The 121,896-nt window shown below is 39.1% G+C and overlaps 2 protein-coding genes across 4 annotated transcripts; both read left to right on the top strand.

Moving 5' to 3' along the window:
• Nucleotides 1-992: 992 nt before the first annotated feature.
• On the top strand, nt 993-19,502 carry FRRS1L (ferric chelate reductase 1 like). 2 transcript variants are annotated; one of them, XM_051611590.1, is made up of 5 exons: nt 993-1,238; nt 2,705-2,789; nt 3,287-3,425; nt 7,197-7,443; nt 19,369-19,502. In XM_051611590.1, exons 1-5 carry the CDS (start codon nt 1,031-1,033, stop codon nt 19,395-19,397), a joined length of 708 nt encoding a protein of 235 aa, XP_051467550.1. In that variant the 5' UTR covers nt 993-1,030; the 3' UTR covers nt 19,398-19,502. The 2 variants fall into 2 exon arrangements, with proteins under 2 accessions (XP_051467550.1, XP_051467549.1); XM_051611589.1 differs by lacking the exon at nt 19,369-19,502 and adding an exon at nt 7,915-19,327.
• A 1,520-nt stretch (nt 19,503-21,022) lies between these two features.
• Nucleotides 21,023-105,342, top strand: TMEM245 (transmembrane protein 245). 2 transcript variants are annotated; one of them, XM_051610523.1, is made up of 18 exons: nt 21,023-21,763; nt 33,442-33,559; nt 34,785-34,886; nt 35,244-35,351; nt 41,580-41,789; nt 46,892-47,061; nt 51,891-51,914; nt 57,784-57,888; nt 59,161-59,243; nt 60,558-60,648; nt 61,412-61,510; nt 64,658-64,789; nt 73,144-73,266; nt 75,631-75,776; nt 94,259-94,359; nt 95,177-95,351; nt 97,237-97,431; nt 98,404-105,342. In XM_051610523.1, the coding sequence occupies exons 1-18, from the start codon at nt 21,143-21,145 to the stop codon at nt 98,447-98,449; spliced, it is 2,649 nt and encodes an 882-aa protein (XP_051466483.1). In that variant the 5' UTR covers nt 21,023-21,142; the 3' UTR covers nt 98,450-105,342. The 2 variants fall into 2 exon arrangements, with proteins under 2 accessions (XP_051466483.1, XP_051466484.1); XM_051610524.1 differs by lacking the exon at nt 51,891-51,914.
• The last annotated feature ends 16,554 nt before the right edge of the window (nt 105,343-121,896 follow it).

Raw genomic sequence — 121,896 nt, 5'->3', positions numbered from 1 at the left:
TCTCAGAGGGAGTGTAACCATGCATAACAATATTTTTAAAAATACAAATAAATAAGAAATTATAACCAGAAGATGGCAATCCAAACCCAAGGAAAGCACCGCTTCAGTGAGCACGGGCCACCAAAGGCCACTGCTCCTCCGCCAACCCCTAGGTACCGTGGCACGGCAAGAATGCAAACGTATCCTTAACGCCTCACTGCAAGTCCCACCATCAAGATGCAGGAGGGCAGGCCAGGCTCTGGGAGCACAAGCCAGGTCTTCTTTCAGTTCTGCCAGCATCGCTGCACAGTTACACTGCGCAGAAGACAAAGCAGGAACACGCGACAGGACAGCAAACGCTCACTAGCGTGGGGCTTTACCTGAAGCGAGTGTTAAGGCGCGCTGTGCCCTCCGTCCAGCCTCAGCAGTCATGACACGTAAAAAAAAATAAGAAAAGGTTTAAAGTTCGCCCGGCAACTACCGAGCAGGATTTATCACGTCCTCTCGAAGCACACGCTGAGAGGCTTTGGTGAAACGAGGCCAGACGGGCGGCTGGGGACGGCCCGGTGCTGCTCCCCAGGGGATGGATGTGCACCGGCCTGCGGGAGGAGGTGGGTGTCCCAGCGCCCGGGGGGCTGCGCTGGGCTGCGGGAGGATGCTCCGGGCCCGCGGCTGGAGCCAAGCGGGGAGCTGCCGGCCGGCGACGGCTGAGCTGCACCCCTGCTCCCGGCGGGAGGGCTCCGGGCTGCCAGGGCTCTGCCCGGAGCGGGGCTGCGGCTGACGCCGCCCCGCCGCCACCCCCTGCTCCCCGCGCATCCCCCGGACACACCGACCCTGCGCCTCGTCCCCCAAGCGCCCACCCGCCCCGTCCCCTCCGCCACCCCCCGGCTCCGGGGCCGGCTCCGGGGCCGGCTCCCCCCGCAGCCTCCCCCGCTCGGCCGGCGGCGGCGGCGCAGGAGCCCGCGGGGGGCCGCGCAGGAGGCGCGTTCCGCCGCCGCCGCCGCTGCCGGCGCTGCCGGCGCCGCCGCCTCCCCGCCCCGCCGCCGCCGCCATGGCGGGTCGGAGCCGCGGCGCTGGGCGGCGGCTGCTGCTGCTGCTGCTCCTGGCCGGCTCCGCCGCCAGCCCGGCGGAGGAGGGCGGCGGGCGGCGGGAGGCGGGCGGCGGGGAGCAGGGCGAGGAGGCGGCGCAGCCTCACCACGACTCCTCGTACAGCACCTTCGCCAGCGAGTTCTACGACCTGCGCTACCTCTCCGAGGAGGGTGCGGCGGCCGGGGCCGGGCGGCGGGGCCGGGCGGGGCGCGGCGGCCGGCGGGGCGATCCCGGCGGGGCGTGGGGAGGAGGGAGGGAGGGCCGGGGGTTGGCGGCGGCGTTCAGCACGAAGGCCAGCGCCCGCCGCCATCTTCCGCCCGCCGCCGCGGCCCGGGCGGCCTCCAGCCCTGCCGCTTGCTCGGCAGCCGGTACCGGGCCCGCCGGGAGTCCCCGCTGCCCTGCCCGGCCACCGGGCGGCGGAGCTGGGGCCGAGGGGCCGCGCGGGAGCCAGGGAGGGCGCCGGGATCCGTCCCGTCCCGTCCCGTCGCTTTGAGCGGGGCCGTCCGAGGTGCAGCCCCCCGCCCGGAAGGCTTTCAGGGGTGCTAACTTAAGGGACGTGCTAGTTTTCGTGGGGTTTGAAGCGCCCCGTGATCCCTGAAGGGGTCGGGAGGAGCAGTCGGTGCGTCGGGGTTTTGTGGGTTTAGTGGTTTAAGTGAGCAGCGGCAGAACGTGCAAACGCCCGATTTTGCGGCTCAGCTGCGGTGAAAGCCGGCGGTGCGGTCCCTCTGACAGAAGGGGCGGAGGGAAGGTAGGGTGTCCCACCAGCGGTGTTGTAGGGACGCTCTGCTGCAGGCTGCAGTGCGTTTTTCCCAACTTTACATGTGCTGGATAGTTTACCAAGGCCTCTGAATGAAGGCTGCGGTTTACAGCATCCTTTCTCCACTGGCGTTGTCAGAAATCAAGGAGAGTGAATCAGGGCTCCCAAGTGCCTGAAGTTGTGTAGGTTAAACGTTTGTTTGCAGGTGGACCTGCAGAGGACTTTCTAGTTTCACAACTAGCACTTCATTTTTCAATTGGCTGATTAGAAGAAAGTCCTGTTAAAATGTCTATGCTCGTGTCTAGCTCTTCTAGGCATTCTTCCACCTGTGATTGCAGGTCATCACTGCAGGCTGTTCCCGTTTTGATTCTCTCTTACTCCTCAATTCTATGCACTTCTTAACGGAGGATGTATTATGAGGTCCTTTCAGTATCCATTCCTCCGAATCTGGTGCCCTGAGTTTATACTTCATGCTGTCATTCACAGCTAAGGAATCAGATTTAGTTCCCTTAATGGATTTCCTGAGGCCACTGAGGGTGCACAAAGAGATAGCTGAGGCGGGATCCCTAGTTACTACCTGACTGCTTTATTTCATGTTCCTGCTCCCTTAAGTTAACTTCTGTCCTCACTGTAGCAAAGCCGTGCTCCAGCATCCTTCTCCCTTCTTGGCAAATGGAGGAGACTTGGAAAAATTTTTGGTTTTGGTTATCAGTGTTGCTTTGGTACCTGGATGCAGGAGCATCTGGGCAAGGGACTGTGCATGTGACATCTGAACAGCTCGGTTATCAGCAGACAAAGTAAATGCTAGTGGAACCCTTTAGCATTACTGCTTTTTATTCCTTCTATTCTATTTAGTAATGATTTATTCTCATTATACAGGTTACCCTTTTCCTACTGCCCCTCCTGTGGATCCATTTGCAAAAATCAAAGTGGATGACTGTGGAAAAACCAAGGGATGCTTCAGGTCAGTCTGAGATAAGAGCACAGATACTCTTACATTTGCAAATGCTGGCCAGTTGCTTTAGAGAATTTGGAAAATGTTCCATATTCATGTTAATAAATGCTCATTATTTAAGAACATACTTTATAGCTATGTACTTTTTTTTTTTGAGGAAACTAGATTACTTGGGGTTATACATCATAGTTACAGATTTATTTCATGTTTCTTGTGTTTTCGTGAAGCTCTTCCACAACCAGGGCTAGCAAGGTCATCAGAGGAATACTGTGTGTAATTAATTGCTTGTTGTACTGTTCAAATACTATAGGTTCTTACACTAAATGAGTGATAATTGCAAACACTTTGTATGTATTTAGTGGTACTTTGTGCATGGCATAATATAACATGCTTCACTGCCATTATGCCAAAATGAACTATTTTAGTTTTTTTCTTACAGAAGTGTAATAAAGTTCCACAGCAGGAAATTTCAATGAAAAGTGACATGCATTTCCAATTCCATTTAGGTATGGTAAACCTGGATGTAATGCGGAGACCTGTGACTACTTCTTGAGTTACCGTAGAATAGGCGCCGATGTTGAGTTTGAGTTGAGTGCTGATACTGATGGCTGGGTGGCAGTGGGATTTTCCTCAGACAAGAAAATGGTAAGACATGTACAGTTCTTCATGTTGGCAGCACGCACACTTTTACATGCTAGGATAGAAGTGGTTCATATTTGATCTGTCAGAGCATATAAGGAGAAACAGACTTGCTGAAAACAGAGCGCAATTTGGTCACCAAGCCTGGGAGCAGAAGCTGGGCCTACTGCCTCCCAGAAAATGATCTCATCCCTCCTAACATCTCCTTTCCCTTCTTCACTGAGAATTACAACAGTATTTCAGTTCAGCTCTCAATGTCTGAATGTGATTAGCTTTTTGCCTTTCTGTTAGAAAAGCCCTAGGAGTGAGCCAATTCACATGGAAATGTCCTGTTGTGCATTAGTGAGTGGTACTTGGACAAAAGGCACATCAGAAACTAAGTAGCACCTAATTTTATTCTTCAGTAAATCAGCTGACTTTCAGTGATAGAAATATAGATTTCACCACTAAACTTTGGAAATATCTTTTGATTTTTCATTCCTGTGTATTTGTTCCAGGGGAGCCACAAATGAGTGGCAAAATGACTACTGGTAATTGAAACTCTAGAAAGTAATGTTGTTGAGATTCCTTTTAGCTGTCCTGGATTTTTTTTTTGTTTGATTTTATGCTCATCCCTGTATTTACTGTTTCATTCAAAAGCTTCACTTTTAATTGTATGTCTATGAGCAAAAGAAGAGCATACACTGTATGGACTTTAGAAAACCTGAGCCATAGACAACTAATACAAATGTGTTTTGTCTGTGATCTGTAGTAAAATGTTTAGGATTAAAATGCAGTTCATAATTAAGGTGTTCATGTACAGAAACACTCCCGAGTATTTAAAAATATACCCAGCCTATGTTGTAAAACACGTCAGAGGACAAGAGTGTTTCTTGTATAGTCGTAAGCAATAGTCTGAAAAAAGATACAGAATTTAGAATCCTAGGCTGGGACCCACAAAAGTCAGTGGCAAGACTCACACTGACTTGACACCTTTGTTATTGAACTCAAAATGAGAAATAGAAAGAAAATGAGAGGGCAAGTGGTGTTTTTCAGTCATTGCTATGTATGTTTTAATATGACACTGTAAATAAGCCAAATAAACCTGGCAGTCTTTTGTGTCATAAAGAACAGTTAATAAGAAACTGTTCATGTTTAGTGTTATGAGGAACAGTTCTTCAGCCAAATTCTGGGACAAGTTTAGGTGCCTGGCAATGCAAGTACTCAACAGGATTTTCAAAGCAGCTCAGCACCTTTAGGTATTTGGCCCCAAGCTGTCAGAGATTTGTAACTCTGATATACCTGCAGTAGATCCCAGGGTCCCACCGCCTGTACCTCATCAGCCCTTTGGAAAGCACCCCTTACATTTCAGCCCAGATACACCAAGCAGCATGGTAGGTCTCAACGTACAGTAAAAAGAATAAAGCAAGCATAAAGTAAAAAGTTTTGCTTTGAGATTTGCTGTGTATGCAAACTAATGCCTATCAGTCAGCTGGGCTAAACCAGCTACCATTTGTCTGCCTCTCTTGTTCCCCTGCTGACTTCATACTCCGTCATAACTTCCAGGATGTTTTTGTATCCTGGGATACAGAGGCTGTAATGGTAAAATGGGTCTGGAACAAAACAGCTTGGCTGTGAGAAGTGGGCTGTGCCATGGATACACTAATCAAAATGGTGTGGCCTGGATAACTACAGAAATTCCGGAAAAAAAAACAAACCTATTTTATATCCTCAATAGGTTTTTTTTCAAAGTCCTGTGACCTATTTCTTTGTCTGGAACAACATTTTGCTTTTCCACTTGCAGTCTTTTGTGCCTCGGCAGGATTTTGTAATGTCATTCTATTAACTGAGATTCAGAATGCTTTTTTCCTTCCTTTTAATTTTTTTTCTATGTGAAAACAGCTTCAGTTTTGCCTCTGTACTTAAAAGAATGACCGATTTGCACTAAGATACATAAAAACTAAACTTGGAAAATAAGTTACACAGAGCAAAGATGGGCTCAAGATAGAAGCTGGAAAGGTTGCCTGCAGCAGCGCCAAGGTTCAGTCACGCATTTTACCTAGTTGTCCCCTTTTCATAGAATCCTAGGGGTTGGAAGGGACCTCGAAAGATCATCTAGTCCAACCCCCCCTGCCAGAGCAGGGTCACCTAGAGTACATCACATAGGAACGCATCCAGGTGGGTTTTGAATGTCTCCAGTGAAGGAGACTCCACAACCTCTCTGGGCAGCCTGTTCCAGTGCTCTGTCACTCTTACAGTAAAAAAATTTTTTCGGATATTCACCTTGAACCTCCTATGCTCCAATTTACACCCATTACCCCTTGTCCTATCACTGGTCATCACTGAGAAGAGCCTAACTCCATCTCCCTGACACTCACCCCTTACATATTTGTAAACATTGATGAGGTCACCCCTCAGCCTCCTTTTCTCCAAGCTAAAGAGACCCAGCTCCCTCAACCTTTCCTCATAAGGGAGATGTTCCACTCCCTTAATCATCTTAGTAGCTCTGCGCTGGACTCTTTCCAGCAGTTGCCTGTCCTTTTTGAACTGAGGGGCCCAGAACTGGACACAATACTCCAGATGCGGCCTCACCAATGCAGAATAGAGGGGGAGGAGAACCTCTCTTGACCGACTAACCACACCCTTTCTAATGCACCCCAGGATGCCATTGGCCTTCTTTTCCCATCACTTTCAGCACATCTTTTACAAATCCATGTAGCAGTATTCCCAGAGAGCTGAACTGCACCTTTTTTCTCTCCTTTCACTAAAACAAAGTGCTCAGAGATGATCACACTAGCAAGCATTGTGTCTATCATCAGCATGACATAGCAGGAAGACTCACACTAGAGAAGCAAGACCTGTGTTTAATGTGGCACCAATACCTGTGGCACTGGCGTTCAAGAAAAATGCCACTCATCCAGCTTGCACAGTGTTTTAATGGTTCTAGATGCTAAGGCTTTTATGAGATAGTAGTCCTAAAATTAATGTTAATCCCTGACTGATGCAGTACCACTTTGGCCGTGACCTTGTGTAACTCTTCTAGCAACTGGTTTAATATTTCTATGAATGACCTCTACAAGCAATTGTCTCACACTTCCTTCTGTCTGATGTTTCTTGGCTTGATTGTAATGCTTGGTGGGTGTTTATATTACATGGAGAAGCACATATTGATTACTCTTTTCTCGTATCTCTTGGTGTTCTGTGTTCAGTTACTGCCTGCTGAACAGTTTTTATTTTCTCTTAAGAGATACAAGAAGTAATGCTCCCTTAAGTGAATATGAGAAGAGATTAGAAAAAAAACCCAACAGACTGGAATTTATGCTATTGTCTAGCCAGATTTTTTTAGATTTATCTTCTCTATTTTACCAAATTTTACTGGATTTCTGTCCATGATCCTATGCAGTGGATTTTGCACACATCAAGGATTCAAGACCATCAGTTTTAATGAAGCAAAATCCCAGAACTTCACAAATTACAAAAGAAAACAGCCTTCCACTGATCAATTAATTGTGTGATGACAGGGTGATACCATGTCTTACAAATATATATGTTAGGTAAAATAACTCTTAGAAAGATCCAGCAGAGAATTTGGAGACAGTAGGCATCCACTTTGTGCTATGTAACCTGACTGAAGACACACGATTAGGGAAACAAATAGTTGGGTATATGTAACTTAGAAAGAAGGAGTGAGCATCCCAGGTCTTGATTAATTTTTGATAATTAAAATTATATACATAAATGAGGAAATTATTTGTGGCACTTTCGTTTTCTTTCTACCAATATGTTTTTACCATGTAGGGAGGAGATGATGTCATGGCTTGTGTTCATGATGATAACGGAAGAGTCCGGATACAGCACTTCTATAATGTCGGCCAGTGGGCTAAAGAAATCCAGAGAAATCCTGCTAGAGATGAAGAAGGGGTTTTTGAAAACAATCGTGTAACATGTCGATTCAAGCGTCCTGTGTATGTTCCCCGAGAAGAAACCATCGTAGATCTGCACTTGAGTTGGTACTATCTCTTTGCTTGGGGTCCAGCAATTCAGGGTAAGTTGATTTCCATGCTTCTGACAGAACTTGGGTGCCAAAACTGAGCCATGTCTTTCAATTGCAATATTCTTACTGCACCTCCATTTTTTTAAATTAACTAAAATTCTGGCAGCGGGAGGTTTAAAACAGATTAGCAGGAAGAAAAAATAAATAATAGCCCTACCTCTCATGTTTTCTTCACTATGTAGTTATTATCCCCACTCCCCAAAGATAAATTTAGGAAAGGATAATTTATAACAAGAAGTTCCGAATTCCTTTGAAGGACATTTGTTGTTTACTTGAATTTAATTTATTTTATTCAGAAGTTTAATTTCAGAAAGCAGAGAAATGACCCTACTCACTGACAGTGTAATATTGCATGCTTCTGGAGATGTGAAAATTACTTGGCTTTCTACCTGTTTCTTTGGTAGGGTTATAGAAAAAAATGCATCTGATGCTATTTATTTCTGCCCTTACCTATTATTAAAGGTTCTATAACTCGTCATGATATAGACTCACCACCCGTATCAGAGCGTGTTGTCAGTATTTACAAGTATGAAGATATTTTCATGCCATCAGCTGCCTATCAGACCTTCTCTTCTCCATTCTGCTTGCTCCTCATTGTTGCACTGACCTTCTATTTATTGATGGGAACCCCATGACTGATGGAAAATAGCAAGAATCTGTCAGTGGAAGTTTCTCAGGATGGACTGCTGTACAGATGGACGATGCATTTTTCTATTGGAATTTATATCACACCACCATCATCATCTAGCTGCTTTTGAACATAGTTAGCTTCTCAGAAGAATCAAATAACCATCTCCTTTGAGTCAAAGTGTGGTTGCTGACAAATCGTTTAGGAATTTCAGTAAACACACAGGAGCATATTTTCTGTGTTGTGACTCCTTGCTTAAAGGAGACTTTTGTAAAATCAACATGTGTGTGTGTGTATGGGAGGGGTGTCTGTATGTGTGTTTAGTCGAATTTAGTGATGAACATCTTATCAAATAACAAAATTGCCTTCCAAATTGCTCCCAAAAAGCAGATTTGGAAAAACATTTCTGAACTGAAGATCAGGATACCAACACAGCAGTATAAAACTTGCTTTTCAGTGTTGGACAGTTTTCTCAGATTTTTTAATGTTTATCACTGTTTACTTGCTCTGGTACTTTCCAAAACTAAACTTGCATAATCAAGCATTAACATGTTGGGTTTTTTCAATGGAAAAGAAGTGATGAATGTCTTTATAACAATAGTGTTTCAACAGCCTTCTTGAAAGTAATGGCTACTTTTATGAGAGAAAGTTATTTAAGCAAGGGGAAGGGCGAATACAGCAATCGAAATTCTCCATACATAGGAAAAACACATGTAAAACATAAATAATATAAAAGTTCCCAATGAGCCATCAATTTTGTCTTTCTGTGAAGAAAAAACAGTAATATTACTGACAAGTAAATATGTTTTTAAGCAGTTGTGTAGTAGTACAAAGTAATCTGTTTTTCTGTGTTGTATGCCTGTGTATCCTGTTCTTGTTAAAGATTAATATGAACAGCTGGTGTTAACTTATAAAGAAATGGAAACTGAGATTATTTATAAGGAGAAATAGGGATTAGTAAGAAGAGCACTATCTTCTAGTTCCATCAAACCATTGCTAAAATGTAGTTACTGTGGAAAGAGATGAGCTAAAGAGGAAATACATTTGATTTTTATCACCAATAAATATTACAAAGATAAGTGCTAAATACTACCAAAACAGAAAGTGTCAAAAGGTTTTTATGAGCCGCAGAATACTATGAAAAACTTTGATTTCTTGTGAAGAATTTGTATTCTTCACATAACAGGGAGCACATTACATGTGTATATGTAGTAGTCAAATGTGCTTAGATAAGCTTGCTCTTTCATTTCCCAATGTGCACTAAAATTCTGTTTACATAGAATTAAAATTTTAATTGTGCCAAAGTTCTACCTAATGTGGTACGCTTGAGGACTCTGTAACATCTGGTAAAGTATGTGATGAACCTAATTTCTATTTTCATTGCTGCGCAGAGTAAAAAGATTAACTATCTTTGCTGGGTTTGCATCATTATTCACAGACTGAAGTTTGTAGACTAATTTTTTTTTAAGCTCAGCATTCTTCAAGTCTATGCTTAAAGTATGTGGATTAGGTTTGAAGATTAATTTATCACAAGCCACTCATCCCTATTTCAAAAGAAAGATGGCTTAATAATACATCTTTTCATTGATGTCTTTAAGAATTTTTTCATTTAAAATTGCTGGACTAGAGTCCAGGAGGCAAAAGAGAAATTCAGAATGGAGTGAACTTTAAAAGTGAATATAGTAGCTTTATTTAGTATACGTTACTTCTCTCAAACAGGATAACCTGCTCATCATCTGATGAAATATGTAGTGGAAGCCACCTAATAAGGAAGGTCTGCTTTGGTTCGTGATGGCTGTAAAATTTAGCCTTAAGATTGGCTGAAGCAGAGAGCTGAAGCCTTGGATCATGAGTTTTATGATCAGCAACCAGGTGAAATGAAGAAATTATTAGGGGAGATTCTTTCTCCTTTGTGCTAATTTCTAGGCAGCTGAGATGGTGCAGTTCCTGCTCAGAGATCACAGCTATTTAAATTAGCCTCAGGGTTGCTTGAGTTTCTGGCCTTGTATTAGTTTCAGGTATTTACCTGATTACCCCCTAAAGGGCTAATCTAATAATTGAAAGGTACTGAAGTAGGATAGAAACCCATTTTGGCTCCTCATTTCTTTTTTATTACATTGCTGAATAGTCTGGCTGGACACAGGCACAGGGATATAATAAAGATGACAATAGTAATACCGAGGTAAACTTGCAACACCCATAGAGTTGCTTTCTACTTACATGGAGTCAGACGTGGTTTAAAGTTTAGGCTCTGAAACAACAGCAAATTCAGAGCCAGAGCTGCTTAAGGGTATGTCTGCTGCAAAGCATGAAGTGCTACAGTCTTCATCTGTACCCATGTTCACAAGGAGGGTTAAAAATACTTCTTTATTTTGTTGTTGTTGTTGTTTTGTTGTGTTTTTTTTTCCTTTTTCAGTTTACTTGTCAGTGTGCTGTGTGGTGCTTTTGTCATCCTGTTTTTCTCTTGTTGAAGTATTAGAAGAAATGTGCACTTCTATAAAAACTTTCACCCAAGCTTCAAAGTACTTAATTAGCACTCATTAAGTATTTCTAACCAAATGGAAGGAAATAAAAGGCCACAACAAGCCGCAAAACAATCTCTTGTTTGACATTTCAAGTGATGGTTGAGTTTAGCACCAAGTTTGTTGGAGAGTGGCTCTTCTGAGTGGAAAAAGCAGGAATATGAGATTCAAGTTGACAAATGAAGAAGATACAAGTGTTTAGAAATTACTATTTGGGAAGAATATGAGATGAAAAATGCCATAAGAAAAATGAAAAGGCTTTAATTCAAGTGGCATTTAACTTTATATGATACTTGGTAAGTCTTAACATTTGAGTGGACATAGTCACTTGCCATGGAAGGTATTTTGGGTTTCATGCATTTGTTTTTTTTCTTATTAATACTGAAAAGCAGGATTGATCCCTGTTATACAAAGTTACTTACAAAGTAGCTTTATTCAAAGTCATTTAAAGTGGTAATGGCATTTCAAATTTTTAAAAAATTATTTTTCTGATTAAGTAACAGGTAACAACCCAAACTAGAGGAAAAAATCTCCCTTGGAAAAGGAGGCAGACATTTCCTTCTCCAAATCAAGTAATTTTTAGTTTCTCTGTGGTGGCTACTAGCAAGCATCTGTTAAAGAACACATATCCAAAAGTGCTTCTATTTTGAGAATTACTTGCTGCAGGGTGACCTGATACAAAGTTTGGAAAGTCTATGTTTAGAATATGGTGTCCTTTGGGTGTTTAACTTTGTTTCTCAATTAGAAAGATAGGACTGGCAAATACTGTAAGGCATTAATTAACATCCTTGAATATGTTCTTCCCATGCAGAACAAAACTCAGTTGTGACAGTTGGTTTTTATGTTAACTGTATCATCCCCCTCTGCTCACTCTGTCTGTCTTATCTAGCATGTACCCTGCTACAAATAGTAAGATAGGTCTGAAATGTCAATAATAAGGAGCATAGGAAAGAGAGAGGAATAAGTGGAGATAATGGACTTACGTGAAGTAATTTTTTTCTTCACTGGAATCAAGTATGTATGTGTATTTTTATGTATAGGTGAGATATTCCTAGGTTCTAATTGATTCTCCCTACGCCCCTTCTCCCCCCCAAAAAAAATTAAAAACGAAGCACAGTGGATTTGATAAAGTCATTGGATACAGGGTAATGTGTTCTTCAAAATTGTTATATGGGAGATGCTTTGGTTTTCAAAGAGAATGTATTGATGAGAAAAGTCTGAAATCCCTCTGTGACCTTCTTGACTGGTTTTGCAATACTTTGATAGGAAGAATGTAAACTCTTGTGTTCTCCCTCATCTGGGGAAACCCCCAAACTGGGTTAAATGTTGTCACAGATGTGTTTGGCACTGACTTCTAGTTTTCAACACAGCAATCAGAGAATGACTGGAGTGTGTTGTGTATCAGCAAACCTAGGCAGTGGTTTCGATGCTTGCTCGGGACAGCATATCCTGGGTCTGGACCAACAGGTGGAGCCCTGCAACTGCCTCTATGTACTCAATGGCTACTGCAAAATGGAAATAACAAACAGCATGACCCATCGTACAACAAATGCTTCAGATAGGCATATTGTCTTTTCCCAAGCTGTAGATAGTGTTCCTACTGTAAGAGTTAGTGTCTTGTCTTCCTCTGGAAAGTATGGTGCTCCTTGTCACTATGTCCTGTCCCGGTTCTGCAGATGCCTTACACTGTTTAGCAAGGTGATCCTGAGATGATTTAGCCCAGCTCTGAAGAAGAGTTAGTGGGTAAAGAGGACTGACACACAGCTGTCTTAATGATTATCCAGATAACCATTACAAATTGGTGTCATTTGATGATACTCCAATTTTCTATAAGCAAGTGACTGCTAAAAATCTAAGAGACAACACAGGTCTCCCAATTTTTTGTCTGTCTTATCCTTACTTTCCCATCCATTTAGTGCATCCCACTTTTACAAAGAAGCAAATTATTCTCTAGTCTTTTTTATCTCTTCTGGGGCCACTAGAAGTTTGTACCATGGCATGCTCTAGAGGCAGAATTAAAGCTTGAACTCAAACTTCATAACTTTTGTTGGCATTTAAATTGCTTTTTGTGATTCTATGTTTTTGTCAGTTTGCCACACTGATGTGTAAGCAAGGGTCCTTCCCCTCCATCACTGTTGGTTGGTTGTTTTTTTTTAATATCTCCAAATAGTTTCCCCAAGTAAAACTATTGGATAATAGCTTTAGGAGAAGGAAACATGAATTTCACAGAATTACAGAAGGTTCTTATATCACTTCTTTTGAGAGACAAGTATTGTGAGAGAGCTAGTATTTTATACAAAGTTAACTTTGTGTAGAGCCTTAGATTGATGATAGAACTGGAAACAGGTTTGAATAGTGCTGTTGTTGCAGTGTTTTGTGGAGCTGTGTATGTGCATAACTTGCATGAATTGACATCCTCTGTTTCAGCCTTGCCTGCAAGGTGTGCAATGAACTGGCAAAGCAGCCTGCCTGAGTGCTGTACAGTGAGGTGTAGGTGACTTTACACAGGCTGAGACAGAAAAGTGAAGAGACTGGTAGTAAGGCTGAATGATGAGGAAGGGCTAACGGTGTTGGCATACTACCTATTTTTGCCTGAGTTTACATGTGGCAGAGCACGTCTGGCACACCAATCACACACAAATATTATTTGATGTGGATAGAAAGAACAGAGTCTGACTTCAGTGGGCATGTAAATTTTATGCAGGCCCAAGCTGTCTGAGGGCTGATGTTCACACAAGGTCAGACTGTGCCTCGAAATGTGCTCTCCCATCAAGCGCCAAGGTAAGACCCAGAGGCTTGATCTTGCCTTCAGAGATACAAAAACCTGCCAAGACCCTGTGGACAGTGATGGCAGTCAGCTGCTGTGTATGGACCTGCTCACTGGCCATTGCACAAACTACTGCTGCAGCAGTTGGAGTATCAAAAGACGGAGAATCTACATCTTAGTGGCTTTCATTGTACAATATCTGTTTCCCTAAATACATTTTTCTTATCAGTATTTCTGTAATGGTGTGTTAGTACCTAACACAAGATCTCCCACAGCCTGCCCAGCAGAGACATGGAACTAACTGGAAGGGGTTTTTTAAAAAAATAATTCATTTTCCACAGTATAAAAATCAATCTAAAGAAAATAATTTACATTTAGGGACTGTATGTCAACTTTTCACCACATGTCACTTTTTATTAGTATGAAATAATAGCTTAATTTTTAAAATTATTTTTACAGTGGGTTCGGTAAAGTTTTCTGTGCTTAAATTTGGTTATTATCTAACTTGGGCTCAGATAGCGAGGCAAAACCAGTGTAATTTTGAAATGTCAAGGCGGATGTGTGCAGCTTGTGGAGCTGATAGGTGTGAAAAAGCAGACTGAAAGGACATATTATTTGGAAATCTGATTTGAATTGGCAATAGCAATAAACCTGCCATAAGGAAAGGGGTAGATTTTTTTTTTTTTTCCCCTTGGATTATGAAGTAGTTTAAATTGCACTCATAGATTCATAGAATATTTCAAATTGAAGAGAACCCATAAGGATTGTTGAGTCCAACTCCCTTCTCCCTGCAGGACTGCCTAAAATTAAACCATGTGTCTAAGAGTGTTGTCCAAATACTCCTTGATCTCTGGCAGGCTTGATTCTGTGACCACAGGACAGAGGGGCCTTTTCCAGGGACCAACCATCCTCTCAGCAAAGAACCTTGTCCTAATGTCCAGTCTGACCTTCCTGTGACTCAGCTTCATGGTAATTCACAACTGTTGCTTTTGCCCTAGTTCTGTGTCTCTCACCTAAGTAGGAATGTTCTTTCAAACCAGCATGAGGTTGGAATATGTGCAGAACTTCACAGCCTGTATTTTAGAACAGCTGCTGTTCTATAAGCTAGTTTTGATCAGCAATTAGAATCTATTTAGGACTGTCCTTGCAAGGTGAACTTTTATATGGCACTCTTAAAAAACTTTCTGTAAAGGTGTTTTGCTCTTCATAGACTAGAACATTAGAGAATTACCTGGTAGCAGTACGTTTCTGAGCTGTTTCTAAATGATACGTACAGAAATTCATGTTTACGTATTTAAAGAAGAAACTGAATTTTTTTAAAGTTCCAAGCAGCTGCAAATCTTTTGTGACTCCAATGCTTACTCAGGGCTGTGAACATTTTATGGCAACTGGTGATTGCAATGTGTTGCCTAGTTCAGTTTCACGCTTCTCTCTTAAGCTTGACATTGTTCAGTCCAGTTTCCTAAGATGGTTATTAATAGAAGACTAAAAAAAAGGAACAATTCACTTAGGTTGTGTACCAAGGAATAAAAAATCTTAGGTTAATGAACATATTCTTCCCAGAATTAAGATTTTAATATTTAGACAATTTAAATTTGCTGAATGTATTTTTGTGTGTGGGAAGTCTGAGAATTATGCAAGAGAGTTAAAAGCAAAAACTTAGTCTCTGCTTTGGCACTAAAAGAAGACAAAACACAGAATCCTATATATTCCCTGACTCCTAGCTGATTTTTGGGAGGGAAGAGTGATCCAGAAGAACATATAGAAATCTGAGAAATTTCCTGCTAGGATATTATGTTTGCATGTTTTTATATACCAATCTTTAGTCGCCTTCTTTGGTACAAAAATTAGCCTCACATTAGTATTTTTTGTAGTAGTATTTAAATTTTTTTTTCCAAACAAGATGAAATGACGCTAAGTTCAGTAAGTCAAGAAAATATTGTCTTATATGGTATTAGGATAACAGGAAAGGAAGCACAGATGCCGTATTTAAATCTAGGAGGAAAAAGAAATCTTATTATTAAGTACAAAATATGATACCTGGTTCTGAAATACTGGACTGTTTACGTGTAAAGCTATGATTCTATTTTTCAGTTTTTCACAGTTGGTGATAAGAAAGCAGTTATAAAAATTGAAATAGAAAAATATTAGCACAACAGATTTTCTTTAAAGCTGGAAGTATCATTCAAGTCTTGATAGAGCCAAAGCTGAGATTCCAAAACTCTTAACTCATTAGAAAAATAAAATGTTGGGGCCCTGATATTTGTATGTAATGTCCCCAGCCTTTATTTAGGCAGATATATTTTGTTAGCGTATTTGAAGAATCCTGAGTTCTGTTTAGGTTAAAACAGATGACTGGTATGCCTTGGTATTTCTGATTAATATATCCTGAGGTCTGGGTTGTTTTAACCTCTTTGCAAGCAAGCGGGCTGTCATAACTATGTTAACCCTTGCCACTTTGTTCTGAATTACATTAAATGTACTAGTTAAATCTAAACTGTCATCTCTACCTTATGATTTTGTTTGGCGTTCTCAAGACTAATACATAGATAAAAATAAGTATCTTGTAACTATAGTGCTAAGTGGTGTTCTGTGTTCTTTATGCTAGGCTCTGTTCTGTATGCCAATACCCAGCATCCATGAGAAGTCAATGAGCATTTGGTTGGGTAGGAGTGCAAAACTGGGGTTTTGTAGTCCAGAAGCTATCATCAAACTTCTCTATTTTTACACACTAGTCTTTTCAGAATAATAACACTTAATGAATGCATAATGGAACCATGGTGACCTACAAGACTACTTTACAATCAGTGCATGCCCTAAAATATTGCTTTGTAACATCTGTTTTATACCAAGTGTTTGTGTTCAAGTGAGCCTTGTTAGCTATTTGACAGTGACCGATGACAATATTTATAAACCTGTTATAATAAAAGCCTTTTTAGTCTAAGAAAATGTGTGGTATGGCATTTATAATATAAAGGGGGAATAAAAGAAGTCTCTAAGGTTGAAGAAGTTTCTGCTGCTGCCCTGGCTTAACAATTCCTTTCCGTGCCATGGACTTGAATTAGTTACTCTGACTGATTCTATGTCAGTGAGGCTGGTCATAGTAGCAGATTAACAGATGTGGGGAACTACTTTTTTTTTTTTCCTCCACCATCAGAATCACACTGAAGCTGCAGTTAAATGTAATCATCTGTATTTTAACAAAGTGTTAATCCAATTGTCATTTACTATACTTCAGCAGAAGGTAGAGGTTCCTGTGGTGACCTCTATCCTCTGTTCTTGTAACTTATTTGATGCTACTGTAATCAAGTTGCCAGTATTACAAATCTGGGTGTTCTTTAGCTACTGTCATCACTGAGAAGGGCCTATCTTGTTGCCAATTGTCCTAGTATAGAGGTGTCCTGGTGGTGAGCTGTCTGCAGAGAAATGTCCTGTGGAGAGTTGTTGGTGGAGAGTTGTCCTAGACCTGTCTTCACTGCCCCATTTGTTGGCCAGACAGAGGAGCTCCCAAAGCAGTTTTACAGACTTCTGCAGAAAAGATGATGAACTTACATTGGACATGGGGCACAGAGAGGAGGAAGTCCCACTTTAATCAGCAAGCCAAAGCAGCTGAAGAAGTCACTTAAACAGGGATGCTTCAATTTCTTAGGTTTGAGCAGGTATTTTAGCTCCCTGCTGTTGGTGGACTGAGAAGAACTGGCTCAAAGCACCAAGAAATGTATTGCCTTTACACTACGTACACAGTTTCCTGCCTTTGTAGTATTGCTACCCTATAGTTGCAGGCTGCAGGAAAGGATGGGTCTCATGAGTGTCAGCTACTTGTGCACTGTCCAAGCAATCATGATCAACAGAGGCCTTAAATATACTCTATAGAGGGTCTTAAACTGTATTCTGTTTGTCCTGTGCTATGTAACACTTGACAGATTGGAAGGCATTTTGTCACAAACCTGATGAGGCCAAAATACCCTTCTGTTACTCAGACTTGTGTAGATCCAGCTCTTGTTCCATGCACGTAGCTGCCGTGTGGGCCAACACTCCAAGACAGTGCTCTGCATTTTGTTGATCCCGAGGTCTGACTGGTGCTGTGTTTTGCATGCTGGCCCACTCAGTGAATGTCTTGTGTTGGTGCTGTTGACTGCTCTGCCATACACTTACACATTTTATTCACCTTGTTAACTGAACAAGATTCATAGTCTTCTGTGTGAGTTATTCAAGTATAGCACTGCTGGTAATACATCAAATAAAAAAGTTGTTTCTGCAATAAATTCAATCACTGCTGTAATCACTGGGTACAACCAGAGCCTATGTTCCCAAGAGCTGGTTTTAATTTTATTTTTATTACCATTTTGTAAATTAATGTTTAATTTGGAGTCATCTCATCATAGGAATTGATCTGTATAAAAGATTATTTGTTTATCTTTAGCTCAAAATGCAAAAGTATATGCTGATGACCTAAAGATGCAAAGTTTATCTTAATGATGAACTTTAAGGTTTAGATTTTTTTTTTCTTTGGTCCTGCTACTGTTGAAACTACAGTAGTTTGCTTTTGAGTATTTTTAATTCCTCTGAAGAAGATAGTTATTTTTCATTAAACTGAGGTGAATCAATAAAGTGAGACTAACTTCAACTGAATGTTCATTAACACAGGTTAAAAGAAATACCAAACGCGTGACAGGGAGGCACAGACTCATTTTTTAAATTCACAGGCCAGTGCTGACACCTTGTGGCTTTGTTACTGAGTTACTTCGTAGTTTCATGTGCTTATTGCGGGAATAAATAACTATTAACTCTCTGTTGCCAGCGTTGTCTGTCTCCTCTGCTTCATGACCACCTCTGTATCCAATACTTTGGTCTCATGTGTAAGACAGCTTGTAACTTTGGATTGTGCTGACTGCACACTGAGAAAGAACTGTGGGTGATTGGGATCTCTTGAAGGGGACTCCAAAAGCTTCAGTTCAGGGCACAAAATCATGGGTGCTAGTGCAGCAGCAGACAGAAGTTACAGGCTTCTCTCATACTAGTTAACACCTCATTTTCTGTTTCTCTGTACATAAGAGAGAACTGAGAACTACCAAAACTTTCTATGAGTACTTTAGGCACATGCATGTTTTCTACATTGACACAAAAGCATTCCTCTGCTGCCCTCTTCACACTTGAAGAATTGCTAATAGCAAAAATGAATCCAAAGGGATTGTTGGAGAACTTCTGGTAATATAGGACCCTGAAACGCACTACTTATCTGTGGCTGTAAGAAATGCCCAAGCCACAATGTGTCAATCAATGCAATTTATACCTAAATTGACATCTAATTTAAGATTGCATACCATTTGAAATCTCAAACAAAGCCAGCTGTTAAGGCTGCAGTCACTGTTTGAAATCTGTGTGGAATAAAGCTTGAGGTGCTTGTCATGTAATGATCACACATCAGCTCTCACCTGAAAGATTGTTTTCTGTTGTTTATGGTCATGTCCCTGTTATGAAGATTCATATTGTGGTAGGAATTGAGTTATAAATCTTTATTGCATTGTGAGTTTGTAGTTTTGTTTGCTTGGGATTTTTTTTTTTCTGTTTTGTGGTTGGGTTTTTTTTAATTGTTTGAGGTTTTTTTAGATTTGATTTCTGATATGTTTGGTTGTTTATAATGAGTAGTGAAACACAGAATTGCAAAGGAAAGGTTTTCTACAGTAGGGACTAAAGCCTCAGCTTACATAAATTAATAATTATAGCTTCACTCAAGTTAAAGAGGTGACATAAATTTCTATTCCTGAAGAACGTGACTGGCTGAGTCTGTTATTAATAAATAAAAATAATCAAGGAAATAAGAATCTGCCTGTAAAAATTTGATTTGCTGGCATCTGTTTACCTAACAGAAGGATTTGTACTCTCAACTGCCTCCTGTGCAAATCTTAGTTGACACTTGCTAATTGAACTTTAATGCAATAAATGTATTATAATGAACCATTAGAGTATCTTTTTGGCATGCTTCCTCCACTCTGCAGGACTTGAAGAGAAAAGGTTGCAGTACTGATGCATGCTTGTTACCTACATCAACACCCTGCCAGGAGGCAGATCCACTGGATCAAAGACCAGGGAGTGACAGGATCATTTTAAGGTGGAATAAACACTTCTCATATGGACAACTGCTTGTAATGCCTTGTCACCATCAGGATCAAATGAGGTACCTGTAGGTCTATAAATGACTCCATTGCATGAAATTAAAGCACTTTTTTTTTTGAACGTACACATGATATGTTAAGCAAATGGAAAACAAGGAGCTGCAGAAGCCAAGAGGCACCTTTATAAGCATGAATGTGTGTAACTGGCAGGAAAGGCTTTCCAGCATGGAGAAGTTGGGACGAGATTGCAAAAGCTCTAGGAAACTGGCTGGGCCCAGCCCAACCTACAGCTGTAGGAGGCAACATGATTACAGTGAGTGTGCGGGAAAAACTCTACCTTTCCTCCTTGGGATGATGACAGGGATAGGTCTTAGCTGTATTCTACTTCTTTGCATTGCTCTGCCTTTAAAAGATGGGCTATGAACAGTTGTATCCCCTTTTTGCAAGTTAAAAACAATTAGGCTCAGGGGAATTTCAGTTTTTAGACATCTGCATTGTGCAAGAAAGGCTCCACCAAAGTCCTGGAGGACACAAATCTATAATGAAGTTATATAATATTAAACTTGCATGTGAATCCTAAAAAGGAGGAAAAAAAAGGAAAAAAAAAAATTCCCATCTCTATGAACTTTCCACGTGCTCAGATATATATGAGCCCTACATTATATTGTAGAGGATATGTTGCATTTCTCATTCAGAAGAAAAAGGAAGATCCCTCTGGGGGTTTTATGGTAGTGTTACCAGTAGATTTAGTACCTGATGAAAGGTTGTGTTAATCTATAAAAGGAAAATTGTTTGAGTAGCCAGGTGCCCACACTAAGCTAGTTCAAGTACTGTGGATTCCAGCCCTGAGAAAACTTGCTCAGACCAAGCCTATTTACTAGAGGCATTCAGACCACCTGTAAAACGCTAGCTATCACCATCACGCACGGACACGGAGGTCTGGTGTATGCCGGAGGCAGGAAATTAGCTCCTTCACAGATTATTTGCAAAGAACATTTGATGCAATGTAACACCGTAAACATCAGGTCTGAAAAAACCGGACAAGAACAACTACTCTTGCAGCGGGCCTCACTGCCAGTAAAAGCGCAGATGCCTCCTTCTGAAATACCGTGATGCCAGAGCAGGTTCAGACAAGCCCAACATCCTCCAGCTGGTCGAACCAGTCTCGACCTCCACCTTGCAGCGGAAGCGCGAATTCCCGGACCCTTCCAGCTCGCAGCGACTCCGGCAGCGCAGGAGGAGGGAGGGTGCGTGGCGGGGCCGCCTCCCGGCGCCGCGGGCAGCAGGAGGGTGTGCAGGGAGCTGCTCAGCCCTGCAAGCACCAGCCCTGGGCGGCCTGACTCCGCGCTCAGGCTGCCGGGGAAGCCTCGACCCGCTCCCCGGCGGCAGCCGCAGCGAGAAGGGGGAGAGAACAGACCGGCGGGGCAGCCCGGCAGGCCCCGCCGCGGGGCGGAGCGCGGCAGCCGGGCTCTCCCGGCTGGGAACTACATTTCCCAGCACCCTTCCCTTCCCTTCCCCGCCGGGCCGGGCCGGGCCGGGCAGGGCGCACGCCCCTCTCCGGAGCGGCACGGCGGCCCCGGGCGCTGCTCCGCCGCCTCGCCGGTCGCGGTGCCAGCGGCGGCCGGAGCTGGGGCCCTGCCCGGGAGGGGCGGGCGCCATGGCTGACACCGGCGAGCCCCCGCTGGCCCCGGCCGTCGCCCCTCCGCGGTCCCCGGCGCAGAAGCGGCCGCCGGGCGGCTGCCCCGGGGCGGAGGGCGCGGCGGCGGCGGCGAGCATGGCGCGGCTGCCGCTGGGCAGCCCGGGCGGGGCGGCCGCGGGGATGTCGCTGCCGCGGCTGGAGAAGCCGATCAAGCAGGCCTTCTACAACACCGGGGCGCTGCTGTTCGCGGCGCTGTGCTGCGGCGCCGCCGTCCTGGTCTACTTCATCCTGGAGGCCTTCCTGCGGCCCCTGCTCTGGGCCGTCCTCTGCGGCACCTTCCTGCACCCCTTCAAGAGCTCCCTGACGGCGCTGGGCCGCCGCTGGCTGGGCCGCTTGCAGCGCTCCCGCACGCCCGTCCTGCTGGCCGCCCTCCTCCTGCCCGTCTGCTTCGCCAACTACGGGGTGGAGGCGCTGGGCGAGCAGGTGCTGCGGCGGCGGCGGCTCCTGCTGCTGCTGGGGGCCGGCGGGCCGCTGCTCTACGGGCTCTACTGCCTGGGCAGCTCGCTGGGCGTGCAGCTGCTGCTGGCCCAAGCCGCCCGCCTCATCTGCCAGGGGCTGGACTACTTCAGCAGCCAGTGGGTGAGTCGGGCGGGAAGGGGCTTTCTCCCCGGGGCGGGGGGGGGAGTTTCCCTCGGCTGGCCCGGGAGGTGCGCGGCTCCCCGGGGAGGGCTGGGCTGGCTGGGCTGCGGCCCTCGCCTCCGCCCGGCCCGGCCCGGCCCGGCCGCCACCCCGCTTGTTGCGCGGCGCGGGTAGGGGAGGAGGTCGCGGGTCCCAAAGGGGTAAAACCGGGTGAAGTCCCCGCAGCCTGGGGTGGGTGGGTGTGTGTGTGTGTTTGCGCTGAAGGGCGCAGGAGCTCCCTGCGGGGCAGGCGGGCGTGAGTCGGGCCGCGGCGCTGGGTTGCGGGGGTGCCCGGGGTGCGTGAGGCAGGCGCGGTCACGGCGGCGCGGGGCTTCGCTGCGGAACCCGGGGGCTACGCCCGCGTCTGAAGAGCTCCCGCGTCCGCAGCCACGGCGCGGAGCGGCGCTCGGGTGTCGCCGGGCGGGTGCGGGCAGGGGCGGGCGGGCGGGTGTGCTCCGCCCCGGTTGATCGGGCCCGTCGTGTGGCTGCGCCGCAGGTTCGGGCGGCTGGTAAGTCCGAGGGAGTTCAGGCGAGGTTCTGGGCAGACATCGCCTCTCGTTGAGCTGCAAGGCGTGCACTGAGTGTTGGGGAGAAGCGGAGCAGCTCTGCAAGGGACTCAGTGGGGGGAAGGCGTCTTAAGGCTTGGTTCTCAGTGTCGTGATGGATTTCTTTTTCCTTGAAGTATCGCACCGTGTAAACTCCATTTGAACGTTCCAAAGCAAAGCTGTATGTTCAGTAGGTAGACTGCTTAAAAGCTCTGGCAGAACTAATTTTCGCTTAGTTATAAATGAAAATGCAAAAAAACCCAAAAAGTGCTACATGTCTGAAGTAAATGGATATGTTGAAAGCACAGAAGATCAGTAAGTTGTACTTTTATTAAATACTGATATGTGATTGGCATGCTCAGATTGCTTAGTGTTAAAGACTTGTTTCAAGCTGCTCTAGTTTTTTAAACAAGTAAAACACCCCACCCCACTTGGGTGTAAAATTACATATAAAGTTGGTTGAATGGAGATATACATGGAGATAAAACTGAGGAACTGAGACTGGTTTTCTTAAGTGGGCAAGAGTGAGAAATCGTCAATAAAAAAATACACTCCAGCAGGCTTGCCCTGGGCTCTGATTCTGAACTACACATGTTCTTTGAATACTAGTTTTATCCCTTTGGCAAAGCCAGTGCATGCTGATATCTCAAACACAATTTTGGAGGTGTATACACAAAAAAAATAGATCTCTTGAATGTACTGAAGAAGGATATTTTTCAGCTGTTTCTGGTGTGAATAGGATAGACTGGAGATTGTCTTTTGTCTCTTGAAGGTAAACATGGGAAGAAGAGATTTTCTTGGCTTTGTGTTTTGAAGTGTTGTCACATGCTGGAATCTGTCAGGAGAGATGTGTTTCTGGTCTGTTTTGCCCTCAATAGTATAATTAAGACTGAGTAGAAAGACAGAGACACACACTCTCTGTCTTCACAAAGAGGCAAGATTCAACCACCTTTACCTTCAGCTGAATGAGGGAAGAATCTAAGCATGGCTTGGTCCTGATGGGAGATTTTTGATTAGTTGCCACACAATTTCCTTGATAAGCTTAAGACTTTTCAGTTTGTTGTTTGTTTGTTTTTTTAAATGTGGCTGTTATTTGATTTTTATTATCTCAGAGGTTATCTGTAGCAGGATAGCTTAATTTTATCCATGCTGCTGAGGAGCCTTGAGCTGGATCAGTTAATAGTATCTGCTTTAACTTCAGTTAATCTTCTTAAAGCTTTTTAATTGCCATGTTGTAGTGCAGGACTCTGCTTGCATGTGTACCAACTGCTTGTTAGATGCACGGGAATTTTGGATGTTAGGAGTCAGTTTGTTACATTGTACTGTTCTTCTCTGAGATCTGAATCTTCCATAGTTTCCTGTGTATCTTATCTTGCATGAAGATTACAACTGGTTTTGTTTGTAGATACTTTGTGTGATAAGTAAAAATAATGGTAATTTAATTTCTTACACTGTTTCTTTTAGCGGCCCACTAACCTAATCTAGATTCTGTCTTTTGAAATATTTTAATACGGAATAAATTAACATAAAATAAGGAAATTTTCCCTTTAGCAAGGAATAATTTTTTTGCCAAGAATATGGTATATAAATCACTTATTAAAAGCCTAAAAGAGATTAGCAAACATGACTTGTTTTAAGTGTGAGACCAGTATCTTGACTAGCATAGTATGTTTCTCTCTGGAAATTTTCATCTCATGAGCTATGAATGTCTGTGTTCCAGCCATCAGCAATTCTGCCTTGGGCTGCAGAGCTGTATAGTGTATTTATTGCTCTTTGAAGCTTTGCCCTACCTGGATGGTGCTGCTGCTTACAGAGAGGAAGAATATGCACAGTTGTCTTCTCGCTTTCTGATTCCCTGTGCTGTACTAGAGAAGTGAGAGGATGCCTATGAGCCCATCATTAGAGTTCAACCGAGAATAATTGTGGGGTTTTGGGATACTGATTTCGTGTTCTCTACCTAGAGGTATTTTTATGGCATTGACTAGGCCATGATACAGTCAGAAATTCTCTGCAGTTCCAGAAAAAAAAAAAAGTTCTCCAAATGCAGCAACTGCATGTGATAATGACATGGAAAAGTGTATCTTGGCACTAGTATGTTACAGTGTTTGCTTGTACTGTTGTCCTGAGATCTGAGAAAGCCAACAATTCATGGTGTTGATAGTAAAGATTTGGAAATGGCTATATACCTGTCTGTGTTTCTGAAGTCATACCTGCAATTTAGGAGTTAGGAATCCCCGATACCTCCATGATAGGACCCTTTGATAGGTGGTAGCATATGAAGAACAAGTCCAAGATCTTAAGCTAGTCTACAAGCTTCGTGTTCCCACCATCTCCTTTTCTTTCCCTTTATGCTTTACAGTTGCTGCATCATTTCTGAAGCTTGCTCAGGAAGTGTAGTAGGCTGCTGGGCCTCACAGCTAGGAGCTGGTTGTAAATACCATATGAGTTCCTTGCTCTGACTCTAGCCTTCTCTATGGGTTGCTTGCAGAAGTTTTACGTAGAGAACGTGCATTCTACGTGAACTTCGGTTACATATAAATAGGGAAGGGCAATTTTTTTTTGTTTGCTTATTGAAAAGAAGGGGAGTTTGTCCCACAGTGGACTGAATATACCTTTTGATGCTTTTATGCTGTGGCAATTCCAGTGTGGTTACCCTTGCAGTTAGCGTACCTTCTGAAGACTTAAAATGGATTAATTTTGTAGGAAGTATGTTTGTATGGAGTACTTTATCTAAGGTTTGGAAATTCTTCTGCTTTGTAGCAAGAGTTCAAACTACTTTTGCCTGACTTCTTACACTTAGAGTAGTATGCAGGAAATACCAGCTATTTGTTGTATTTTCCTTCCCCCCCAGCAGGGTTCACATGCTCAGTTACTTAGAAAATTGTTAGTTTGTAGAGCCTGGCAGATGAAATTAATTGTGTAGCTGCTCTATATGGACTCTGAAGTTCATCTTGGTAAATTAAATCTGATATAATCGTAATTGGCAGAATTCTTTGGAGTGAACATGGTTACAGGGCTGTCTGTCTTTCTCCCGTATCTAGTCATCTTCCTCGGTTTGTCACAAGTTAGTGGTCAGGGGCAGAACTGTGTACTCATGTATGTTTATCAGTGTATTTTTGTATCTCTGACTGTACTAGGTAAAAGTAATTTTGTTCTGGTTAGCATGCGGTTAGAGGACCTGATTAATCCTTTCCTTGCTACAGTGCTGGGCAAATCTGGAAACACCATTTGCTGTGACCACTACATTGGAATATTGTAAAAATATGTGTTGTCAGTTTTGGCTGGTCAACTGTCTGCTCCACATCAGGGAAGCTATCAAAGACATCCACCAGGGAAACTGCCATTTGTGTTGGTACTAGATGTCAGCAGTACCCAGAGTAACCCTTACAGACTGAAATTCTCAAACATCTTTCCTGGGAAACATTTTGTCACAAGCTCCAAGAATCTTGGCTTCCACATGCTATTGAGGATCACCTGTGGAGGCAAAAAAGCCTCTGCATTTTGTCAAAGTCACCTGATGGGTTAATTTCTCTTATAGCAAAGGAAAGGATTAAGTTTGACTATAATGTAGGACTTAACTTTAAATGAGAAAAACACAGTTGTGATTATGGAGGTGCATGTGATTTATATTTTTTTTAGTATTTCAGATAGGGTTTTGCTTTGTTTTTCCTCTCTTTCATCTTAGAGCAGGCTTGCAGGTTTCTAAAAAATTCCTAGCATTAAGCAAAAAAAAGACAAAACAACACCTGAAAAAGCCCTTAAATATTATTTCTGTTGTATATTATATATATCTATATGTGTCTTTCTGCTGTTTGGTATCATGGCTTATAAATCATAGAGCCAGGTACTGACTATAAACATATCTTACCAAAACCACAGTTTTTGTTTTGTTTTCACAACTTGATAGAGATCAACTGTGTAGAGACCAACCACATGTTGCTCATTTAAAAACATAATGGGAAGGGGAGGGAAGACTGAGATGTTAAGTGTTTTTTCCACCTTTGTTTTTCCCTTCCACACCCACCCACCCTCAGTTTTGGGAGAACCTGCTGTGAGGTATGTTTTTTGAAAAGGTTTAGGAGCTTGTCTAGATTTATATGCATTAACAGCAGCTCCAGGCACTTAGCTGACTCTAGCCTTGGGCCTGAAGTTATACACTACATAATGTTAGTTTTTGATATTTATATGTATTATTTGAATGCAATTATATTTCTCTTTCTACCACCTCTGAAGGCAATTATTGTTACGGAACTGTTGAGCAAAATGTAACTGTGCTCTGTAAAATCAAGGAGGTGAAGAAGTTGTGTAAGTTGAGGAGCCATCTCTTGTGAAAGTGTCGTCGTGAAGCATGTCAGAGGAGTGGTACTCTGTCTTCAGGGAGAGATGTGCTCTGAAAAACCTCTTTTCACAAGTGAATCTTGAAAAGTTTGATTTCTGAATGGCGTTTTCATTAACAGAGTTTCTCATAAATCATAGAATCATCCTGGTTGGAAGGGACCTTGAAGATCATCAAGTCCAACCATAACCTAAATCCCCCTACTAATCTGCCTGTTCAGTGCTTAAATCATGTTGCTAAGCACCACATCTTTATTTCTTTTAAACACTTCCAGAGATGGTGATTCCACCACCTCCCCAGGCAGCCTGTTCCAGTGTCCAGCCACTCTTTCGGTAAATAAATTCTTTCTAATACCCAGCCTAAACCTCCCCTGGCGCAGCTTCAGGCCATTTCCTCTTGTCCTGTCATTATTCATTTGAGAGAAGAGGCCAACTCCTGCCTCCCTACAACCTTTCAGGTAGTTGTAGAGAGCAATGAGGTTTCCCCTCAGCCTTCTCTTCTTCAAACTAAACAATCCCAGTTCCCTCAGCCTCTCCTCATAGGGCTTGTTCTCAAAACCTTTCACCAGCTTGGTAGCTCTCCTCTGGACACCTTCAAGCAACTCAACATCCTTCTTGTAGTGAGGGGCCCAGAACTGCACACAGTACTTGAGGTGTGGCCTCACCAATGCTGAGTACAGGGGCACGATCACCTCTCTACTCTGGCTGGCCACACTATTCCTGGTGCAGGCCAGGATGCCTTTGGCCACCTGGGCACACTGCTGGCCTAAATTAAGTCAGCTGTCAACCAGCACCCCCAGGTCCTTCTCCACCATGGAGCTTTCCAACCACTCGTCCCCAAGCCTCTAGTTTTGCATGAGGTTGTTGTGACTGAAGTGCAGGACCCGACACTTGGCCTTGTTGAACCTCATACAATTGGCCTTGGCCCATCTATCCAGTCTGTCCAGGTCTCTCTGCAGAACCTTCCTACCCTCAAGCAAATTGACACTTCCATCCAGCTTAGTGTCATCTGCAAACTTAATTAGGAAGCACTCCATCCCCTCACCTAGGTCATTAATAAAGATATTGAACAAGGCTGGACCCAAAACTGAGTCCTGTGTTTTGTAATTTTGTGTTAATACAGGAAAAGTGACCTAAACTAGAAGCATTTTCAGCATCCATAGCTGCAGTTTTCTGGGTATCTTGGATATAATGGAATTCCATACATTGACAGCATAGGAGATGTTGCAGGACACAGTGAAAATACTTCTGTGTGTGGCAGTGTTGATTTTGATGGTCAATTACTCCTGCCTCAGGATTCTAGTTGAAAGTTCATCCTATCGTCGCTTTTTAAAAAGGGCGAGTCTTGCTGAACACCAGGCTGGTGTTTCATGTGGTTTAGTAGTCTGCGTTTGTTAATGCCAAATGTGTCCACATAGATGTCACAGTTGGGGGTTCTAAGAGAAACAGTACTGGTACCCTGTTCTAGTCCTTTGGGTTTAGGACTAGGAATAACAATCTGCCAAGTTTACGCTTACTTGTGTTCACTTAGGAAAAAAAATCCAGGATGTTACCAGGCCCCAAGAGTGGTGGTGAACCATGCTGCATCCAGTTGATGTCTGGTGACCAGTGGTGTCCTCCAGGGATCCGTACTGGGCCCAGTCCTATTCAGTACCTTTACTGACAACCTGCATGAGGGGATTGAGTCTATCCGTAGTAAATTCGCAGATGACACCAAGTTGAGGGAGAGTGTTGATCAGCTGGAGGGTAGGAAGATGCTGCAGAGGGATCTGGACAGACTGGGTCAATGGGCAGAGGCCAATGTTATGAGGTTCAACAAGGCCAAGTACCAGGTCCCACACTTTGGCTACAATAACCCCAGGCAGCACTACAGACTGGGGAAAGAGTGGCTGGAGAGCAGCCCGTCAGAGAGGGACCTGGGAGTACTGATTGACAGCTGGTTGAACATGAGCCAGCAGTGTGCCCAGGTGGCCTGGAAGGCTGATGACATCCTGGCTTGTATCAGGAATAGTGTGGCCAGCAGGAGTAGGGATGTAATTCTCCCCCTGTACACAGCACAGGTGAGGCCTGACCTCAAGTCCTGTGTACAGTTCTGGGCCCCTCACTGCAAGGAGGATATTGAGGTGCTGGAGCAGGTCCAGAGGAGAGCAAGAAGGCTGGTGAAGGGACTGAAGGGAAAGTCTTATGAGGAGAGGCTGAGGGAGCTGGGGTTGTTTAGCCTGAAGAAGAGGATACTTAGGGAGGACCTTATCACTCTACCTGAAGGGAGGTTGTAGTCAGGTGGGGGTTGGGCTCTTCTCCCAAACAACTAGTGACAGGACAAGAGGGCATGGTGCCAGGGGAGGTTTAGGTTGGATGTTAGGAAGCACTTCCTCATGGAAATAGTGATTAGACATTGAATGGACTGCCCAGGGAAGTGGTGGAATCACCATCCGTCGAGGCGTTTAAGGAAAGACTGGATGTGGCACTTCACGCCATGGTCTAGCTGATGTGGTGGTGTTAGGTCATAGGTTAGACTTGGTGATCTCAGAGGTCTTCTCCAGCCTCAATAATTCTGTGTGATTCTGTGTATGATTAGGTAAATGATGGCTTCCTCAGTGAAAAGAAGAGGTGGCTGAGTTTGCTTTGAGGTGGGCAGTATTATGAATGATTAGCTGGTTTTTGTGTTGTTTTTTGTTTGTTTATTTTGTATCTTTTTGACAAGAACTACTTTATTCATTCTGCCAAACTCTGCACATCATGGGTTCTTTCCTCTTGTCTATTGTGAAATATACAGTGAAGACATGGAATTAATTTTGGTCCTGAAAACTGGAATAAAAAAGACATTTTCATAATTCCTCACCTGCTTTCTTAAAACACCTTTTTAAAAATTGTTTAGAAAACCTGTTTAAAATGAACAAACAGATAAAGAAAACACTGAGGTGTTTGTAATAGCAAGGACAGTTTAGCTTGTAGCAATGCATTTAATGCCTTGTGTCTCTTCAGTTTTCAAGTCCGATACTATTCAGTTCAGCTTTTGCAGTAGATTCATTTGCCTTCACCAACCTGCTTTGCTGCAGAGGGAGGAAGAGATAAAATAATTAACTGCTCTCATAAGATCATGTCTTCAACTAGTTTCACCCAGCAGCACTGTTTTCAAAGTTTCCAAAAGTGCAATGTGAATATTTGGTCAAAGTTTTTAAGGATTGTTCTTTTCAGTCTTCACTGTTGTGTTTACCACGGGGTGGTTTAAATGAAGCAGGTAGGAAATGTGTTCACTGCTGGATGTTGAATTGTTGGGGCAACATTCCAAAGAAGGACGAGTCATTCTTCCAACTTTGCTACCATTGAGGAACTGCTCTTGTTCATTCCTCTTCTGACAGATGCTTCAGTTGCCCTGTTTTTGTTGCCTGTCTTATCCATTTGAGTCTGTTTTGTTATAACTGAATTAGATTATAAACTCTTGGGTTGTTTTCCAGATAGGTTGTTTTTTTGGTTTTTTTTGTTGGGTTTTTTTAATCAGTTTAGGGAGCTTAAGTTGTCTGGCTGAGTGCTGAAGCTGGTGTGCAGAAGAGGTGGGACCTCCTGACTAGTGGTGGGGGAGAATGAACTGCTGCTATCAGAACCAATGAGGTGTTATACTAACTCATCTGTAAACCTTCTCCCTTAGATTCACTTGCTGGTAGGAGAAAAAAGAGAGTGAACTGTGTAACTGACTTCAATATACATTTTGTCAAGAATTGATTAGTAAGAGTTTGTTCTTGTTGGAAAGGATGCCCAAGTCAAAAGAGTGTCTCAGATTTTCAAGTTTTCTCAAGTTTAACTGGAACTGTAAATCAAATTTCAGTAACATTGGTGATACATTCATGCTGATAAATCCTAGACTTTCCAACACCTACATTTGAAAGAAAAATCAGAACATGGAAGCAGATGCTCAAGCTTCATCTTTCTGTGGGGTAATTTTGTCTCCAATTGGCAATATAAAGAGAGCTGAAGCCCTTCAGGCTTGCCTAGAGGACTCTGAATCTGGCCTTTTAAATTTACTACTGTAACGCAAAAGTGGATGTTGAAATCCAAGAAGTTGCAGTGCAGTCTTAACAGCTCTTTATTCTGGGAAGCAGGGAGTTTTACTTTTTATGTCTAAAGGCAAAACAGTGTTTTGGTGAATTTCCAAGGAGCACTACAAAATGCAAGATGTGAAAAATGAGGTCTTTGCTGTCTGTTCAGACAATGAAGATAAGTGATGGAAGGAAGAAAGAAAGCTTACAGGATAAAACCATCCTAAAATGCTGATATATGGGAACTGTGCATTTCCGTAAATACTAATTTTGATTGAATAGACATTTGAAGTCTCAGACTACATGGTGAAAGTTAGGCACTTGCAAATGCCTCTAGCTTGATAAATAAATAGCTTATGGTGGCTAATGCATTCTGCAGTATCCAAAGTGTGTGTATTATTTACCTGGTTAACTGTATACTCTTACACATCAAATGTATCAATTTATAGGTAGTTTGGTTTAGCATGGAATTTGTATCCATTCTAGTTTCAGTGCAACAATTACAGTAGCTTGGTTTAATGAAAGCAGGCAGTGTCTTTTATTCTTCATTTCCATGCTGTCAGTTTTTGAGATGGACATGTAATAGTAAAGAGGCTATTAGTATTCTCACGCTCTTGGAGCCAAAACCTTTGACGATCATTCAGAAAACACAGTGGGAAAGGTTATGTAACATGCATTTAAAGGGTTAAGAAGGGGAAAAAAAATAGGCGGTTGCCAAGTTAGTATGGGATGAAATCCTAGTCCATGTCAATTTAAGTTAATTTACTTTGTCAGTTGCTTTCAGCTATGAATTGTTGGAAGTAGGCTACCCTAGTTCCCATGCAGTATATTTGTTGCAGCATAAGGAAGTGCTTGGCCATAATACTAACCAATAAAGATCTGCTTACTCAGTAGTGTCACCATGAAATTAAACCTCTTGCACCAGTCAGTTGGCTACATAGATTTGTTGTTTTTTACAGGGCTTCAGGATTGTTACTGTTTGACCTCTGAAACGAGTTGTTTATTTTTAAATAAGGTATTTCTATTCAATAGAAATACATACTTTTAAATAGAAATGCATATTTTTACTTGAGTCATTTGCTAAGCTTTTAGAAATGAGAATGGATAAATTATGGTAACTTACAACACAAACACAAAATTATTGAATCCCGAACACTGAAATGCTAGCTTTTAGTTTGGCTACATGCATGGCTAAACACAGTGCAACGTATTTTGCTTTGCTGGCTGTAATCATAGGGTTATGCCCTGTTAGCCTTCTACTTTGGGCATATTTTTAATCAGAAGGTTTAATTTATTGAACGTACTGAGTCTTCTATTTGTAGTTTATAATTGCATTTAAAAGCTAAAGGAAAACATTGCTTTGATACTGGAATATTTAGCAGGCAGATGCTGTGCAGCTAATGTTGCAAGTAGGATTGCATCTTCGTGCCGAGTTATCTCTTGCAATTACAGTCATGCTGTAATATGCCTTGTGAGTGAACTTATGTTTTGAACCTATACTGTTAAAGGAGTGTTGCTGTGCATTTCAGATCTTTTTTATTCTTGTTGTTTATTATTAGATTTGAAACTTAAATAGTCATGTTAATTTTAGATGTTTGTCTTTAGTCCACATTTGGTCATAAGCATTCCTCTGCTCTGTTGATGCAAAACTAGGGATAAGTAGCAGTGAAAAGTGGGACTGATCAGCTTGATGAGAAAAATGAGTATGAAAAGTAAATGCTGTTAATGGAATGTCTGTGTAAACTTTATGGGGATTTATGGATTTTTAAGTGTAAATTTGAAGGTGTCCTTAACTGGTTATGGATATGGAATGTTTGTTGACTCCAGGCCAGAAATGTCAGATTTGATTTGATTTGTTTTTTAAGAATGCAGTAATGCACATTTTTTGCATGGTTTCATATTTCTTATTTTGCATCTTCTGCTGAGTAGCAGCTTTTCACCTCCTGTTGCCTCTTCTGGTTTCTGCTCTCTTCAACATTTTCAAACTCAAATTATTAATCTCAAGATTCTAAATTAGAATTCTTCATTGTGATTTTTCTGATGAACAAAAAGGCAGTTAGAAGAATCAAAACCAAAATGACCACATCTGCCTCTTAATATGTTGTCATGGATAGTTTTCTGTCTTTAGTGGTTCTACTTAAATGTTTGAAAAAATCATGTGTCACTAATTATTTAAAGGTATGACTGTTTTGTGGACCGATGCTGCTGAGAAACACCTGCTTTTATTATGCTTCCTAATGGCAATCTTTGGCTTAAACCCCCCTTTTGTTCATTGGACTGGAACACAGGAGCTGGCAAGCTGCTCTGTGTTGGAAGAAGTGATGCTCTGCTGGCTCTGTCTCCCTGTGGGCCCCCCTCGTGTCTCTGGCCCTGTTTCATTTAGGTTCCCACCTTTCACTAATAGTTCTGGAGTAATTGCTTGGTCTCAGCTGCAAAAATATCTTCCTTCAGGATTTGTGTCCAGCAAAGCATGTATACCCCCTCACAACGTCTAGCCTGTCCTTTGCATTTTGCACTAACTTTACATTTATCTTAAATGGAGCAAAACCTCCTGTAATTGACAGATCTGAAATGTAGGCTTTTAAAGAATTAGAACCTGACTTCAGTTCTCTCAATATGGCAGTTAGGGGTGTGTGCAAGTGCGTGTATACACACACATCAAAATGCAGCTATATTGTAATTGTGTATGTATTCATCACCTGTGTGTACCTTTTTCTTAAAGATATGGACGTTGGTAGCTGGTTACCTGCTGATGGTTTCATTCAAGTGGAATATAAGCACTGAACGTTACTTAAAAGCAGTCTCTGTCCCTGTCTGGATGATGCTACTCTTTCACTTAGGTGAGTAACAAAAAGTTATTATTCTAATGTTTCTTCTGGGATTTTACTGTCTTGCAGAGTTACTTGCTTGCTCTTCTGCTAAGTCTTCATTATGGAATGTTAGCGAGATGCAAGCTGTTTTCTCTGCTCAGTAATTCTGGCTGCATGTAGCCATCTGGGAGTGTTGGGAGTAGAGAATGAGAAGGCATCAAGATACTGAGCAACATCTGTCTTCCACTCCTGCCCAGATTGTACTTCCCACGGTTTTCTCTTATTTCGCTCCACGGCCTGACTGACTCCCTGACAGTGAGGAAGGGCTTTGGTCACATGTGGGCAGATTTAGACATTCATTTGCAATTATTTTTAATCTTAGTTTCTTGACAACGTGCATTTAACCAAGGCTGAAGCTGTACAATGCATTTAATAGTAACAATAGAAGAAAAAAATATATTTTATCAGTAGTTAACTGGCATGTCTATATGATAGAAACAATATAAAATAAATTTGCCAGTGATCTATATAATCTGTTAATACAAATATAAGTTTATAGCCATCTGTTACTATTAAATTTATTTTACATATTTAATATAACAAATTATCAGATGGTTATCTTATCAGGGTTTATAGTGGACATATCATGAATAACAGAAGACTCATGATGGAACATGTTGCAGTGTACTTCATTATTTACTTTGCCTTAGCAGCAAGTTTCAAGGGTTATTCTGACCATGAGGGGACACTTTCCTGAGGTTTTAAAATACACATAATGGCTTTGCATTTGCTTATATTTGCACAGTCTTGTATTTGCAGGAAGTAATAGCTGAAAAGCCAAAAGCCAAGAAGGCACTGCTTGATGCCACTCTGTGGTGATCTAGCATAAATACAGATTTTTAAAAAATTTTTAAGGGAGTGGGGGAACTTGATTTGCCTCTGATATTTAGAATTTTTTTAATTTTGTATGTATTTTTATCTAATTTTGCAGGTTGTTTTAAAAATTGTTCTCTATACCAATGTAGTTCAGAGTCACTGAAATTAGGAATGGTAGAACTTGGTTTATTCATTGAGGAACTTGTTCACCTGTTTTTTTTTCTCTTCTTCCTTTCTGTGAATGTGGAAAACTTTGCTTTATGGCACTTGTTAGTTTCTGCCCGGATTGTTCATTGTTATAGTGCCTTTCTTAGTTTGCTAAATGTAGAGTTTATTAATGGTATAATTTTTCTTGTAAAAAAACCTCTGTATCTTTCAGCTTCTGTGGCAGGTTCCTGGAGAATTCCTGTGTTTCTGGTTATAGTTGTTCTGATGACAGTAGGCATGTTGCATGAACAGCAGAATGGAGAAGAATCTTCTGGTAAGGAACAAGTCGCTATTTCTTTTAACGCTGGAGGAAAAATTTCTGTAAAGTGAAGTGAAAGAATCTGGACTATTACTGTAAATTCAGTATTATATGGATTGCAAGAATTTACTATAAGATTTGTAGTATGCCTGTTTCAAAGTGGTTTATGCATGTTAATTCCTAACAAGAAATCATTGGAATGGACTGATGTTTCTTTTCTTTTCCATTAGCAAAGCAGCGACTCATATTAAAAACTTGAGGTATCTGTGTGTGTAATGTCTGTTGCTTGACAGCTTCAGTCAATATCAAGCAACAAATAAAATATTTTAAGACTTAAACTTCTTTGTTTATATACACATATATATTTTACAGGGGCAGAACTTCCTGGTCAGATGATTTCCATTGCTGCTTCAACAATTGCCATGGCAATTTCAATGACAGAAGATGAGTCCAATAGTGATCGTTCCTCACAACCCTCAGGTGACTGAATACTCTGTAAGAAAACATTTGAATTTGCTTTAAAGGCATGAAATTGGAGGGAATTGAAAACAAATTTCAAAATAGTCCCTCTTGTCCTCATCCTGTCTAAAATAGCATGTCTGTACTGGCCTTGTGAAACAAGTGACTGTTTTTCAACATGTTAAGACGACAATAATATAAAAGGTGTCTTTCAAATGATAGTTACATGATGGTACATTTAAAAGGCCTGACTAGAATTTATTTTTTTTTTTCTGAACAAGGGTATGTTTTTTCTTTTTTTCTTTTTTTTTTTTTTTTTTTTTTTTTGTTTTTGTTTTTGTTTTAATTTTCCCTAGCCTTCTTCTGATTTGTTAACAGCTACAAGATACAACTGGATTTCTGGACCAGGTACACACAGGATAGTGTACCTCCCAGTGACAAAAAAGATTGTTCTCTGTTTAACTATGGCATGCTCAAAGTCTTCCCTGTAGTGAGTTTACTTGACATTGTAGCTTGAGTGTTGAAAGAGTTGCAATGGATGTGTTCAGGTGTCCATTACTGGTTTTCAACCTTTCCATCATTTTTCTGAGTAGCCCTTTGATGGCATGAGAGACTAGAAAAATAAGCTATTATGGAGATCCCTGGAAATTGAAAAGTTTCATCCATTTCCTGCAAATAGACAAAACTGGTCATTCAACTTGACAGAATGTAACTTCCAAAACTTCATTTCGAAATTGGCTGTGTCTAGAAGTTACCTACTTCAAGATAGTATGTTGTTATTATTGTGGCTAATGTGTAAATCATGCTCCAGAGGAGGAAACATAGTGATAGTGCATGAGAGAATTCTTAGAGCATGTGGCTTGAAAAGCTTCTGTCCAAAGGCTACTATTTGTGAAACTAAAAATTTACTTCAGCCACCAGATGAAGCTATATAGAACAAGCTCTTCAGTAATCTTTTGATGGAATGTAAACACAATTCCTGATTTCAAATATGTCAGTGTAAGCTGTGCTTGAAAACTTGCTTCATTTTTAAATACAAAAAGGGCAGCTTTAGACAATTTTGTTATTATCTTTGTTTCTACGCTTCACATGACTATCATAAAAATAAATATAGAACCCACCCTGTAGAAGTATCTCCTGAAATCTGAGAACAGCATCATGGTGACAGTTTTCTTATATTTCTGTCTCTGATTTTTCAATTTGTGAAGTGAGTGTGGTTTTTATTAGCTCCATTTTAAACATCTGGCCAAGCAATAGTCTCCCACAAATTTGCTATCTAATAGGGTTTGTTCATTTTTTGCTTTTTTTAACTTGCACACCAGTTTTAATTTTTTCTCTTCAAGTCAGTGTTTTTTTTTGTTTTCAAGTTGTAACCTCTTTTGGCCAACAGAAAAACTATAGTTGTTTTACAAAGGTGTCTTTTCTAGTAATTATTTGATTTCTTCTTTTGAGACAGTTAATCATGTATCCTTTTGTCTTGCAAATTCTGTTGTTTTTCTTTACAGAAAGAGGAACAAATACGGAGTTTTCTTTTTACTCCTAAAAACAGTTCAAATAATTTTCTAATAGTCTGTTGGGAATTTGATTCTGTGAAAACAGAATGCTTAGAATGGTTTGGCTTGAAAGGGACCTTAAAGATCATCTAATTCCAACCCCCCTGCATGGGCAGGGACACCACCCACTAGACCAGGTTGCTCAGAGCACCGTCCTACCTGGCCTAGAACGCTTCCAGGGATGGGGCTTCCACAACTTTCCTGGGCAACCCGTTCCAGTGTTTCACCACCCTCACACTGAAGAATTTCTTGCTGACATCTAACCTGAATTTCCCTTCTTCCAGTTGCAATCCATTACCCCTTGTCCACTCACTACAAGCCCTTGTAAAAAGCTCCTCCTCAGCTTTCCTATAGCCCCTTCAGGCACAGGAAGGCCACTATAAGGTCTCCCCAGAGCCTTCTCTTCTCCAGGCTGAACAGCCCCAACTCTCTCAGCTGTCCTCATGGGGGAGGTGCTTTAGCCTTCTGATCATCTTTGTGGCCCTTCTCTGGACTTTCTCAATGAGCTCTGTGTCCTTCTTATGTTGGACACAGTACTCCAGGTGGCGTCTCACGAGCGCCAGGTAAAGGGGGAGAATCGCCTCCCTTGACCTGCTGGCCATGCTTCTTTTCATACAGCCCAGGACACAGTTGGCTTTCAGGGCTGTGAGCACACGTTGCCAGCTCATGTTGAGCTTCTCACCCACCGTCACTCCCAAGTCCTCCTCCTATGGGCTGTTTTTGATCCAGTCTTCACCCAGCCTGTATTTGTGCTTGGGATTGCCCCAACCCAGGTGCAGGACCTTGCACTTGACCTGGCTGAACTTCATGCAGTTTGCACAAGCCCACTTCTCAAGCCTGTCAGGGTCCCTCTGGATGGCATCCCTTCCCTCCAGCGTGTTGACCTCACCACACGCTTGGGTGTCATCGGCAAACTTGCTGAGGGTGCACTCAATGCCACTGTCCATGTCCCTGACAAAGATGTTAAATAGCACTGGTCCAAGTACTGACCCTTGGGGAACACCACTTGTCATAGTTTTCCATCTGGACATCAAGCCGTTGATCACCACTTATTGAATGCAACCATCCAGCCAGTTCCTTACCCAATGAGTGGTCCATCCATAGAATCCATACCATTCCAGTCTCAATGCCAGGATGTCATGCAGGACAGTGTCTAAGGCTTTGCACAGGTCCAGGTAGATGACATCAGTTGCTCTTCATTTGTCCACTGATGCTGTGACCCCATTGTAGAAGGCCACCAAATTAGTCAGGCAGGATTTGCCCTTGGTGAAGCTGTTGGCTGTCACCAATCACCCCTTTGTTTTCCACGTGCCTTAGCAGAGCCTTCAGGATCATCTGCTCCATGAGCTTGCCAGGCACAGAGGTGAAACTAACTGGTCTATATTTCCCTGGGTCTTCCTTTTTTCCCTTCTTCATCAGTGGGGATTTCTCCAGACTGCCAAGAATTTCCAAACATGATGGACAGAGGCTTTGCAGCTTTGTTGGTCAGTTCCTTCAGGAGCTGTGGATGAATCAAGTCAGGTCCCATAAACTTGTCCACCTTCAGGTCCTTCAGATGGTCACGAACCTACTCTTCACCCACAGTGGGGAGATCTTCCTTTTCACAGTCCATGCCTTTGCCTTTTCTAACTTGGGTGGTGTGACCAGAGCCTCTCCTGGAGAAGACTGAGGCAAAGTAGTGATTGAGTATCTCAGCCTTCTCTGTCCTGCTTGGCTGGGTCTCATGCATCTTTTTGGTCATCTTTTCATCTTCTGTGTGAGTGGTGGGGAAACATGATTTTTTGTATAGCAAAAGGTTTTACCTGCAGGGTTAAGAAACTACGGCTCTTTCCGTTTTCTTCTGCAGTGATTTTTGGATGTTTTATTATCTTGCTTTGTAACTTCTAATGTAACGCATCTGTTTAGTGAGAAGTGCAAGATTTTTAAAGTTTTCACATCTTCAAACGGGGATAGCAGACTTTAAGAGGAGATCTTCCTTATTTCTATTCCAAGTATGTTAGTAGTTGGCAAGGTTTATTAATTATCAGTAGCAATAATAATACTTATATTAAATTTGCTTAAATTTGTTCATGAAAAAAAAGGAGGGGAAATGAGCTGAATTATTTTTTGGATTGGTTCAGCTTTGTGAACTGATGTCCACAATCATCCAAATGTCAGTTCTGACGCTAAGAAGTCTGTTTGTCATGGAAAGAATACTGGGTCATTGCCAGTGCCAATTTAGTTTGGCTTAGAAGTGCTGTGGAACTGCATTCTGAAGAAGCTTTCTTGTTTTAGCATCCCCTAGGAGTTTTTAGGGGTTTTTTTTGCCTTTTAAGTTCTTCTTTTTTTCCCTGTCAGCTCTTTCCCATCTGTTTTGCATTTTGTGTATAGTCTGCTTAAGTTAATAAGGAAACTAGGAGGATACAGCAGTTTAATTGGTACTACTCTTTACATTACTGTTGCTGTTATTTAATTAAGGTTTTTCTTCATTGCAAGATCATGTTGATCAAATTTTTCATTACCAAAAGGAATATTCTTTTTTCTTTCGAAAAAACTGACTCCACTAAGAGCATTTTGGACAAAAAGTGTCAGATTACTTTAATCTTGAGGCACAGACTTCAGCATATTGAATTCCTTTTTTTTTTTTTTTCTCTTGGCTTCTACCACTTCCTTTTATTTGATAAATATTTGATTTTCTGCTTGTTGTCATGTTAGTTACGTTTATTGTGTTAATTTTGGAGGAAAAGAAGTAAAAGGAAAAGTGTTGAGTAAGTTGAATGAATAGGGGAGAATTCTCAGTTATTGATATATTGCTTTCAAATGTGTTCCTTTAATGCATCATAAGCTGGATCTATTTGTTCATTAGTAGTCTTCTGCTTCATTAAAAGTAGACTTAGAAGTACAAGGGAATGATAGAACCTATATTTCTTAAGACAAAAACACTGTCTATCTTTTAAGGAAAACTTCTGTTCATGGATAATTTTTTATAAGGCGAGAGAAAGTTAACTTATGTTGTTTTCTCCTAAGTGTAGTTTGTATGATAGGGCCAGCCTTCATCCCTTTGAGACATGGACTGATTTGCCAAGAATCACTCCGTCTGAAACTTGTGCTGTGTTTAGCTGCTTGCAGAGTTCCTTCTTTCAGACTGCAAGCTCGAATTCCTTGAGAGATATTCTGAAGTTCCACCAGATCTTTTGCCAGCAACCAGCTGATGTTTCTGTCATCGTCCTAGTATTGATCAGTTGGGAGAATCAATAGATCTGCTTTACTGTATTAATGTAGTTATGGAGGGTTTATAATAGCCCCTAAAAATAGTTTCCCTTACGTGTAGAACACCAATGCAGATTTCTACAACACAAAAAAGGTGGTTCATCCACTATGTGAGGCTGACACTGCAGAATTTGTCACTTACCATTGCTGTACACGTATGACAAATCAGTCTTGTCTTTTTGTACATGCTAACTGTCATGTTTTAGGCTAGGAATGGCTTTAGTGACACATGGCAGCTAAAATGGCATGTGTGGAACAATAGTTGTTTGACTGATAAGCATGTAGTAAATTGTAATACAGTTTTTACAGGTTTTCCTCATGAGAGGAAAGTAGTTGATGTTGATGTGACACAAGTCCAGTGAAAGGGTTGTTTTCATTGCTTACCTGCTGCAGCATGTGCCCAACATAACAAATTGCCTTTTATTCTTCAGCACAGAGAATCTTTTCAGGCTTTCTTCTCTGTGTGTTCTTCCACCATGGCTGTGTATTTTTCTCAAGTAGTGTTGTGTGGGAAGTGCATGCATTTTGCCACCAGTATGCAACTTCAGAAAAAATTAATACTGATGTTCTCAGGAAGAGATTCTGCATACGGTGACTAAAGATGTATTTGCAATCATCCATACTAGTCTCATACTAGGTAGATGTGCCAACTAAAAAGTTAAATGTTCTCTAAACAAGAATTTTAATTTGGACAGGATATTTTTGCCTGAAATAACTATTTACTGTTTATTTATAAATACGTTTGACACATCAGTTCACATTTTTGTTTAAATTTTGTGTTTACAAACTTACAAATGCAGAGTATGACAATATTTGTTACTCACTAATTTATGCTTGCTGTTGCTACTAAAATATGTTGCACAAGCAGATAATGTAGGATCACAGTGTGAGTGATGTGAGTGTTCAGAAAAGAAAGTGTGGTAAGAAATGTGTAAGATAAAAGCTGTGTTTTCAATGTGTGCTGTATTTTTTAAGTGAGCTTTGAGAAAATCTAAGATTTGTTTTTAAGTACTTGAAGTAAAGAGAAATCAAAGATGTCTTGAGTCTTCAAATTTCTTTTAGAAGTGAATTACACCGTGTGTTTCAGGGTTTTACAGTATTTGATAAAATGCTTGGCTTGTAATCTACCTGCAGCGACAGAAGGCTTCTTGAAGGCTGTAGCATCTTCTCTCTTCCCAGCACTGCTTGGCATGGTGTTGCATGATGTGGGAGAGCTTACACGGCCCTGTTCTATGTTTTCAAAATTCAGGCCGAGGCTGTCACTATCTTTTTGTGAAATTACAAAAAAAACCCAAAAAAACCCCAACAAAACAACACCACAATAAAAAAACTGTCAACAAATAAGTTAACAAAAAAAACCTATCAAATTGGGACTAGGGAGCATATTCTGTTCTGTGGTAAACATTAATGTGATTGTTTCCACTTTGTTCGCATTTGTTTGTTTTAGGAACAGCAGAAGGTGATCAGCCTCCTCATGCTTCATCTTTCTCTTCCACTTCATCCTCTTCTGGGAGCAGACAAAGACCTGAGATTGGATCTTTTCTTAGAAAAAAGAAAACTAGTGATGTTTACTTTGTTACACTTGTGTGGGCCTTTGTAATTGTCCAGATCTGGCTAAATTTCTGGATTGTGCAGCTATTGCCAGTGCCTTTTGCAGGTAATAATTCAGTTTTTCAAAATGTATATGAAATGGTAACTTCTGATAGCCTTAGGATTTATGTTAAATAAAATAGGAGGAAATGCTTGTAGGCTTGCATGAGTTTAAATTAAATACTTTTCAATGTTTTTTTGTGAAGACAAGAACATCAAGAACATAATTATGTTCTGGCTCTGACATTAACTAGCTCTGTTGCTTCACATCTACGTACGTCTGTTCTCTTATATCAAGCAAGGAATAGTTATGATAGCTACCTAAAGAGGTTATTTTAAAACTGAATGCCACTTTATCCAATACTGTTTTGGGGGGGTGGAGAGTAAAGGGAGTGGAGAGAAGATGGAAACTCTGGAATATGCATGAGCTATTCTGACTCTGAAGGCATTTCCTCCTGTCCCTGTACTGTAAAAAAGTTAAGTTTCATCATTAGTTTGGATTGCTCTAAACTTCAGTTAAGATACTAATTTTCAGCATTTCTTAGTGTAACTAAAAATAGATCTATTTTGCCTGGTATCAAGTGTGGTGGGTTGGGCCCAGCTAGCAGCCAAGTACCAGCAGAGCCACTCACTCTTCCTGCCTTCCAGTGTGGACTTATCCATGAGCTGCAGACCCTTTGGCAGAGTTTTCAGCTCAGGTGTCTCTTCATCCCAAGGCCACAGTCCCTTTAAGAGGTGTGCGTGATCCAGCATGGGTGCTCCATAGGCCACAGTCCCTCCGAATCATGTGCCTGCTGCACCATAGGGTACTTCTACTCCTTTGGACTTCTTATTCCTTCTTTTAATCCCTCTGTTCCTCTTCCTCTCTATTTACTTGTTCTCCCTATGTTCCCTTCTCTTCTCCCTCTCCAGTAATTTCTGCCCTTTCTTAGCTGTGTTTTCACAGAGGCATCACACCCATTCCTGATGGGCTTAACTTTGGCCTGAGGTGGGTCTGTTGGTAAAGCCAGCTGGAACTGACTGGCACAGGGCAGCCCCATGGAGGCCACTCCAGTGGCCACACTGCTACCAAAACCTTGCAATTTACACCCAATATAGCCATGCACCACAATGCACCATTGGTGCATATACACCACAAAGCCATTATAAACAGCCCAGTTGTGCATCTGGAAATCAAGTCTGTGGGGCCATGCTTAAAGGTTCGAGGAGCTCTGAACTCTGAGAGGCATGGTGAAGCAAACAGCTGCATATTGGTGGTGACACTGTAGCAGAGATAAATGGTGATGTGATTGTTAGGCATATAAGTAACTGAAAAAAGGGTAAGAGCAGAGACAGGTTTGATTTTTTTTTTTTATTTTTATTTTTATTTTTAATCTCAGTGTAGTTGTGAAAGAAGAATCTGCCCAGTTTTGGCATCTGGAGGCAAAGCCTATGTGGCTTAATTTATTGAAAAGTAAAGCAATTAATTAACTACTGTTCAGAAATACCTGCTTGGGTGGGAGGAAAAATGGATGCAATAGTTCTGTCGTTAGGCAGATAACAATGACTGGTTTTAAGCTTGAGCCAAACAAATCTAGATTAAAGTGCATATCTATAACTGAAATGAATTAATAATCCTGCTGCTGGTCTCCAGGTCTAAATTAGCTATGTGAATGATAAACTCATGCCAAAATAGAAATTTTGAGAATATTTGTGACATGTTGCCTTAGCAGTGACACTGGGCCATTTTTCTTGACATATAACTGAATATAACTAGATCACCACCAAAATATTATGAAAAGGCAGTGTAAGGATGAACAGAACCAAATGTGGAATGGTGGTTCAAAGTAAGTGTCAGAAGGTGAATGATTATAACCTGGATTGTTAACAGAGAGGGTGTTAAATATATGTAGTAGTGGAAAATAGGAAGACTTTAAAGCAAGTTACCTTGCAACTTTTCAAGTTTAACGAGACTAATAACTTTAAGGACTTCTGATACCTTAAGGATAATCCTTCCAGGATGTAAAAAAGTCAACCAAACAAAAACCCAGCCCTAAAACCTTAAATAGAAAGGTGTTCATTTCATCAGAGTTCCCTATATTGGTAAACAGAACTTACAGGAAGTAGCTTTTAGATTATTAGAAGTAAATTGGTACTATTAACATTTTTCTTGGAATGCATTTGTACTTTGGTAGAACGGGACACTCTTTTAAAACTGCTTAATGTAGAAGGTGGAAAAATTATACTGTAATTATACTGTAAAATCAAAAGATGAAAAAATGACTTGAATTCAAAAGCTAGACAATAATCTGAGTTGCAGAGCACTTGTAGCTTTTTGTTGAGTGATGCAACCCTGAGAGTCCTGCTAATGTCTTTTTAAGATCTTTAATTTATTTGCTTGTTCTGTTGCATCCTTTTTTAGTTCTGTTTTTGTCTTCATGTACTTTTCTGCTCCCTGGAGATACTTGGATTTTTTTATTTTGCAGCCTTTCTATTCTTTTGTTCATGTATTTCTAGCAGCAACCCTCTTTTAGCTTTTTCTCTCTTGCTTCTTTTTAACCTAATACAATTACAGCTGTGTGATGGACTATAGCACCTCCGAGCATCACCTTTGCAAGAAATGTAAACTCAGTTGTTTTAGAGTATCATAGAATCTGAGTGGTTTGAGTTGGAAAGGACTTTAAAGATAAGGTTAGAATGCCATTTCAGGTATGTTGTTCACCTTGTAAAATGCAAGCTTGCCGTTTTGCTGAGCAGCAGTTCACGTATTTAGCATGAGTTACATTTCTTCATATGAAACTTCAACCTGCAGGTTGCGTGCTGGCACTCGCATGGCATTTTCTGCTTTTTTTTCTGTTTGCCACATGATACTCAGTAGAAAGATTACGTTAGCGAGTTCTATTTGCTCGAGAGAATACATCCCATGTTTACCACATGGTGGTGCCAGAGGGTAAGGAAACCAAGTCGGTAAACTGGACCACGCTCTAGGTGATCCTGCTTTAGCGGGAGAGTTGGACTAGATGATCTGTAGAGGTCCCTTCCAGCTCTGACAGTTCATATTGAATGATATATTTATGAACGAGAACTTAAACTATTACACAAGTGGCTAAAAGGTAATAGGCTTCTGTGGAACTTGGATGAATGTCCTGTAGATACTGCACATCTCCAAGTAGAAGCATGATGTGAACTTTTGAGGACAAGAGAATGACTGTGGTGTTGATGTTTGGCAGTAAGTAAAGAATCTAGTTTGGAGAATAGTTTTTAATTAAAAAGAAAAAAAGCAAGCCTTATTAAAAGTGCACTTGAATGTAATGATGGAGATTTCAGTATCAGAAGTTGCTATAATTATATAGTTGGAGGAGTACTACTAGTTTTTTGCAGTTATTTTAGTGTATAGGTAGAATATTAATAATTACTCATTTTTTATCTGTGTGTGACGCTCACTGCTGCTAAATTTTGGATTAAGAAAATAGGGAGAAATTAGGAGGGACCTACGGGAAAGCTTGGGACAGACTTTTTAGGAGAGCTTTTAGTGAGAGGACAAGGGGTAATGGTTTACAACTGGAAGAGGGGAAATTTAGGTTAGATGTCAGCAAGAAATTCTTCAGTGTGAGGGTGGTGAAACACTGGAACGGGTTGCCCAGGAAAGTTGTGGAAGCCCCATCCCTGGAAGTGTTCAAGGCCAGGCTGGATGGGGTTCTGAGCAACCTGGTCTAGGGGGAGATGTCCCTGCCCATGCAAGGGGGCTGGAACTAGATGATCTTTAAGGTCGCTAACAACCCGAACCATTCTGTGATTGTGTGGTTCTGTTGCTAATAGTTTCACTTTGTTTTCCTTTAAAACCATAGATTTCATTATTTGGATATGATTATTTGTTTAGAGATTTGTATGTTGTATGTTAGTAGCTCATGGCAGGACTAGGTTGTGAGACCTCCCAGTCTGTTATTGCTACACACAATAAGTACGATCCTTTCAGTTGATGTAGTTTATAATGGTGTTTTTGTAACTGGTATGTTTGCATCAATACTCCAGTAAAATCAGCTGTAATAGAAATGCTTGTTTATAATGTGAATTATTTAACTCCTATGTTCTGATGTTAGATATGCTAATGGCTTTGGAAGATGACTTGCTTTTCGTCTTCCTAGTGATAAGAAGATAGGTACTTGAAGTAGTGTAACATTTTGTTGAATAAGAATACAGCAAATATTTAATGACGATTAAAGGTCTGTTAGCTTCAAAGGAAAGCTTCATATGTGTCATGCATTTTTGCTTTTACATTCCTGACTGTTTCACAAGTTTTGCACTCAGTAAGTGAGGGAGAACAGTGCAATCACAGAACTGGAACCATAAATTTCATGCAGAAGTCCCTGGGCTTTATTTCATGGGAAGTAAACACACCTGAGCTTTTATTTCTATAACTGTTGTGCTAGACGTTTCTAGTGTTGTTAAGAAGCTCTTTATTTTGCAATGAATATATGTTACGAGTATTGGAGAAAAACTGTTTGTGGTAGCAAAATGCGCTTTTTTTGGGTGAAAAGTTGTGAATATTTTTTCTGTTGTGCTTTTGAGGAGCAGTGTGACCTTTTCTAAAGCTTTATGTTACGATCTTCGAGCCAAGATAAAAAGCTGATCTCAATATTTTTAATATTTATAAATTAGTAGTTGTATTTTAGTTGAAGGCTTAAGTGAACACCTCTTTATGGTGAAATTACATGATCTGCTGTCAGTTCTTAAAGGAAATGGACAGCTTTAATAGTATAGAAGGCTTAAAACTTAAAGATTTAGGCTGGAAATTTTCTTTCATGTGTAACATACTGTTAAGTTTGGAATGTAATATTTAATGTGTTGTTGTCTGGTGTAGTGTTTTTGTGAAGATGTGATAAATCTACTCTACTGGAATAATGGAATAGCATCTACTTATCCCAGGCCTTGCACAAGTCAATTAGCTGCTTATTAGGGCAGTGCACAGGCGCTTTTCTTCTACTGCCATCTAAATTCCATGTGGATAAGCATGACTGTAAAGTGAAGGCAAAGATGAGTTCTAAAACCACTTGAAAATTCTGCAAGTGCTTTATAATAGGAAATAAAACTTACACTCTCTTTCGTAGGTCTTTCAGAATGGCATAGATTTGTAGTCTTGTGGTGGTCTCCTGAAATCTCTAATACTTGATTTCCTTCTTGTGGTTACAGTTTGGGCACTTAAGAAACTTGTTGTTCATTTTGGAGTTTTGAACTTCATGGCAAACCATTGCAGAAGTTGGTGGCAACTTGCTGAAAATTTTATGAAGGAACGTCAAGAAGCTCTTGCTCCACAGCCCATCAGAGGGCTGGGAAGAGTCATGCTAAAGCTTGACAGTAAGGTATTTCTGCTTATTTCCTTAAGCAACCTGAAAGTTTGTTTTATTCTCTGTTCACTGTATGCTGAGATGCTTTAATTGAAAAATGAATGTCTGTCACTAATGGACATGTCCCTCATGTAAAACTATATCTGTTTTATGGTGTATTTTAAGCCATGTCTTTTATATCACAGTCCACATTTAAATACACATTTAAAGTCCATTAAGTGATTACATGTAAGGCTTGATAGAAGTCACTTCTTAAATGTTGACTTAGCTTTAGAAGATTCCTTGTCTGTGTAGGGCAAACTTCTCATGGTTCAGTCACCTGCTTAGAAAGATTTTGAAGTTAAGCTTAACAAGCTTTAATCTGAAGGATGAGACGTTCCTACTTCTTTTGTGAAAACTTAGTTTACAAAGCAACCCATTTTATGTTTTAAGTACAACCTAAGCTAGTTCAAACATATTTATGCTGTGTAGTAGTATTGTTGTTGAATGGTGGCGGGGTGGTACAGAAGGGAGGCTTCCATCTGTAAGAGGGAGAAGTATGTGGGATAACGTATTTTAGAAGGGCTGTAGAATAAGGCTTTTGTCCTCCCCTCCTCCCTCCTCCCCCGCTCAAAATGCACCAACATTTGCATTGCAAATTGCAGAGTTGGAAAGCTCCATAAAAATGTACGAAGGCTCCTCCATTCAGAATTGTAAGTTTTTATATAACCTGATAGATTATACTGTTTATAATAACTATGCCAATGTGTAGGAATGTGCCTTCTGTGACTGTGTTGCTGGAGTATTCTCTGTCTTAGAAAAAGCAGTTACCTCAGAGTTTCATCACTGAAGCGTTAGTACATTTATCAGAGCATCTGTACCTCAGCAGATCTGTCTGTGGTTTATAGCTCTGAATTCCTACAGGAAAAGGAAGAGCTTAAATCCGGATGTAAACAGATGTCAAAAGCTCAACAAAAGCATTTAAATGACTGTAGGGAATAAGTAACAATTTCACAGTGTTCATTAAGGAAGAATTTGAAAAATGAAAAGCCTTTCAGAACACAGCTGTGAAGAAGATAGAGGGGGTTTCCAAAGGTAAGGAGAAGTATTAACACATTAGGATAAAAACTTATGCTATACACAGCTTTTCATTAAAAGCTTCTGTTTTGTAAGTAAGAAGACTCTCTGGACACAATATTGTATGTATTGTATTTTGTGAGTTGTCAAATTTAGTATCCTTGTATTGCATAACTAAATGATAAAATATCCTTCCTAATTCCACTAAGTTTTTTCTCCTTAAAGAAGGTAGGGCTTTTGTCATAATGTGCAGCAGAACTTCCCAGTCTTCAGCTTAAATGTATTTAAGGTCAGTTTATATTCATGTTGTTCTTGTCTAAGCAAACGAACACTTTTGGCACAACTCATGTCTCCATCTCCCCTCTCCCTCTCATGTTTTAGGTGACAGTCATATTCCTTCTGAGCCTGTGCTTTGTGTTTTGAGGCAATTCAAGTTTTTCTAGCCTATATAAGAAAGACACTTGATACTCTGCATGATTCTGTTGTCCTCATTTGTGCCTGATCCATTTACAGTTCATCTGGCTTTCTCATGGGTGGCTGGAATTACATGTGGTCTTCCAATGCTTGTCACACAAATGCTTTCATTTTTTTTAAGTTCTACCAGGTATGCTTATTCTGTGCATCATAGAATCATGGATGCATCTTTTCTCTGAGAATGAAGGAAGCAATGCCATAGGATATTGGTGTTTGTGATTTTGAGGGAACAGGGAAGGGAGAGGAATGAAAATTACATCCTTGCAAGTGTTTTTAGAGGGGATGGATGACCTGTATTCAAGTTTGACCACCAAAAGGTTTGGCTTCCATAATGAAGAGGAAGTAAAAAAATGCAAACGCAGAAGAGAAAATTATTAACGGCTAACTCCTTACATGTGTGAGAAATCAAGATTAAAGGATCATTTCCTTTGCAGCTAAATGTTTAAATTTTTAATATTTTATTTTTACTTTATTTTCCTGGGAGATGAAACTGCTTAGTGATAGTTGTTTGTTTTCTTTTGATTTTGTGTTTTTGTATACTGAATGAATTGGAGGCTGAATCCTCAGCATCAGGGTGTATTGGGTTCTTAGCTAAGTACGACAAGCCATTGACAAGGTCTATTTCACACAAATAACTAGTTGTACAACTTGTTGTTTCTAAAGTGACTTGCCCTGTTAGGAAATAGTTCCAGTTTTGAGTAAAAGGTAGTGAGAATGAGAAAGGCATCATAGAGAAGTGTGTCTTTTTCTCTCAAATGAAGTTCAGGAGGCAAGTGTAGATGATCTAGAAAAAACCCATTAGGAGAAGTTATGGGAGAGTATTAGTCATACATGCAAATCATTATATCTGTTTCTTAAGTAAAAGCAGTAGGAAAATAACTCTTCTTTCCCACTACTTGTCAACCTCAGGTTGTGTTGGAAATGCAGACATATTTGAACTAAAGAGAGGTTCTGATCCAGAGGAAAGAAAGCAGGGCACTGCTTTTCATTTTCTGTGTAAACGGTAGGTCCACCTGTGCCTGTGTGAGCAGGCCTGGTTTAAATATAGACTGCGAAAATGGGGTTCCCTTACTGTATTATTTAGTCCCTGGTGGTGCCTTTGCCCCCTGGAGCCAACAGACACAGCAGTTCAGATATGAGAGACTTCCTGGAGTCTCTGGAGTAGGGAGTTTTCTGTCATCCATCAAGTAATCTCAAAACTGAACAGCTAGTATCACTCATGTTCTTACCAACAGTCAAGAACTAATAATATACCTCACTAGTAATTTTTGTTTAAGACACTTGTCTTTCAGTTTGATGACTATAATTCTGATTAGAGATTGTGAGGGAGTTCAGCAGCATATAGGTAGTTGCTCAACTATTCACAGGACTTCTGTTGGATGGAATGTATTTTGCATACATGCTTTCTGGTAAACGTCAGTGAATCATGTAGTCATTACATGCTTTTTCTAGGTATAGCATACTAGAATTCTGTATAAGGAGGACTGTAATAGATTGTTTCGACTTTGAGTAAAGTCAAGGTTTGGTTCTTCTGGTAACAAGTTTACAGTGCAGTTAAAGCAAGCACAGAAAATGGGAAGAATCTCTACCACTGCATTTATTATTCTAGGAAATACGTTCACAGGCATGAAAGATCTTACACAAATATTAAAAAAAAACCAAACCAGAAAAATGTGTAGCCTTAATAATTTTGAATTGCTTGAAGATGAGAGTTAAGCCATAGTCTGTTTTTATATGTAGATTGATTACATTTGTAGAACTACTTAAATATCAGTATTGGTAAGGTAGTAGGCAAGTAGAGTCTCTCAGACTTTGTCTTAAACATTAATAATGTTATTTGCTAGTTACCGTATTTATGATCCAATTTGAGGAGGCTAAAATTCTAGAAAAAATACAGAAGACTTCCTTTCACATTCTGCTAAAATCTTAGGTTAGCAACAGAGCTCTCTATTTTGTTGTATTGGAGTTGCTAAGTGGAGAAATACAGCCATGAGACCTGTGTTTTTCTCCAAAATGAACCTATTGTACAATGGAGTTCAATATGCAGAAGTGAAATTAAAAGCAAAAGTATGTTGTTGAATCAGTAAACAACTTTACCTTTTTTCACTAATAACTTATAGGTGAAGAGGTAAATTAGAAACAAATTTCAGTGTCAGTTTGAGGCTTTTGAAGCTTTGTCATTTCTTTCTATTACTGTGATTTTTTCCATGAGTAGTAAAAGCTAGTAAAACTTGGTGCTTTGTGACATATTATTTTCATGTTTCCTGATGTTCATGTTTCTTTGTAAATCTGCTTCTAGCTTCTGATATAACTTAAATAACTTTCTGAGATTTTTTTTTTAAATTGAAATGTTTTTACATGTTGTTTTCAGTGGGAGCTGATATAAATTCTGGCAACTTGTGAAAACACTAGATATATTGAGCATTCAATGATCTTGTTTTCAGAGAGAAACAAACTTCACTTATTTGATCTTAAGCTCACACAGATGAATTACATTAAAGCTTTTCACTGTTACAATTATGCTGCTGATTATCAATGGCTGGAATTAAAAGTATAGTCCTAGGTAAACTAGGCCCTAAAATGGGTGTACTTGAGCAAGTGTGGGTGAGAATTAGTAAGGAAAAATAACTGTCGTACAAAAGGAGAAGTTAACTGTTGAGAAGCACAAAGAGCCTTCTGCACAACCAGTGAAATAGTATGAAATCCATGCATTTATTTGATCTGCAACTTGCTGTTGTGTTTCAGATTTAATTACTTATTTGATATGCCCTTGTATGTGGAATGTTGTAATATGCATGTTTTTAAAAAAAGATACATAATTTATTTAACAGTAGTTGATATAATAGGAATGTTTTGAAATAGATAGGAAACTGCCTGAATGGGAGTAATAATGCATTGAATAAATATTTCATGTAAAGTTTTGGTTTTTCAGTGAGGTTCTTTTCTTGGGGAACCCTTACAAGTCCTACTCTGAAATCCAAACTTGTAGCTCTTGGTATTATTAAAGTGGAATTATCCAGATTATGCTGATAGCCCTGCTAATATCCTTAAAATTGTTCTTGTTATATCCCTTTTTGTTTCAAAAAGTGCATGCGAATAGTAAAATCTAGAGTCTTGCATTAGAAATTTTGATCTTTTCTTCCTATTGCAATTTACCTTTGTGTCTGGAACAATTTCATTTTCATTCTGTGGATGACTTTGCCTGCCTCTCATTGCTTTTTTTCCCCTCTCTATTACTGCATTTTTCAATAATTTTCCACTGTGTTCTTGTCTTTTTTCCCCCCTTTCCTCCATCTCCCCCTGCCACTGACAAGCTGTGGCACTGGCTTAATAAGAAGGTAAATAAACAAAAAAATTGTGATTCCAACTAACGGATTCTGTGGTTTTGGGGAGTTGTTTTTTTGCAGCATGAACACTCCTTAACATGCCTTGCTTCTTAGTTTTCTCTCCCAAGTGTCTCTTTTCCAGCTCTTAATATAAGCTACTGAAGGTCATACAGTTCTAACTGATCTGTCTTCTGCTAAAGAAAATGCATATATTTAAAATATTTTGTACAGCAGAATATTGCATTAGCCTTTCAAGCAGTAGTTTGATTTAGTGGCACTTTTACTTATGATCGGTTGATCTCCACCTGATCCCCACTTGCATGCATAGCAAAACCAGTTCTCTCCTGGACCAGAGAGGGGTTCTGTGCTCAGGGAAAGCACTGGTTAACCTAACTGGTATGACGGTGATAAGGGTGAAGCACAGTTGTAAAGCTTCTAACATAGCTGACTGGCTTCAGTCAGTGCTGTTAATCATTTACTTTTGCGGTGTCAAATGTACCTGTGTGGTGGTATTCAGTATAGCTGGGGTGAAATGAGAATACTCATGGTCTCAGAACTGCTGAATCTAAGGACAGTCTTAATGGAAGTGAGGGGCTAGTAAAAAAAAAAAAAAAGTTTAAAATAAAGCAATAGTTATAACTAAAAGTGTGTGATGTGTTTTGTAAGAAATCTACTCCTCAGTACCCATGGTTCATCTTAGTCAGGTAGGGTTAACTATTGTTCCTTGGGGAGCTATCATCCTAAGATAAGTTGAAACTGATTCAGTCTGTGTTTGGCCTCATGTGTGACTGAAATCTGAACAACTCCTCAGTGCAGTGGTATCTCTTTGAGACCGGGGCAGTGTCATTGCTTCAGAACTGAAGAGACATGCCTGTAGCATGTGTACATCTGCAGAACCTCAGAGTTTTAAAGGTGCAACTTTAGTATATGATAAAATACATTAAAACAAGTAATTAAGTGAAAGAGAAGAAAACTAAATACTATGTCTGGAAATGGGTTATGCTTCCAGCAGCAACTTTTATCCTCACTTAACACTTCAGTATTAGTGAGAGAGTTAGAATGGTTACTGTGATTTTTAAAATAGCAATTAATCCTTTCCATTCATTAGCTGTTACAGTAAATACCATAGATCTGCCTTGCATGTTATGAAAGACACCTGAAATACCGTTGTTCAGATGCTGTTGAAAACAAGTGGCACAGAATAGAGCATGCAGGCCATCGGGCACTGGCACTGCTCTTTAAAAGGTTCTTGTAAGCAATGAAATGGAGCTGCACAGCTGGTATCTGCTGTGGGTGGTAGATGGGGAGTAATACTGTGTGTAGTGTCCAGGCAGAGCAGCCATAATGAATTTAGAAAGTATTATTTTCAGTATTTAATCAGTGAATTGAGGGTTAAATGGTGGGGGGCTTTGTGTTTCTGAATAAGAGAGTAGAGTTGCTTGCTTTGTAATTCAGTTAGAATTGTCCACTAAGAGGGTAAATTTTGAATGTTCTTTTGCCCTTGAATGTAGTTTTGTTGGTTTAAAATTACATTTTTATTTCCTGGCTTTGAAATGTTTGTGTTTTATGACTTACAAATTAGCAAATATGTGCAACCATAACCCTTCATAAAGTTTTTTTGTTGGGTATTGGTTTGTTAACACAGTTCAGGTGAAGAGCTGAGTTCCGTGAGCCACAGGAGAAAGTTTGGTCTCACCTACATTTTTCTGGCTCTAAGTTACTCATTTGCATGTTAGAAAATAGATGTATATAGAATAGTTTCTTCCTTAATATTTATATATTGCAAAAACTATTTCACTGTAATTGCTTTTAATTCTAAAGCGTCTTGATTTTATTTTTAGTTTACAAATTTGCATTGGTAGGCAAAACCATGTAGAATATAGTTTCTTAACAGAGGGTTTTTATTTCCTCAAAGCTATTTTTGAAAACTACTGTCTTACTTTACAGTTTCATAGGAAGAGATGTTACATGCAGTGCTGACTCCTGTGCATGAATAAGTAGAATAATACTATAATAAAGATGAAAACAAGTAAAAGAATATTACCCAGATTGTATCGTGTTCTTGCGTGTTTGTTTTGTTGGGGGGTTGGTTGGGTTTTTTAATGGGTTCTCTTCCCCCCCCCCCCCCCGCAAATATTAAAAAAACACACTATACCAGAGGCAAGGAAAGGAGGAGATTTTTAATACAGAACACTGGATACATGCTTCCTTTGCATCTTTCTCTTTTTTGCTTGTCTTTGAAGGAAAGTAGTTCTGAGAACACAAACATAAATTTCTGGTAATCCATCAAGAAACTAAAAATACACCACACAGAGATGGCAGAGTTTGAAATAATGGTTGATTATCACTGCTATAGTGATAAACCTTGTTTTTTTGTCTTTCTAAGAGCTTCTGTCAAAGAGCTGTTTGAAACTTTACTGCAAGCAAGAGTATAGAATCACATAGTTTACTGTGATATTTGTAGCCTGAAATATAGAACATGTTCAGTTGGACTACTATGATTTGTTCTTTGTAACATTGTCTATGGCAGGAGTCTTTAGAAAGAAGTGCTAAATTCTGCTGTTGCTATTGGAATGCTATTAGGTATGAGTAGATTTGAGACCTTATCTAGAGTGTTCTGGTTTTTCTAGCTTAAGTACTCATCTGACTCATTTCAGCATAAATCTGAGGTGTGTCCCGATTTACAGGCTTCCCTTTATTCTCATCAGATTATATTAATAAGCTGATATCCTTAAATATTTACTCAAGTAAAGGGAAATGTCAGTAAGTCTAAGAAATGTCTACTACAACAATCCTGGTAGATTGTGAAGCTTCTTGAAGAAAAAAAAAATAGTCCTTTTTGGTAATTTCATGTAGATTTAGTTAAAAATGAAGTAGATGTCTGCGTATGCTTCACTGTGTGGGTAGTGCAGTAGAAAAAACATGCTGGAAAAAATAAGGATTCTGATGGTTATGCAGCATGAAACATGAAAATATGGATTAATAGATGATGTATCTTAATGTATAACATGAAGAACTAGTCTAGATAGTAGGATTTCTGATTGTTAAGCATGAGCTGTAGTTCTATTACAGCTTACCCAGAAGTTGAAAGCAGGGAGAACTTGAAAATTATTGAGGAGCATTTTAAGAGAATGCAACTCAACTTAAAACTTTTTTCCTATGGTGAGCTAAATTTTTTAAAAATTTCAAAAGTTGATACCTTTCCTTTCAAAACTGTGATAATTAAGGATAGTTTTTTGAGCACAGTCTATCACAAATCAGCAGCATTTCAGTTTGGTTTTACAGGTGTGACCTTCTGTAGCTTAGGAGCCTGGCTTTCCTTTACCTTTGCCTAATTTTGGATGTTGTGGCAACATCAGCTTCCTGCTGTTTTACTAATGTTTAGATTAGAGGCTTGGAACCGAATTTAAAGCTTCATGATCTCTGGCTAATGACTAGTGTTTAGTCAGTGTATGTTTGTCATTGTGTGCATGCCCGTGGTTTACAGGAAGGATATAGAGGGAGGTCTGACAGGGTTGGGGTCAGAATGAACTCTGAACCTCATTGAGTGGTAAGTACAAGCACGCAGGGATTTAACAGTCCAGCTTACCTACAGTAACAGCTTCTCTGCATTATTCAGCATGAGTGTCAAAGTGAGTGCTTCTGAAGGAAGGATTGGGGGTAAATGAGGAAGTGGGGAGGTTTAATAGCAAAGGACATTGAAGGAGAGGGAGTAAATATGGCCTTAAATGAATGTTGTGCATCTGCTTTTACTTCTACGATACTCAATCCAATTCAGCCTTCTCATGGGATTTATCAGTACCAGTTTTATGACTTGCATCTCCCTAAGACTGTGGTGAGAGATGTAATTGCAGTGCCTGTAGGCATACCAGAGTTGACTTTCATCTGGCTTGCTTGGGCTACCTGCCCAAGTAAATAAACACAAGATGGGCTTGGAAGGCTGAGGTTGCTGCATGTACAGGTACAATATGATAGATTTCATCTGTTGGGTACTACTCATACAATCATTGAGGCTAGTAATTTTTGAAATCTTCGACAGTACCTGAAGTTTCTTGGATTCATTGAGTCTGATTAAGGTGCTATTTATGTGACTAACTAGTGGATTTATTTTATATCTGATTTAGAAAGTAAATAGAAATTAGTTTGAACTTTAAGAACAAATGAGGGCCGCCTTCATTTGTAATAGCTTCATTTTGAATCCCATGTTACAGAATTTCTGTCACCTGCCATAGCTGCAGTACTGCTGCCTGCAACTAACTTCTCTCTAGCACTAACATTGCATTTCTGATGACTGAAATATTTAATCAGTGCTAAAGGAACATTAACAATATCTAAGACCAAAGATTTTGCAGATTCTTTCAGATTCTCTGAATTCCTGACTGTAGGTTCTAGTATAGTGCAGGTCTTGTTACAAAAACTTGCTGGCTAAACATTTGTTTCTTTTAAAATAATTTTGCTTTATTCCAGTTTTCTTTGTAATTTTGAACAACGGTTCTGAAATACTGAATATAATCCTTAGGTTAATTTAGATCAAACAAGGAGCTGGTTGTAAAAGAACTTGTAAAATAGTTGCTTAATGTATATTATCTGCTCAGATACTACACGATGACTGAAAAAAACAAAACCCACCATACTTTTTTTTCAAGTAGGAGTTACAACTTCGGTGTTAACCAATCATTACACAGAAGTCTGTAGAAGTTAGTTCTTCCAGGGCCAATTTTACATTTAGAGATAGGATAAATAATGAAGTGAGAACTAATGTAAATCATGAGCAAGCATGTTAGTAGCTTTGCAATATCTCTTTAACTAAAAAGTTGCCAACCTAATCACTGAATATATAACTTGTACTCACTTGGAATTACTTTCACCTATTGCACATTGGCATTGACCTCAGTTCTCTTAAAGCATAGATTTTACAGCTGTACTTCACCTGCTTTTTCCTGCAGTAATGGCAGATGGAATCGAAATAGCCTTGGTATTTGAACCATAGAAGCTAGATAAATTTATTTGGTCATACTTGCATGGGCTTTCACAGCTTTTTATGTTAACAGTCAGTTTGTGTATGAAAGGAAGCTCAGCTTGCACTATTTTAAAGGACTCTGCAAGTTGCGTGGCTGGGTAGTTTTATTGTTTTGAATGGCATTGCCAGAATTGCTTTAATATTAAGTGGTATCATTATTTGTTTGTGGATGTGTAGAATGGACCTTTCCATGAACTGACAGAACAACACACATGCCTGTTTCCTCTATCAGTAGGCTTAGCTGATGCATGTTCAGGATTAAATGTGGATAGAAACAGTCAGTGCTGACTGATTTGCCTGGTATTCAATAATGCAGAAAACCTCCAGTCCAATTTCAGTTCAGAAGCTGATGAGCAGCTTTAAAAATGTGATTACTTGCAGAAATACCTGATTTGTTGTTTAGATGGCCATTAGCTGTTGAGATTTGAAAGTTGTGATTGTACTTTACAGTATACCTTAATAGCTTCCAAGTCCTGTGCAGATACTGTCCATAAGTTTCCAGGTTGCTGAAGGAGAAGAAACAAAGACAAATATCTAGGTTCATAGCTGACATGAATGCTAGCTTCTTTAGGTCTAGTAAGTAAATTGAATTAATGCTTGCTTTTCAGAGAGCTTGCTGTGTCTTGTGGTAATGTGTTAATGTTGTTTGCAAAATCACATGTCATACCATGACCTTAACCATGCTAACATTGCTTGTTAGTTGTTCATCTCCAAGCTTGGGCATAAATGCTGTTTCATTAGAGCCTGATTCTGCACAGATTTTAAATAAAGATAACAATACTGTCATAGAGCATATAGCATTGCTTAAATTAAAGCTTGATTTACATGTTATGATTTGTGTTTTTCTTTTTTCCTGCACAGGTGATCGTGTGGTTGGAGAAAATGCTAGATAAAATAATCAGCATTTTCATAATATTTTTGCTAGTGATAGGAACCCTTCTGCTAGCCCTGCTCCTCACTGCAAAGGTACAGTGTGCTAAGGGATGTAATCATAGAAGTCATTTTAACTGCTGAATGAAAGTTACTGATATTTTTTTTAAAATGTATAGTTTAAATAATAATAAAAAAATTAGCAGCTAAATGCTCTGTAGTTGAACTTGTTACCATTCCAAGACTTAACTTATATGTAAACATTTTAAAATTTGTGTTTATTTGTATTTGTAAGTGTATTTACATATGTGACAAAACGAATATATAGACACTTGGAAATCCAAATTTATTCTCGTATAAAAATTATTAGCTTATATATTACAGAAGCTGATTTGTTTTGCATCCTGTTACACTTTAATTGTAGATGTCAAGAGCCACTTAGAATTTCTTCTTTTTAATTTACCTTGCATCGGAAACATATTTGTAAAATACTTAAGGTGTATTTGCCAGTTAGTTTGTGTAATTGCCTGTAATACCCTCTTGGTATCCTGTTCTGAGTTTAAATATGCTTAGATTCATGATAAAGTGCTCTGAAATTGCTTTTTGGCTTATGGTTGGGTGTTTTTTTGCTCACCAGAAGAGGTCACTCACGTACTTAATTTTTTTTTAGGAACCTATGTTCATACTCAGAGCAGTCAATAGAGTTTGAATGTTTGCCTTGAATACAGTTACAGAAAAAAAATCAGTGGATTCTGATGTCAATCTCCTTTTTCCAAAATGTAGTCTTATATAATGTTGAGTCCTTAAAACTGAAAGCTTTAAAAGTTTTGCAAACATTCCTGCCTAGACCTTCCTTATATTTGTGAAAGGAACATTAAGATATTTATAAAAGCTGTCTTTCTTCATTCTTGTGAGGCACTTCATAGAATGGTTGGTCATGTTGGAGCTGAACATTCATTCATTTTTACACTTCTTTGATCCATGGCTTAAAAAGGTGTATCTGAATTGTGCTTTGCATTTTTTAGTACTTCCCTCACAAGCAGCTGTATTGTTAGAGTCTTTTTCCACTGAGATGAGGTTTAAATTTCCATTTGCTATTACTAGTCATATAGTATGTAACCAAATTTGTCAGAACAGATTGATGATTATTGACAGCTTTTTTGGGTTAATGACACTTCATTCTTCATAGTGATTTGTCTGCATGGGGAGAATTATTCTTTCAATGTACGTATACAAACTGGTCACCCCCTCTTCCCCTTCCCCCTCCAGGGAAAAAAAAAAAGGGGGGGGAGGGGGAAAGCTTGTCTTAATGTAGGAAGAGTTCTAGTTTGCATTGCATAACATTTCTCCTGTCTCTCTTTAATTTAGGTACATCAAGAGAGCGTTCACTTGATTCAAGTCACAAGCAGCCTGATCAATGAGACAGTAGCCAGTCACCCAGAATGGGCAAAGTAAGAATGCTGAAGTTAAGCGAATAGTATAGGGTGGATGAACAAGTTTCCAGGTGCTCTTACACAAAGTTTTAAATTTAAAAAATCACCTAGGTGAGCAGGAATGGGAGTGATGGTTGCAGGCAGATGAAAAAGCTAAACTGTGAGACAGCAGTAGTGTTTGTGTGTTACTCTGGAAAACTGTCAATGTGGTATCTCATTTGAGGACCAGTTGGACTTTAGTGGAGAAAAATGGCTGTATAGACTTTTCTAGTTATACTTTTGGAGAAAAACTGGCATAAAGCAGAGAAAAAATGAGCTCAGTATTCTTTTGCCCTTTACTTCCAAAAGAAAAGTAATGGCAAAGAATGTTTTTTGTAGAAGGTTGTGAGATGAGAGCTGAAGTATTTTTTTAATGTGGAGAGATGGTTGCAGAATGCCTTTGAGGAAATACTTGTTCAAGAAAATGTTTTTGGAGTGAACTGAAAAAGAGTTTGTGGATGGAAAGAATGGTGGAGGGGAGGGGATGAGGTGGTTATGAATCAGTTGGGAAGGATTGTTCCTATTAAGAGAGGATGTGTATAGTGTATGCAGTGAGAAGTTAGTAAGATATGGTCTGTGTAATGATTAAAGGAAACATCAAGGGAAATAGTAAGGGAGAAAGATTTTTAGAGAAATGCACACAGAGAAAAACAGGGACACCCTGGTGAGCAAAGAAGTGGCTGAATGAACAAGAGGGGGAATAGGTAAGATTGAGGAGAGTGATTTTGGGCAGACAATGTTCCAATTGGCTTTTGTTCTGCTTCAGCTAACCAGGTATTGAGTAAAGGTGAGCCCAGACACTTACCAGGTAAAAAGAATTGTCTAATGGACAAGAATGATAGACTTTTTTCAAGAGCACTTTCTGAACAAAAGCCATGATGGCTTAACAGGATTGAAAGGAAGCGCATGCTATTATAAGAGCAAGAGAAAATTTCAAAAGCAGAACTAAAAAGATGTAGTTAATAAATGCTATGGTAATACACTCTATAGAAATACTTAAGTAATCAAAATCAGTAGAAAGCACTTCAAAATATGCTTGTTTATTTCCTCATGGCATGTGTTGTGTTGAGTAGTGTTTGTTTTGCAATGGCATCTTAGATTTGTGCTTTGCTTATGAGGAAGTCTGTCCCTTCATGTGTGGAAGGAAATAATACCACTGTAGTAAGTTTCTATGTATTTAACCTTAACTGTTTGTTGTTGTTTCAGAAAGTTAGCTTGTAATGTGTTTCAGGTATAATGAAATGTGTAAAATATGTAGCAGTTAATTTTGTTTTCCTTCTTTAAAAAAAATAGCTGGCTCCCAGAAGCCCAGGTTATTCAGAAGGCTCTCAATTCAGCAGCTAATAATGTGTATCAATATGGCCGAGAATGGATTACACATAAGGTAAGAGTGAGCTCCCTCACTTTTTTTAATGTTTTAATTTATTGTTTCATAACATGAAAAAGAAATAAAAATATTTTTGTCAGTGATTCTCTTCTGTGTGGTTAACCGTTTTTTGGACAGATCTGTTCTTTCCACTCTGTAGTTTGTGAGTTGAAGAAAGAGTGGGAGTGATTTCAGTAGTCCTTTCTGATCAGAGGACTATTTATTTTTAAGAGCTGAAAAATCTGTCATCATTTTAGTAAGACTGCCAATAAAAATGCATAGAATAAAGATGACTTCTTTAGTTGTCCATTTGTAGTCAATGTAGAGTTTTCCTTTTTCCACCCACCAGTGTTCTAATTTCTTTGTGGGCTGTGTATGGTAGATTGGATTTTTTAAAGATTATAATTTATTTATTTAAGTTAACCTTCTTCAGGAGAATTTGCTAAGATTCTTACATGTTTTGATATCTAGCACAAATCTTAAATTATTTTAAACATTTACTCTAAAGATGATCAAGAATTTTCGATTAAGCATTTTAGAGAAGGCATTGTTTTTCCAGTGCAGAAAGAAGTCCTCAGCTTAGTGTAGCAGAATGTTTTTTACAGACAAAATCTTCATCTTGTGAACCATGTTTTCTGAAGTGTATGTTCCATACTAATACTCTGCTTTTCTAGTCATCTGGCTTTACTGACAATATTATATGATTCATCTAGCTTGGAGTTCATCAGTAGATGCCAGCTTCATTCTGTCATGTATAACAACAGATTTCTATGTGTTTTAGCTTCATAAGATTTTAGGAGAAAAAGTGAATAACACCGCTGTCATTGAAAAACAAGTGCTAGAGCTCTGGGACAGGCTTTATCACTCTTGGTTTGTGAAGGTGGGTAACTTACTTAAATGGCATTTTTATAAGCTATCACTTAGTGTTATTATGCTAAGTATGCATTTCTGAGAAAGAAACTAGCAAGAAGTTGCAAGGGTGAGTAAAGGTCACATTAATGAAATGTTGGATGAAGATTCAAATGTATATGCTCGATCCTACTACAGTCACAGTTTGAATACAGTCAGGCCTAGGACCTTCACTTAAGTAGTTACATGTGTTTTATGTATGCCATTTAATTTATGCTTTGCTCATGTCTTATATTTAGTATTTCACAGCTAAGAGCTTTCTGTTGCATTTTTCTTGAGGTTTTAGGAAAAGGAAATGGGTATTTTGCATGATCTGTGTTACTTTTGTTATTTAACTTGAAATTTTGAGGAAGAAATTGTCCTTCTACTAAGTTTCTTACAATGCATTTTTGCCAGCTGTACTAGCCTTCCTATGATGGGTTCTGCACACTGAATCTTGAAAAGGTCATAGGAGTTAAATAATTTTCATGTTGGCAATGCTGTTTGCCTTTTTAAAGGAAAAAGCAAGTCATTTATCAGCCATGGTGCAACGGAAATATCAAAATCCAGAAGTCATACCCCTGAAATACTTCTTTATATTTAAAGAATTGCAATTATAGTTTATCAATGCTTTCTTTATACAGTAGTTTTTTAAGTACCTCTAAAGATCCAAGAGGATCTTTGTATCAAAATAAGTAAGAGAGTTTCAGTATAGTATTCAAAATAGCAGGGGAAAGAACCAGTTTCTTTTTCTGACAAGATAATGATGTAGAAGAGCATGTGGAGAGGTAGGATGATGCTGTTGAGGAATATGGGGAGAAATTAAAGCTATATCTACAATATATTTTGCTGGCCATAAGCACTTGGGAATACTCAGTGTTAAATGCTTGACCAAGAAAAGTGCCTCCTTTTGAAAAACTTGTCACTTTTACTAACATAACACGTGTCGGGTGGTTCGTTGCACTGTGTCTTGCAGTTGGCCTGTGTGTCACTACATGTCCTGTAGGAGTACTTTTCTGCTGCAGTATGCAGCACAGGTTCTGTCTGTATTCTTTGCATTATGTGATTTGTTTTCTGCAGCTGTTATTTGAGGGAATACTATGAGGCTTCTTTCTTGTACATACTCTTCTGGTAGGGTAAGAAACAGCTTTCCTAGAAATCAAAATGGCAGAAGGAGTTGCAGGAATTCTCCTCCAGAGTTTTAATTCTGATCTTGCCCCTTGTATCACACTTCATATCCACATAAATATCTCATCTGAGTGCTTTCCATCTGGCTATTTTCTTCTGTAGTATTGCAATATCCTTGCATTGTCCTTCAGTATATCTGAAAACAGGTAAACTAGGTGATAGTGCAGTGTGGAGGACATCTGGACCATATCTAAAACTCTCCATACAAATTTGAAGCTCCCCACTGTTTCAGTTGTATCAGTGCAATAATTACATTTAATTCTGAGGCCTGCATAGTGTTCCTGTAGTCTGTAGGAAGAACCCAGGCTCAGGTGATACTTGTCCATAGAAGCTGTAGAATTGAGGAAGAATTGCCAATAAAATGTAGATTTCACCATTAGTTGCTACTTTCTGAGAAGATCAGTAGATGGCAAATAGTGTATATTTTAAAAGGTTCTAGATAGATCAGTTCTGTGTTAGGTCAGTTACCACTGCATCTATGTAGCCAGTGAAGTAAAATAATAACAGAATAATAAACTAACTGGAAGGCAGTGGCATAACTCATGGTGTTTTTTTCAAGGACAAGAATGTCCTCTTCCTAGTCCATTCAGGTTTGGGGTTTTGGTTTGTTTTTAAGATCTAGTAAATTTTTTTTAATGGAACCAGCTGACAATTTCTTTGAATCTTACGTATCTACACTAGAGACTTTTAGGTGCTACAACACGGTATAGCTGCTGAGTAACAGTGAACTTGAAATGTGCATTAGTAACCATGTTACAAAATTTGCAAGTGATAACCAATTCTGCTAGATAATGGTGAGAGCTGTCTTTGAAAATAGAACTAGATGAACAGAAAATAAGTTATTGATACAGTTAAAAATACAGAAGGCCTATTGGAGGGAGATTTTTGACTACTTACATGTATCTGCTCTAAATAAACTGCCAGCTCAGAAGAAAGATCTCTGTGTTCCTGTGGATTGTTAAAGAATGTTTTTAATTGTGCATCATCAAATGTAACAGTGCATCCAGGGAGAATTGGTAATAAGTAGAAAATGTAATGCTCTTAAGTAAATAAATTGGTGCTGGGAATTTGCTTGGAATACTACTTGCCATGTATGCCAAAAGATGTACTGTCATTTTGAATGCAGGCTGGTAAGGTTAAAGGTTTTTTAAAATTTAAACAGAAGCACTGGGATGCTTATATAAACATCAGAGTTGAGAGCTTGAGAAGTCTCTTGCTATTAAAGGTTAGTTGTAGTCAATGAGTTTGCTTAGACTTGCTTAAATTAGAGTTTTGGCATCCTTCTCTGAAACTCTTATCACAGTCCTAGACTAAGTCAAATTGTGTCATGCTATATGGTGATCAGGTGTGATTCAGTTGGGCAACAGGTAGCTATCTAGGGTGAAGCCACTGAAGGACGAGCCTGTTCTGCTCATGACCATTTCCTGTTGTCTTGCTGCGTTGCAGTTACAAAACTGTAGTCAGAATAAATCCTCCTGGCTTCCAGTTGAGCTTTTAGATTTTGCATGACTGAACATTGCAAGTGGAGGAGTAGACACTCATTGTGAGAAAACTACTTGTTTTGGCTTCTGCTTCTATTTTTCTCTGTGGGTTGTACTGGGAAAAGTTGTGTGTTGCAAACAGTATTGTGTTTGCACTAACTGAAATCATTACCTCTTTCTTGTGTGCCTTCATAAAGAGCAAGGTAGCAGTAAAGCTAATGTTTAACTGAGGTGAATCAGTACAATATACAGAGCTGTAATTATGTGGGATGATTAACTGCGGTGTTCTGTTAGACATTAAGTTTTCCAGTGTACAGAGTACTTCCAGGTATTGAGGATGCAAGTTAAAGCAGCTTTAAGTTTTGAGATGCATGTTGGATCTGTTCCTCATTAAGAAAACACTAGTCTGTGGCTTTCTCATATCTGTAAGTTATTCAAATGTCTGTTTTCTTTTTGTCTCTCTTTTCAAGAACGTAACACATTCTGGAAGACACAAAGGACACAAATGGCACATAAACCGTCAAAACAGCTGGCTTGGTGATATTCTGGACTGGCAAGATGTTGCATCATTTGTTCATGATAACATAGAAACATTTCTTTCGGTGTGTATTTTTGCCCTTATTATCAAGTTGATCTAATTTTTAACTTACAAAAATTCCTTTTTGGACTAGCACTAAGGTTACAGATTCAGGTACATTGACCATTATGGAAACACTCTGTTAGTGTTACTTAAAATTACATAAGCAATTTTTGTAAGCCTATTAGGGTATAACCATACATCAAGCAGAACTGGTTGTGATGAAGAATCACAGAATGGTAGGGGTTGGAAGGGACCTCTGGAGATCATTTGATCCAACCCCATTGCTAGAGCAGGATCTCATAGAGTGAATTACACAGGAACATGTCCAGACAGGTTTTGACTGTCTCCAGGGATGGAGACTCCACAACTTCCGTGGGCAGCTTGGTTCAGTACTCTCTTGCCCTCAGAGTAATGTAGTATTTTCTTATATTTAGGTTAAACCTCCAGTTTGTGCCCATTGCCCCTTGTTCTGTCACCAGACAACACGGAGAGGAGTCTGACCCCATCCTCCTCACACCTGCCCTTTAGATGTTTATAAGCACTGATGAGATTCCCCCTCAGCCTCCTTTTCTTTAAGCTAAACAGACCCAGCTCTCTCAACCCTCTTCATTAATACTAGCTTCCCAGGCTTTTCCTGAGAGAGATTGTTAACTGTGTCACCTGCAAGCTGGTTTTAAATGCTTTATATTAGGTAGCCTTTTCTTTTTAAAATAGACCAATTTGTCTAGGTTACAATTGAGGAAACTATTGACCAAGAGGTTGTGAAAGTAAAACATACGTTTTTTTGTACAATTTTTTGGGTTTTTTTCTTCAAATTATTATTCATTGGGTTGAAAGCAGCTTATTTTTTCTCTCCTTTTATGAAAGTTCTATGGAGAATGAAATTAGTATTTTACACTGTGTGAATTCCTGAATTAATGTTCTGGACCTTTCACCTCATGAATAGAAAAAGAAGCAGCATTCAAAGCAATCCAAACTGAAGCATCTCTGTTTCTCTAAAAAACTGCAAGTTTGAAATGCTTAATATATAGAGTCAATCCCTGACATAATTCATCTTTGGCTTGAGCTGTTGTCATGGGCTTGAAGTATCTTCAGGTTACTATTTATCCATTTTTGAAGAATTATCATTTATACCTCCTAACTTGAAACATAACATTTCTGTGGATGCAATTAAAGCTAGTATTTGCCTCAAGGCAATTCTTGTTTTAGACTGATGGGCCTGTGTGCTGCTTCTGTCCTCCTTCAACTACTGCTTAAATAGTTATGGATTCCATCACAGGAGACTATGTGAATCAAGAAAAACTTGAGATAAACTTTCTATTTTAGTGCACCAATAAAGAGTGACATTTTTTTAATATTTTCTCAAAGTTGAGTTACAAAAATGGACAACTCATTTAAAATCAGTATGGAGTTTCCTTCTAGGCAAGAGGGAGAAAAGGAGGAGAAACTACACAATAGGTGCTAGCCATGTAATGTACAGGATTGCTGCAGAGTGCTCAGAAACCACAATGATAAATGTGCTTCAGTAATCTAAATAGGCTAGAATAATGCAGCAAATAGTGTAAAGAAAATAAATATTTAAGACTGAACTACATTAATATTAACATTTCCATCTAGTTAGCATGCTTTGCTTGTAAAATCTGGTTTAGAAGTTTAGGAAAAAAAGTGCCAGCAGTTGACTGGCTTTCGTGTTCATTTCCATTAACTTACTACTCAGCAGCAGTGGGGAAACACCTGTCCTTTTTCTCCGTACACTCATGTCTGTCATGATAGACTGTAAACTACTCAGCACAGTATAGAGCTCTAAATCCTGATTTCACATTCTTTATAGGCAGCATTTTCTTGGCTGGCTTGCTCGTCCACAATGCATTGCATAAATATTACTCTGGTGTTTCAAATTAAAAATAATGAAAATTGTATTTCTGTTGCTTAGGTCATTAAAAGTGGAGATGATGAAAACAAGAATAGTTTTGACTTAAGCCTGTTGTTTCTAAGCAGGTTGCTTACCTATGCTAGGATACAATGGAAGCTTAGTGTATTTGGGATTTATGTTTTTATCAGAGCATGAAAATCTTTCTCTTGGTCTTTTGAAGGGGAACAATGAGTTAATAGAATGGCATACTGAGTTGGAAAGGATCAATATTTTAAATTGTGTGGATACTTATGAGGATTATTGCTTTCAGGGGTTTCTTTTCTCTTTTGGATGTATTTTCTTTGTTTTTGTTTTTTTTAATTATTTTTTATTTTCTTGTGTTTTGTGGGACTTCAGGTAGGATTTTTTCCTGTTCTTGAGTGTGTTTTGTATGGTGGGGGATTGGGATGGGGCAGGATTGGTGGGAGGGTTTACATAGGGTAACTATAATTCAAACTGTAGGATTTTTTTGCATTTGTACATTTGCAGTCCATGCTAACCTGCAATTCTTAAGAATATAGCAAGACATGGTGCAGTCCCAAAACTGTTGTGACAGTTGTTTTATTTTTAAACACAAACCATTTAATAGAATCTCTTTTGTTGGAAAAGGCCTTTAAGATCATCAGGTCCAACCATTAACCCAGCACTGCCACCACTAAACCATGTCTCTTAAGTACCACATCTACACATATTTTAAATACCTGCAGGGATGGTGATTCCACCACCTCCCTGAACAGCCTGTTCCAGTGCCTGACCATCCTTTTGATGAAGAAATTTAGAAATTTTTCCTAATACCCCATCTAAGCCTCCCCTGGTTCTACCAGAGGCCATTTCCTCTCGTCCTATCACTTCATACTCAGGAGAAGAGACCAGCCCCCACCTTGCTACAACCTCAACCTTCTTTCAGGTAGTTGCAGAGTGATAAGTCTACCCTCAGCCTCCTTTCCTCCAGGCTAAATAGCCCCAGTTTCCTCTGATGCTCCTTCCTCACAGCACTTGTTCTTTAGGCCCTTAACTGGCTTTGTTGCCCTGCTTTGGACACACTCCAGTACCTTGATGTCTTTCTTGTAGTGAGGGGCCATTTAAAAACAGTGAGATAATTGTGAAGAAATGTGTGTTTATAATATAGATATATATTATAGATCGAGGCTAAATTTTATCACAGAATAGATATATTGCTAGCCCCTTAACTTTCAGGAATATTTCAGAATAGTACAGATTATTCTCTGAAAATACAGCTATTTGACAGTGTCATATTGCAATCACAAGTAGATAAGCTCTCTTCCATTGATGGAAATCATAGGAAATGTTCATCCTCTTTAGTAAGAGGAGCATTTGCTTTAAGAAAAATGTTAGAGGAAGACATATGTGTTTCAGTTCAGGCTTTCTTGTAGTGGAAGAAACTTTCATGTTAGGAGTTGCAAGTTTATAGTTAAATCACTGGTATATCTGTTCTGAGGAATTACTGGCACTCATTTAATTTGTAACAATATGCATCAATTCAGTACTTTAACTGAGTATCAGATAAAGCACAGAATACTTCTGTACCCCCTTCAAAATGTGGTTTTCATTATAGCAGCTACACTTAGCTCTAGTTTGATAGGCACGGACCTTAATTATTTTAAAGTATTTCACTATATAAACATAAATTGCCTGAAGATGTAATGTGAAGATAAGCTTTTCCAAATCATCACTTTGCATTTTTCTAATAGCTTTGGTGTTAGCAGCCCTGCTGCCTTTCGGCTTCTGATTTTTCCAGTATTCTTTAAAACCAGTAGTGTTACAAACCAGTTTATCCAGTGATAATGTTTTTGAAGTGAGGTTTATTTCATCCTATTCTTAGTTTGAGGAAAGAACTAGAGTGAGTCCTCACTTACACCATGTATTTTGTACCCCATGCTCTATTCTACGGTTATTTTTCAGGTGAGTGAAATATTCAGTACATAGCTAGATTATAAAGATTTAATTTCTGAAAAATAAAGCTTCATTCCTTTCCCACTTACTTGCTTTTCCATTCATACTCTTTTCCTCCATTTCTTGAAGGCTCGGAACCTTGGAAAAGTAAATTGCTGCTGGCTAAATCTGTGTATGATCACTCACAAGTCCCTTGGTGGGAAATGAGACATTGCTAATGTCTCCTTAAATTGATCTTACTTCTTGCACAAGAATATTCATCATTCCACCAGCAGCCAGTCTCTCTTTCAGAGTTTTCCCAGACAGGAAGACAAAAGACCTGTTAAGATGTACACAGCAAGCTTCATCTCAGTTGGGTTTCTCTATCTGTGTCCTTAGCATGACTGATCTGTGTCTTCTCAATCAAGTCAGGCTGACACAATTTCAGTTTCTGCAAATATCTCCCTGAGTAACCACATATCCTCCTGTCTTCTCTGGCCCTGAGAATTTTCTTCAGGTAATCTCCTAAGTTTATAGCTAGTACTGTCCATTCTACAGTAATAATTCAACTACCATGCATTTTTTTTCTAGTTAGGTAAATGTTCAGAGATTTAGTGCTCTCTTATTCATAATGGGTGTTGTTTTTTTCAGGGTAGGTGAAATTCAGCCTGATCCATGTTTTTAGAGTTGATTTCTTTACAGTCAGAGTCTAAGACAGAATTCTGGAGAATAGCCCTTTTTCTGTTTCTGTTTTTTCTCCCATTTAATGTAAAGGTTTAGCAAAGATGTTATTTCAAAAATAAGCTGTTGAGCCTGGAACAGTTAGCCCAGAACTTTATGAGTAAACATTTGGAAATGAGCTTTTCATTGGAGCAGGAAGCCTTTGATCTTGTACATTCTGTATTATTCTTCACAAAGTCCATTGCTTGTCTCTTCTACCTTAAAGGTTTACTGACTTGTTTTATTGCTGTCATTTTTCAGTTGTCAGGATGACACATCTTTCTAAACAGAAAAAAAATTAAAAGTATATGAAAGGACAAGTTTTTTCCTAACACCTCTTTGTGTCTAGTTTTCTTCCCTTATTAATTCTGTTAATGATCTCTATAATCAAATATATGAACTTACCTGGCTTCCAGGGGTTTGCTGACTTATTCTCAGCAAATAGCATGTTAGTCAAGTGCCTTTTAAACCTTTCTTTCAGATATTGGCCAGTTTAAGTAGCTAATAGGATACCTTAGATGTCTAAGAACAGTGCAATTTTGATTTCTTGCCTGCTACAGTTTGGAAAGGGTCAGTAACTAATGCTGATGGTGACACATCACGAGGTGATGGATAAGGGAGTCTTGAATTCTGTACAGCTTCATAGCTCTTTTAAACTCTGATCTCTTTCAGCTAGTTACAAAAGAATGTTGTGGGGAAAGGGATGTGTTTTTCAGTTGTTTAAAAGCAGTAATATTAGAAGTATCATATTGCATACACGATCACACTTAGTTGTGTTTTGGAGAACTAGTCTGAGCTGGCAAGGTTTTAGAAATCATTTATGCATAATGACTGAGCTCATTCATGCAACTGTGGTATATGCCCTGGGAATCAAATGGTATTATGAGCTCTGGTGCAGGTATTTTGGTTTTGTGACTGTTAGTGAAGTATTGGAGCACTTTCTGATACTGTAGTCAGTAATGATTAATTTCTATGTCTGTCATGATAAGCCATGATAAGCATGTGTCTTGAAATTTTAATAGGACATTCATATAAAGAGGAACTTACAGCTGGAGATGAATCCTAAAAGACGCACTTACTTTCATAATACTGAAGCTGAACGAAAGGCACTATCTGCACTTACTCCAAAGCAAACCGTAGTGATAACTAGTTCAGGTGTTCCAATCAATTACTACCTAACAGGGATATTCTTCGAGAAGAACCATTCCCAGTATTGATTGAACCACATGATAAAGGCATTCAAACTAACTGCAGTTACATACTCCTGGTTATCAGCTCCTTAGGCTAAAGCTTCTAGGGAAAGTATTAAACAGATACAACCTATACTGGAGAACCATTCTACTTTAAGGGAAGCTTTTCCAGGTGTATGTTGTCTTGCAGGAGATGGAACAAGCCCCTCTGGTGAACCAGTCACTGACGAGTATCAGCACAGCTACTGGGTTGCAAGCAATGGTGTGCAGGGGAGGGAATTAAGGATTGCTGTGGTTAGTATTTAGAAGACTGATAAATCAGGCCACCTTTATTCTTTTAAACAAAATTTTGCTAGACCAGCTTTCACTGACAACACACTTCATGCAAATGGTTAGTTTTCCAACATACTAATTGTTACTGTTGCGTATTTAAAGTGATCAGTCCTTAACTGTCATATGCAATGTAAATACCATTGTGGTGTTGCTGTTTAGTTTAGCCACTCTCCTTGATGGTCTGAGTCAGAGAAGTGAGCAGGCTTAGAGCTCTTAAATACAGAAAGCTGGAACTGAAATGGACATCTTTGCCCCTCAAATGAAGGAGCTTGTCCTTTTATAAGGTGGAGTTTTTTTTCTGGGCAATTTCCACCCCTTCACCTCTGCTCTGGACTATATACTGTGTGATATTCAGAGGCATTACTTTTCCAGGTCATGGCAAGTGCCTTATCCTGTTTGCATGTTTGAGCTTCTCTTGCTCCTCCTTCTTTAGTTGCTAATGCTTTTTCTTAATGCAAAAGCAGACTTTTCTTAGCTCTTAAAGATTGGGTGTCTTCAATACTATCTTCATTGATTAACTACTTGTGTTTCAGGGGCCTTTGTTTCAACCTATGTACCTGTTTTCAAGGCCATTGCTGCTGCTGTTTGTTTAATCTCCACATCATAAGAGGCCTGTGACACTAAGCTCCTGTTCACAGTCCAGTTTCCAGTAAGAGGCATAACCATCTGGGATTGGAGCCTTGCAGTTAGCATACAAGTTATGGCCTGTTATTAGCAATGGCAGTACTATTCTTGGTGAAAACCATCTGAAAGGCCTTTGCTTTAGCTATAAATGGTTGCCTTGAAAACGTCTGTCCTCTTTGTTTACAGTCCTCATAGCATAATGTACATGAAATAACATTACCTGGTGGCTGCATGAACTTATAACACTGCTGTACCCTCAGATTGAATTCTTAATCCATGGAAGAAGGAAAGGAACAGGTACTAGCAGGAGAACATTTTTCAGCAGAATGTCCACTTCTCACCTCACCTGAGCTCTCAAGAGAGACTAATAAAAATTGTTCAGAAGATTAGCATTAAAATTCATAATTCTTGTTAGATAGTAAGAAGCAGGACTATGTAGATCTTTCTGGTTTTTACTATGTGTTATAATTCCCTGTCACTTCCCCAGCACTTCCTCCCTCCCAAGTTTATGCTTAGTAAGTATCTTCTATGTTTCACTCATTTCCGAAGGAGAGGTGATCATATGGCTCACACTCCTTTGTCTGTTCTATGAATGCCAACTACTGAGGTTTGGGTTTTTATTTGGAGGTTTATTTTGTCTGTTTAATTGTCTAATTGATTAAGACATTAAACCAAGAGTAACTATTACTAGTTTTAAAGTCTTCACTTGGAGCTCTGAGCTTGGAGAAGGGCTTTTGTGTCATATCTTTAAGTTTTGACAGTTGTATTAGCTAGTATGAAAGAAGGAATGGCTTTTTGTTTGTAACCTTGATTATTTGTATATGTTCTTACTGTATTCCTTCTGAATTAAATATTTGTTATGAAACTACTGTGCATTGTGTTTAGAATGCCTCCATGCACTGTGCCATACCATGCCTTTATGTCCTTACTGTCTCATGAAGTGGCTGCCCTATTCAGATTGATGTGTTTGCATCCATACATATGCTAATTTGGCAGAAGTGGGTATTCTGTGTTTAAAGGCATATCTCAAAACTACCTTTTACTGTTTGAAACTAGTAAGCAATGAGTTTCTCTAGCTAATACAAAATCTAATATGTTGTCTAGCATCATTTGATTTATTTTCCACAACTGCTTCACTAACTGATGTGTCCCTACTCAAAATCACAACGTAATTATTTGTCTGCAGACATTATAAAATTACACATCCCATTAAAATAAAACATTTTAAAAACAAATTTCTTAAAGTAATAGTTCTATTATTTGATTTGAAGCTGTCTTTAGATTTATTTCTATCTTGGGATGTTGCTTCTTGCATTTAGTGTTTTAGCATTTCTGCTTTTGAAAAGGTGACTCTTCTCTCCCCACACAAGATCTGCTTTCAGTTGATGGTGATGTTAATCACATTAATTAAGTGTCTCTGCATCTAGTTTTTTTTTGCAGTTTTACAGAATGAAATAATTTTGAGCATTGGAAGAAAAATTCTAAAACCTGTAACCATCTACCTAGTTAGTAGCTTGTCTTTGGCAAAGTAGGTGCTTTCATTTGATATTACCTGCTGTAATTTAGGAGTGAGGGAAGACGATTTTTTTTAAAAAGTGTCATTGTTGTATTGCTTGATAGAGATGAATCACTCTGTAAGCATTTCTCTGTTCTAGCTAATACCATCCAGAGCCTGACTTTCTTTGCTTTTCACTCCTTTTCTAGATCCTGGAATCTCTGTGGATAGTGATGAGTCGCAATGTGAGCCTCTTGTTTACAACAGTTACAACATTAGTGACAATCCTCTTCCATAGTGGAACAGCTCTTCTCAATTTTGTGCTTTCAGTGGTAAGTAGGACATCGTTGGTTTATATGGCCTCTTTTACTAGAGGAACCTAATTGCACATGTTGAAACAATGAGAAATCCAACTTAAAGCATTGAAAATACCTCTAACCTTATACCAAAATTCTTTAAGATTTTCTAGCTTTCCAATATGTTATTTGGGGGCCAGTCTAGCAAAGGGCAAGATTTGTGGGTAACCTCGATATTTAGGATCTGGCAGTCTTCCTGTCATTCTTTTCATGGACTGCTCTTCCAAACCTTGAATTTGCTGAGCTGTAACTTGTGATATCCTGCATAACTACTGTGATCTAATTGCTTGTCGTCATATGCATATCCTTAAAGAAATCAATGGTCTTGGAAAAGGAGAAGAATAGTTACAGGTAAATGTCAGGAAATGTATGTGTTTCATAAGGATTACCTTATATTCCCTTTTTCTTTTGGTATATTTAGCAAATCTGTGTGAGGGGGTTATGGGAGCTTCTATTAATTTAATTTCTGTGAGCTCCTAATTACAGAATGCTTCCTGTGCAAAGTTAATTCTTTATTGATGTTATTGTGCACACTAGTTGTCTCTGAAATATTTTTATTAAAGAAACTTTATTTAACGGTTGCATTACTTTTTAGTGTATTATGTGAGATATATGTTTATAGTTTCTTTTGTTTCTGAATGCCACAGCTGTATGGAGTAATTTGTAATGGTAGAGTTAACTTCTTAACTTCTTCCTTCTCATTTGCTGTGACAGCAGTTATTTAAATTAAAAATCTTCTAAGGCAATCTGGAACAGAGCTCAAAGCTTGTCACCATCTCAGACAGTGGCCTGGGACTTCTTCCTGTTTTAACTAAACAAATACTGATACTGGAAGCTTGACTGAAACTCATGTCCTGGTTTTTAGTTCAGGATTCAAAAATTTTTGTTAGAAAGCAAAGTTGTTTTGCCAGTTTAACTTCATTGCTTTCATTGATGCTTGCTCAGGAGGGAGGTCTTTGTAGACAAAGCTGCAAAATTGAAGTAACATGTAACAGCATTCCATGGTAGCTGTGTGGGTTGTCTTGGAACAAAACATAGATGATGTTGCTACTGGCATTGGATTATTTCCTGTTAAACCAAGGCCTAGTTCAGTTGTTTGTTCTATTATCTCAAAATAAATATTAATAGTGTGTCAAAATGTGCTGATGTAGTGGCTTGGTTTAGTTGATAGATTGATTTATCACCCAAGGTGGAAGTTATGCACCTGGGAAAATGGAATACAGCCTACACCTGTGTGTAATGTTTTGGAAAGGGGTCACAGTAGGTGGACAGGTGAGTGTGACTGCCAAGGGAAAGGCTGGGAGAGTAGGGGAAAGTAGCAGTAGCGTTTCACTGAGTGGAAAGGAATTGGGAACAGAGAAATGGATGGCGTTCTTGAGACTTGTAATGGAATACTGCCTTTTGTGCTGTCTGCATATTTTTGTGTTTAGAGACAATGCAGGAAAAGGGCATGAGGTGTCTGCAAACTGGGTAAAATGCTTGAAAGTAAGAGACCTAATGGAGGTCAGGCTGTTTGACTTATCAAAAGATTAAGATGTGATTTATTCTAGGACATGAGGAGTAGATTGGAAATAAGAAGCAATTTTTTTTCTTATCAAAATGAAAAAGATTTAAGGCTTGCAGATGAGGGAAATATAAACCATGGTTTACCTTTGGTGCACAGAGTGGGTTTTCCTTGTTTGAGGTATTCTGTTTCGAGCTGGACACGTCTCTGTGATGTATGCATAGCCCAAGAAGTTGCTGAGCACAATAACAAGAAAATAAGGAAAGCATAGTGGGCTTCAACATACAGGAAGCTAATACAGTCTGGTTGTATATTTTTTTTTTTGGTCTTTAAACTGGAACAGTGGAAGTGTCACCACTTCTGCTGAGACTCATCTTCGAACTTAGGAGGAGTATTCAGTCAGGATTGCCAGTCTAAGAAGTATTATAAGTATTGTTTTTGAGTTTTTGTTTAATTCATAAGTGATATCTATCTGCATAATGATTCTTGAGACAACTCAGATTTATTTGGTGGTTTTTTGTTTTTTTTAAGAATAGATGTTACTATTCAGCAATTCTTTGATCTGCTAAACATGCTGGAAAAAACCTGCGTGATCTAGGTGTGACTTTAGGAAGAAGTTCAACAGGACTAAAAGTTTTATAATAATTAGCTATTTTTGTCCTTTGTGGAATGGGGGAGAAAATTGCTCTTCTAGCTCTGTGTTTCTCTAAGTGCAAGCTTGTGGAATAGTTTCTTGTTCCTTTCCAATGAAGTTCAATATCTAAAGCACAGCTGTGTACTGTCATTCTGGAAAGTATTTATTGCACTTTAATTCAGAACTCCAATGTGCTTTGCAGGTGATTTTTCTGACCACACTTTTCTACCTGTTGAGTTCCAGTGATGAATACTACAAGCCAGTAAAGTGGGTGATAAGCCTGACACCTTTGTCACAGCCAGGTCCCTCCTCAAATATAGTTGGCCAATCTGTGGAGGAAGCCATAAGGTATGTTGTTGATTTCTTGCCCTTTCTGGAAAATTATTTTTAAAATTTGATGTTAAACTACAAATACTTAACAATTACAACAGCTTATGTTTCAAAGACAAGTTGCAAATCTGAAAGATTTTCAAGAACCTAGCATTGATGATTTTCCCCCTTGGTTGTTAAAAGAGCAATTTGGTTGGACTTGCCTAAAAAGAATTTCAGGTCCTTGCTGTAGTGAATACTGGTATTTTAGATGACTGATGAACCCATCACATTCCCAGCCCATCAGGAAGCAGTGTGTTTGCAGCTACATTGGCGTTAACAGCGCAGCTCAGCAGAAGCGGATCCATATAGCAAGACAGCTGAAATGGAGAACCTGGGATCTGTACTTCTATGCATTTCAGAGTTACTTGGTTTGGACTATTTTTAGCCTAATCCTGGGGACTAAGTACCCATTTGCAGCTGGAGTGCGTTAGATATGCTCCTGGACTGCATTTTCCACTTCAGTTTAATCTGACAGAAAACTTGTTCATGATCTCCATGAACCAATTACACCAAAGGGAACAAGAGGGGAGCACTCTCCTTATCCCACTTAAAACACTACTGTATTGCTCCTCCAGAGTGCACCCAGAGTGCAGTGTTTCATGCTTAGAAACCTCTCCTGTGTTTCACCTTTAAACTGCTACAGGAATTAAAGGAGGTTTGTTTTTTTTTGTATATATGGTTCACTGAGATTTCACAATAAGGCAGTTTTTAGGGTGGTAATGTATTTCATTCATCACAGATGAATTAAACTGTCAGCTTTCACGTGTTAGCAACACTAACATGTTGGTGATGTAATAAATGGATTGTAAATAAGGTATTTAAGTCATAGCTCACTTACTCGAGACAGTTGGACTGCACAAAGTCGACAGACTCCATGCTAAATTTTATACAACCATTGTCTTTTAGACCACTGCTTTCTGTGTCATCTTGCACATATATATGAAACAAAAATAGACTTTAAACTGGCAGTGTATTAGAATTGCTTTCCAAAGGTTTGCCGTTGTTATTAGGTGTATGTTGCAAGTGAGTGTTGTTATTTCTTGTGGAATTCAGCAGTTTCTAGGTATGTTTTAACAACGGGAAGGTTAGATCATGCTGCATAAGATCCTGAACAGCAATGATAACTGCTTTAGATGTTTGAAACAAAGGGGCAATCCCAGTAGATAGCAACAAATTTGGACCTCTGCCAAAAAGTTAATAGCCCTTTTCTTCAGTAACTACTATTGAGTTTTCATTTACCACATGGTTAGTATCTCAGTTCTGTCTCTTCTGAAGAACACAAGCAGATTTAGAAGCTGAAACTTGTCCCAAAATTTTTTCTCTTTAGGTCTTGGTGGAGGGGGAAATGTGTCAAAAAATAGGATATGGCTTCTCTGGGCATGGGTATTCTGCAAGGAGCCGTGTATTAAATGTGGTTTTAAGTTTATTGGTCTGTGACAAAGGTGACCCAAGAAACTGGTCAGTTTAGAATGGTGGAAAGAAAATATTACAGAAGGCACAGGGAAATGGTAGGATCTAAGAGCCAGCATGCATCAGTAACTGCAAATGTGATGAGAAAAAGCCAATGTTTGGACTGTATTAAACGTGAAGTTGCTTATCATACACAGAGGAACTCTGTGTTCATTAATGTTGCCTGAATCAGCCATTAGTATTTGTTTGTTGAGAGTGGCCATGTACTTGCTGCCTTATTTGAATTCTTTGGAATGCTTTTTCTGAGATTTTCAGAACTTCCATTGTGCAGTTGTATCTAAGGATTTATCGTAATACTTCTAGATTAGCTTGCATTCCACTCAATGCTTATTATGATATTCAGTACGTAAATACAAAGAGTATAGTATAAAATTCCCAAGAGTTTACGCATGCTCAGCTTGTTGACGTATGAAAAACAGTTTCTACTTCAAGCCATTTATTTTGTCACAAAGCAGCAGTTATCCTTTGTTTTTGAAGATTAGTTGTCGCTACAACAGAAGGAACCTAAAAACAGCTTGTTCACCTCATGTATAAAAGGCACATAAAATGGACACTGATGCTTGGTGGTAGGATTGGATGAAGAGGCTCATTTGTATTATAAATTATCAAATAATGAGACTTGTACAGTCACTTTATCATTAGGCTGTGATGGAATTACACAGAATGAATTCAGCCTCAAAATATTCATGCATTCAAGATGATGAAAAGCATAGAAAGATCAGGTTATAAATCTTGAAAGGTATCAGCTCTGTTCTCACTACACTTCAGCAGGACATAGCACATGCACAGCGCTAAGAGTACGCCTAACTAGTTCTATCCTGAGGGGCAGGGATCCTCCTGCAATTTTATCTCTGTTATTCATGGACCAAACAACATGAAAGTACCCATTCCCTGTTGTCAATCACTTCATCTTCTCTTATACTTAAAATGTGTTTAGAAAAGCACTAGGAAACTTGGATATGGTGAAGGAATTTTGTTTCTTTTGGTCCTTTGTCTTTTATTTGTGAGGAGAACAAGGGGGAAAGTTTCAAAGACAGTCAAAGTTCTCTGTATGCGTGGATTGATTACAAGCTGTATTGGAGTAAGAACACCTTTCCAGCCTATTTTAAGCCACATGACTCTTTCTGTCATAATACTTCAGATGTTAAATTTGCACTTCAGTAGTGGGAGAAAAAAGATGCAGTTGTGGTGTTACTGCAGGAGTTGTAAAGAAGCTGAAGGGAGTCCAAGACTTGACGGCTGCAAGCCATGGGCTAAAATGCCCTCCCAGCCTTTGCTAGGAAATGTGTTCGTGCAGGACAGAAAGGAGGCAAAATGCCAACAGCACATTATCAGGTGCTGGGAATGAGCAGAGCTTTGCTAAGAGCAACTAATGCCATGCCTGGCACAAGAGATTGCTTGGGTAGCTGTCCTGGTTTAAATATTAAAGGTGAATCCCAAAAAAACAGAGGACAGAATAGCCATTACCATCCCCCTCCCCCCTCTCAAGGGAAGACAGAAGGGGGAATAAGGAAGAGACTTAGACTTTGGAAATTGAAACTAGAAACAAAACTCAAGGGAAAAGGGTAAAATGTGGGGGAAAAGCAGATAAAGTATTTATATACAAAACCGATCTTGATGATGGCAGGGATATGGGAAAGGCAGGGCTGCTCCAGAGGAGAGGTCCATGGCTCCTCACAGCACCTGATGCAGTTGGATTCTGGAGCGAGCATGTGGGAAGCCGCAGGAAGCAGCAGCAGCCCCAGCAGGGAGAAAAGAGCAAGAAGGGAAAAAGGGCCAGCTTCCAGCTCTCCTGGCTTTTATAGATTGTGACAGGAAGTGGGCAGGAATACTGACCCCTTCCAGTCTTTCAGGATCCTAAGGACCCTCTCTGTAGGTGTAGAACACTGTGCCAGGGTCTCCCAAACCTTAACAGTAGCATAGTGGTACAAGTACAGAGCAGTAAATGACAGGTGATTAATTGGAAGCAGATGTAGGACAATATGACACCACAGAACCCCCAGCACAGCTTCACCAAAGACGAGTTGTGCCAGGAGCAACATGAGCCTTACTTTGTGGAGGTGACTGTCCTAGCTGGACAAGGGGAGATCAGTGACTGCCATGTAGTGTGGCAGTCTTTAGCAGGGCCCGTGGTACACCACATCCTGCAGTATCCAGATGGGTGAGGCATGGAGAGAAGAGGGCTACATCCTGGGAGAACCACTGCCTTGTGCTCAGCAGGAAGAAATCCCACCCGTGGAGCAGCTGCTAGAGGTGGTGTACTTGAGGTCAGGGGTGAGGCTGATGCTGTGGATGGTCCAAAGTAAGGGCGTCAGTGGTAGTGGGACAGGCCATCTTCTACGAGGTTGTGGGTGCCCCTTCCCACCTCAGAAAAGCAGGACAGCTCAATGGAAATAAGGTCCTCTCCTCCCCTCTCCTTCTGGTGAGGGACAGTGGTGGGGGATGGGAAAGAAGAGCCCACACAAGCCTTGATAATCAACAAAAGAACAGTTTATTGGTGGGAGGGGTTGCAGGTGAGCCTGTGGGAAGTCCAGAGGGTTTGTTTTCAGTGAAACAGAACTTTTCCCTTGCGAGCCCACGTTGGCTGTGACCAGTGGCTGTGCTGTTGATAGGGCTGGTGACATCGGGAGGCCACTGTGATGGTGACTGTGACTCTGGCCAATGGGTGTGGCCAAATCTGGTGGGATTGGGCAGGGGGGACCCATGGCCTGGAAGATGCCCAAATGTAGGAGGAGGAGGGTCATGGGGGCTGAGGGCCCCTTTCCTGGGGCTCACTCCCGCCTGCTGTGTTGCTTGCCCAAGAGAAAGGCTGCCCAAATGTGGGAGGAGAAGGGTTGCTGTGTTGTCTGTGATCAATTATTACATTCTCTGTTGTGTGTTTTGTGGTAGCTACCAGGACAACCTCCATAGTTTTATCTAGCACTGCGGTGAGACTGATAATTTTGAAACAAGATATTCCTGGGGTTCACTGCCTTTGTTAAGTTAATGTTGTGCCATTTAAAATATTTACTGAAGAACTGATCTCTTAGCCTAAAAAATTATTTTATTATGTCTTTATGCTATTTCTTCTTCTTGATAAGTGCTCCATTTGCATTTTTACTTTCATCCTTTCTGCTTTTCTGTCCTTTTTTTTGCTGTTTTAATTTTGTTCCTTTTTTCATATTATGCAAGTTGATAATGGCACAAAAATGTGATCTATTATAGAGGTTGTATTGCATCTTCATCATGTGCAAGAGTCTACATAATTGGCAGTAGTGTTTAGTAGCTTGTTAAAATAATAAATGCATTATTTTCTTTCACTGAAGCTACTAAAAGTCAGCCACAGAAACCAGTGGAGAAAGGAAAATAGGGAGAGGACTGGTGAGTGTGGCAGAAGGTTTATGCCAGAGTAGGTTGAGCTCCAGGAATTTTTTGGCTGCACTCTCAGTCAAGGTTAGGAAGATTACTTGCTTTAGAAATGTGGGAACCAATTGGACTGGTTTACTGGATTTAGGTAATTTTAGTTCACAATACTGGATAGTGAATTTTTTCATTGTAATTATATATATATTAATATTTTAGTATCTTGTGGCTTGAGGGGACATCATTTACCCCTGAAACAGGGAGGGGATGCTTTTGTCTCAGTTTCTTTTTTTATTTTTTTCCTGAATGGACGAAGCAGTAATTCTCCAACTCACGGATCTCCAAAGTAGTAGCATGCACACCTTTGCCTGAACCATTTTCCTTTCCCTGAGCAGCATGTTGTTCTCTTCCTGAATGCACCATACCCTTCTTCCCTGAAGCTCCCATTCTGCTTGCTCTGGTGGAGATATTGCACATTACTAAGTTGCATGTTGTCACGGCCTCAGTGCAATTTAGTGTGTGCGATACTTTCACATGAGTGCATGCACACGGGTATGGCTGTGGCTTAAAGTTACTGCAGCTTGCAGTTTTGGTGGGGCCTAATTACTTTGTGAAATGGTCTTAACCCCAGATCATGTAATTTGAGCGATGCCTTGAAATGTGTTAGTGGAAGTTTGTTCTGTAATGCCAGGAAGATGAGTACTGTTTGTTTTCAGTTTGAGAAGGGTTATCATTATTTGCTTCATTTTCTTCATTTGACATATACCCCTCAAATTTTATGAGATTTTTCATTTTCTATAAAAGATACATAAAATATTAGGTGCTTTCAAAGAGGAAGTAGTAATCACATCCTTAATTGAAATTTGCCAGAAAGTAAAAGAGATTTGAAATTAAGAAAACCTATAGTGCCTTAACGGCTGAAATAGGTTCTTAGTTTTCAACTGTTATTTATTAACATGTAAAGAGATCTGAAATGAGCTACCATGCAAACAAATCCCAGCTGTTTGAGCATCTAGCTGGTTGCTGTGCCGTCCTGGCAATAATGATGGAGAAAATGAGATGGTGATACAATTCCCACAGAAAACAATAATCTTCCAGCATGTCAGGCTAATGCTTAGAAAAAGCAAAATGTGTGATCATGTTTATTTTACTGCAACATTAATTATGTCTTCCAGATTAATTTTTCGAAGACAACTGTTAACTGATTGTATTTTGACTGAATTTTTGCATGCAATATATGTTCTTTACTAGCAGGAATATGTCTTGCAGAAATCTCTTCTGTCACAGGAGTGTGTTTAACAGGACTTGAAGTTTTATAAGTTCTACTTATGTTGTATGTTGTGAGATGGGAATAGAATTAAAAAATATTCCGTCTTAATTAAATCATTTCCTAGTGAAAAAAAAGGGGAATAACTTCCTTTTTTCTTTTTTTTTTTTTTTCCTTAATTACATGGTGGAAAGGAAAGCTTCAGTTTAGTTACTGAAAATAATTAGAATGTACTCTACAAATCTAGAAGAGATAATGCAATATTGCAGTACTTTTGCAGAACCAAACAAACAGTGGCTGTAACCTGATTATCCTACTGGGATGGATAGTATTATTTATCAACTAATTGTTTTAGTAGCAGTAACCACATGACTTACAGATACTGCTATTTTAGTCTTAAGTATTCTCCTCTATTCAAAAAAAAAGACATTATATTTACCTATATGTCCTTCTTTTATATTGAAAATACTTGTTCTTATTAAACAGAGCTGTCTGTATATTGTTTTATGTACGCATGATTTTAAAGAGTTATTGAAATAATAATTCAGAGAAAGAAAAAAATAAAACTTCAGAAAATAATTGACTTGCTCAAGCTTTACCTTTACTCTTTTTCCAAAGTTACCTGAAACTATGAAAAAAACATTATTGTACACACTTTATTTGGGTCAAGCAAGTCACAAAGTATGTAGTTTAACAGTTTACTACATCTAATTCATGAGATTATTTAAGTGCACAATCTGCTGGCAAAACAAACAGTTCTGTTCCCTGTGCCACGCAGACTGGTATAGTGTCTTTTCAGACACATTGGTGGGTCACTGTGGGCTTCCTTGTTTTATATCAGGCAGTGCCAGTATTCTGCCATTTGCTTCCTTCATATGCCAGCTGGCATATTCTGTATATTCTCACAGTAATTTCTGTAGGTATATATTTGTAATTTGTATTTCTTTGACTGTCCAGTTTGTTTAAGACTGAAGGTATCTGTAAACACTTAAAGAATGGGGGTTAGTGTGTGTGTGTGGGCATGTGTTTAAACACATAAGCAGATTTGCACGCCATCTTTAGGAATAATGTAACTACATTGCATCTCGGATACTAATCCTTTAACTAAAAATTGCACTTACGCAATTATGTACCTATGCTGCTTTTCTACACCACCAGCTTTTAAAAACAGTTATTTGTATGCCAGACCACACAATCTTCATTTTAATTTAAGTTTAGTTTGTATGTGACATAGACTGTATCAGTTAAAACAGTGACACTTGCATCTGGATTTCAGCTCAGCCAGGTAGTTTTTCCTCTTTGTTTCTAAGGCAGGCCTAGTAGCTAACTTGGAGGAATGGAGAGATAATGGTTGCTGAAAGAATTATTGAATATGTAGGGAAGAGATCTTCTGTCAGGCATTTCTAAGAATAAAGAGATACTAAGAGAATTATTTTTGGTATAAAACATTGCAAGATTCTGTGCTTGCATATGTAATAATTAGGTATTTAATATTGCAGTTTATATTATTCTAACCTTGGTTCCATTTCTGCTATTTAAAATAGTTCTATTGTAATGTAAGAAGGACAGCATGAAGGCTGATACAAAACTTCAAGATTTCCTGACATTTAAAAGATTCAACATCACAGCTTTAGCTTTTTGCTTTTTGTCATCTTAGGTTGAATTACGAGGTCAATCCATTATTTATTTTCTCCACTAGCATAAGCAATCAAAATGGGCTCTTCTCTATGCTTGTGGTTCATAATTTTATAATTGAATCATAAAATAATTTTGGTTGGAAAAGACCTTTAAGGTCATCAAGTACGACTGTTAACCTAGCACAGTGCCAAAGCCACCACTAAATCGTGTCCCTAAGCACCACATCTGCATGTCTTCTAAATACCTCAAGGGATGGTGACTCAATTACTTCCCTGGGCAGCCTGGTCTAATGCTTGATAACACTTTCATTGTAGAAATTTGTCCTTATATCCAGTCTAAACCTCCCCTGGCACAACTTGAGGCCATTTCCTCTTGTTCTATCACTTGTTACCTGGTAGAAGAGACCAAGACACAACCTTCTTTGAGGTAGTTGTAGAGAGCAGTAAGGTCTCCCCTCAGCCTCCACAGTTCCCTCAGCTGCTCCTCCTATGACTTGTTCTCTTGATCTTTCACTAGCTTGGTAGCTCTCCTCTGGACATGCTCCAGCACCTCAATGTCCTTTTTGTAGTGACGGGCCCAAAACTGAACACAGCACTTGAGGTGCAGCCTCACCAGTGCCAAGTACAGGGGGACAATCATTTCCGTAGCCCTGCTGGCCACACTATTCCTGATACAAGCCAGGATGCTGTTTGCCTTCTTGGCCACCTGGGCTCACTGCTGGCTCATATTTAGCTGGCTGTCAGCCAACACCCCCAGGTCCTTCTCTTCTGGGTAGCTTTCCAGCCACTCTTCCCCAAGCCTGTAGCCTTGCCTGCCGTTGTTGCAGCTGAAATGCAGGGCCCAGCACTTGCCCTTATTGAACCTCATACAATCGGCCTTGGCCCATCGATCCAGCCTGTCCAGGTCCATCCATAGAACCTTCCTACCCTCAGGCAGATCCAACACCACTGCCCAAATTGGTATAATCTGCAGAGTTACTAAGGGTGTGCTTGATCCCCTCATCCAGATCATTGCTAAAAGTATTAAAGAGAACTGGCCCTGTTACTGAGCCCTGGGAGTTTCTTAATACAAGACTGCAGTGGATCTTGAGCTTTATTGAGTCCAGCTAGCTGTTGCTCTCATTCATGGGATTTTTCAAGCTAAAATGGAGGTCTGAAAGTATTATATCACTATCAGTGGTGTGGAGAACAAAAAATGTTCAACGTAGAGTGCCAGCGTATGCCAGCTGCTAAGAAAAACTTGAGTGAGGCTAAAGGGAAGGTGGGCTGTGTAGCTTAACAGCAAAGTAACAAAGGTCACAGGAGATGAGAAACTATTCTTTAAAAAACTGAAGTTTTAGCTAAATGAGGAAAACAGAAGGATCATAAACTTTGGCAGATAGAAGTAGGCCAGAAAGGAACAGGGGGTAGAGAGTTTGATTAATTTGTTCAAAGCTCCACAAGCTATTAAAGCTATTAAACAAAAATACCACTTTTCACACGCAGCAGGAGCAGGAAGCACTTGGGGGCTAAGGGATGACAGGAAGTACTCAGCAGTGAGTGTGCTGCAGGCTGTTGCAGAGGAGGAGATGAATTGATGCTATGTTGCTCATTGCTGTGAGGGAAAGCAGAGGGAGTCATATTTTAAAACCTTTCTCATGGGTGAGCTGTGGCAGAAACTCAGAAATTACAGTGACTGTAGAAGAGGTTGAAGAAACAGACAAAAATAGCTATAGTAAATTGATGAGAGTTGGTGATAGTAACTCACCAAATAAAACTTAAGGGCAAAATTTGAAGAAAAAAAAGCTCCGGGGAACCCAGAAAGTACAGACAGGCAAGCTGGATAGTAGTATTGTGCAACTTAGTAGAAACTAAAGTTACGGACGTACTAGCACCTGGCATATATGATTGAGTTGCAAAGGAACAATGGAGTTTTCACAGAGAGAAGTTCAGCCTTACTCTTAATGTTTTTCGAAGTGATCAGCAAGCAGGATGGTTAATAAGTTGATGTGGCTGCTCTGTTCCATTGAAGCTTTGTAAAGGCTTTTTACATCATCTCTTTCCAAAGACTTTCAAGGAAATTTAGTAGTGATGAGATAGTAGGCCTGTTTTTTGCATGCATAAATTATTATATGCATATTCAGTTAAAAAAAAATAATCAGGGCAGGAGTAAATTATGGTGTTGAGGTAGTCACCTCTCCTATCCCATCTATTCAGAATTGTCCTGGGAAAGAAGTAGAGAGGGACATCTCACTGATGCTGCAAATCTGTTTGAGCTAGTAAGGATGACTGATTGTGGAATTACAGCAACATTGTAGACAAAGTCAGCAGACAGCAGTGTCTGGGGAATAAAATGACTGATGAAATGTAGAGTAGATGAAAGTGGCGTACACAGGTGAAAACCAGTCCTAAGTTCCCACATAAAATGATGGCCTCTGTGTTGACTGTTACTGCTTGGGGAGCTATATTTTCAGGTAGGTATGTTAGCTTAGTGCTTGGTAATACTTCAAGACATCTGCCAGGCAGATCAAATATTAAGATTTTTTACAACAGACAAGATAACAGAAACACAGAGTATTACTCTCACTCTATGAATCTGTGCTTTGCTAGTACTCTCAGTTACTTGTGGCATTCTGCTTCCTGCATCTCGGAAAGATAAAAAGGGTGGCAAAACCAACTGGAGGAATGAAGGGATGTATCAGTTTCTGTATGAGGAATGACTGACCTGGTTAGGACTCTTCAGGCTGGTAAAAGGATGTTACACAATTGAGGTTTTCAAAACCAGAACCAGTATGAAAGGGTGATTGGAGCTGGACTACTCACAGTCTCTTCCAACATAAAATCTTGGGATTATCAAAAAGCAAGGCAGGCGGTTTCGAAAAATGAGAGAAGTGTGTTGGTTCATGTGACACACAGTAGATGGGGCAAGGTCTTGTGAAAAAAATTTGGAGTTGCAGCAACTTGCAGAATCTGGCAGGACTGAGAATAGATACTAACTGAGGTTTACTAAATAGACAGCCTGCATCTGGTTCATTATATTCCCTGAGGTGGAAATAGGGAGTGGAAAAATATTCGGGGGGACTGTGAAATGTGTGTCCTATTTCTTTTGGTCCCTTATTGTCTGCTTCTGGCCTCTGCTGGAGGTGGAATGCTGGCTAGATAGACCTTTGATCTGAGCTATTTGGGTTTTTATACATTATGTTTCAAGATTAATTTTAAAAATAATTGGGTGTTGCACATAGCAAGCATTTGCAGTCTGCTCATGATAAAAATCTGGAAGTGATAGAAATAGTTGATTCAGAAATTACTAATGCTTTCAAATCTGATTTTAGAAGAACAGTGTTAAGTAGTATAGATGACCAGACCCCAATAGTAATTTAAAAAATATTTAAAGTATTGCAAAGAAATAATCAGATGTAGGATTTCTTACAAGTTGGACTACATGTTAATTTTTCTTTTTCAACTAATGTAGATACTTCTCTGTTAGAGAAGAATGCCTTTTTGCCTCTGTGTCCTTTTGATTGTTTTGATAGGGTCATTGGAGCCCTGCCCTGCCTTGAGAGGTGTAATATTTGCATCAGTTACACCATCTCAAGGACCTATATTTTGTTCAAGGCTATACCACTTCAGTGTCGTTCCTAACCCCCAAATGTTGGAGCTTTTACCTCTCTTTGTTCAGTTTTATCATTCTTAAGGATAAATTAATTTTGACAACAAAACTGTTAAAATCTTGTCATGGAGTTGACTCTGAAAATGATCTTCATGTTTACATTGCTTCTGAGATGATCAGTGCTTCAACAGAAACACTGCAACTTCTACTTTATTCATAGCTGGAGTGTATCTTGGTGCTCTTTGCTTATTTTGTGTGTAGTTTGAAACTGTGAAATAATGAGCTTCTTTTATTCCCAGAAGAACAGAACCCTTAAAGAGAGTCAAAGAACAGCTGAAGAGGTTTTTTGCAAAAGGACTTCCTTGAGTAATTTTATTCTTCAGTGCTCTCCCAGTGATCACTTGAAATTTGGGGGGTCATTGTAGAAGAATACTTGGGTCCTTTTTAAGATAATAGCTGTCCTCTGAGTGTCACTGTTAGCTTGACTTCTGCAACAGATCTTGATGGTGCCTGAAGAAAGAAAATTAGTTACTTGGTTTTGAAGTTGTGGTGACACTAGCTGTTAGTTTCAGCTGGGATAAGAATAGGATTGTACAAGGAAGATTTCCTGCCCTCCAGTGGTGAATGTGCTGGTTCTTTCCTAGAGTGAATGCAGCTCTTTATACCATTGCTCTGTGAGTTGGATGGAGGATAGAGTGCTGAGCTACTTAGTTAAAACCAACCCAGCAAAGAATAATTGTTAGCTGAATGCATGATAAAAACTGTTGTAGCACATACAAGAGACTGTGCTGGCTGGTAGGCAGAGGAAGGGTGGCCTGGGGCAGAAATGAATGCTTGAGAACAGGGGAGTGGGAGGGCTCTCTTCTTGTGCAGTTCTGGGTTAACGTGATCTGAAATCAATAGTGGAACTATGCTCTGAAGTTCGGAAAGCATTACTTTTGCTTTTATACCTTGAACCCCTCTACTGTTAAGATGTAAAGGTTATATTTTCAAAAGAAATTGAGTAGCTGGAGTTTCTTAAAGCATCATTTTGAATTAGTAAGCTCTGTATACAAGAAGATTTTTCAACAGCCATGCAGTACAATCCTTGTAATGTCTACTTAGAGAATATGGCAAATACCAAACATCAGTGGTGTAAAGAGGATGATGGAAGAGTGAAATTGTCTTTTTCTAATGCTGTTTTTTGCTTAGGGTGTTCCTGTTACCATTTTAATTGGATTGGTCAATTAGCCTTCATTCTTAATTTAGTATAGTAAACAGTAAATCTCTTTCCTGAACTTATATGCTTACTCTGATCTTTCTGGAAACTTCAGTTCTCATCATTTCAGCCCATACTCTCTCCTTCCTCTAGTACTTTGAGAATAAAGATATCTAGAAAATGAAATTAACTCTGAGGTAAAAAAAATGAATGCTCTGAGTTGAAGCTTGAGTTATGTTCTGCATCCCAGAAGTCTTCACTTTTCTGCCTCTTCAGTTTGAACTGGGTTTGTTGCAATAATCATAGAATCATAGAATCCTAGGGGTTGGAAGGGACCTCGAAAGATCATCTAGTCCAACCCCCCTGCCAGAGCAGGGTCACCTAGAGCACATCACACAGGAAGGCGTCCAGGCGGGTTTTGAATGTCTCCAGAGAAGGAGACTCCACAACCTCTCTGGGCAGCCTGTTCCAGTGCTCTGTCACTCTCACAGTAAAAAAAATTTTTCTGATATTCACCTTAAACCTCCTATGCTCCAATTTGTATCCATTACTCCTTGTCCTATCCCTGGTCATCACTGAAAAAAGCTTAACTCCATCTTCTTGACACTCACCCTTTACGTATTTGTAAACATTGATGAGGTCACCCCTCAGTCTCCTTTTCTCCAAACTAAAGAGACCCAGCTCACTCAGCCTTTCCTCATAAGGGAGATGTTCCACTCCCTTAATCATCTTTGTGGCTCTGCGCTGGACTCTTTCAAGCAGTTCCCTGTCCTTCTGGAACTGCGGGGCCCAGAACTGGACACAATACTCCAGATGCGGCCTCACCAATGCAGAATAGAGGGGGAGGAGAACCTCTCTTGACCTACTAACCACACCCTTTCTAAAGCACCCCAGGATGCCATTGGCCTTCTTAGCCACAAGGGCACATTGCTGGCTCATGGTCATCCTCCTGTCCACCAGGACCCCCATGTCCCTTTCACCTACACTGCTCTCCAGCAGGTCAGCCCCCAATCTGTACTGGTACATGGCATTTTTCTTCCCCAAATGCAAAACTCTACACTTGCCCTTGTTAAACTTCATCAGGTTTCTCCCCGCCCAAATCTCCAGCCCGTCTAGGTCTCTCTGAATGGCAGCACAGCCTTCTGGTGTGTCAGCCACTCCTCCCAGCTTGGTGTCATCAGCAAACTTGCTGAGGGTACATTCTGTTCCCTCATCCAGGTCGTTGATGAAAATGTTGAACAACACCAGTCCCAGTACCGACCCCTGAGGGACTCCACTGGTCACAGGCCTCCAACTAGATTTTGCCCCATTGACTACAACTCTCTGACTCCTTCCTTTCAACCAGTTCTTGATCCACCTCACTGCCTGATCATCAAACCCATACTTGATCAACTTATCTACAAGGATGCTGTGGGAAATGCTTGAAATTTTTCAAGTGTCACCATGTCACTAATAGTGAACAGATCTTACCTGCAGGCTCCATGAAGTGAACCTGAATTCACGTGGACATAGATTTAATGTAAGCTCCAGTAGAAGCAAAAAGAAACTGTAGACTTTTATAGCAAATCAGTGAAAGAAAAAAAAAAAATCACATTTACAACAAAACCCATAAAATGAAATGGTGGCGCTTTCCCTAGCTTTTCAGTGAAATAGAATGAACTTTAACAAAACAAAACCAAAGCAAAACAAAAAAAACTTTAGGTCAGCTGTGAAGAAACATTTGATAATTTGACAGAAGTTTCTTCATTTTTAATCTGAATAATGTGAAGTATGACCCATATCTTCTTTTTTTTTTTTCTTTTTTAAATTATACATGCTTTTCAAAGCCCAGTAAAATTGAATATGTATGTCTTAAGTATGCCTTCTACCACATTGCCATGAAGTGCTCATAAATTTTACACATTTGCAGATGAGAGCTCTGGCAGGTAAAGTGGTTCATCCAGGTACAGTGCCAAAGTGAGACATGAGCAGCAATTGGATTTTCTGATTTCTGAAACATACAATTATTCTTGTATATCAAAGGAAGCTGTGTGTATACCAGCAGCATATTAAGAGATGAAAATAATTTACTGTCATAATTTCACTAGGAAGGTCTGTATTTTACAGATGGTAATAAACTAATTTAGTGTTTGCAGTAGCAAACCACACCGTCTTTAAGATCTGGCATCACAGGTGCAGAATAGGTGAAGCATACTGTTGAGGAACATTCTAGTTAGTGTTTTCAGCATTATTTTTTTAGCTGCCTTACACATTAAGTCAAATGGGTATGAATTTCTAGAGACTTTAAAATACAATTCTTAAGTTTTTCTGACAGAAGTAACAAACATGAATCCTCAGAGACTTTGTAGTTCTCCTGGGCCACACTTGCCAAAAAGTAGGTTTCCCTATGCTTTTTTCTGACTAGTTGAAGCAGACAAAAAGAAAGGGGAAGAAGAAGAGAATAAAATTAGGTATAGCCTCCTCTCACTTCATGCTTGACTGCTGGCAGCTCAAAGCTTCTGAGTGCTGTGTGATGCCTTCTCCTTCCAGCTTATTAATTGTGTGTGCTAGATGCAAGCAGCTAGAGAAATCCTGTATTTCTACTGTCTTTGAGAGGTATATGCTATTTTGCTATTGGAATGTATTATGTACCAACCAGATAAAATTTTCTTCCAAGCTGCATGACCACATCAATAAAAGGCATGGCAGAAAATGAGTTTAAATTTGAATAACATTAATGTGAGGATAAAAATGATACTTGTCTGAACTAAAATGTGAAAACTGTGTAAATTAGAATGGGAGTTTTGGATGCTTTGTTATGAATGAGAAACTGCATTGCAGTTACTCCCTAACATAGTAACTCTGGCTGTTGGAATAATTTTTCTGGGTTGTTGTCTTCTCATCTTTTGTAGTCTCTGTGGGAAAATCTAAAATGATTGCTTGTTTGAAAAGTATGGCTTTTCTGTAGTTCTGGATGTATATTTTAATTACAAGTGAAATTGATACATCACATGCCTGCCTCAAGCCAGAGGCCTGCCTTGCCCCCTGTATACTGAAATGTAGCTTTTGGGCCTACTTACAGAAGTTGTTAAGACCTTATTAATTTTACTACAGTACAGAAACTGCATTTATTGGAAAAAGAAGGAGATAGCTCAAAGACAGTTTCAAAATATTTTTGACAGCTGGGATGTATTTGTGCCACAGTTCCTGTTTGAGTGATAGGAGAAAAAGATGTACTCAAAGATATAATTGCAGCGTGTTGAAATCTTGGTTCTCATAGATGCTATTAAATATTTAGATTTAATGCTTCCTTCTAAAAAATTGTTCTGGATATGTTGGTTTGTTGTTGTTTTTGTTTTTATTTGGGAAGGACTGGCAAATTGCATTAAAGTAAGTTGAAATCTTTGTGTCACCAATGAAGAGTTTCAGAAGTTGTGAGGTATCTTCTTTAAAGAGCAAAGGGATTTCTGAAGGACAGGTCTGAGATTAAGAGACCAACAAGGCTCAGGATGTTGGCTTGACAAAAGCAGAAGGGTTTATTTGGAATAAATGTATCTTTAATGTGACCAGGAGAAGTCAAGGGGTATTTTTGTTGCACTCTCATGATCATTGCGGTACCTATAGCATTAATCTCTGCAGCTGCTTGGAGGCTACTGTTGCCAAAGACCCTATTGTAGTTCTTTATGTTCTAAATTCTTAAAATCCAACCACAGATAATGTGTATGTATGAATTCAAGTGGTATTTAGACCTCTGTTTTTATAAGGTAACTTTAAATAAAATGTTGATAGGTTGATTATTTTCCCCTGCTTTTTATATGAAGTTTATACTTCATGGTTGACAAAACCAATTTCAATTAATAACCAGCTCTTGTTACAAAAATACTGTGCTCCTTTGATATCCTCAGAAAGAGCAGACATTAATTAAATGTCACAGAAAATGCAGAAAATTAAGACTTGTGGGTAACTGAAATATGAAAACATCTTGAGTTTTTAATGCAAGCTCACATTTAGCCTCTTATACTGTGACTTTAGTTTTTGGGGCTTTCTCTCCTGCTTGCCTGTTTTTTCTTTGTTTTTTCTTTTTTTTTTTTCAGCAGAAGCTTACTTTTCTTGTAACTAAAATACAGATGAGTATTTCACTCTTCAAAATCTGCAGATTCTATATATTTTGGTCTTTGATCTCCCATTTTAATATTATAGAAGTTTGGCTAAACTGCAAAGTATTCAGACTCTTTTTACTGAGGCCACCACATATTTGTAAATATTCCTTCCCCTTTTTCATGCACCTTATAATATTTGTCTGACAATAGTTAGATTTGTTATTTAATTTCATTCTTTCAGGTTGTTTTTTTCCCACAGTTTCCCTTTCTTCCTTTTTGAGGGGGGAAATGGCTGACATCAGCTGTTCCTAGTTAATCTGTTAAGAGAACCTCACATTTTTAACAGCACTGTTCATGTGTAAGGTTTATTATGCACTTTTAACTTCTAGTGAATTTGAAATAAGATAATTTTCATTCAGCAGTCATTTGGGAATCTATGCAAGCCTTTAGGTGGAAAAGGAGGGCAAAGATATGCAAATTGCCCATGGAAATAAATATGAGGATTATGTCCAAAGAAGGAAAAACGGAAAGTCTTGGAATTCTTGCTGGTAGTTCGGAAGAGAAGGTTCTACCTAGTAGTTTAATTGCAGAGGAAGTTTTGATTTGTTTTGCTTTGCTTTGTTTTCTAGAAAGTTTTATCAATTCAACAGAGGAAAGAAACCATGTGTTTAGACTCTTTAGTTACAGAAAAGGCCCTTTTCTGTACAGGCTGTGTTCCTCTTCAAAGTATAATGAAAGCCTTTCTGCTAATCATCTGGCTTCATTATTTCTGTTGCACACCTTGCTGTCCTTTGTGTCCTCTTGCCAAAGTTCCCAAAACTGCAAAGACACATAGTGTAACTACGCATTAAATGTAAAATGCAAAGTTAACCTCAGCAAACTGCATTTATCTCTGCTGAGAGGGTGCGTGTGCCACCAATTCGGCAAGTGTGACTCCTAGGATGGTCTGAGCAGAGGAACTCAGGTTTGATTACTTTGATCCCAGCTAAAATAGTGTTTTCAGGAAACTTAATACCATTCTCAAATAAGGATGAAAAACTGACATAGTACAATGGTGAAATATACCAGATTTAGAGTACAGTTTTGTGGTTGTAGTCCTAAGGCTTTCAAACAGATTTTCAGTTCAGATATAGGATATTCCACATATATAAGTGCACTAGTGCTGTAAAAATGACACAGCACTTAGCTACTTGTTTGTTGTCTTATGAACCTGGGGTCACACGTAAGAGAGGACAATTATTTTGTGACCAGTGTGTTGGACATAGATTCAGCAGAACTGAATTAGATTACCTGCTTTTCTATTTACTGTTTAGTAATGTAACCTAGTAAGCAATCAAAAAGCTAGGAATATAAAGATACTAAGGCTAAATTCCAGTAATGAATTTGAGGTACTCTATCCAGAAAGCCATGTAAGCATGTAGGAAAGAAAGAGTTTAAGAAGCCTTTTACACTTTATAGACCTGTGGTTTTAATCAGATGAGAATGAGCAGGTACAGAAATGTAAGTGGATAAAGAAAATCAATGAACAGGTAAAAGTGGAAAAAGGCAAAGAAGTGGTTTGTATGCAGGTTATTTTTTATGGTGAATCTGGTGTGATGCTTCAGCAGTTTCTTTCAAGGGGTTTATCCCTGGAACCTACTGTACAATAAAGAACAGTCTTGTTTTTTTGTGTCTAAATGCCTTAAATGACAGATGTGATGGATGCTTACTCTTTTCATAGGGAGCAAATGCATAAAAAGTTCAGTATTATATTTTCAGTTGTGTTATTTGCATCACAAATGGCTTTGCAGTTTTTCAAAGTCGCTTGTGTGTGTCTTTATATTTCCCAGAATCCCATTGCCAATAAAATTTAACAGAGTTTCTTTGATTGTTTTAGAGGTGTATTTGATGCTTCCCTCAAAATGGCTGGGTTCTACGGACTCTACACTTGGCTGACTCACACTATATTTGGGATTAACATAGTCTTTATACCATCTGGTAAGATTTTGAGCAATTATAATCTATATATAGCTAATACTACATAATTATTTATTGTGCAAGATCAGTGGGATTAAATGTTGCTGATAAGATTAGTCTTGAAATTATTTTTAAAATAATATTGAATCAGAAGCTGGGAACTATCAGAATTTAGAATTGCATAGGCAGCCTTCATATGGTTGATCCATGCAAATGTCTGAAAAGTTTCTACTTGCAGGATTGGCTACTCTTTTATTATAACACCTGAATCTATTGAACTCAGTAGATGGTGTGAACTTAGACTAGCATTACAGCAGTACTGGGGCACTTCAGATTACAACAGGTGCTTGTATGTACATCTGAAGGGTGCGCACCTGTGTGTACGTACATGTGTGCATACAGACATACATAAATCACAGATGTTATATGGGCCTCATTTCTCATAGTACTATCTACATTATTGTGGTTGACTGCAGGAGACCTTGGCAGTTCTGAAACTTCTGCTTGTATACTTTCTTACACAGTTGTGAATTTGCAGTTATCTAAAAGTTTGAAATGTGCATGATTGGTGTAACTTAAAATTTTTCTGAATTGGTGCCTCTTTTGGAAGTAACTCCTTATAACTGACAGCTGGTGAAGCTTTTTCTGTATGGGGAATAGTGTAATTCCTAAACCAGAGCTATAAAACTCCAAGAGCCTTATGTGATGTTTTTTCAGTGTCTTATTTACAACAGCTGATAGAAGTTGGACTGCTGGTGTGGTTGAAGTGTCAGAGTTTACATATGTGTGAAATATATTTCACTGGTCTTTTTCTCACCTCTGCTTCTGTGTGCTCTAGCATTAGCAGCAATCCTTGGAGCAGTGCCATTTCTGGGGACATACTGGGCAGCCATCCCTGCAGTCTTGGATTTGTGGCTTGTGCAAGGACAAGGATGCAAAGCCGTTCTGCTCTTGGTTTTTCACCTCTTGCCAACCTATTTTGTAGATACAGCAATTTATTCAGATATATCAGGGTAGGTACATTGAAGACTTTTTAAAGTTAGTATTGTAAAAATGCTTAACAACCAACGATACCTTTCATTAAACTTATTTTTCTGAAGCATGTAGAACAGTACCTGCAAGCATAGGTACTTGCACATAACATCTTGTCATGGTCCAGGTTTAGTTACATGCTGGTACTAGTCCCTCATTTGTGCTAATTTGTGTTAGAGTGGAGTTAATGTGGAATAAAGACATTAAGTGTTTCAGTTCTGTGTTGAGTTAGAAATTAGTATTTTTGTTCACCAAATATAATTACACTGAACAGAGAGAACCTAACTATAATATGCAAAGTATTAACAATAATTTTCATAGACTGTGGCAGTGGTTATTCTGCATGCACTAAGGCTAACAGGTGAAATATAATCAAATTACAATATTTTTCCAACAATAAATAATGGATAAATTTAAAGCTAGCAGCGATTTAACCAGCCAATAATTGTTCTACTTATTAAAATACATTTTTTATTCTAGGTGATGCAGACTCTGTTTACTATCCAGAAAATATATATGACAGGAATAGATTTGCTGATGGTAGAGCAAAATTGTATTCTTCCCATTAAATAGAATAGCAAGCATTATACTGTCTTGCAGATTAGATGAAAGTTATTTGAAATAGCTATAATTAGGTTATGGAGCATTTTCCAAATGCATTATGTTCATACTGTAGTCCTGTTTCATCAGGTGATTGGTTGTTTAATTTAGCAGACTAGCCAGAAGAATATTAAACTGATGCAAATGCTGGAAAAAAAACCAGTATTTTAAGTTTTTAAAGGTCTAGAAATTAATCATGTCTAATGTTGGAGAAATATAAAACTGCAGAGTCAAGTCCATCCCCTCAAGAAACAATCTGGCCCTACCAATAGGTTAAATTTGATCTAAGTAAGGTATGACTAAGGTGGTATGTGTGATGTGACAGAACATGTTTTGTGGTCTCATTCTGCATGCAGTTGTGATGAAGGTAAAGACTGCCAATGTGTCAGCTGAGTTGAAGTCAAACCATGGTAGAAACCTGGCAGAAACAGCCAGAGCTGGTTCAAGCTGTTTCATTTCAATGGTAGCTTTTCTCATATAATTCCATATGACCATTATTATTTTAGCTATAAAGATTAAGCATGATGAGCAGGTTTTGTAAGTGCTGTTGGTAGGATTCTTGCTGTGCATCTGAACTGAAGCACGGAAAAGAAAAGTGGAATGGCTTACTGGCCATAATCCCTCTTATCAGGAGCTCTATTGGCCCCACCTTTCCAGTAAATATTAATATGATCATAAAAATCTGGTTTTCTTTTTAATCTGAAAACATCAAAAGTTCATGAAAACAAACATTCAATCTGAGAGGTTGTTTTGTAGCAATGGGAAGACATGACTGTTCATTTAAAGAATATATATGCTAACTGTTGTTTGGAAGATGCAATTCAAGTTACTACCATTGTGTAAATTAATTTCTTTGCTCAGGGCACTCATTGTACATGTTGCTGGTTGTCTTAAAATTTAACCATTCTTGACCATAAAGCATAAATATTCTGTGTAATCAAGCATCTTTCCGTTTTCAGAATGGAAGTGTTTTTGCCAGGGATTCCTGCAGACATCTATAAAGTAGCTGTTGTATTGTGGCTATTACCAGTGTTACGTGCTGTAAAACATAGTTTGATCTGTTGTGCAAATACAGTGCAGAATACAGCTTGAAGTAATTGTGCAGTCATTCAAACAGCAGCTTATAGTGTAAATACGGGTGTCTATAGCTAGCTTTGTCACCCTCTAAGATTAATAAAACTTTATTATTAATTCATACTTCATCATTCATAGTCTTGTTTTTTGTTGTTCTTAATTTAATTTATTCTGCTTGTGCCATAATTCCAGAGGTGGTCATCCTTACCTGACAGGTCTTGCAGTAGCTGGTGGAGCATATTACCTGGGCCTGGAAGGAGCCATCATAGGACCAATTCTACTTTGTATACTTGTGGTTGCTTCCAACATATATAGTGCCATGTTGGTGAGTCCAACAAATTCAGTGCCCACTCCATCACAAGCAGCGTGGCCATTACAGATTCAACGGTAAGTTATGAATGCCTTACATGTATGCATTGTGCTTTTACATGGATCAGGGCATGTATGGATAGGTACAGAGAATGTGTGCACACACATCTACATGCATCTTGAAGTATCTGGGGAAAATTCAGTTATCCTGTATTCTAGAAATAAAAATTATAGTAAAGTGGAATACTCACTTGAACTTCTAAACTTGAAATGTTTGTTTAGTGATTCTCAGCTTCTTACAGAAGGCTGTTTTAGAAAATTCACTAATACCTTTGTTTCCTGTAATTTACATGTTGCCATTGTGCTAGGAGATGATTGAGCATCCTTTTTTCTGTGTAAAACTATTATTTGTTAATATCTGTTGGTCACTGTTCATTGTCCTTAATAAGAGGCCTGCCTGCAAATACTGCATTTTTGTGTTACTCTACAGTACTACAAAGTATAAATAAATATACTTGAATTTCAAAAATTATACAACATCCCATGCCATTAATCCATTAGAAATACAATATTTATTAATCTCTTTATTGAAGTTACTGAATGTGGAATACAATAATGTATCTTTAAACTGTACAGTTAAGAAATGGGGTGAATAAAGTCCTAATGCAATACTTAGAGTTTGAAATCATATTGTGAAGTTATTAATGACAGTAGCCATTTAAATGTCTCTACTGTCTTGTTCAATCACATAGACTATCTCATTATACATGTATCTAAAAGAGGATTCTGTGCTTGTCAGAAATAATTCTTTGCTTTGTTCACATGAATAATGTTGTCATCTTTCATATGGGTACTTAGGAGGAAAACTCCCTAATTGAACCTGTCTGTAGTCTCTCACTTGTAGATGTTCCAAGATTTCTGTATAAGCTGTTGATAGAGCTTCCCACACTGCACACAATCTGCATTTATGTTTGTTTCCTGTTTCACGTGTGGGAAACTAGGTATTGTAAATCACTCATAAGATCTTTTTTTTTCCCCCATGCTTCTCAGGTCATCTAGAGAGAGTCCTGAGGAGGTGAAAATGGCTGCAGAGTGATGAAGGTGCTGTGCTGCAACTATTCGATGTGAGGGAATTGCTGTCTTCTGTTCCGAGCTCACAACAGCCATGGCCTTATGTTCCTTCCAGCTGTGCCTGGGGGCAGCTAACAGGGAACCATAGCTTGGGTTTTAGGAGAAACCACTGAGCATCTGCTGGCCTTAACATTATTGTGCACTTTGCCTCTTCAAGAGAGAATGTCTACTTCCCATGGCTTTGCATAATAACACACGTTCAACTGCCTTGTTGAAGACTTTGAAGACCTTTTTTTCTTCATAAAAAGAACTATTAGGAGGACAGATCTATCCACTGGAGTCATTATCTGCTGAAATTACTAACTTGGCTTTTATTTATTGGATTATTTGTATTATTAAATTGTAGTAACTTTAAAGGAAGCTAATTCCAAAATATTTATTCTGGTAGCAAAATATTTTTATCCGGTAGCAAAAAACAGTGTAAACCACTCATTGGTAAATGAAAGTAGAATATAGTTATCTGCTGCTCCTCAGAGTATTTCTTTAGAGGCCTTGACCATCATCTGTAGCTTATAATGACACTTAAATATTATCCTCTTAAAATACATTGAAATTTTATGTTGTTGGGAACTGGTATTTAATATTTTCCTAAAATGAGTAGATACGCAGTTTTTTAAATGTGGATTTTCCTCATATTTAAATAGGAGGACCTGTTTAAATATATTTAATCTTGTCCTCATTTGCAGTGAAATCTGGTAGTATTTTGTTTTGCTGTTTACCCATCAACCCAGTGGAGTCATTTTGTCAACTAAATTTAATCAACGGCCTTAAGTGTTTTCAGACAGAGGTAATGTACCATTGTCACGTGTATTTCCAGTAACAGAAGGAAGTTGAATGGAGATTGTTTAATGCTGGTTTTCAAACCCTGTGGCTGAGTTCAGTTAACTTTTCAGGCAAATGAAAGTTTATTTCTGATGAGGAAGAGGAAACAGCATGGATTTTGGTTTAGTTCAACCTGGGTTTTTTCCCCTGGAAGTCTCTAACCAAGTATCTTAATAAGATATAGTAAACAGAGTTCTTAAATTCCTGAAATAGTGTGTTGCCTAGGTTACAGCATCAAACCACTTTAATCCTTTTCTTCCATGTGTAAATTTGCTTAAATTGCAGTTTTGGTGACAATTTGTATCAATTGTTGAAATATTTTGACAAAATGGATCTTTATGAATGGATCCTTTTTATAAATAGGAAGTGGTGTTTCTGATAGCAAATTCATACTTCCACAGTTTTTCCACAAATAAAATGAGGCCCTAGGTACAAAGTAGTTGATGCATGGGCTTCACCAAAGAACCACCTTTCAGTTTCTAGTAACTTCTCTTGAATTTATTTCATAGTTTGATTGATAATGAGTTATACAAAATGCAGGCATCCCTTGCGTTTATTGTTGAAGGAATACAGCTGTTGAAACAGAAATCTGTTCTTATCTAGGGATAAGTATATCTAAGATTTGTGTACAAACAGCTCTTGGTATCTTAGATATTTGTTTTATTTGAGTTACAGAAGTGCTGATAGATTTGGAAGTCTCCTATTTTCATGATATTACAGGTATTTTTACATTGTTTCTAAAATTACCTTGCCCTGAAAAGTTACTGGAGAGTACTCTGATTCTTACTGAGCAAGAAAGTCCTGGTATAGGTTTGCAATGAACAAGCTGCCTATTAAGACAAAAATACTTATTTCTCGGATTCTCAAAATTAGCTGCTGCAGTTTTACTGAGGAAATTTTGTGTTTAAATGGAAGGTTTCAAGTGTGCTGGTTTTGCACTTGTAAGCTTGCAGGTATGTGTTTGGAGGACAGACTCAGGCTTAATACAGTGGCTTGACTCAAGTTCATTGAAATACAAGAACATCCCCATTTAATATTTTAAATTCTGAAAGACCTACATGTCAATGCTGGAAAGATGTATTGCTTGAATAAAGTAAGTGTCCCATATTTTAATTTCCTTGGGTTTGTGGATCACGTAAAATCTTTAATGACACACATTTTTATAATTGCCTCTGGCTAGAGTGAAGGATGACAAAGAACCTGAGGCTGTCCCTGAGTATTCCTGCAATATTCTAACCAGCATGAATGAGAACACCATGAGACTTAGAATTCTAACTTACTCATTATCTTACTTTTCTAGTTCAGAATTGTGCATTGAAATGTTGTGTCCTCATTATAGCTTCTTGTAGACAACATTTAAAGATTGCTAGCAAGAAACACGCTTCTTTAATGTATTTCCAGTTTTCCATTGCTCCTCTTTACTCACTGGTTGAGACATTTCTATTGTCCACATTTGCTATCTCAGTTATTTCTAAGACAATCTTTCAGATTCTTGTGGTACTCAACATAGTAGGTTTTAAAAGTCATTACAAAGCATTCTTTTGTTTGTTTTTAAGTTTTCCTCTTCTCCATCCCCCTTCACCTGACCACCTTAGATCAAGGAAGGGTCTCTGTGTGAAGATTGCAATGGTATTTTAGACAGTTACCTTCAGTAATGTCAAATAAGTAAAATCAGCCAAGAAGATATGTTGTTATTTTGAAGTATTCCTTTCTGAACATGAAGAGAAATAATTTTCTATAGAGAATTCATACCTGATACAGTCTTGTGTTCCTGCTTTTAAACAGGGCTTCATATTGATGCTTCCTGTTTCAAATTCAGCTAGGACTTGCCATGAAGAAACACCCATAGTACAGTCTTTCTCAGTAAATGTAACTTAAGGTGTTCATTCGATGTGCCATGCCTGATTGAGGAACCAGTTATGTGGTTCAATGGTGGTACAGTAACAGTATACTGCCAAAAATAAAAGAAATGAAAAAAGAAACAAAACCTCCAGTAATATCTTCTTAGAATATCAAATATTCATTAATTTTGCCATGTTTAAAACCAAAAAGCAAAATACCTTATGAAGAAGCATACCTTGATTATGTAGGGTTTAATTACCAGTAGAAGTGGAAAAACTTGTCCTTGCATATTTAACAATCCATATCCTTTTCTGAAAAGACAGCCTCTTTAAGAACAGTTTAGCTTAGCTCCATCTCACATTAATGTGAAAATGATTCCACTGGTCAGTTTGACTTGGGGTCATTTTAACATACTGATTGCTGGTTATTCTTGCCTCACCTGCAAAAAGCAAGCAGTAGCTCCATGGGATAAGATGGCTAGCAGGTTTCAAAAAAATAAAATAAAAGGTCAAGGTGGGGGGAAATTCCTCACACATCCTTTTCTGTAGTGGCATTAAATTACAGTTTTCTTTGGACAGACCATCTTTTTTGTTTTGTTTTTGGTTTTTTTGTAATGCTTATAGGCAAGAAGTTGATGGTCTTTAGCTTAGTGGTAAACAGTCATTCCAGGAGCAGATATTTACTTGTATTTAGTACATTTAATATTCAGTTGGAGCAAAACCAATTTAGAACTCAGAAGGGAATTCTTGTAGTAAAACAAGACAGTGTGGTCTCATGGTACCCTACAATACAACTGTGCTGTTATCATGCTCTTCTAGCTAGTTACAAATGTTGCAAAAGTGTGGTGCTAAAGGGCTAATGGAACTGCTTTTTGCACTCAGCCCTCGCTCCCCGTCCGGTACCATAGCTGCACCTTACTGTGCTATAGCAGAGCTAGCAGAAGGGAATCTGTGCCAGTTTACAGCCCAGCATGGTAACTTCAGGTGACTGTAAGTTCTGGTTTAACTGAATACATGAAGCAACGAACTGCAGTGATGAGAATCTGACACACATTCATTTTGCCAGCCTTACTACAAATAGGGTAACTTTCAGCACAGATACACTATGACCATTTGGGAGCAGTGATGGCTGCTTTTGAAAGACTGTTTTAAAAAAGAATAAAAAAGTTTAACGTTATACATGAGTTACACATCTTTTAGAAATTTATACCCACTTATCTAATAATAGAGTAGTTTTCTGTGTGCAATGGTATGTATTTGGAGTTCATCTGGGGTACATTTAGGCTTGTCTGATTTCAGGGGCGATGTAGCTTTGCTTCAAGACTTTGGGGAAGAGAATATGTGTGTTCTGTCAGAGATTATTGGATTAAGGAATCCCTAAACTGTTTAATGAAACAAAAAAAAAAGAAAAAAAATCATTGTGTAGGGAATACTGGATGCTGTCTCCAGTATTATACATTGTGGGTATCAGTAACTTCTGAAAAAGGTGTGTGGCTGCAGTGTTAAACATTGTTTTTCAGAAAGCCTGCAAATACAAAAGTGGATACAATTGTTCCCCAGTAAAAGCAGCAACAGAATTGCTAATCCCTAGTACTGCTGATAGAACACTACAGGGTCCTGCCTTTCCTACAGACCTGATGTATCAAGGATGAGAAAATACCATCATTCTACTGAGAATATAGATTTGTATCAGTGGTAGAAAATGCTCCCACACTGCTTTTATTCAAACATTGTGTTTGTATTAGATTAGCTTAAGTTTGTCACTACAGATAGTGCCACCTTTATGGATACTACCTCTGATAACAGCTGCGACTTCCTTCAGAAGGTGCTGAAAGCTGTTGGGATTGGAGTTAGTATTGATTATATTTAATAGTGGAGGTAGCATTCTTCTAGAGATGCAGTTGTTTGCCATGAAGTTTGCAATTTTAAAAGTTAAAATTGGTTTCCTAATTAAATAATCTTTACTGAGTGACAACTGGCATCTCCTAAATCCATGGATGCATCATCTTTATAAACTCTATCTTGGCTTGTATTTCAAAGAGTTCCTTCTTATAATTCCTTATGCTTTTTGATGAAGCATACGAGGCTAATTCCCTTCCTGTTTTATTTCTGCAAAGCTAGAGTAGCCTAAAACTCTTTAAAAATGTTAGGGAGGCTTGATCTTTAACCTGATACTGTTTATCTGTCACTTTTAGGAAAATATTTAATGCTTTCAGGTAAAATTCTCCAAAATTGCTTTGATGTTATACAATTGGAAATAATTTAATTTTTTTTAATTGCAGTGTGGAAAATAAACTTGGTATTTTGGAACCAGAAAAAATTCCAGGAGTGATGAGCATGTTCAGGGATTCTACATTTGGTTTGTCAATACATATGCTGACATGCATCATTATATAAATATGAGCAGTGTCTGTACTATTCAGACTTTGATTTTCTTTTAAAGATCTCTGAGAACAAAATAGTGCCTGTAGATGGTGCAAACAAGCAATGTTTTCTAGAATTTATGTTTACTTGATAAACCTCGGGGAAGAGCCAGGCAAACACTGACTGGTAGGGTGACTAGAACTGTTTTGTTGTAGTTAATATAAAGTTGGGAAAAGCTGTTTTTCCATCTGGTAATCCATTGTTAAGCGATTGCTGTTCCTGAAAGTATTTGCACACAGCCACTAAAGAGCTGCCAAAATTAATAGGTCACAAAAAATGTTCTTAGTTTCTCCTTCCTCTTAATTTCTTCCACACCTCATCTGGTACCTCATTTTGAGTCTTGTTTAGTCCGTGAGAGTATTACTTCCTGCTTTCTTGGGATCGATTCCAGGACCTGAAGGGCATGCTGTACATTTCTATACTGAAATAGAGTGTCCAAATCAGGCAGGAATTGCTAACTGGCAAGTAAATGTATCCTTGACGTGCTCTGCATATGGATGGACTTGGACAAACATAATTCATCTTGCATTGAATTAGAGATTATTCTTTTAGCATGTGGCGATACCAAAGCTAGGTTCGAGTTAGGAGCAGGGCATATTTGCCTGCAGCAGGATGTGTTTGCAAGCTGATAAAGGCAGAGTGAGTGCTCTAGCATCCTTGTATATATCAGAAGAATTTTCAGCCTTATGGTTTTAAAGTAAAAATATTGATTTCCTGTCCTCACTTTTTGCCACTTGACTACTGTGTGCAATGGTACGATGAGAACCTAAAGTCAATACTTTTCATGGTATTGGTGTACAGTAAATGTAAGAGGCATCAGAAAGCTAAAAAACAGCCACAAAAGTTCATTAGTAGGCTTAAGACATCCAAACCATAAGGTTAGAAAAACAAAATTGAAAATGTTTGCCTCCTTTTTGCCAGTCTCAGCACAAAACTGAAGCTCTCTCAAGAAGTATTAATAAAAACATTTTTGTGTTGTTTATAACTTACTGGGTGTGTAGGACAATGTTTTCAGTGTCCAGTGTCATCACTGCTGTGTTCTGCAAGCATACGGTTTTTCAGATTGTTACCTTTAAAACCAAATTTTCTATGCTTCAGTGTTGGTTGGAAACCGGCTTTTTATACTAATAGTTAGGTGTTCACCTATATATATATATGTAGTAACTAGTGGGTGATGTTTTGGTAGGAAGACTAGGGAAGGGTTTTTTTCCCCTTAGGTAAATTTCACCAAACCAAATCCAAAGAATTTTTTTACATTGGGTCCCAAGACTTGCTAGACACTACTCAAACCTAACAGCAGATCTTTTGCATGTTCTAAATCATGCATTCCTACCCAGAATCTGCGGGGATTTGGAGCAATAACTTCTATTGTCTTTTGACACAAATTTTGTCTGCAAATGTACATGTGCTACATCTTCAGAAGGGAACTGTGTTCAAAACTGTTACTATAATTTGCTACGCTACCATTGGTTCTGGTACGTGATGTGGGTTTGCATGTGTAATATTGAAAATATATTCCCTGTGACTAACTGTGTCAGAACAACTCGTGTGAGTTGAGATTGAGAAGTACTTGTGTAGACTGCAGGGGTATTTAAACTAGGTAATTTTGATTGTATGCACCAATCCACTTCCTAAAAAAAAACCAAAAAAACACGTTTTTTTTGTAGCAGGTTTAAGTAGCTTTTCACTTTATCTTGTATTCACACTGCAGTCCTTTGTAAGCACAGAATGGTTAATATATTTTGAAATAAAATGTTGTTAATGTAAAGAACACAGAGTTTGGTTTGATCGATGAGATCTTTGGAATGAGCCATAAAGGGAGCAGTTAATCTGGTGAAATAATTGGTTTGCTGTAGATGAAGTACAGGTATGGCAGTGGATCTCCAGTCCTTGAGAATAACTTCATTTCACTGAAAGAAGCTGTACTCTTTTTCTTCACATTTTCTGCAGAGTAAAGAAGGACTTGTGCCATAACAGTAACTATGGTTCAGCTGACATCTGGCAACTTAGTACACTGCCAGCAGTAATACAACCACACGTCCAGACCCTCTGAAAGCTTACTTTCAGCAGCTGTAGGTAATTTAACTTACTCCCATTATGGCTTACTCTCTGAAATGGAAATGGTCATGTCCAAGCATAATTTTAGATCATTCTATTGACTTGAAAGCAAAAGTGATCAAATCCTCCCTGCATGGCTGTTCACACATTTAAAAACGGTATGGTTGATGTTCCACTTTCCATCCCTCTTGCTGTTCTATGACCAGACTCATTGCCTTGAAGTAATTCATACAGCACAGTCAGTTTTAGAGTCATAGAATCATTTTGGTTGGAAAAGATGAGCTTTAAGATCATCAGCTCCAACTGTTAACCTAGCACACTGCCAAATCCACCACTAAACCACATCCCTAAGCAACCATCCACACATCTTTTAAATACCTCTAGGGATGGTGACTCAATCACATCCCTGGGCAGCCTGTACTAGTGCCCAACAACCATTTTGGTGAAGAAATTTTTCTTAATACCCAGTCTGAACCTCCCCTGGCACAACTTGAGACTGTTTCTTCTCAGCCTGCCACTTGTTATTTAGGGAGAAGAAACCAACCTCCACCTTGCTACAACCTCCTTTCAGGTAGTTGCAGAGAGCAATAACGTCTCCCCTCAGCCTCCTTTTCTCCAGGCTAAACCCCTGTTCCCTCAGCTGCTTCTCACAGATCTTGTTCTCCAGACTCTTCAGCAGCTTTGTTGCCCTTCTTTGGACATTCTCCGTCACCTCAAAGTGAGGGGCTCGCTGAAAAGGAATGGTTGGTAAGATATATATTTTATTTATTTATTTATTTATTTATTTATTTATCTGGTGAGCAATAAAGTCTCTTAATTGTAGTCTTCTGGCTTCACCACTCATAGTAACTGGCATTTTGAGGAAAGAAACGTAGACATTCAAGTACACCTAGTTGACATGAGTCCAAACACACAATGAATTTTAAGAAAATATGAAGCATGAAAGCAGTTCAGAAAAACACCGAGATGGTATCTGATGGTGCTGTATACAATTTCGTGCTGCAACTGAAATATATATCATGATTCCAGTATATCTAATGCAAAGAAGAATTGAGTCTGCATATGAAACACTAAGTTTATTCTTACCTTTGACTGAAGGGTGTTTAAATCCTTTGACATAGCTTTGTATCAAACAATGAACGGCCTGCTTCTGCTCTCCCAAGTCAGAAACTACTGGGTGCTAATCCCTTTTCACAAGTTAATGTTTCATGTCATAGCAGGTAGCTCCTTTTTTTTTTTTTTTCTTTATATGAGATAACCTTTGAAACTGTAGTATTAATGCTGGCATTATTTGTGCTGTGCTGGACCCCGACCACTTCTCTGAGGATCTAGTTCCGCTTCCCTGAAGCTCTGAGCATGCACAGCTTGCAGGCATGTTGGTCAAGTTGGTGGATGTAAGATGGTTTAAGGAGGACAGAAGAATTGCATTTAACAGGCACGAGGTAGGCAAGAGCTCATTTGTGGCTCTGCTCAATTGAAGAGGGGTGCATTTCTGAAACTTGCAGCCTGCCACAAGGGTTAGTGATGGCTGCAGTGGAGCATGGAGCTTCATGGAGGGCTGAAACAATCTGTCTTAAGCAAACAAAACCTAAACGCTTCTAGGTCCTCCCAAGGTCTGTCTTTTAACATGTTGCATGGGTTTCTGCAGTTTTGGAGCAGAGAAGAGCAGAGAAAGAGATAGGATGGGAGCCATGAAGCAAAAGAATAGTATGTTTATTTGTTACCCAGAGTCCCTTACTGGTCCCTGAGGCTCCTTAAAGTATGTTCTTAATTTGTGCTGTGTTCCCCAGTGCTCAGACTAGAATAAACATATCAGCAGTATCATAATGTGTTGGTATATGTCTTTCAGCTGAAGATGTCTCACAGGTTTTAGGGAAACTCGTGCAGAATCTTGCCTGGCCTGAATTTAAGGTTTTCTTGTTTTTTAAAAGTTCAGTTGAAAACCTTTGCATGACCCTATTGAGCACATCCTTTATACAGCACTACTCATGGTGACCGTGCACTATCATTGCTCTAAGGGCTGGAGACAGGTTAGGTTGCCAGTTTTGCATCTTAGTCTGTGTTTCTCAGTTTTCAGGGGAAAAAAAAAAAAAAATAATGGTCAGGGCTGTCAGCGTAACTGGTCTTGTTTCAAAAAGGTGTATTTTGTTAATTTTGGCACATTAGCAGTTTCTTGGGGCATTCACTCTTATGCTGGTGAGTTAAAGTTGCTGGCCCTGGTCTGGGATTATGGATTGAAAAACTTAGGGCATTTGATACAGAGATTTAGAAATTAATGAGTAACTAATGGTACAAATAGGTTGATGATCACCAGATTAATAAGAACCACTGTGGCAAAGAAGTATTTCCATATAATTCCCTTCTACCTGTAGCAGGTAACTGGCCTGTTACAGTTTAAATATTTAATCTTTTCTAAGGTGCCACAGTTGATGGTTTGTAATGATGTATATGTTTGTAATTACTATTTAAGGGAGAATTTATCCAGGTAGGTTTAGAAAACTAGGAGAATTTTCAAAAAAAGACCTACCCTGAGTAGATTTAGAACTCAAATCAATTATGGCAAAGTTAAGAGATAACAGCTCTGCCAACCAGAACAATCCCAGGGATTTTGGCATTGGACAGAGGACAGGAATGCTAAATGTCAAAATAACACGTGTCCAGTGGGTGTCAAGGCATAGTAGCTCCCCAGCAGCATCCACATAGAGGTTACAAGTCTGTGGATCTCCAGAAACAGAATGATTGGTTGATAATTAAAGGATAACTTCATTGTTTTATTTGCTGCTTAGGAGTTTGCTGCAGCATTTTGTGACAATGGAGGTATTGGTCTAGCAGTGAGAAAAGTACGATGCTGTAAGAGGACTATGTGATATAGCATTCTGTTACAAGATTTTGCTTAAATGTGATGGGTTTCAAAAAAACAGTCTCTACAATTCAGAAAGTGAGCCCAGGTATGATTTCTTATGAAAGGAAATAGTTGCTTAGATCCCTGTCAAAGAGAGGCTCTAAAAAAATAATCTTTCCCTCAGGTGTTCCGGAACTTCTTCTTGGTCAAGACAGTTCATTTCTACTCGTTTCAATTAAGGTAGGTAAAAATCACAGCTTCCTGTTCAGATGCCTTGATTAAAAGCCTATGACCAGTATATATCCCCATCAGGAGGCAGCAATGTCAGATTTTTTTTAGACAGATTTTTTTTTTTTTTTTCTTTTAGCGTTCTACAGAATTTTTCAAAGAAGTTCTGTTCAGTGAAGACCAAGGCTTCTGGCTTTCATCAAATTCTGTTTTTGCTGTAGACTTTCAAGAACTGAGGTAGTAGCAGGGGAATTCAGAGGCTTACACATTTGGAACATCAAATATTTTCTTGTATGCTTCTCAGTGGTCGGTAACTGACATGTAAGCTTTTTCTTTGCTTTATGAAATACAGTTAGTAGATAGTTGTAGATAGGCTGTCACTGATGTACTATTGCAATCATTCTAGCAGTGTTGACTCGTTTTTCCATACATCCTGACAAACCAGCAGCTGCCTATATATTGTAAAACCAATTTTTTGGTGAAGATTCAAACAAAAGAATGTTTTGTCTCAAGGATGAAATAACTTTGATTTTCTCTTTGGAGTATTGCCAGTGTTTGCAAATTGATTAAGTCCTGTATATTTTCCCAGCTGTATTTGTCTGAGGAAGTGTCCACCTTATGCCTATGGGTTCCTACTAAAACTACAGAGATTGCAGTTAATTTGCCTCTCTGCTTGCCATCACCACTGGTTCACAGGCATTAGAAAGCTTGCCTTCCAAGCACTTCTGGTCTCCTATGAGAGCAAATTAATGTCTTGTGGTGACAAAAGCTTCCAATATATTTATTGTTCTGGTCAGAATGAACTACCTTGCACTGGTAGTTATTAAGTAGCTAAGTAGAAATATCTTAGTACCTGTAACCAGAACATTAGATTTGCCTGTGCACTTTCAAATGTTGTTACTCTATCTCTCAGGAATAAGTATCTGAAGAAAAAGATTCTGAGGGTAAGTTCTCCCAGCTGGGAAATATCCACCATATCCATGGCCACAGAGCAAAGGCTCTTCTGCCTAGATACAGCAGCTTATTTCTGCAGTTTTGTGCTGCCTTTCAAAGTAAAAGTGCTCTGAATGTTCATATGAATTAAATAAAATATGAAATATAGTTATTTGGCTAAAATGAAATCCTTTTATAAAGGGCATAACTGTTTTCTGGACATTCATGCACATGGCAGGAGTTCCCAAAGGATATACTTTTGTTTTGATCGGCTGTGAAGAATTTTGTTGACCTGGTAGACTCCTGTGAGAGCTGACAAACACCATGTCAAAATAACATCAAGATTAAAAAAACTGGTAACACACAGGAAAACTAGATGGATTACACACTAGTCAAGTGACCGTGGAAAGCACAAATAGGAATACTCATTCTAGAAAGCATTGCAGTAGGTTCCTGTGAAAAACTGTTCTTGGTCTATCACAATATTGTTCACGTATATCAAGATAGGAAGAAAAATGTTAATTAATTGAAGATTAAATGTGATAACCCTCAGTATTTGCAATGATAAATAGAAGCTGCTTCTGAGAAATCTTGGTTACATGTCAAATTGGTCTTATTTTAACAATATACAGGTTAATAGAGCCCAAAGCAATCCTGATGTATTCAGGATTATGCATCTCTTATGAAGATTGTATTTTGGAAGCAAATGGTTCTTTAAGGAGTTTATGATTCAGCTTAGATATCAGACAGGATGAAAACTCCGTGTGCTGGAAGGTGGTTAAAACAAATATGGTCCTTAGATGTATAAAAATAAGGACTACCAGTTATGTGTCTATGGCATTAAAAGGAGAACTGAGAAAATAATGAGGTCCGAGTATTATGCATTGAAAAAACTATGTTGGATAGTAGAAAAAGTCCTGAAAGAGTAGAAAAGTGTGATTCAGGCCTGACAAAATTTCCTTCTAATGAGAGATTAAATACACTCCATCTTTCAAGTTTAGCCAAGAAAAGGGTCTTTGACAGTGTCTTTGACAGATCAAACTCTAAGGAATAGCAAATCTAGAAATCAGAGTCCTCCTTTCAAGTAGGAAAAAACATCAGTATCAGATGGATGGAAGTAGATTCTCAATAAATTTGGACTACAGTCAAGGCACATGTCTTAACACTAATTAGCAAATGGAAAAGTCTCACTGATGAAGGTATTGATGATCCTTGAGGATTTAAAATTATTAATTACACTGTGTCTAGGATAACTGAGTTTCTCAGTGAAAAAATCCTATAGCCTCTGTTGTATAGGATGAAAGTAGGGGCTAGAGCAATCCCTTTGTCACAAAATTCTGCGAAATCTAAAAATAGGGAATGTTTCATTCAGCAATACCTTCCCATGTACTTGAAGCATGTGTAGTTGTCTGCAAAGATAAATAAGGCCTTCTGTCTCAGCAGCTGTGAGATCAGCACCTGAAATCCCACCATAATTCTTTGCGTTCTACTGATTTTTGTCCTTTAATGTATCAATTTATTGTAACACAAAAATGGGGGTTGCAAAAAGGCATTTTACTCAGGATTTAGGAGTGGAAATGGGTTTGTGAGTAATGCTGAAGCAAGGTAAGTTCTTCAGCTCTGTGTAGCTTCACTTTGATTTTAGCTTGTTGACTTCTGTTTTCCAAATAAATACCTGTGATGTCGAGCAAAGAAACATTCTGCTTTTTTGGTTGCTTTTAAAAAAAATGATGCCTTGCTTCGATCTCTCTTAACCGTAACATTTGCTCCTTGTGGTGCTTGGAAAATGCTGTCAAGTTTCCTGGCTGGCTTAGGTGCTTCTTTTTCCTCCAGGGTCAGTTATTTTCTGGGATGATACATAGTGTCTATCTAACCTCCAAGTATAGATTGCACTTCAGTGAAGGAGAAATCTACTCTATAATGCTCTAGAGTGCACAGGAATTACCTTGAAGCTTTGCCGAGTTGATGAAAGTATAGGAAAGTCCCACCCACCAATTGCATTTTTGTTGTCTTTGTTTTTTCTCCCTGTGAAATCCAGTTCAGAAGAAGAACTCGGTAAACTGTTGCTGGCTGCAGCCTCTTTGCCACAGGTGACACTGAGGCATTGGTGCTATTTTTGTAAAAACTGACCCTGTTCATGTACTGTTTACCTACCTTTGGCACAAGACTTAGGCTTTAGTTTGATTTTCAAAACAATTTTTTCCCTCATAATCCAAGTTTTTTATTAAAAAAAAAAGTTTAAAAATGGAACATTTTTTTCTGGATGCATGGAGTCCTTCATGGAAAAAGATGGGATATTCCTACTGTCAGGCAGTTCTTCTTTTACTTCTTTCCAGATCAGGTTGTTTGTGTAACTTGTTAGCAGCACATCTCAGCCTACTGAGAAGCAGGAGACTGCTGATAATTATTTATTATTATTCATAGATAAAATGAGGTAGTGGGAAATTCTGGGTGGGATAAACATTGTTGATATAACTGTGATTTCACTATCAACAGGAGCTTAATCAGGTACTTCAGTGGCATCAGAGTCAATACAAGGTGCTGAGTGATAATGAAAAATCCCACCCTGTGTGGTTTGCTTTGAAAACAGAGGGAGACCCAGGGACACAGGGATAGAAGGGGTCAGAGATTTTGTTTTCCTACGTGCTCTACCTGTATGCAGGTATATCACCTCTGCTACATCTACATGTGCCTGATAACCACCAAAGCTGCTTTACCTGAAACAGGCTTGGGGATGTTTGGGAAGATAAGGTGTGTTTATGTAGTAAAGATTAAGCCAATTGTTTCAGTGGGGGGGAAGGATCCTTTTAGGTATGACTGGATGAAGACTCCTGAAACACTCCCTTCTCACACCCAGCAACCTCCAAGACCCAAACCGATGTTTGCTGTCTCCCTGAGGTATGTGGTAGGAGACATGCTTCTCCTGCCCTCCCCAGGCCCTGGGCAGAGCCTGTGCTGGGTCTCACCAGGCATGGCCATCTGCTCAGAGCACAGGGTGAGGCCTCAGAGCACACTCAGGTGGCAAGCAAGGGAAACTGTGATGTGTGTGTTGGTATGCATTCACACAGAGACAAAGATTGGAGTTGTGGGCTAAAGGTCAGATCTGGAAAGAAATCTGGGATCTCTATGTCCAATAGCACAATTGCAATGATTAACTACTGAGGTAATTTTAATCCTTGAGGCAGCTGAAGTTTCTATATGTATGTCTAGATGTGGGCTTTTGTCCCAACAGAAGTAAAGCACAGCCCATATCAACATTATATGGGGATTTTTTTTCCCCTTGTAAATGAGTCTGGTGTCTTAAATATTAATTGGGGATGCAATTTCAGTTTGCTCTTCTTCCTGAGAGCAGCCTTTGTGGAAGAGGCTTCTAATACTTGGTTCTGCTCCTCTCGCAGCAACATCATTTAAAGTAAGTGAACTTATTTTTGTAGCTGGCTAGAGACTGCTGCTCACTCTGATTTAATTGCTATTTAAATATTCATTGTACAACAAAACAGCTTCAGCTGAGACAGAAAACTGCCTTCCCAGTTCTAGATGGAAGAACCAGTGATAAGGAAAGAGTAATCTTTTAGTTTCTTTAGGCAGAATGTTGAACTCTCTCTGACAGATGTTCAGACACCTATTGTTGGATAAAAAGGGACTGGATGCAACTCTCTTCATTTTGGCTGTTTAGTAAGAAAGAGACCAGTTGGTCTCCATCAGAAATGTGCTTTTAGGAGAAGGTCCCAAGCTTTTAGTCCTAAGCCTAAGGGTGTTCCCCCAGTGGTGCCAAGCAAGATTACTTAAGAAACAAGGAAAATGGATGCAAAACACATCTTTGGTGTAAATGTCCAGTAGATAGTGCTTAGTGTATGTCTGTCTGTGTTGGAGGAGAATGTAAGAACAAACCCCCACAATGTTATGATTCTGAATTCCGTGGGGATTGCCCATTTAACTTGCCATTTCCAGAACATCCACTTAGTAGGTTCCTGAACAGGTTGGACCATCACAAAAAGCAGATGCTGCTTTAAAAATAATAGCCATTTCTCCAAAATGCAGTGGCTTAATAGCATTGTCTGTGTGGTGTACCCCATTTTCAGCAGTAGATCTGTTTTCACGGAAGAGTAAACTGCTTCACAGCTGGGTGAGACTGCACAGTTAAAAATTCAATTCCTAATGAAGATCTACCTGGCAGTTTACATAACAGAAACTTGTAAAGACCTTCACGTTTAGCATGTTCAAATGTTGCTCTTTGCAGCTGTGCTGATGACCATGTTCCTTCTAGAAACCGCAGATCTTTAGAAAAGAGAATAATCTTGCAAAGAATTTTGATATTTCAGAATGAAGTTAAAATTAAAACAAGAAATGAAACCATGGCACAAAATGAGAATGCAAAAAAATTCCCACTGGAAATGGCAAACTAAAAGGTGAGTGTTTTTCCTGAACACTAAACTCAGATTTGCTTTCATCTGTTCTTGACCAAGTTCCGCAATGATTTATTTTTTTTTCCAAGCTGACTGTTGAAGCAATACCCATAATTACCACTTGAATATTCCTCACAAATTATCTGAAATGTTTGCTGGGAATTACCAGATTCCTGTGGAGAAAACTCAGTTAAGAAGCTTCTGAGAGAAGGATTACCTATGGAAAAATTTTTCTTTGTCCCTATTAGGAAGATAGAATAGGTTTAGAGGGATAACCAAAGAAGTCCAGCAGAGAAAAATGTATTGCTGGCATGTTATGGGGCACATTAGATTAAAATATGAATATAAATTTTGTCTTCAACAACGGAAAAAAGACATAGAAGAATGTTTCTTAGTAGAATTCTTGTTTCATGAAGCAAAAAGTCAAAACTGTCATTGACTCTGATCTGAAAAATCCTAGGGATTACTGAGTCTATTGATCTTAAGGGCACTTTGTGTGTCTTTGCTTCCATTATCTGCATGTTCCTGTAAGCTCAGGAACCAGTAGCAATGCCAGCCTCAGGCATGTGGTAAGGAGGAATACTGGCATGTTATGAACCAAAAAATTCATTCAAGACTACCTTCCTTTTCAGACCAGTTTGGAACTGCAGCTAAAATAAGTATTTGGGCAAACTGTTAAAACAATAAAAATTAAATATGAATAGTTATGTGGAATTATTTGTAAGAAAAGGCTGTAGGCACAACACATGATTAGTAAAATGGGTGATAATTGGTTATAGAAGTGTTTATTTGAGAAATATGCACAGACTTAAGTAACTAAAAACAGATACAAGTGATGTTGTAAGAATTCTCTTAAGGCTTGTGTTTAACATGCACCGTCCTTACAGCCAGTCAATATTATAACTTTCAGATAAAGTTGATCAAGGCTACCTTAGTTGCAGTTGCAGTTGCTACTCAGTTTGCAGTTCTCCTTAACAGAAGAGTGCTGCTGGTGAAACCAGCATCATCTTGGAAACAAAAAGATACTAGATCAGCAAAGCAAGAAATAGGCTTTGAACTTTATAAACAGAAGGTTTTTTTGTTTTAATTTTACATTTAATTTGATTTACATAAAAGGCATTGCTACCAATCCTATCCTTAGCTTAAAAATAACTTAGTTACTAAAAAATGTTTGTGAATATGCTGTTTGTTGTAGCAGTTTACCAAGCTGGGATTTTTCAAGTCTATGATATATTTAGTATAATTTTTTTAGTCCAAAAGCTTTTTTTTTTTTTAATAGGCACTCAGCAGTGATTGTAGATAGTAAAGATAGTTCATCTCATCCAGGAGAAGTTTGGTTTGCAAAACTGGTGTCTCTACGTTGTTAGAACAAACAGTGACTCTTGAGGAAAAATCCTGATTTGAAGTGAGTTTATCTAATTACTTGCTGTGATGTGATAAACTGTATTATCTTTCTAATTTGTACTGTAAATACCTTGGGAAATATGTGCTGTATTTGCATATATTATCGTTTTATCTCCTTGACACTCGATAAATAATAATCTCATGATCTTCAGTGTCAGCAAATAGTTTCATCCTGGGAATAGCTGAGTATCCTGTACTCATCAGGTGCAGTTACTAACTCTTAAGCCAGCAGCACTGGAGAAACTGCTACTTCCAGTGGATTATTTCAGAATTTAGTATGCAGTGCTGTCAACAGACTTAAGCTGTTGTAAAGTAAGACTGTTATTTCTTGAAGAAAGTATCTATATTGATTTGCTTTGTCTTAGTGGGAGCTTGGAAGACTGTTGTCTGATGTGTAATCAGCTTCTGAAAGTAAAGGTCACTTGGAAGCTTTAGCATTTGACAGATAATCCTGGCATACATTTGAATAATTTTTTACTTCTTAATAAAAATATTTTTAAAATCTAAACTATGGCTTTTATGTACATAATGGAGCTGGCAGCTGTTCAGTCTACTCTTATACTACTTTTCATATAGACCCATATTTCCTTGGCTGCTGAACATTTCTACCCCAAGTCAAACATTTTTCATAGTGATTGTGACATTGCAGCCAGTGTCATTCTTAAGTCTGTCAAAGAAAGGGTATTCTTACCTGTGTTTAAGTTTTCATTGGATTTTCAGGTGTTGCTGTAACTTTTTACCACTCTGTTTCATACTGGTGGTCTCGTCTTTAGCCAAAAGAAAGGAAGAGAAACAAAGGAGAGAAGACATGAACTGCTTGATAGGTGTTTATGGAAGGGTGAAGGAGAGTTTCCTTTTGAGGAGTCTACTATCCTGTTACCTTTGGAGTGCTTAGCTGTGTGCCTAGGAAGACAAGTCAGGAATACAGAGGCTATAGATGACCCTGTGAGGAAAATAAGTCATTGCAAGCTTGTACATGTCTAAATGTGATTTAGTTGGATTTATAACAAGGATATGTAAAAGTCAACACTGACTTTTCCTCAGTCTCCGACTCCAGTTAGCATGGAGTTGTCTGATAGCCATACTGTCGAGGCCAAGTGTTCAGGCATGGACACTGCTGGTCCCCCTGTGAGCTCTTAGCCCAGGGCAACGGCAAGGGGAGTTGATTTAATGCAGGGTGTTTCAGCAGAGTTGCCTTACCTTGCATTTTCCCTGGTACTAGAGCATGCCCATCAGCTGTTTTTAGTGCTCAGAGGACTTCGTTGCAGGTCTGAGCCTGAAGATGTCACCTGTGGGAAAGATAGGGGGAAAATATCTTTTTGCATGTGTAGCAAAGCACAGAAATATAAATGTTTTATGCTCTAACTTTGCATTATAACTTCTGTTTTAACAGGAGTAGAGAGGAAAAGTAAAGAAACCACTGCATTTACTTGGTCATAGTTGGACTTTAAAGGTGCAAATACTTAAAAATTCTGACTTTTAAAAATACTGTTTGCAGCATTCCCCATGAAGTCTAAATGCTGTTATTTAGAAATGGTGGTATGCCCTGTGAGAGCTGGTTTGAATCTGCTAACATATATTGTTTCTGTATAAAAATCTTGAGGCCTCAGTAATGCTTTCAAAAAAGACAGAATTCAGCCTGTACTTCAGCAAAGGGCTGTTACGAGGTTTAGGAGAAAGGGGAACCAAATTGAATGGTATGATAATTTGTCTTGGTTTCCTCTTGCCTTGTTATGCTACTGCAAGAGATCTAAGGACAACATGAATCAGAGTATTTTTTTGCATTATTTGCAGTGAAATAAATAAGAAAAAAAATTTAAATACCAAATATATTTATAAAAAATAGTTTTGGTTTGGTTTTTTATTGGTTAAGCAAACAACGGGAGGGCAATGTCCAAGGAATATCATTGCTATTGCGTGTTTGTGCCTGAGTTGCAGGGAGAGTAAAGACTTTCTTCAGCTTTGGCTCAAAAATCTGAAATGATAACCAAAGGTATGCGTTTACCAAATACCTCCAAATTTTTCCATTTCGGTGAATGCAGCTGATGCATACAACTGGTTATTTGTAATCATCCCTCTGTTTCAATGTAATGAGGAGCTTAGATTTTTAGAGTACGAGAATGCAGTTGCTGTTGTGGAACTAACCGAGTTACGTGCTGCCTAATAAAATGTCAACCACAAGGTACTTCATTCCTGCTGTTTCTTTGTGGGAAAGAATTATCCCACAATAATTTCCAGAATTTTTTCTCCTTCCCTAAGAGCTTCACTTTTGTCATAAGAAACTGAGTTTTTGCAATCAGGGTCTTTGTTATTTTGTCTTAACCTATTTACCAGATAGCCTGACTGTTTATTGAGAACAGGTTTTGAAGAAGTAGTTCAATGCATTTAAAGAAGCATGATTTTTTCCTAATTTGAAGTTACAGAAGTTGCACCTAGGTAATTAAATTTGTGTTGAGATTTTCTGTGGAAAGACTTTAGCTTTGAGAACTGTATGGGTAAGTTAGAAATATCCCTTTGCTAGAGATTATGTAATGGAACTGGTATAAAAGGAAAAATTGTACCATTTCCTCTAATTTATACTTTTTTGTGGGTTCCCCCCTCTACACCCTGCAATTTTTCAAAACATTTATTACATATACACCTCTCAGATGTCTTTCCTCTTCCCTCAGCTGATTTGATTTCCATTAGTATGAGCTGTTGGGTCCAAGGTTTCCTGTCAGATGGCTGTGATATAAATGATCCTTTCACAGTAATCTACCAGCATTGTGTATGAACAGAACTTTAAAATTCCTTTCCTTCTAAAATAAGGGTCAGCAGCTTTCAGTTTTAAGAAGAGGGGGGAATCCTAGGTGCAATCAATAAATTAAGGGAGTTCTGGCTATAGATGACCATAGTAATTGCTGCAGAATGTGAATAGATTCAGTGCTGGTTAGCTGCAGTGTAAATGCTGCCTGCAGTTGACTGTTCCACTCAAAGGCACGTGGAGTATGGGAGATGAAGCTGAGGTGGGTTTCTTGAAATGAACCTTGCTCACGAGGGAAATAAAACTGGCAAACTCTGGTTCTGCGTCTATGAAGTGCAGTAAATCATCAGACACACAAATGGACTTCCTTCTGCTTCCCTCTTGCTCTGTCTGAAAAATTGTGCAAAAGCAGTACTGTAGGAAAAAGAAGTATCCCAAAACATTTCATGCTACATGTCTATAAATGGACTGAATACATGAGGTGCTGTGGGAGAAAAACAAATCACTGTTACGTAAGTCTTTAATAAACAGTTAAACTTTCTTTAGAAGTGTTTTGGGTTTTTTTTATTGAAGTGCAAACATATTTGAGGCTGTGCAGATACACTCACTCAGTTTTCTTATTTAAAGAATTTTTTTCACTTTGTGTAAAAGATTGTGGCACGTTTTGCTAATTACATACAATGCAATTACTATTTCATATTTGATTTTAAATGTTCAGTAAAATTTAAATAAGGAAACATGCAAGAAGAACTTGAAAGATTTCAGTAACTTAACTGATAATGTAAAAAAATCCAAAAAACACAGACAGACAAAAAATCCACCAAAAACTCCACCATAAAACACATGGATTCTGCAAATTTTAGCTGGGTTAGCATCAGCATTACATGGTGAACACATTCCACAGCTGAAATGTTTCATACGGAATGGATTATCAGATTCCTTAATTTTAAAACTTCAGTTTCTTCTATGTGAGTACTTGTCAGACAGGAATTTTATGAAGATTGAAGTAAATAATGCCTCTACCATTTAAGAACAGCTTAGCAAGTTTTAAAAGATTAAAACCTTATAGGAGCCCATCAATTTAAATTAAATATGTTCAGCTTGGTAAACAAGAACTTTGGTTTCCCAGAATAGGTAAGTGAATTCAGCTTGCTTGCATTTAAGCTGTCTTTAAGCTTTTACATTCTCTACATTGTGGTGGAGGAGGTGTTTGTGAGAGTGGAAATAGGATTTTATTTTGTTGAGATTTTCTTTGGAATGAATTAATGCTGATAGATTTAATAAAGAGAAATACCCCAAGCCTCTACACTTCTGAGAATGCCAAATGCAGCATGGTGTCCCTTTTGTAACCAAGAGGCTGTCCTGTCGTCCAGACCGCTTTTCTGCCTTTGACTGTAGGACAGAAGGTGCAGTAGTGTCACAAGAAATGGAAAAACAATGTATACTTTTTGCTTTAGTAATAGTATGTTTTAATGTGTATAGCTTAATACAGTGTTTGTAGCTGTGGATTGCCATCAGCGTGTTTGCCAATAGATAGAGCTGGTCTTTGATACCTCCTTGCACATGCATCTGTTTTCTTAAAGCCTTTATTACAGCTGTAGAGCTCGGTTCTGTGAAATGTTGAGCACCTGAAACTGTGGGAGTTCAGTAGCCACCAGGGGTGTTTAGCATTCAGGAGACCAAGCTCTCTGGCTGAGTCTGCACAGACGAAGAAAGTGAACACAGCACGCATGTGGTGGGAAACTAGGAGTCAGGTTTTAGTCCTATTTTGTAGTTATTAGCAATATTCTGTATTATTAACCTAACTATGCATAATTGATACACAGAATAATTTTGAGAGCAGAGGCACTCTTACTTCTTATAAAACTTTGTTTAGGTTTTGAGAAAATGCAGGCACAAATCCAGTTTGTTAGGTAGAGGGAAGCTTGCAAAGAAAGTAAGTGTACATCATAAATCCCTGAGGTATTCCTTCCTCTGAAATGTGGGAAAACGTGGTCTTTACATTATGTAAAGAGTTTATTACTTTCTTCTCTGTTCTGAATGCTTCATGATGATCCAGTTGTAGTGTGGATGATTTGCTCACATCAACGTTTCAAAAGCAGGTAGGAGTCTCAGGGTGATTGTAGGGTGTTTATTACAGGTCACCTGATCAGGATGGGGAAGTTCTATAGACAGCTAGAGTCTCCTCACAATCACAGGCCTTGATTCTCATGGGGGACTTCAGTCACCCTGATACCTGCTGGGAAGACCACACAGCCAGGGATATAGAGTCCGGGAGGTTCCTCCAGTGCATTGCTGATAACTTTTTGACTGAGATGGTGGTGAAGCCAACAGGCTGCCCAGAGAGGTTGTGGAGTCTCCTTCGCTGGAGACATTCAAAACCTGCCTGGACGCCTTCCTGTGTGATGTGCTCTAGGTGACCCTGCTCTGGCAGGGGGGTTGGACTAGATGATCTTTTGGGGTTCCTTCCAACCCTTAAGATTCTGTGATTGTGTGAAGGAGAGATGCACTACTGGACCTAGTACTAACAAAGAGAGAGTGATGGATGACATTAAGGCTTGGAGCAGCCTTGGCTGTAGTGACCATCAGATGGTGGCATTCAGGATCATATGCAGTAGGTACAGAACATCTAGCCTGAAGTCCACAACCCTGGACTTTAGAAGAGCTATTTTTTACCTTTTCAGGTAACTGCTTGGAGAAATTCAATGGAATAGGGTACAAGAAGGTAGGGCGTCCCAAGAAAGTTGGTTAATATTCAAGCACCCTTTCCTCCAAACTCAAGACCAGAACATCCCAAAGAGTAAGTAATCAAGAGAGCCAGGAGACCTGCATGGTTGAGCAGGGAGCAACTGAACAAAATCAAGTGGAAGAAAGAAGCTTATAGACCATGCAAGAAGGGGAAAGGGGCAATGGGCACAAACTGGAGCATAGGAGGTTTAAGTTAAACATGAGGAAAGCCAGCACTGGCAGAGGCTTTCCAGAGAGGTTGTGGAGGCTTCTTCTCTGGAAACATTCAAAACCTGTCTGGGCATGTTCCCATGTGATCTACTGTAGGGATCCTGCTCTAGCAGGGGGCTTGGACTAGATGATCTTCAGAGGTCCCTTCCAACCCTAACCACTCTGATTATGTAATGGTATAGGTGGGAGAAGTCTAGTGCTTTCAGGTGAACACTTTAGTTACTAATAAAAAACATCTCTCCCAGATACAGTGCCCATGCAGTTAAGCTGGTACAGAATGTTCTGATGGAAAACAAATGCACTAGGCCAGGATACACAGACTCTTGCAAATGATTCATCACTCAAAGCTTGTATGTTTAACAGTAGCTACACAAACTGATGTTAACAGCAAACATCAAGGCCTTTAAAATTCTCAAATCCACTTCAGTGGATATTGATTTGGATAATAAGAAATACTTCCTTAGGGAAACACTTGATAAAGGAGCTTAAGACACGGGAGGTGATTTTGCACTGCGGTGTATGTGAAGAAAGAGAATATTTAACAAACCAGCAATCTCTGTGATTGGTTGTTTCTGCTTTCTTATGCTGCAGTATCTGAAGTGTTTGAGTACTTCCCCTGGGGTCTGCAAGCGCTTCTGTCATCAGGGTGATGCTGCCCTTGACAGGAGAAAATCTGCTGCTGTTAATGTGTGATTAATTGCGATACAGCTTCATGAGCTGAGCTGGGAGAAATGACCAAGTCATGTTAGCCTG

The sequence above is a fragment of the Apus apus genome, chromosome 2 (genome assembly GCF_020740795.1).
Source record: "Apus apus isolate bApuApu2 chromosome 2, bApuApu2.pri.cur, whole genome shotgun sequence".
Classification (NCBI taxonomy): Eukaryota; Metazoa; Chordata; class Aves; order Apodiformes; family Apodidae; genus Apus; species Apus apus.
The sequence above is the reverse complement of the archived record's forward strand: the minus strand, read 5'-3'. Positions and strand labels throughout refer to the sequence as shown.

Coding starts and splice junctions, on each gene's coding strand:
- TMEM245 (XM_051610523.1), top strand. CDS start 21,143: ATGGCTGACACCGGCGAGCCCCCGCTGGCCCCGGCCGTCGCCCCTCCG. Junction 34,887..35,243: donor GAATGGAGAAGAATCTTCTG/GTAAGGAACAAG, acceptor TATATTTTACAG/GGGCAGAACTTCCTGGTCAG. Junction 47,062..51,890: donor TGCTAAAGCTTGACAGTAAG/GTATTTCTGCTT, acceptor GCCACTGACAAG/CTGTGGCACTGGCTTAATAA.
- FRRS1L (XM_051611589.1), top strand. CDS start 1,031: ATGGCGGGTCGGAGCCGCGGCGCTGGGCGGCGGCTGCTGCTGCTGCTG. Junction 1,239..2,704: donor GCGCTACCTCTCCGAGGAGG/GTGCGGCGGCCG, acceptor CTCATTATACAG/GTTACCCTTTTCCTACTGCC. Junction 2,790..3,286: donor AAAACCAAGGGATGCTTCAG/GTCAGTCTGAGA, acceptor AATTCCATTTAG/GTATGGTAAACCTGGATGTA.